General features: G+C 40.8%; 9 protein-coding genes and 1 pseudogene across 16 annotated transcripts; 6 read left to right on the top strand and 4 right to left on the bottom strand.

The window, feature by feature from the left end:
- The first annotated feature begins 3,562 nt into the window (after window positions 1-3,562).
- Window positions 3,563-18,590, top strand: gne (glucosamine (UDP-N-acetyl)-2-epimerase/N-acetylmannosamine kinase). 4 transcript variants are annotated; one of them, XM_084375243.1, is made up of 15 exons: window positions 8,091-8,288; window positions 11,624-11,647; window positions 11,743-11,814; window positions 12,050-12,198; window positions 12,402-12,648; window positions 12,922-13,129; window positions 13,224-13,376; window positions 13,532-13,744; window positions 14,176-14,263; window positions 15,019-15,229; window positions 15,621-15,750; window positions 15,829-16,050; window positions 16,855-17,037; window positions 17,131-17,247; window positions 17,345-18,590. In XM_084375243.1, exons 1-15 carry the CDS (start codon window positions 8,250-8,252, stop codon window positions 17,578-17,580), a joined length of 2,292 nt encoding a protein of 763 aa, XP_084231369.1. In that variant the 5' UTR covers window positions 8,091-8,249; the 3' UTR covers window positions 17,581-18,590. The 4 variants fall into 4 exon arrangements, with proteins under 4 accessions (XP_084231372.1, XP_084231371.1, XP_084231369.1 ...); XM_084375246.1 differs by lacking the exons at window positions 8,091-8,288; window positions 11,624-11,647 and adding an exon at window positions 3,563-3,682; XM_084375245.1 differs by lacking the exons at window positions 8,091-8,288; window positions 11,624-11,647 and adding an exon at window positions 4,141-4,224.
- A 1,991-nt stretch (window positions 18,591-20,581) lies between these two features.
- clta (clathrin, light chain A) lies at window positions 20,582-30,576 on the top strand. Of its 3 annotated transcripts, XM_084369562.1 has the most exons (7): window positions 20,583-20,882; window positions 21,649-21,677; window positions 23,027-23,144; window positions 23,383-23,494; window positions 25,007-25,060; window positions 27,762-27,797; window positions 29,361-30,576. In XM_084369562.1, exons 1-7 carry the CDS (start codon window positions 20,705-20,707, stop codon window positions 29,530-29,532), a joined length of 699 nt encoding a protein of 232 aa, XP_084225688.1. In that variant the 5' UTR covers window positions 20,583-20,704; the 3' UTR covers window positions 29,533-30,576. The 3 variants fall into 3 exon arrangements, with proteins under 3 accessions (XP_084225689.1, XP_084225688.1, XP_084225690.1); XM_084369563.1 differs by lacking the exon at window positions 27,762-27,797 and having other exon boundaries at window positions 20,582-20,882; XM_084369564.1 differs by lacking the exons at window positions 25,007-25,060; window positions 27,762-27,797 and having other exon boundaries at window positions 20,584-20,882.
- Window positions 30,577-32,109: 1,533 nt separating this feature from the next.
- On the top strand, window positions 32,110-34,075 carry LOC311250285 (N-acetylneuraminate-9-phosphate synthase-like; annotated as a pseudogene). The gene is made up of 4 exons (XR_014624945.1): window positions 32,110-32,297; window positions 32,402-32,650; window positions 33,017-33,171; window positions 33,463-34,075. The product of XR_014624945.1 is annotated as an N-acetylneuraminate-9-phosphate synthase-like (transcript).
- Window positions 34,076-35,267: 1,192 nt separating this feature from the next.
- LOC311270235 (N-acetylneuraminate-9-phosphate synthase-like) lies at window positions 35,268-41,360 on the top strand. Of its 2 annotated transcripts, XM_084374982.1 has the most exons (7): window positions 35,268-35,416; window positions 35,490-35,581; window positions 38,818-39,033; window positions 39,113-39,212; window positions 39,350-39,504; window positions 40,140-40,406; window positions 40,487-41,360. In XM_084374982.1, exons 1-7 carry the CDS (start codon window positions 35,314-35,316, stop codon window positions 40,682-40,684), a joined length of 1,131 nt encoding a protein of 376 aa, XP_084231108.1. In that variant the 5' UTR covers window positions 35,268-35,313; the 3' UTR covers window positions 40,685-41,360. The 2 variants fall into 2 exon arrangements, with proteins under 2 accessions (XP_084231108.1, XP_084231109.1); XM_084374983.1 differs by lacking the exons at window positions 35,268-35,416; window positions 35,490-35,581 and adding an exon at window positions 36,251-36,415.
- Window positions 41,361-42,958: 1,598 nt separating this feature from the next.
- On the top strand, window positions 42,959-46,943 carry LOC311268993 (N-acetylneuraminate-9-phosphate synthase-like). Its single transcript, XM_084372979.1, has 6 exons — window positions 42,959-43,235; window positions 44,138-44,353; window positions 44,433-44,532; window positions 44,814-44,968; window positions 45,645-45,911; window positions 46,073-46,943. Exons 1-6 carry the CDS (start codon window positions 43,104-43,106, stop codon window positions 46,280-46,282), a joined length of 1,080 nt encoding a protein of 359 aa, XP_084229105.1. The 5' UTR covers window positions 42,959-43,103; the 3' UTR covers window positions 46,283-46,943.
- Window positions 46,944-49,414: 2,471 nt separating this feature from the next.
- On the bottom strand, window positions 49,415-67,910 carry LOC311270449 (solute carrier family 24 member 2). The gene is made up of 11 exons (XM_084375311.1): window positions 67,777-67,910; window positions 65,012-66,146; window positions 57,305-57,337; window positions 56,167-56,284; window positions 55,894-55,977; window positions 54,744-54,782; window positions 54,515-54,594; window positions 54,240-54,374; window positions 53,446-53,535; window positions 51,737-51,903; window positions 49,415-51,631 (listed from the first exon to the last, which is right to left on the bottom strand). Exons 2-11 carry the CDS (start codon window positions 65,933-65,935, stop codon window positions 51,382-51,384), a joined length of 1,920 nt encoding a protein of 639 aa, XP_084231437.1. The 5' UTR covers window positions 65,936-66,146; window positions 67,777-67,910; the 3' UTR covers window positions 49,415-51,381.
- Window positions 67,911-73,617: 5,707 nt separating this feature from the next.
- xpa (xeroderma pigmentosum, complementation group A) lies at window positions 73,618-76,687 on the top strand. The gene is made up of 5 exons (XM_084343344.1): window positions 73,618-74,030; window positions 74,159-74,264; window positions 74,746-74,911; window positions 75,331-75,448; window positions 75,547-76,687. Exons 1-5 carry the CDS (start codon window positions 73,748-73,750, stop codon window positions 75,699-75,701), a joined length of 828 nt encoding a protein of 275 aa, XP_084199470.1. The 5' UTR covers window positions 73,618-73,747; the 3' UTR covers window positions 75,702-76,687.
- A 1,363-nt stretch (window positions 76,688-78,050) lies between these two features.
- On the bottom strand, window positions 78,051-80,052 carry LOC311270728 (NAD(P)(+)--arginine ADP-ribosyltransferase 2-like). The gene is made up of 2 exons (XM_084375845.1): window positions 79,972-80,052; window positions 78,051-79,049 (listed from the first exon to the last, which is right to left on the bottom strand). The coding sequence occupies exons 1-2, from the start codon at window positions 80,044-80,046 to the stop codon at window positions 78,144-78,146; spliced, it is 981 nt and encodes a 326-aa protein (XP_084231971.1). The 5' UTR covers window positions 80,047-80,052; the 3' UTR covers window positions 78,051-78,143.
- A 1,040-nt stretch (window positions 80,053-81,092) lies between these two features.
- Window positions 81,093-86,102, bottom strand: kpna7 (karyopherin alpha 7 (importin alpha 8)). The gene is made up of 12 exons (XM_084379475.1): window positions 85,991-86,102; window positions 85,776-85,919; window positions 85,618-85,703; window positions 84,968-85,136; window positions 84,732-84,831; window positions 84,402-84,484; window positions 82,682-82,768; window positions 82,408-82,584; window positions 82,077-82,310; window positions 81,757-81,939; window positions 81,529-81,675; window positions 81,093-81,248 (listed from the first exon to the last, which is right to left on the bottom strand). The coding sequence occupies exons 1-12, from the start codon at window positions 86,054-86,056 to the stop codon at window positions 81,162-81,164; spliced, it is 1,563 nt and encodes a 520-aa protein (XP_084235601.1). The 5' UTR covers window positions 86,057-86,102; the 3' UTR covers window positions 81,093-81,161.
- A 25,659-nt stretch (window positions 86,103-111,761) lies between these two features.
- On the bottom strand, window positions 111,762-115,041 carry LOC311266388 (fibroblast growth factor 20-like). Its single transcript, XM_084368738.1, has 3 exons — window positions 114,379-115,041; window positions 113,228-113,331; window positions 111,762-113,079 (listed from the first exon to the last, which is right to left on the bottom strand). The coding sequence occupies exons 1-3, from the start codon at window positions 114,710-114,712 to the stop codon at window positions 112,834-112,836; spliced, it is 684 nt and encodes a 227-aa protein (XP_084224864.1). The 5' UTR covers window positions 114,713-115,041; the 3' UTR covers window positions 111,762-112,833.
- Window positions 115,042-119,410: the final 4,369 nt, after the last annotated feature.

Genomic DNA, 119,410 nt, shown 5'->3' on the forward strand with positions numbered 1-119,410 from the left:
GTTGTGCTCTTGTTCAGGCAGGGAAATTCTGCGCTCCTGGTTCTTATCTCACACAGCCGCTGTGATAAGGTGCTCTCTGCACCCAAACCTGGCTGGTTAAAAAAAACTACAACCGGGGGGATTCTTTATCCTGCTGCAATATTCAGGTGTGTGTTATGCATGTGAGAATGAGGAAGAAAGAGAAATGCCTTGTGGGTATTCTGCATCACATGAGCTTGTGTGTACAGCAGGGAGGGGTGCCGGGTGCTGTTGCGGTATGTTTTACTTTGCATCAGTTAAGCATGGCAGGATGAAGTATTTGATGTACTTTTTTCTATTCAGGGTTGAATTTGATGTTGAATTTTTATCTTTGTGATGCAGAGAAAGTCATTTTGGAGCCTTATCAGAAAATGGAAAAACAATACATGAGGACCAATATTCCTAATCTGATTATTTTGTATTTCTTTTTCTTTTTTTCTTCCTTTTTGTGTTTGTGAAGCAAGGCATAACAAGTAATGTTAACAAGTGGCAATATGTTTCCATTCAAATAGAAGTTAAAAGTGTTTTTACAGTGCCTAAGATCAGCTTGTCATGTAGATTTACTTAACTGTATATATCTACTTATTTATTTTTATTACATTATTTCTTGTATTATTTTCTTTAATTTTTACTTTTTCCCTGCATGTTTTTCAATCACCTTACTGTCTTTATCTCTTTAGCTGTTTAACTTACAGATCTTGTTTACTGTTTCATTGTTGTCATTTTCTTGTTTTGTAAGGGATCAGGGCAGGGGTTGAATCTGTAAATGTATTCTCATTTGACCAGAGTGTTGCATAAAATGTGGTTATTGATAAGTAAGTAAATAAATGCATGAATAAATAAAAAATTTCATTGCATTAAATATTTTCATATTGAATCACATAGCAGTTTTATGTCATATATTCTTTAAGCATTCTATACAAATGTATTTTTAGGAAGATTTCTCAGAATAATCATGTGAGCTAGACATATTTTTTGCCATGTGTTGTTTGTAACTGCAAGTCAGACACTGGGACTGCAGTGGAGTGCAGCCTATTCAGTGCAGCCAAGCCCTCTGGATATGTTTTCTTTTTAAAGCATCATAATGGCTCACTTCCTTCACTGTCCCTCCACAGCCACTATGAAACTGATTCAACTGATGTAATATGAGGGAAAGGTAGGCCCGTGCTTCATTCATTTAATTCAATGCAGGATCATGTAGCATGTGGTAGGCATGAGCTGATAAAGGATAGCTCAGCACAATGCTTTGAAGAACTATAGCTCGAGTTAACACAAAAAAAACACGGGGAAAAACTTGATTATCTATTTGCAGAAATGAGTCTTGCTCTTCATGACAGCAGCAGTAAGAACACAAATCAGAAGAGGACAACAGCAGCAAACTGCAGAGCAAGACATACATCATATAGAGCACTTGCCAAGTGATCTGCCATGACAGGTAAACTGGCCGTGCTTGTGAGGGTTATATCCGATAATAATGCATTTGTAATGCCAGACTATTTGTTGCGTCACCAAATTAGTGAATTACATGAACAACATGTCATGCTCAAATAATGCAGAATTTAAAACCCCTCTGAGAATTAACAAAGACTGAAGTAAGATACTGCGGGTTTACAGGGTTCATAGAGTTCCCTCCTGTCATAACTAGTCATATCTGTCAGTGTACTGCATAAGATAAAACCTGTTTTGGTTGAATAGTATCCGTCACGTTGACTGTAGGGATGTGCAGTTTCCAGGAAGTGAACATTTAAGCAGAGACAGGGGCCAGCCCTACAGTGCAACGTCACTGCTAAAAGCTGTGGCACAGAAACTGCACTGACCAGGAAGAGAGTTTCCCTCCAGAGACACACACGAAACACACACACACACACACACACACACACAAAAACACAAATACACAGTAATACATAGCAATGTTCTTGATATTTTGGGGTTACGTGGAAGGAAGAGGAGAGCAGACGGAGAGATAAAGTAAGTGCATTTCAGTCTCTGCACGTCCTACTGCGTCGCTCTCTCTCACACACATACACACACACACACACACACACACACACACACACACACACTCCTTCACTGACTCATCCCTCAGGCTACCCCGCCAACCCCCTTACCCCATGTCTGCTAAACCTCCACGCACAGCCAACAATCAATCTGTCGGCGCTCTGCTATCTGCCCCTCCCGTTCTTTCTCTCTTTCTGCTCCACTCTCCACCTCAACAATAAGTCCTTCCACAAACTTTCCTCATTCTTTAATGACTTTTCTTCCTTTCTTCAGACAAATCCCACCCAAGCCTCCTCCAGTCATCTCCCTCTGAGGGCTCCTCAAAAACCCACCATGATGCTGTCAGTTCTTATGCAACCGCACCCATGGTTGTGGGGGAAATAGCCCTGCAATGCAGCACAGTTATAAAATCACAGCAGCCGCTATGGGGTCTGCAACTGAGACAAAATGCTGCCACATCCACCGCTGCTGTGTGGTTACTGCTCTGCACAGGTGCTGTTGAGGAACACTCCCCTGTAATTATAGTGTTCCTCTGTGGCAGGATGGGTTCATGACCAAAAAGGATTGCTTTTCTTCAAGGTCAAATCAGTACAACCTGGTGGCAGGACTGTTTGTTAGAGTCACATGGTTCATGTGTTCTGACCATACAGAGTTATTTACTCACACAAGTTAGAAAACCTCTAAAATTGAGAACAGCAGGTAATACAACATTTTAGACTCTGCTTACAAAAAGTGCTCATTTACTCCCAGCTCACACAACACACACACACACACACACACACACACACACACACACACACACACACACACATATGTTTCCAGATGTAGTAGGTGCTGGTCTGCAGCAGTAAAAAGCTTGCCAAAAATTATACCGCTTCTGTCCATTATTCAAGAAAATAAATGTTTGACAAACCCAGCCAGACTTTTGATGCATAATTATCACAAGAAGAAGGCGTAATATTTACTTTTACTGCTATTTATACTGTTGCAACAAACTGATGAACTACTGAGAATTTCTATTTATTTGTATACACCTCGGTTAGCCTGTGGTATTCATATCATATACCTAGTGTAAGTAAAATACAATAAATAAAACCAATGCTACGGTGCAAGAAATGTCATTCAAACTGTTACTTAAGTAAAAGAACAGAAATATGAGCAATCTAAGTCAAAAAGTACTTGATATGCATAATGTGTTGTATTATTACATACGGCATATTATGTTTTTGGCTTATTAGTACTGACACATTAACTCAGCATGTTGATGCTGGCGTGGTGTTTATTTTGACCAGGGTATTGGCTCATGGATCAGCCCACCTCAGGAATGGATTTGGGGAATCTGATTGATTTGCCAAGGTGTATATGCCAAGTTCTGCTCTAAAATCATTCCTGGTAGAAGAGGAAGAAGGCAAGAGAAATCATTTTGGGATCCATTATTTTACTTGTTTTGTATTTTAGAAGGGTTTTATTATGAAGATCCAAATCGCGCACATCCGGTCTTGTTCTCGCGGTCCGCCCTGGTTTGACTGTGAGCCCCCCTCGTGTGAGTGCCCCAGATGCCCGTAGGCTGGCAACCACTGGAAACCCAAAGCAGGAGAGAAATAAGTGACTGTAACCACCGACAGTTTCAGCATGAGATGAAAACGGCGTCTCCGGATAACTAAAGGTAACTGTCATCACATGGAAATCCGCGACACTGTGATAAAATGGTGAGGACTGATAACTTCAGCTAACTGAGGTTGAGTTCACCAGCTAGCGTTAGCTAACTTTAGGAGCTACGCCACTGCGAAACGTTAATGCCATAATTTGGGCAAAGTTTCCCAAACACTAGCAATATAACACTGCGTTGATGTTGATATGGCGGTGTTAGCGAAGGTATATTACTCCTTACCAGACTTGTCAGCGGGCTAGCTCTTCCTAGGATAACTTTGTAGCTACAGCCAGACCGCAGTAACGGTAAATACCAACTGCGGGCGGCAGGACGCGAAGCGAAGTTCGCCCCCATTTATGTTGTATGGGACAAGAGTGAATAGCTTCGCAAGGCATTGTGGGATTCCAGGCGACGCGGAACTGACCAGCGAGAACAAAAAAGTCATTTTGCATGAAGTTGAGTTTTAAACGTGATGCGCACAAATTCGCCTGCAGTCTTTGTGGGGATCTTCCGGATAATCGATAATGAAAATTGACGGAGCGGGGGGACAGAAAGTCGTAAGTGTTTACCGTTACCTGTGGTGGATGAATGTCACCGGAGGAGAAACTCTTCTTTGCACCTTCCGGGACCCCTTTTCTGTGTCCCTGGCCTCGAGGATTGCAGATGTAAACAAAACAGAAGTGCTGTGTGGCACAGCCTCACGGACAGTGTTGGCAGAAGTGATAAGCTTGCTCATCAGCCAGCTTACTCGCTAGCTCGCGACTTGACACGTCCACCGCGAGGAGCGAAGGGCAGTAGAAGCGATGTCGCGCGACTTATTCGCTTCCAGTGGGTCTTCTCCAAGTAAATTTAATGTTAGATAATATTTTTGAACCAAAAACACCCGAGTAAAAATATCAGTGTAGAATGGACTTATGTTGCCATCAGGTGCATGTCATAAGCTGCTGAAGCTGGACCTGGTTTGAGTCAAAATGGCAGCCAACTGAACCTCTTGCTGAACTTTTCTGGCTTCACAAAGGTGCTTTTATGCTGCAGGGATATTAAAATATATTGAATTCATTTTGATAAAGGTGAGCTAACTATCTTACCAATCTGCAAAAATAATACAGTGTGTGTGGATCTTATCTGACTGTTATAACGTGCCATTAAGTGCAGGCCACAGCAACATCATTTTCAGTAAATCCAGAATAATATTATCATTGTACTTTATGTAATTTGATTATTTGGGTATGGACAACAGATCCAGGTGGTTTTTCACATCGAAATATTTGAATGTGCAGCCACACCTGCAGGACAACTGTTTGTTTCCTTATAAAGGACATTAGATGGCAGTATCTCATCAACAGAGATATATGACATAGTACTATCTGCTCATTGTGTCTACTGTTCATAGAGCCTCAATAGTAACACTGTGAAAAGATAATTTTTATGATGCTTGAATGTTATCTTAAAGTCATTCCCTCATAAGTTTGGTACAGCACATACCAGTCAGAAAAAAAAGTTGTATGAAGAAAGGAAGTGAAAGCTATAACATCTCCAAGATAAGCGTAAAGAAGGTTTTAAAGACTATTTATACATAGGCTAGCTGTTTTTTATAATTCAATATGAGGAGGTTAGGATCTCATGTTCGTCAACAAGTAAGTCGACCCAGTATATTTTTTAGTCTCATTTGATGGAACTTCTATATTGGACAGGTTGAAGGCAAAGTTCATGGCTCATTGCTTTGTTTGCTCTTTTGCTTCATCAGAGTGAATCCACATTAAACCAACTCTGTGAGGTCAATGTTTAGTTTGATGTGGTATGGTCTGTGTCCTTTATGAACCAGGATGTCAAAACTGTGTCAACACTTAGGCTAGTTTACCCAGTCTGTGTTCATCTTTCCAGCCAACTCGTTGAATCAGTGCCAGCAATGCCATTCCCTCATTACAAGTACAGGGATGCAGTATGTGTGCTAGTATTCACTTGATGTTATGTGACTGTCATTATGTCTGTGCTACAGTACATTATGTTTGGAAATAATATGCATTTTCACTGAGGCATCTCCACTGCCCCTCATTAGATGGGATTAGGGCTGCAATTAATGTTTATTTTTCATTTTTGAGTAATGAGTAAAAGCAGTAGCACTCTTAGGAAAGTCACATGGAAGTAGTCAAGTAGCTCCTGGCTTCACTTCAAAGCAAATTTAGAATTTGGCCTGAGGGTACCCTTAAAGACTCTCCCTCTTTAACATGATTGTATAGAGAGCTCAGCAGAAGGACTTGCCCTCCAGACATGGAAACAGTCTCCCTGTTCTTAAGGCTTTCATGGCTGCATTACTTTGTTATTTGCATTAATACAATTAAAGTGTGATTTTCTAAATTTTATTTTAACTTATAATTTAATGTTTCTCTTTCGGTAAAATGAGCAAAGCAGAAGCCTGTGTGTCCTCTAACTTCTAAAATAAACAGAGAACCCTGGTAAGAGTCAGTAAACAGTCCTGTGAAACAGAGACGTGGCAGACTGCAGTAGGTGAATCGGTTTTATGGCTTTGTTGTATATGACTTCTGACCACAGCAGGGTCTGATTGAGGTAGATCATTTAGGTTCACTGAAGACAGGTCTCTTCTGACCAATGAGGTGAAGGCATGCAGGTGGTGCAGTCTGTTAGTACAGGGAAGACCAGAGTTCAACTGACTCTCTGTCGGCTTATCTGTGCTGGTGGGTGTGCACAGGTCTGGACAAAGACTGATTGTAGCTGGGATGATTAACAAAACCAAAGGATGAGTGCTCACTAACTCTATAAAATATGTGGACAACAATTTTCTTTATGAACATTGGTCGAGCAACACCTTTCACTAGTGCTTTTTCAGGTTGTAAACGGTTGTCGATAAATAAAAAGATATAACAAGCTAAGGCCTGAAGTAATAGAAACAGTGGATCCCATATGTGTAAAATTTGACTGGGTAATAAGAACAGGATAAATATCAGTCCATCTTCATATGAGAAAAAAATAACTACTGTATATGAGAAAACAATACAGCCCCTTGCATTGTTTTAACACAGGGCTGTTTTAGGGGCAGGAAACTCAAAATGTTGAAGTTGCAGCTTAATTGGTGTTAATCAATAGGTGCTGTCTCTCTATGAGCTCATAAGAATGTCAATGATTGTTTGTAAATGGCTCCCATTTTGTTTTTTTAAGTAAATGTTTTAACCTTTATTTCCAGGTTGGGTGTTTGGAACAGTTTTGTATTGAAAATTGATAAAAATATGGTTTTCATTTCGATCATTGAAATCCTAAGCAGGATCAGCGACCCTTTCTGTATTTCTCTTTTTCTCCTTCCACACCTACTTAAAAAAAGATGATCAACTCACTGGTCCCTGATGTAATTCTGATAGCATTACAGATGTTGGGTTTATTTCTTTTTTGTCCTTTACTGGATTACTCCTTACACTTTCTTTATTTTGCTGTTTATTGTTGAATCCCTGAAGGCTGTTTTTTGTTGAACTCTGGAATCTTAATTTCTGGTGAATATTGTTTGAACTTGCCTCACCCTAACCTGAAGTTATTGTGGAATACTCCTATCTTTCAAAAGAAATTTGAAATTGTAAATCCCAGTTGTCGGGGCATAAACCCAATAATTTGTTGATCTTTATAAATCCAGATCCATTAGTCTAACAAAGGCATTGTTGCCAGTGCTGAAAAAATTGGTTGAATGGAGTGGAATCGTGACCCTGAAATTAAAAGTCAAATCGAACCATGGATTTGGAGAATTGTGACACCCCTAAAATTCATCACATGGGATAAAATGGTGAGAGGGGCTGTTATACTAGAAAGAGAAATTACAGCTTCACAAATGACATTTTTAGAAGTTACAGAAATGGATACAAACACACTGAGCTGTATCCCTCTGTTACTATGTGTTGCCATAGCAACCTAGATGTGGTGTGTTTGTATTTCCTCAGTTTTATAGATAATTGCCCGTACTTTCCTGACATCTAGACTTTCTTGACTAAAGTCATACAAATCAATGGTGATTTTGAGTAGTTATCTGATGTTCTAAATTTACACAGTTCCTTCAGATAGATCTGGCAGAAACTGTTTCCCGTAACTTTAAGGTGCTTGCCCAGTTTTAAAACAGAATTTACGGTGGGTTACTGGCAGGAACCTTTAAGCTGAAGGTCATCAGATTTTCTGAGACTGCAGGTTTATCTGAAGCATATTGTTTCTGACATCTGTCATTTCAGATGGATATGGAAACTCTATCTATTAGTCAGGGACTCCCAAGACATCTAGTGTGCTGTGTGTGTGGCAGGATGCCACATACTCTTTCTTCTCTCCTCGCAGCCAATCACAAGCTTTAATCCATATCAACCCAGCCCCGTTCTCACGCAGCCCCTCCCCCAGCTGTATGTCTGTGTCACCCCACCTCTCTCTCTCTTCCTTCCTCTCTCTTCCTCTGCTGCTCGCTGGCTCGCGCATGTCCTCCCTCCCTCCATTGAATAATGCGGCTGGGCTAAAGAGAGAAATAAAAAAAGATCAGATAAAAGGATTGAAAAAAAAGAGCAAAGAGTGATTTTTAGCTGAGAATCCACAGAGTCGTGGGATGGAAGCGCATCCGGGGTCTTTATGCATAAACCCACATGTGAGTCAGATGGCCTTTTTTTCCTCCTTCCTCCCTCTCTCATGTTTTCCATCTCTATCCTCATTGCCTTCCTTTCCTTCCTCACTGTCTGTCACAACCTCTCTTTAAATTCTGTCTGTACAGTATGTCTGTCTTCCTCTGTTGCCATGTCATCACTGCCTTTGCTTTTTGCATGCATCCCTGCCCCCATACCATAACTCTGGCTGCTGATGCTGTCTTGTGATGCTTGAGTAGAAGTCACGGTGTGCTGAATGAGATTCAGGGTAAATCACAGGATTTAGTTCAAGCGGGTCTTTTGTGTGACCCGACACATGAGAGTTGAGGTAAGGCACAACAGCAAGGTTGTTTTCAGTTGGAATTCACTCAGTGCTGTTTCACCACTAAGGGTGATGCTGTTGATTTTAGGCTGTATTTGAATTTCCTTGTTTTTACAATAGGCTGTTCAAATAGTGTCCTAAACTTCCTGGTTCTCATCTGAGTGATTGTGTCTGACTATAGCAAGATGATTTGTAAAAGTAAGATGATGATAAAGATGGAAAAAAAAGAACATTTAGTAGGACAGTTAACATGAATAATGATTAAACAGAACTTAAACTAAACAGCGTTGCTTCATCAAAGCGATGGTAGTGGAAAACTTCAGCACTCACACTGAAAGAAAGGCAGGCTGACACACCGTGATGCATTAACCATTTTAATTACATTTACAAGTGTCTGAGGGAGAGAGTGGAAGCAGAGGGACGAAGTTAATCCCTGCTGAAGTCGCAAATCACATTGATGTTTACAGTCAATAATTGATAAAAAGGTTATTGAATGGAAAATAAAAAGCCTATTAAGACAGATTTGAGTGAGTCTGGTGGTACTGACTGGTGACAGTTAGCTTGGTAATGTAAACAAACTACTGACAATTGTGCGTCAGCCAAGGACACAGTGTTTGCAAAGTTGAAGAAGCCTATTTGAAGGTGGACCAGTGGCAACTCATTCATAAACCTGCATAATATTAGTTAACGTTATGTATGAAAGCATTTTATTTATTTAAAGCTATTGCGTGACCAGAAATCCTGTTATAAGTTAAACATTTAATGACTGGGCTCTTATAATTTTACTCCATTAAGTTGAGTTTCATTTTATTCTGTGTCCTTTAAATTCTCAAGGTTGCGATCTGAGCGATACTTGCCAACTAGGGACCAGTGAAAAGAAGGGCAGCTGCTGAACCGGTTCAACTGAATTCTTGCTAGCCAAGCTTGGTACAGTCTGCCCATGTTTGTGTAGATTCATCCTGGTGGCTATGAATAAACCAGTTAATAATGACAGGTCAAGTTTGACCAGATTGAGCAGCATTCAGGTGTAGTCAGTCACCTGCTCAAAAATACTTTATGTGTAACAGACCGTGAGCTATTCTTCTCGCAGCCGAGCTCGAGTCAGGAACTTTGACTTGCGTGCTTGATTACTTTGGTGGCTAATACTGATAAGACTGCTCAGCTATGTCATGTCAGCAATGAAATAGTGTCCTGACCTCAGTAGGGGTGAGGAAAAAAATCAGTACAACATAGTATTTAAATATTTCTTGTAACAGTATTGTATCAATACAGGGATGCCAAGTATCGATCTTTTTTATGAGTGAATGATATTGCAAATATATGTTAAACCTTTGGCAATAGAATAATAAAAATCCCCTTCTTTTTCACTAAATGATGCTCAGGCTTTCTGGTGAGGTCAACAGAGGTCACAGTCAGCGGTAGGTGTTCGCAGTGTCTGCCTGGCGGTCCCAATAAAATTGATTGACGTGAGATGAACAGACTGAAAACATTATCATATTAGTTTTCCTTTGGGGACATGATTTGCAGTTGAAAAAGGGTAATAAATCAAAAAATCAAATTGCAATACTTGCAATGATATAGTATCTTGACTTAATTCTAAGTGCCATATTGGAGGCAACTGGAGTTGTTGCAGTTTAAGACTTAAGTATTATGATTGTACTAGAGCCCGAGCAATATAATGGTTGACCTAAAGGCCAATATTTACTGAACACATATATTGGGAAAAGATATAAAATCCTGCCTCTGCTATTTATCTCTGACACAAGCTTTTAATAACCACATTTGAGAGATCATTGCATAAAAATGTGTGAATATCTTCTGATATATATTGATAGCAGAATTTTTTACACCCTAATATCGGTATCTTTGGTGAGTCCCACCCCTTGACCTTAGTATTGTTTTTGGCCCCATTAACTTTTGGTGTGGATTCTGAGGGACGAATCCAGGATTTATTTCTGACTTTATTTAACATTGTGAGATGGGGCATATTTGAAATTTTCGTGACTTTCTCAGGGAATAATACATTGATCTTGATGGGGGGAAAAAAATTAGGCATGAGATTAAATTATGGTTGAGCAGGTTTGGCTGGTCTAAAATTTATAGTGATACAGAGCTATCGAGTTTGATATTGGATTAGACGTGATTGAATGAAAGTGAACTGTTGGGCATTGGCGGAGGTATACGCTCTCCTGAGTGCCATTCTAGTTTGTTTTGTTTTTTAGTTTTCTTTCTAAATAGTACCCAGCACCTTGACTTTTGATTTGGCTCCTCTGCAGGGTTTGGTTAATTTGATACCATTAGGCAAATCCACAGTGGTTTTTAATTCTACATTTACCATTTATCTACATATTTGCACCAGTAAAATTTATTATCAGAATATAAGGCAATAAGGCACTTGCAGTGATTCTCATAACAGCATTAGCTGGACAATATTACAAGCAGCATGGTCTCTGGTAAGCCATGAATCAAAGCATGGAAAACATGGTGGAATTTAACATTTGTGCCACAGTGGGAACCCTTTTTTTTCCCCCCCTTGTTTGTTAGCTCGTTCTGAAGTCAATGACCTTTACGTTCCTATTCCCAGAAGTGCAAAGGAGTTTAACAGTTAGTGGCTGAATCTAATCTAAGTTTGGGAATTCCAAGCACTCAATCCACTCAGGAATTTGCGGTCCCTGTGATTTACCACATTGGCTCGAATATATATATAGTAACTTTGCATGTTATCTGGTAATGAATCCTGAAAACTGGTGCTGTGTTATATTTAAGAACAAGGCTTTGAACGCTTGATTGGGAAAGTGCTTGTCATGATGCATTCACAGCAGCAGATGGCAGCAGCTATTAAAAACATGAAGGAAGCCATGTTCACTGAAAACGTCTGCACTGGTTAAACTTTGACTTTTGCCTCACCATGTAATGTCTCACAGCATGTTTCCCACCTCTGGAGAAATGTGTCATAAGTGTTCTTCATGTAAAATACCAAACATTTTTAGTGTAGTTTTGTTGTGTTTCATGCTACAGCATCTGAATATTTGGAAGGCCCAAGTGAGTATGACCTGTGGGTGGGTTAGGGTATTACAAATTATGGATCATGTTATGCTTTACAAAATCTCACCCTCTCTTTTGTCTTTGTTTTCCAGGAGCTTTACTATATGAGAATGCAACGAAGTAGAGGAAGGATGGACAGGAAAAGGACAGAAGAACAGAATCAGGTATGACTTTGACTCTGATATGAGAGTTCATTTTCATTTTGTAGTTGTTGGAGCAGAAATTGATATATGAAGCCTTAATACACAAAGATGGTAATATTCCTGCAGATCCAGTAGTGGAATAATTAAACATATCAGGCATCTAATGAAGAGAGGGCTGTGTATATATTAGTTGTGCACAATAAATGTAACTATTGTCATTTGTGTGCGTGTGTTGTTCCACCTCCATTCGATGCAGTGTGAGAAGAGATTGAGGGTGTGTGTGGCGACATGCAACAGAGCAGACTACTCCAAGCTGGCCCCTATCATGTTTGGGCTCAAAGCCCACCCAGACGAGTTTGAACTGGAAGTTGTGGTGCTTGGTTCCCATCTCATTGATGACTACGGGTAAGACCAAGTGGCATAAAGGCATGCAGCTCATTGCAAAACAGTGAAGTTGTGTATAAATTATTACAAACATACCATAATCCTTAATCGGCCACAGGAGTTGGGTTGGATTTAGACCTATGTTCAGTATTAACCTCTACTCCTTTATTCAGGGTTTTCCATGAACTTGTCTTGTGTCTTATTTTTCTGTCTCCGCTCTGCAGGAACACTTTTCGTATGATCGAGCAGGATGACTTTGACATTGGCTCCAAGCTCCACACCATTGTGAGAGGGGAGGATGAAGCAGCTATGGTGGAGAGTGTTGGGCTGGCACTTGTGAAACTTCCTGATGTACTACAGAGGCTGCGCCCCGACATCCTGGTCGTCCACGGCGACCGTTTTGACGCGCTGGCTCTTGCAACTGCTGCAGCGCTGATGAACATTAGAATACTTCACCTGGAGGGAGGAGAGGTGAGGAGTCTTGGTTAGAGAGTATATTTTATTTTTTTACTTTTATTGTACTTTTTACAGTGTAAATGTTCCTTTTCTTACTTCCACCTTTAAAGAGGTAGTGAAAGCAAACCTAGTGCCTCCACTACAAATCTAGTGCATAAACGATGGAAATGACAAATCAGCAACAGACAGACATGCCCCAAGACTTATTGGTGTGCAAGAACTTAGTACTGTAGTAATTGTAACCAAATGATATACAGCATGTGTTCTCTACTTTGCTCCTTTTCCCAGGTGAGCGGTACGATCGATGACTCAATCCGCCACGCCATCAGTAAACTGGCCCATTACCACGCCTGCTGCACACGCATGGCAGAGCAGCACCTCATCGCCATGTGTGAGGACCATTCTCGCATTCTGCTGGCTGGCTGCCCTTCTTATGATAAGCTGCTGTCAAGTCACCACAAAGAGGACTACATGGATATTATCAAGAGCTGGCTGGGTACGCCGGGATGCCGTCATGAGACAGAAAAATTGTGCGTGTGATTAGAGTATGTTTGTATGTCATGCGTGGTGTGTTTTTTTTCATTTTGCAGGTGACAAGGTGAGGGAGCATGACTACATAGTGGCTCTGCAGCACCCAGTTACCACAGACATCCAGCAATCCATTAAGATCTATGAGCTGATGCTGGATGCTCTGCTCTCCTTCAACAAAAGGACCCTCATCCTCTTCCCCAACATTGACGCCGGTTAGTTTCACTAACTGATCCTTTTATTTCCTTGCATGTTTTTGTTTATTTACGGGTGTTTGTCAAAGTAAAACTATGATAACAACGATAAAGCTATTTAATCAAATGAATAAATGGATATACAATGCTTGACCCAACCTTTCCTTTGTAAACAGGAAGTAAGGAGATGGTGCGGGTGATGCGAAAGAAGGGCATCGAGCAGCACGCCAACTTCCGGGCAGTGAAGCACATTCCCTTTGATCAGTTCATCCAGCTGGTGTGCCACGCTGGCTGCATGATCGGAAACAGTAGTTGTGGTGTCCGAGAGGCTGGGGCCTTCGGCACCCCTGTCATCAACCTGGGAACAAGGCAAACTGGCAGAGAAACGGGTAGGTAGGACAGAAAACAAGGTTATGGTTACCTGCTGCCTTTGCTATAATTGTTGTGCTGATATCCTCTCTGAGAAAGCAAGGTGAAGGTTAAGAGTAACATTAAATCGCCAATGAAGCATCACACATGTAGTTCAGCTCTGCAAAACTGTTTGGTTATGGAGTTTGTTTAAGATTAAAATAATGTTTTTATAAGACTAGTTCTTTTAAATTAATTAATTTTCATTTCAACACCAGGACACTATGTATACGTGACCGTTGCCACTGTTGATTAATAGCATAAGCTTAGAATTTGTCATGTCGAGCAAAAGTGCTGCTAAGGTGTAAAAAAACAAAACTTCCTCACATTAGCGATCCAAAGCAAACATTATTCTGTGAGATTAATCTGCTTATCTCAGCATCTGTGTTGGTGACATTTCCTTCTCTGCCAGGTGAAAATGTTCTTCATGTCAGAGATGCCGACACTCACAATAAGATCTACCACGCCCTGGAGCTGCAGTTCGGAAAGAGATTCCCCTGGTATGAACAAAGTGCTGCCTGTCTGTTTCATTGGGTCTTTGTCTTCCAGTTTGTGCTGAGAAACAAGATTTCTTATATCTATCAACTGTATCAAGCACAGGTTGGCATTTTCTTCCTGATTTCCCTGTCGAACACTGACATGGACATTTTTTAGCATTATTGTATCAGGACTAGTATTTTTTTAAGTCCAGAACTCTTTTAGGCACATTGTGAATGCCAAAAAAATCAGCATCTTGTTTTATCTCCAGAACTATTTTAATTGCTGTTATTGGTAATATGTTTGTATAATAAGCACCACCTCAGCTGTGCTTGTTGCATACAATTTAAAAAACAGATTTCACAATAAACCTTTCCATAAAACTGGAGAATATAATTTGGAGTACATAAACCTACAATGGACACATGAATTAATGTTGCTTGGCTGCTGGTTTTGCTTATTTGACTGTAATTGGTTGGCTGGCAGTGAATGTAGCATGTGTGTTCTCTTAAAGTTTGAGAAAGAAATGAAATATAAATGATTGTAAGGATATGAAAGGTGTCCAGTCTTCCCTTAAAGGAAGCCAGTTGCATTACTTTGATAAATGGGCCACCTGTCATGCAGATTGTCTTTGTTAGCCTTTGTTCGTGTTTTGCGGTCGTTATTGGATTCTGTATTAGGGTAATGGATCTGTTTTTGAAAATGGATCATCCTTTGTTTTTAAAAACTAGATGATATAGAACGATATGAACAAAGGTGTATTTCTTCTTCCCATCAGCTCTAAGATTTATGGTGATGGCAACGCAGTCCCTCGCATTCTCAAGTTTTTACGTACCATCGACCTGGATGAGCCCCTCCAGAAGACTTTCTGTTTCCCTCCGGTGAAAGACCCCATTTCCCAGGACATCGATCACATCCTGGAGACACAGTGCGCTCTGGCAGTTGACCTGGGAGGGACCAACCTCAGAGTGGCCATCGTCTGCATGAGGGTAGGCTGCGTGTTATCCTTTTAATGTAGCCGAGACTCCATTTTTACGAGTCTAAAGTAGTCATCACGGTCCTGCTCATGAAGATTTGGGTTTTACTTTTCTGCTAAATGGGTTTCATTAAAGCTATGATTTAAATTAAACCAAAATTCAAGAAGTCCAAGAGGGGGATGAAAACTATCTACAGGCACAAATATCCTACTATATCATATAATGTGGCTTCATTGTGATTCAAATCCTGCTTCAATTTTGTACCAATCATTATCACCAATCGTTTATTTTTTGATTAACATTGGCGATACATTGCTTTTATCCTCTTTTAATGTACCTTTTGATTCCCTCCCCACCACTTCTACCTCTCTCCTCTCTCTTCACTGCATCCTCCTCTGTCCAGGGTAAGCTAGTGAAGAAGTATACTCAGTCCAATCCTAAGACCTTTGAGGACAGGATGCAGCTCTTACTGAAGATGTGTGCAGATGCCACACGGGACGCAGTGTGCCTCAACTGTAGAATACTCGGTGTTGGTAAGAAAACACTCACATTTGTTAATGAATAACAACATTATAGAACTACCATCTCACAGCTCTTTGTCTACATCTAAGGAGTGTCCACGGGCGGGCGAGTAAACCCACAGGAAGGCGTGGTCCTGCACTCCACAAAGTTGATCCAGGAATGGTCCTCGGTGGATCTGAGGACACCCATCTCCGACGCCCTGCACTTACCCGTCTGGGTCGACAATGACGGAAACTGTGCAGCGTTAGCTGAGAGGAAGTTCGGCCACGGCAAAGGAGTGGAAAACTTTGCTACTGTCATCACTGGGACAGGTGAGATGTCAGGATTTACATTCAGCCGTTTGGTTATTCATTATCAGTGCAAGAGGGGTTGGTGCAAGTTATTACATGTCGTAGTAATAATAATTCTTCAATTTGGAATAAGTTTTAAGTTTCTGAACATGTTCTGATGTTGGCTGCAAAATTCTTATTGCCACGTGAGCTTGACAGAGTGGTAATGCAGTGGAGTGCCTTATATTAGTGCCAGAGCATCGCTGTTGTCTCTCACCTAGAGCTGCAGCTAGCAATATTTTTTTCTTTTTTTTCTCAATTATATACCCCAGAGCCAAAACAGAATCTTCAAATTGCTTCTTTTATCCAAACAACAGTCAAAACCCCAAAGACTCTTCATTTACAATCATGATTAACAAAGAAAAAGTCAGAACCAGCAAATGTTTTGACAATGTTGCTTGAAAAATTAAATTACTTTAAAATACTGTCAATTAAAGGGCAACATTCACTACATTTACTTTGTAAATTGCATTCTGTGTTAATCTTAGTCCAACATAGTGTAGATCTGGTCTTTCTGGGGACATATCTAGGTTTATCAAAGCATTTTTTAAATTCTTCAGTGTATAGCCCAAGGAGGAATAATAATAATTTCCTACTGTCAAAATATATTTTATGTCCTACTAACTGTGTTGTGAGTGTATCGGCCAGTGAGCCCTGTATAATGACTTGAAGCAAATTGTGATCATCACAATAGCCTTAATTAAATGCTCAAATGGGTGGCTTAATTGCACTGACAATCTGAAGTAACTATCTTCACTGTGTGTGTGTGTGCGCATGTGTGTGTAGGTATTGGAGGAGGGATCATCCATCAAAATGAGCTGGTCCATGGCAGTACCTTCTGCGCTGCAGAACTGGGTCACATCATGGTTTCATTAGACGGCCCTGAGTGTTCGTGTGGCAGCAGAGGATGCATCGAGGCCTACGCGTCCGGCATGGCCCTGCAGAGAGAGGCCAAAAGACTGCATGATGGTGAGCATAATTAGCATATTCATATCCATGAATCCATAATTCATCATTAAATACATATGCACATCTGACCTGTGTGTTTTATGTGTCTCTTAGAGGACCTGCTGAAGGTGGAGGGGATGGACATGAAGCTCTGTGAGCCAATCACCGCTGCCCACCTCATCAACGCAGCCAGACTGGGGAACTCCAAAGCCGACGCTGTTCTGAACAAGGGTTAGAGCACAAAGCAGAGACACACGCACAAATATGTGAGAGAAATTCAAACTACACAATATGGTTAATATAATTTTTATCATTCTTTATCTTCCAGCCTCCACAGCACTTGGCGTCGGCATCATTAACATCCTCCACATAGTGAACCCCGCGCTGGTGATTCTATCTGGAGTTTTGGCCTCTTACTACCAGGCCCCAGTGCAGCGCATCATCTCTGAGAGAGCCCTCATCTCTGCACAGAGCATCAAGGTCGTCACATCGGACTTAGAGGAACCAGCTTTACTCGGAGCAGCTAGCATGGTGTTAGACTATGCAACCAGAAGGATATATTGAAGGATATCATCCTGATTTATTAAGAACTGCTTCCAACAAGATGCCTGCAAAACTGAAAGTAGTAGCTCTTCTGCTTAGATAAGCATGTACATAAGCATATCTAGGGGTTACATTTTGAGGGCTAAAGTGAAAGACAATAAAAAACTGTTTTTTTATTTAGATACACATTCTCAAGCCTGTGAGAATAATGCCTTCACCAGGTCAGATGTTGGATAAGTCCAACCTTGATACTTCATGTCTAAAGTGGGTCCAATGCATGGGCCAGAAATCCCGGCAGTCTGTTTTTATCTGCATAGTCAAGCATCAGCTTTTGAGTAAACGGCAAAGCCATCATTATGCCAAAATTACCCGCACAGGGAAGGACTCCACTCAACTCTACTATTTGTAATGTGATGTGGATGGGTGGGAAAACTGACAGAATAGCAAGCTTGTTTCAAATGTGACCAAAATAATACTGGAACATTCTCCTGTAGCTTCCACTCCGTTGTCCCTAATTGCTTGACATCTCACATTTCATTGAGTTGTCATTCCTAATGTTGACTTAATGACATGAGTAACTGCCACGATATTATGTTACATTTCCATGTTTTGTTATAATTTAAATTATTTAAGAAGAAAATGAAAGTGCTTTAAGATGATGTTCGAGTCGTTGGTGGTCTTGAAAGCTTCAAGGGTAATGAATAGTTAATGAAGTAACCGTTAAAATGTTATACTGACATACTGTATATATTAATGAAATGTTAATAGCTGCTACAGTATGGTGAGGGCCATCAATCTTCTGCCTGAATCTGGTGTGTTTTTTTTTTTATTTCTTTTTTTTTACATGTCATCACAGACCTTATGAAGATTTGAACTGATTTTTAAGTTTTCTTCACGCCTTCTGAAGACATATCAAAATATTTACACGGTTTGTATGTACTATTACATACAGTATTGTACATGACATGCTTCCTGGAATTTTAAGATAGATTTCTTTCCAAATAAATCCATTCTTTTGTTTTAAAATTGCACACGAAATTGACTCTCTTTAAGCCACAATATAGTTGACGATATTGTTTCCATTTAGGAGTGTTTATGCAGCTTCTTAGTTTAATGTCCACCCAGAAAAGTGCAAATAGAGCAATGTATTGCAATTGAAAACACTAAACCTTTTGACTTCAGCATCTACAGGCTCGAAATACATGTAAAAACACATGTTCAGTTGTAAATAACCCCAAATAAATGTCATGCAGTTTGAAAAAAGCTTTATGGAGAAGGAATGAGAAGATCAAAAGAAATCCAATGTTGTGGTGATGAGCTCCGTGGGTCCAGTACAGCAAAGAGGTTGACTGAGCTGCTTTTTCCAAAAAAAGTAGTTTTCCCAAATGAGTTTTCTGGATATTTAAAGGCGCAATGTGTAAGAATTTTTGTTGAAGTGTTCAAAAATTATAAACAGAATACAAAGTTTTGATGTAATGTCAAAGATATATATGTATTGTGTTGCAGAAATGTATATTGAAGTTAGCATGCTACCCACCTAGCCCATAGCTACTTGTACATTAAAATGTGATAGTCCGATAAACAACACCAACACTCCCCCAAAAGCTCTGAGCTCCCAGTCCGGGCAGAGTCGGCTAATAGCTGCATTGTTTACTAAGCTTACTAGCTAACAGCAGCTACAGTTAGCAGCAGTTAGCGGTTACTCTGATATGCTGCCTCCTGTTTGTTTGGAGTATGAGGTGGCCAATTCTTACATATTGCTCCTTTAAATTGAATTAAGTCATATTGCAATGGGAAAGTACTATAAATGGGACCATAACTTTAGAACCCTTGGCTGATATACATCATATCACTTACAGACTGGAGCTCAAACAGTTGCAGTATCTGAATCTATCTTACACTATCGTTCCCGTCTGTTTACTGTAAGTCCACTTCATTCAAAACTCAGTATCGTGCCACTCACTCATCATTTATTAATGTTTGTTTTTAAATGATTTCTGGATGTTTAAGCCTGAATAACAATCATCAGACAATCATTGTGACTTTTTATAATGATTGCCAGAATTGTCATCATCATAGCAAGTTGATTACAAAAAATAATAACATGATTTTTTTTCCTGTCTTCTCTTGAACCATTCAATCCTATAATTTTATTATCTCCAGATGTATATGTAATGTTACAGTTTCTTAACAAATGTCCTGTATCAGCAAGAAGGCACACACCTTTACCTTTCATGACTTTTGGATGTATGCTTTTGTCCCCTGTGGTTGTAAACATTCAGCAACACGTGTTCATCTCAAAGCAAACGACGAGAGCTTCCAGTTTTTGAATTATAAATTATATCTTTGAGATTCTGTAGCACTGAGTCTGTCTGATGTTTTAAAACCAATTTATTTGCTCCCGCCTGCATACCTTAAGTCATGTGAGTGCTAGCCTGTCACCTGAGCCCTTTGAGACTGTCAAAGCTGTTAATAATTAACAGCCATGACATTATACTTGAGCTGGACATTACAAATGTTGCCAGGGTGCTTCACCAGCCTTATTGTAGTGTTGCTGAGGGAACTTTTGGAAGACTGAAGCAAAGTGGAACAATAAAAGAATAATAAATTTTATCATGAAAACAATAGAAAGACAAAAAGTATTACATGTGTACTTTGTATCCTTGGATTTGCACAAGAAGAGACATCCATATACATTAATATATATTACAGTATACATATGTGTATGTTTATGATTTTTTTTTCTTCTGCATGTTCAGTTTAGTAACTGAGACATTAAATAATAATATACTAAGGGTCTGACAGAGGTATCACGTCAAATATGTAGCAGTTGAATCGCCCCTAATCTCAGACTGCGGATTTTTTTTTTCACATCTCTTGACAGCACGTAGCAGATCATGGGACCCGTATGCAGGCGGGTTTATAGACTTGATTGGTCCGATTTTGAGGCAGCTGTCTTGCGATTGGTGCTCCGTTCTGTCACTCACCCATCCCGGTTTGTGATTGGTTATTCATCTGTTTCCGCTTCGCTAGCTTGTAGAATTTCTCTTTTTTTGTCGTCCTTCTTCCCGTTGAGCTAATCAATTTCGACCAACTGCTACACCTGCTCGGCGTTTCTCACATTTATCCTCACACAACACTCAACATGGATGATTTTGACATGCTGAACGCGCCCGCCGCTGGAAACGGTGTCGGCTCGGAGGAGGACCCCGCCGCCGCTTTCTTGGCCCAGCAGGAGAGCGAGATCGCGGGGATTGAAAACGACGAAGGCTTCAGCATCCTGGACAGCGGAGAGGTTCCCTCGTCGCTGACAGACTCCAACGGTGGGTGACTGCCGTGGTCAAGTAGAGACAGTTTGCCTCAGTTCATTGTTAACACTTGTCTGTCTAGTCCGCTTTAATTTTACCGGGTTGTGTGTCCTTTTAACGACAGCTGCTCTGTTATACCTCAGTTTGTTCATAAATGGACCCTGGAGTTGATAATGTTTTAGTTAGCTAGCTGAGCTAGTGTAGCTAACATATTAGCCAAGCGGGCTTAGCTAACGTTAACATTAACCTGTGTCAGTGTCTAAAATTGACAAAATAACACACTCAGGAACAGCTCAGCAAGATAAGTACGTGTGTATGTGACGGCTCAGGCTTTAAATAACGTTTTCAAAATGAATGAAGCTGTCTGATAACATCAGCTCTGCAGTCTGTGGCCGTCTCATTCATTGCTTCCTAGCTAACTTGCTTGCTGGCTGCTCGACATCTTGTTAATCTGTGTTTGCCAGCCAGCCTGACAGCCACAAGAGGAAATTGACGGAGCTTAATGACCTTTGACCAACACTGCCTCATTTCCTCGAAGCTGTGAAATCGTTAAGGTTTAGCAATAGTATGTACACAGAAGTGCTGACATGTCACATTATGAAATATGTTTGAATGAAAATCTTGAATCAGCAAGACTGTAAGACTCCCAGTTTGCTTAGTTCTTGTCATGATTAGAAGGTTTCTGATGCTTTTTTCTCAGACTTAAAGAATCATGTCTTTTCTTTTCTTTTTTTCTTTTATGGCTTCATTTCTGACAGCTGTTTTCCTTGTATCTTTGTAGATGGTGCTGTCAACGGAGAGCTTCATGGGGTAACACTTCTTCACTTTGTTTTTCTTCATAACGTATTTTCCCAATTATTTCCCAATTCTCTCTTCTCTCTGATTTTATGTGTGAATAAGGGACTTTACAACCTCACAATGTACACACACGTGACATTGTCCCAAACCAAACATCTCTGATCTTTTCATCTCTAAATTAGAGCTTTTACATGCTGCCTCTTTTGTCTCTGCAAACTCCTCTCAGGCTTGTTATCAGTACATCTATGTTATTGTTCTTGGTAATGTTGTATTGCATACATGTCGCACATTTGCCTTAACATTGCCCTGTGAAAAGTCACATATTGTTGGTAATGTCAGTGTTTGATGGCTTTGTGTGGCAGGCTAGCACGACGCTTAAAGAATAATTCTGCGTTATTATCTCTGCCAGGCGTAACTCTGAGGGGGATCATGTGCTTCGTCGTGTGCGTGGGTGTATCTGTCCACAGTCAATCTCAGACACTACTAGACCCATCAAACTATTTTTTTGCTCACATTCTCACTCCAATTACCCCCATCGTTGAGTGCTCTAACTCCTCTTAACCAGCTGGCTACTAGTGGTTGCAAGTGATTAACAACTAGTTCAATTTGGATTCTCAGTCATCATTCCTAAACACAAGTAGTCAGGTGATTGGTAGTCGTCAGGTTATAAACAAGCCAACGGTCAAGCTCGACCATCTACGCCTCCTCTATATGGATATAAAACTGAAGGTTAGCCCACCCAAAATGCCGGTAGTAACCCTCCTTGCACAGAAGAAACATTGTGCACGTATAATTACATCAAGTCAACAGCTCAACATTGAACCAGGAAGTCGCTCTGTAACTTGTGATGTTTAGATCAGACAGTATGGGTAACAAACCATTTGTCTGTGATTTTCCATCTAAAAAGTTTGGTTATCTGATGGTATGTTTAAAACCTGTCTAGTTGTGCGACTGCTTGTGCTTCTTGATCTTGGAGTGCAACATTATAATTACAGATAGGAATGATGGCCAAAACCAGAATCTTTCTTATTCTTTTGTAGGAGTGTGATTTCGGTGCGAGTGACCGCAGCGGCCTAAATATCTGTCTTCTAGTTCCGTTCCAGCTTCCTTTTCCTCTGCTGTCGTTGCAACATTGCTGCCTTTTGCGCTGTCAGGACTTCTTTCTGGCAGTGAGAGGACTTAAGCTGATAAAACTCAAAGCAGCCAAATGTGGTTTTCATAAAGCCTCTCAAACAGCACACAGCTTTAAGATGAATAATTCAGGATGAGAGATTGAATGTATCTTCACCATATTTCTGTAAATTCCATTGATCAAAGTCACACAGTTATCTCTGCCTAATGTCACCTCCCTTATTTCTCAGGAAAGCAACGGTCCATCAGATGCCTATGCAGCAATCTCCAATGCAGACAGGCTGCAGGCCGAACCCGAAAGCCTACGCAAGTGGAGGGAGGAGCAAAGGGAGAGGCTGGAGTTGCTAGGTAAGCACAGTTTTTTGTTTTTTTTTTAATAAGGAAACAGAACCGACCACTGCTGTCTGAGATGTGACAAGTAAACGTTGATGTCATGAGATCAATACCAAGTGCTGGAGATTCGAACTCAGCTGGGTTCATTTTACATAGTATTCAGGCCTGTGTCTAAATTCCTAATTTTCCTCTATTGTGTCCTGCCATCTTTACTTCCTTAATCACTCCCCTCCCCACTCCTTTCCCTCCTTAGATGATAACTCTCGCAAGCAGGAGTCGGAGTGGAAGGAGAAGGCCAAGGTGGAGCTGGAGGAGTGGCATGCCAGGCAGAACGAGCAGCTGGAGAAAACCAAAACCAATAACAGGTACTGGCTTCATCAAGGGCTAGAAACGGGACACAAGTAACAGTAGAGATGAAGGAGAGCAATCTGCATCATGTGAGATGTTACAATATTTTAAAAAGGGTATTAACAAATCTGAAATAATGGCAGCAGTCACAGGTGAGCATATCACTGAATGCTAAGGTTAAGCCTCCAGCATGTATGTTCCCATACATCGTTGGTGTGAACCCTCCAGTTAGCATTTGTTCATTCATGGTTTTGGACAATAATGTGAAATCATACCTTTTTCTTAAAGGCGGCTACCCAAGGTGCTGCAGTGGATCTGCTAAGAAAAAGATTATAGTCATAGCAGATGTGTCTTCTCATCTACATACAGTTTCAGTGATTTTGTTTCCCAGCAGGCAGCATTCAGTTTAAATCTCTCTCGACTTCTAAAAGTTCAATCTTATTATACATTGGATTTACTCATGGTTGTTAAGTGTGTTTATATTGTCGAATGGCAGAGATGGAAGAATAACCTGTGTAATCTGTGTGCCAGATTGATCTTTAAGTAGTCGGATCTCCTGACAGTGCAGCCCACTGACTGCAGAGTGTGAGAGACGATACACAGGGCTCCTCCACTCCAATGTGGGTTTGGTTTCCTGCTATTTTTAGTGTCACACAATGGCTCAAGAGAAGCATCTAAGAATATCTTCAGACAAATAAATACGTAGACTGATTTAAACAAGTACATTTTATTGTGGTTCTTAAAATATTTCCATAGTTTTATACTTTTATTTTTTACTTTTATTAACACGTTTATGATAAGACCAGTGTGTTTCTCAAATGCTTGTTAAACATGTACTATTATTTGAGGATCTATAAAATGCCACATGGTTGACATATTCGTGTCCTCCTCGAGGCATCAATTTGAGCTGAATTGGCAAAGTTTCTGTCTCAGTTTCTCCCACACTGTAATGTCACCCTGCTGCCCTATTAATAATAAACTACCTGCAGACACGAGTCATCTGGAAACCCAGTGTTGGGACAAAAGGATGGTACAGTTAAATAAATTACATAGAAATGTAGAAGTACGAGAAGAGTTAGGGCTGCAACTAACAATTACTTTCATTATTAATCTTTTTCTTCTTTTCCAAACTAATCAATTCATCACGTAGTTTATACTGTAAAATGTGTAGAAACGGCAGGTCCTTATCCAGAGATCATATCGGTATATTAGGAGTGCATGTTTTGCATGACCAACAGACAAAACTTTTAAATTTGATAGTATTTTGCTCTTATTCTCTCACCTTTTTCAATTATGAAGAACTGATCAGCAGAGCAGTGTCAGGGGAGGACAGTGAGAGCCTCCCTAAGCCTTTGATACCCTGACACTGCATTCAGAAGTCCTTCTAAAAACTCTTGATTATATGCCTCAGCTCATTACTGTGTGGTAACCTATAATGCTTGTGTTTCCATCCTCTTCTCCCTTTTATCGCTGTCTCTCTTCTCTCCTGCCTTCTTGCTGCTCTGTCGTTGGGGCGGATGTTTGTCCAGGGTGCTGGATGAAGACTTCTACAAGCAGCCCTTCTCTGAGCTCATTGGTTATGTGTATGTTGCTCCAACTAACATCCTCCCTTCTCATCTTCCTTCGCTTTTGTTTTCTCCATTATCATCAACTCCCAGAATCCATACATTGACACCATATTCATCTCATCAGTTAGGGCATTAATTGCCTCCACTTGCGTTGCCATGTTTTGGTTCCGTCTTCAGTTTTTCATTTTTAAATATTTGGATTTCAAACTGATAGACACGTCATCCAGCTTGATTGTTTGTTTTTTTGCATACATAAACATACACACACGCACACAACATAAACTGCAATAATCATTTTCACCTCTTACATCTGCATGTCATTAATGAGTGGATGCCTCAAGATATTTCACTGAAGAGAGTGACTGCATGCCACTACTAGTGTTGTCATGATACTGGAATTTTAAACTTCGATACAATACCTTGGAATATATCGATATTCGATACCATGGGGAAAAATTGACCCAAAAGTGAGGGCATCAAATCTGAGATTTTTATTAAAGGATAAATATAACAAGACTATAACATGTAAAAAACATTTCATGGCTAGTAGCAGAGAGGAGCACAATGACTGTCTGAAACATCACTTATCACACCTTTTTAGAATTGTTTTACTCTTTTAATCAGGCATTTTAAATATAATGCATGTTGGAGAGGAGAGAGAGCGAAAGAGCGCAGCTGGTACCAAAGAAAATCCTGCAGAAAATACGAAACCATTTCAAATATTCAGAAGGAATATCTTGTATCGAAAAATCGATATTTTTGACAACACTAGCCACCACACACACACGCGCACACACACACACACAGCCAAACTTCCACAGTCATATCCATGGGAATCAAATTCACTCGATCATAACTGCCTGTGTTGATTTCTCCTCCATTACTCACTTCTATACTGTTTCCCTTCAAGTCATTTCAGCGAAACATTTTGCAAAATACATCACATACATTTCCAACAATTAACATGTGCTTACATTAATTGTACAGACTCTCACAGAAAAGTGTTTTGTTTCTGCTTAACATGTTTATAAATGTGAATTTCCCCCAAATTTGATTAATCTAGAAAATGTTACTTAGTAGTAGGATGCTTTTAGATTTGTTTGAAGCAATTGTGTGTGTATAATTGGACCTGGGTGTTTGCGTCAGTTTTACCTAAACCTTCTTGTTTAAACTCTTAGGTGTTGTTTATAAAATCAGATTTGACTCCACTGCGCAATGTGCATAGTTGACATTCTTCTTGAGGCTGGTTCCTTCCTCTGAATCTTTGCAAGTCAAACTTCCTAAGTCCTCACCCTGACTTCCCACATTCACAGCTCTAGCCACGCACTGATATACAGTAAAAGACCAGGGAAATGTACATGATCGGATAGAATCAAACTAACCCCACTACATGTGAAACTGAGCTAGACTGACTGAAGTTTAAATGCAGATGTCATTATATACACAGATATCATAAATAGTTTTAGCACAGTATTTAACAGTTTACTATTTTGTTTTCTTAAACCTGCAGATGTCCCAACGCGCAATATTGAGTCCAGCACTCACTGCCCCCGCTCTCTGTCTTCTCTCCTTCCTTTCAAAAATCAAAGATTCACAGATTTCCATCAATAACACTGGTCATATCACAGATACACAACTGCTTCAAACTGAACTGTGTTCATGCTTTGTTAGATTGTTAGCTGCTCTGTAGCTCCTGCTGTCCTTCAGGATGACATGCTAATTTGCCCAGCTAGCTATCCAGTAGCCTGAGCTGTGCAGCCTTTGGTTTTGCTATCAGATTACGTGGGGGGTTAGCTGTTAGCCTGCACTGTGGTGTGCACATGTTTTATTTGTTTTCTCCTTATTCATCGCCTTTGATTTTAAAGGTCACTGATTTTCTTCTTCTTAGTCGTTCTTTGTTTATGTTGTCGTTGAGCTGCTCTTCATTTGAAAATAAAGATTACATTTCTATTTTGATTTGTAATTTAATGTTAAGGTTCTCCAGTTTAAAATGCTTTTCTCTCGCGATTAGGGAATGAGGTATTTTGTTGTGTTTTTTTTTAATGTGCACACCTAAATGCAGCTTATGATATGTGGGATTGACTCAGTATTATAGATATATTGTTGGTGTAGAATGACACTGATTCACACCACTTTCTCCTCCTTTATCTCGTTGGTGTGAGTTTGACGGGACACCAGGGGCCTCATTTATCAGCATTCAATAAGAACAAATGGGCTTGAGTGATGTGAATACCACTTCCCACACAAACGGTGGGAATTAAAAAATGTGACAAGAGAATGAACTCATCGCTGAGCAATGCCTATAAAGATCTGGAGAAAGTGGGAGCTGGCCACATTGTTTGCAAATGTAGTGAGTTGAATTGGAAGTTTTATGTTATAATGTGCTTTGCGTTTCAGCTTAATTTGTTAGAAAATCATCAACAGTTTTATAAATGAGACCCCTGCCCATTATGTATAATGGCACAAGGCAGAATTCAGATAAATATGTCAAACCAAAGGCTGCACAGTAATCATTTTGTAGAACACTTTTGAAAACCGAAAAAAAAAGAAGAAATCTTTTAAAAATGTCGCTTTTTGCATGCTGGCTTTCAACATCTGCATTTGGCTCATTTTGGTTGTCTTTCATTTCGTCCCCTCCCTTCTCTCTCTCTCTCTCTTCTAAATTCTGACTTGTGAAACTGTTTCTCCCTGTTTTCTTTTCCTATGCACCTTAAAGCACACACATTAACCATCCTTGCTACCGCCTAGACCAGTTAAGTAAAAATACAAAACCCCAGAAACTTCCAAACACTTTATATTCTTGACAGGGGATAGATGCAGTTCTTTGTGTGTGTGCGTGCGTGTGGATGTGTGTGTGTGTGTTAGATAATTATACGTTGTACAGATACCCAGTTTACTATCCCAACAGTTTAATCCACTGCCTAGATAGTTTTGTTAAAGTGTCCCTCCTGTGATGTTGTGGTCCTTCTAGTCCCTTTTGTGTATTTGTAGTTGGTTGTGACAGTGAATGTTCATTGGCTTCTCATCCCCATTTTGCTTTGTGTACTGTGTTGTAGTTAGTAGCGGAGTTTGTGCTTGCAGGTTGGGTGGGGAATAGAAAAAAGAACTGGAAAAGTACCATGGCAGTGGAATTGTTACTAAGATCGTGGGTGGGGAGTGAACAGGGCTTACATTTGTTTAGCCATAATCTGTGGCTTGCATCTCAAAATGTCTTGTGATAGTGGCACTGATCCATTTTCAGTTTTAAGTTGTCTTTTCTTTTCTTTTGTGTTTTAACTTCAAGTGTTTTGTAGCTAGCCTTGTAGTGTAAATGTCCATATTACTTTCTTTGTTTTCTTTGATAGATGGTTGAAAAACACCCCAACCTTCACCAAGAAGACATTAATTGATCTGTTCCACAATTACGTCACATGAAATCAAAATAAACTCATTGTTTGCCACACCTCCAAATAGCCTGCTTTTCAGCCGCAGCACAATGCATGGCTAAGGCCCAGCAGTGCTTCCAGCTCTTTTGGGTTTGGTTAAAAAAAACAGAACTTGCCGTTATTGTTCCTTTTTTAAATCGAGGACAAGTATATGGATGAGCTCATCATCCCTATACGTGGTTCTTGCTGTTTAAAGAGAACATTGTAAATATGCAACCGCAGGGCAAGTGGAAGTGCGAGGGTGTGGGCAAACTCCCCTCCCCCAGTTCTGTACAGAACTGCATTTTTAACCAACCAAAAAAAACGCTTGTCAGATCTTACAATTACTTTGTTTAGCTTTGGTTTGTTTTCTTTCTTTGGATTTCTCATCAGTGTTTTGTATGTACCTCCCTTTACCGTTGTGGAGAGTCAAAAACAGGTGACTGTACTGTATTGTGTAAGCCGAGGTGGGGGCATGCCACACGTAATGAAACTGTTGTAGCTTGTTCATCTTTGTGGGCGTAAAGACAGATGGATGTCCATTATCTATGTGGTGATTGGACTGTCCTGCCCTGAGGTAGACTCTGCTGAACCAACACCAAGGCAAAAAAGAAAAGTAGAAAAACAGACCTTTCTGGCATGTAGAGATTTATATTCAATAGATTTAGGGAGTATTTCACCTGAAATGTTTCCGAACTGTAATCTCTTTTATGAATGCATCAGTCATGCCAGAGTCGACACTGTGGAGCTCAAAGAAGCGCGACTACATTTTCCACCAGAACTTGTGTGTGTTGGGGATCAGCAGAGGACTTTCTCAGGGCTGTACGTGTACCGTGGCATATCTTACCTTTCCTCCATTAATTGTTTTCTATTCCATGTCCTTTCTTTCTATTCTTCCCTTTCGCACGTAGGGCGGCTGAGGAGGCCATGATTTCGGACTTGGATGAGAACAACCCCGGCACGGAGTGGGAGCGGGTGGCTCGGCTCTGCGACTTCAACCCCAAATCCAGCAAGCAGGCCAAAGACGTGTCCCGCATGCGCTCCGTCCTCATCTCCCTGAAGCAGTCCCCGCTAGTCCGCTAGGCAACCAAGGCTGCCCAAGGTGTCATTCCATATCAACCTCTGTCACCACATACCAATCCAACCCAACTCCCCATGTCCAAACATCTATATTCTGAAGACAAGGGGACTCAAACCCCTTCTGTCCGTATCTGTTTGCCATGCACAGCCCTGTGGATGGATATAGCCAGCGGTCCTACCTTCATCTATGTCCTCTTGGCAGGGCTGTAGAGATTGACCTTGAAGCACCAGCTCACCATTTTCTGCCCCCTGAAAGGTTTTCCCCTGTGTGCACCTCTTCCACAGACCAATCATGACCTCGTAAATCCTCTTTTGCATTGGTTAACATACTGACATCAACACCAGGTCTGATGTTCTGTGGTGCTGTGTAACACTTGTGTAAGGGTGGTGAGACACTAAAAGGGAAGGGTTGATTGTGTGGGCCAACAGCTACACTACAGCCTGCTTCACATGGCCCCCAGACAATATGATTCTCCTGATGCTGTACTCTCTTAATCTGTCAAACTGGTTGATTGATGTTTGTTTTATTCACCTCACCTCTTGCCCTCCAACATATCGCCTCATGTTTCCCCATCCTTACAAAAAGTCACTTCAGAAGTTTTCTTTATTGTTGTTTTTTTAAGGACCAATCTCGAAGACAAACTCCAAATTCAGTGTGTGTACTTTGAACTGTGTGTGTAGAGCCTGCTTGTGGCATATTGCGTTACATTATTCCAATCTATGCATTTCCTTTTGAAAAGCCTCTCCCCTTTCGAGTCGGGAACTGAACGAAGTCCAGTCATTACAATAAATGTGACCCATTTGTGTGTGCGTTTAAACCTCAACAGCGTGTGTGTACGTACTCTATGCGTGTACCTAATGTACATATACAGAAGGCAATATATATACAGTATATAAAACGTTTATGTCACTGAAATTAGACAGTTGTGGTTCAAAAGAACTAGATATTAGCCAGCTGTTGCTTGACCATGCGTGTTCATTGTCCATTTGATTTCAATATCAGTAAAAAGTGAATAAAAGTTGTGGTCTTGTCATTCTTCAACTGGATATTCAATGTTAATCTGTGGTTCAGGAATGTGGCTGCGATCAGTTAACTGAATTGCTTTTTGCTGCTGCGTAGTGTCGGGAGTGTTGAATATCATAATTATGGAGTTGATTGATTTAAAGCTGCACTCATTTTCTATCAACAGTCATTCAAATGACAGTTATTTGAAAGAGAAGTGACAAACCAACAATAAATCATCAACTGACTCTACAAATTAGTTTAGCTTCTTTCAGCTTCTCGTCTTGGTTTTACAGTTCTTACACTTGTTTTCTTGTGTTTCTGAGAAAACTATTTTGCTGCAGTAAGAGACTGAGGGTGAAAGTTTGGCTTAATATCTGGCTGCGTAGATATTTTGGACTGTCTGGGTGTCCTTTCTTATTTCCCTTAAAAACAGATTATAAGTCTCACTATTTGTGTTCTCTTTCAAATGTGATAAAGTCATGGTTCTAATTCAGAAACTACATTTGATTCATTCATTTACACAAAACATTGTGTAAAAATGAACATAACCCCCAACCTCTGTCCCCCTGATATTCCGATGTTAAAAAATAAAAAAGCAAAAGTGCTCTCTAATATGCACACATGGTAGATGAAACATAACAAACCCTCTCAGATGTTATTCCAGTGGAGAAAATGAGATGCCGTGCCACATTATGGAGGACTGAAACTGGCAAAATCATAAATAATTAAATAAATAAGTGAATGGCTCAATAATGCCATTGAATTCACCTAAAACTGAAATTAAATCCAGGCATTAATTGATTTATAGCCTACATTTATTTTTCTGTTTGGTGCATTGAATGGCATATTAGTCTATTTATTGAGCCATGTATTTATGTCTTTATTAATTTCTTTATTTTGGCAGATTCAGACCTCGATACCACATAACTGCATGACGACTTTCTGCATCTGGTGCCTTTTTTAAAAATGTTCTACACCCCTGCCCCCGAAACATTCTGAGGCTGCCACCGACGATATGTAAAGGACAAATTACTTTAGTTTTAGCAAGACGGCAGTTTCTGTACTTCTATCCTGTATATTCTGTTGTTGCTGTTTTTTATACACATTTCCCAAAAAATGCCATATTCGTGTCTTGGGAAATATTTGGATCTCCAACAAAATAAAACTAAGTTCCATGGTGTTGAGCATTGAGTTTTTAAAAGTTGACTCACCAGCTGAAAGAGCAGCCCTGTGGTATGTATTGACCTCTTATCTGTCTACTTGTCTTGGCATCATTCTCACTCCACTCCTTCTTTTGTCAAGTGCAATTCAGTTCACCTACAAACACCAAGAAGAGACAATGGGATGAGCCATTGAAACGTTTTAGGTGGGGCTGCTCACAGTTTTGGGACACGTATGAGACTGTAGTCATGAGGTTAAGGTTGTTTTTGATTGTTTTTGTTTGTTTGTGTAAATGGTATATTGTCAGAATTGCAATCCTTTCAGTGGACATTCATGTTTACCAAAAGATTGGAGTGGAGGCGGATTCCCTCAAGCTAACTATAAAAGACTTCGCCTGACTCCCCCATTCCTGCTTACTTGCTTACATCTATCTGACATCTCTTGACTCCTTAACGTCCTCCATCACCAGAATGCCTCTGCAGTTTGAACTCTGTCCTGGTAGGATGATCGGGGACTCCCATCCGTGCTTCATCATTGCTGAAATCGGACAAAACCATCAGGGAGACATAAGATTGCCAAGAAAAGGATCAAGATGGCAAAGGTAAATAAAGGAGTTGAAACTGTGCCAATAAAGAAGATGGCAATGGTTGAAAATAGCACTTTGCACTGCTTCTCTTCTTCCCCTCTTATCTTCTGTCTTCTCAGGACGGTGGTGCTGATTGTGCCAAATTCCAGAAAAGTGAATTAGAGTTCAAATTCAGCAAGAAAGCTTTGGAGCGCCCCTACAACTCAAAGCACTCCTGGGGGGAACTTACAGCGACCACAAGCGTCACTTGGAGTTCAGTCATGAGCAGTACTGGGAACTGAATAAGTGTGCAGCAGAAATCAGTATCTTTCTCACTGCCTCTGGAATGGACGAGGTAAAAAAAACAATCATTTCAAACTATGATCCACGTAACTGGCAGGTCCTGGTCCAGGTGACCTCAAATGGCTCTTACCTGAAACCAACCTTACAGGTTGTCAAAGCAAAAGTAACAAAAGAGGTTTGCAAGCCAAACCATTGATGCATGTTTCATCCCTTTGTAAGTCTTAACTGAAAGATAAAGAGATATGTATCCGTCAACACCCTTTAAACAGAGATTGTCTGATATTTGGAAAAACACTTGCTACTAGGTGTGGTCAAAGTCACTGTGACGTGATTTGAGAGTTTAAAAGTGTTCAGGACACAGACTCTACTAACTCTGCTCATCCCAAGCATCAGGTTGTGACTGAGTTGTACGTCCATCTGTCTTTGTCTATGTACCAATCTGTGTATGTCAGGATGTCCCATGGTGGTGTCCAGTGGGATGCAGTCTATGAAGACGATGTGTCGGGTCTACAAAACTGTGAAGGAGCACAACCAGAACTTCACTATCCTGCAGTGCACCAGCGCCTACCCTCTGGACCCAAAAGACGTCCACCTTAGTGTGATTACAGTAGGTGATGGTCGCATCCAAGACTTTCTGAATATAGGAGCTTCAGCTTGTGGCTAAGTTCTGTCATTAGCGAGGCAAAACTAACATATCAGTTCAAGACAAAGCATGATTGATGTCCAGTTTCTGTTCTAAAATGAAACTGTGCCGCAGTCAGTTTGACGATAACTGAGACGATATGATGATGAAATGTGCACATATTAACTTGTTCAACAGTTTTCTTTCTCAGTCTGTCGTTTTTCATTCATCAGTCACTGATTTTGTTTCTTTCTTCTCTTTTTCTGTTTGTTCCAGTTGGGCAAGTCGGTGGTGGCTAAGGGAGCCATCCTAAAAGGCACAGTGATCCGAAGATCATCATCTGTTGGTATGAAATGTTACAACAGCCTGTAATTGCAGGGTGTGGCCCCGGCTCATACATGACATTTGTGTACTGTCGTACGTGGGATGTGAAGCCACATGTGGATTCTCCATGATGTGACGTCAAAGCTTGTTAAATCATCCAACACTGACATTTCAGTGACGTATGGCCCCTCTGAGCTCTATCTTCTATTCACATCACAGCTGTAATGCAGATGCATGGAAATATTAGCAGGTGATGACAACTGTGTTTGCATCCCTGCACTGTTTGCTTACTGTGCGCCACAGGCCCTGTCGAAATTAAGAAATGTCCCGTGGCAGTCTTATGAAAGTAGTCTCTATCTCTATCTACAATGATCTGTCCCTGCCTGATTTTTCCGGCAGTTAATCATAAAAAAGTGCAATGTTTGGTTACATATGTGTTTGAATAGGTTGCACTGTAATTATATGCATTACCTGTATTTGTGGGGAATAATAATGATGTTAGGATTATATTCTTCTGTTCATGGAGCCACATGTGTCACTTAAATAGCAATCAATGCTTCTCAAATGTTAATCATGCGAATTAAAAGAATGTGGAAAAAGCCTTTAATTTTTCTATTTTGTCTTAATTTCTTAGTTCACTAGTAGCAGTGACAAATATGATAGTAATGGATAGTTCACGAGTGTGGCTTAGGGTGACCAGGTCCCAACAAACCAAATTTGGACCGTCTCCCCTCGTGCTCCCATGTTCAAATAAATGCAGCGAAGGTGCCCTCTTGGATGCCCCTATGGTAGGTAAAACATGATAAAGTGCCCTTTAGGGTGCCCTTCCAGCAGACTAAATGTGGTGAAGTGCGCTCTAGGGTGCCTTTCCAGTGCCCTTTCTACGCACTTGTGCCCCACCGCATACAGCTGGTGTCCTTTTAATATTTTTGATATGTGTGATGTAGCAATGGCAGCAAAGACAGTCACAGTCAATAACAATAACATCGTGTGCACTCCTGCCTGAAGTGGGACACCTGGTCACTCCAGTCTAAAAGCAACATTATGTAGAAATTGGCATTTTGTTTTTATTATATCTTTTCTTTTTATTTTCTCTTTTGTTTTCTTTATATTTGTATTTTCTATTTCTTGTCTATCTGTGGTCCCCATGGCATTCTGTTTACATATTTGTTTTAATTTGTGCTGATACTTAACATTTGGAGACAAAATCTTTCTGTTAATGGTTTTCTGTCTTTTTATTTTATTTTATTTTATTTATTTATTTTTAAAAAAAAATGTTTTGTTGCATTTTGAAGTCAAAGGCTGAAGTGTCTTTTCTTCATCCACTCCTTCACCTGCCTGTCAAACATACACGTAAGCTTATGCTTTTATTTTTAAAGTGTTTCCGGCTATTACGTTGAACTACAAAGCGGAAGTCCGTGCACATCCTTGATGTTCAGCACGATAACGGCTCCGGTCGCCGGCTTCTCCAGGAAGAACTCACTGCTGTCCCTCCGTCCACTCTAGGGTTGCCACCCGTCCCGTAAAATACGGAATCGTCCTTTATTTGGCAATTGATTTGTTCTGTATTTCCATAATGTCTGACATGTCTGTCACACATACATCAACACTAAATCTAACAATAATGATCAAAATAAAACACAGGGAATACTAAGGCCAGCAAAATTGTCGTGGTGGGATCTACGCAGGATCCCCTCGCCCCGGCTCCGGTCCTGTGTGTCTGCGCATGCGTGTGGTGCTGTCACGGTTGCCTACGGGACAGACGCCACACACTGGCGCTGCTCACAAAACCCGCGCTACAAAATGTCCACTACACCACCACGTCCTCAAAAGCGAAAACGCAAAAGTACAGGAAAAAGTACAGATGTGAGTGGGAAGAGGCACATCCTTGGCTGGACAGCGTCAGGTGAGATGTTTACAAGACAAATTGTATAATGTGTCGGCGAGGGTTTTCAGTGGCGCACGACAGCATGCAACAGGAGAGCAACACTGCAGACACGAAAGAACACAGAAGACCCGAGCGTCAGTGTCACAGCTCTTCATACCCCAATCATCTCCTGAGACTGATACGGTATGGGACATTATGTTATGACTGATTTCCTATCTGGTTGTGTTTTTGCCAGAAGATGTCAGTGCATGGGCATAGCCTATTTTAGTAAACTATTGTGGTTTGATTGATTGTTTAGGATGTTGAGTTTTTAAAGTCGAATTAACGATCATTTATTTAATATACAGTAGTATTAGCCAATATAAATATTATATAGCCTATGGCCATTTAAAGAACAAATCATACTAATGGATTAACAGTTAATAGTCTAAATAAATAAATAAATACATTAGTTAAGAGAAAACGTTTATTCTTTAATATATATACATTTCCTAGATTAAAAATGTTTGTAGAGCTTTCTGTGTATTCCGTTTCAAAATGTTTATATTTTTGAGGAATACACACTCCACACAAACAGATTCCATTCAAGATTTAATTAACTGCACTTTATAGGAGAATGTGTTCATTGGTAATAAAGCATTTCAAGCTTTAAGTATGACTAATTGCTTTCTTGATCACCCCTTTACTAAAAACACCAACACAAAATAAAACATATCACTGCTGCAGGCGCCCCGCCCCACAGGAGTCGGCCCGTGGTGGTCATGGCCCCAAGGAGCCGCGGTGGGCGTCCCTTATTTTAATTTCTGAAAGGTGGCAACCCTAGTCCACTCCTCTGCAAGATAAATACATCCACCGGTGGCTTTTTGTTTCCTTTCCTTTGCTAAAATGCCTTTAAAGTTTGAGCTGTGTCCCGGTCGCATGATCGGAGGGAACCACCCCTGCTTCATCATTGCCGAAATTGGACAAAACCACCAGGGAGACATTGAGATTGCCAAGAAAATGATCAAAATGGCAAAGGTAATTATAGGTCTGGGCTATTTTTGGCAAATTTAGGCAATTCTGAGCAACAAACAGGAGAATATGAAGACAAGACCGTTGACAACAACGTTTATTTTGGACCATTTGAGGCTTGAACCCACAACTTCTGGAACCAAAGACTGTCGTCTATCGCTATGAGCTAATTGGCAAGTGGCAATATAATAGTGGCTTTACAAATTGACTAAGCCATTCACTGTTGTGCAGGCAGATTTGAAACCACTGTAAAAAATTCAGTTATCAAGACAAAAAACTGAAAATACACATATTGCAGCATGGAGATGTTGGTAATTTTGAAAATGACTGATTTGCTCCATAAGTCAATAACTGATGTTTAGCTATGTCATTATTGCATTGACTCCAATTGTTCACATGAAAGAAACATTTTAAATGCTGTGAAAAATTCAGTTTTTGAGGCTCAATTTTCAGGACAATCAAGACAACTGTCTTGTGTTTCATGTTGAGGACATCTGATATTTTGACCTGTCATCATCGTCATCCTTGCTGGGCCTTGAACCCACAACCCCTGACACCAAGCACCAGCTCCGAATTCACTGAGCTAAGTGGCTGGATGAGGGATCTGCTGTGTAGCTTCCATTGTCGCCTCAGGGAGTGACTGTCCGGGCAGCTGTTGTCAAGGCAGATTTCAAAAGTGTCAAAATGTCAGAAATTCTGTTACCTGAACAAAAATCTGATAATACATAAATTGCACCTTGACAGCATGGAAATGTTGGTGATTTGTTTTTAACTTAAAGTGTTTTGCTTCATAAGAGAAAAATCTGATGTTTAAAAATGCCACTCTTCCATTGACTCCAGTTGTTCCCATGAGAGCAGAATTCAAAATGTTCTCAAAAATTCAGTTTTTGAGATAAAATTCTGATATTTGCCAAACTCCATCAACCATGACTGCAAAATATTCTCAATTTTTTTCAGGAAAATTGAAAGTGTATTTAGCAAGAATTTGATAGTATATGTTTACAGTACTGTTTACAGTCAAACATTTTGATGCACTGTAGGCTTAATTTTTGATAAATCAAAAATCCGAGAAACAAGTTTTGTGGAGGACGGTCTGAAGATGCTCTCTAGCAAGTTTGGTGACAATTGAGCAAAAATTGTGGGAGGAGAGTTTTACAGGTTTTGAAAAAAACTGAGTGATGGACTTCATAATTTGTAATGAGTTTAAGTGGACTAAAGTTTCAGCAGTATTGGGGCTACAGTTTGGTGAAAGTTTCAAAACTGTAGCATGTACTGTTGATTTTGTAGGTATTTTTAAAGTTTTTAAATTTAAACGCTTATTGTGCCCCCCCCAGGAGGAATATTGACATGTCCTTGGAATTAAGTAAATCTGGCATGGGGCCGGACATTTCTGTAAAGTTTGGTGAGTTTTCGCCCATGGGAAGTATGACTTCCTCGGAAGAAGAAGAAAGAAAGAAAGAAAGAAAGAAAGAATTCCTAGGAATACAATAGGTTCCTGGCAGCTTAGCTGCCCGGACCCTAATAAACTTGACACGCGTGGGTTTCTTCTGAACGTGAATAAGCAAGTTTTTTCTCTTTAACAGCAAACAGGAATGACTGTACTCAGAACTCAATTCAAAAATGTGCCAGTTTAATATCCTGGTCGCAGCACCGCCTTCGTCTGAATCATTACTCTGAATGAAATACACCCTGAGCTACTGTGTGTGTATCGGTCATAATGCCTGAACTAATAGTTCGGATATGAGATGCTAGTTTACATGCAAGAGGCTTCAAAGGATTTTTGTAAAAAAGATGTTCAGGCATGTTGTCGAATGTTAAATTGACAGATTTGTGAATGGAGTCTGGCGTGCTTATTCACGCCTGGGACATAGTGGCCGTAATAGGATGCTGTATCACTCCTGAAGACACATTCAGTTCAACTACCCCACAGACATCAAGGAAGACAAATACATATCTGTGTTATCTTTTATACTTAAAGTATTTATATTGTTATTTATTCTATATTATATATTATTTCCACCTCAGCCCCTGTACTGTTGGCAATGTCTTGTGATGTAAAACCATGTTTGATCATACAAAGCTGCAGTATGTTATGACTTTGGGCTACACAAGAGACAGTAATCATTTCATCTGACTTCACTTCAGTATAATGGGATTATTGCATTCCTTAGTCATTATATTATAGGGTATTTGTCAGCTGCAGAGGCTTATGGGTTAGACTGGTGCCTTAGGTAGTGAGTAAAACTAGATTCACATAATAAACATGTAAAGCTATTTATGAACCATTTAAACTATAACTTATAAACTTATTTGAGTCTTTAGGACCTCTGAAATAAATCACAAAATAAATCATTACTACTCAATATGTTTTCCAAGCTTCTCATCTTTGTCTATCTCCTCCTTCACAGGACTGTGGTGCTGATTGTGCCAAATTCCAGAAGAGTGAATTAGAGTACAGATTCAACAAGAAAGCTTTGGAGCGCCCCTACACCTCCAAACAGTCCTGGGGCAAAACTTACGGTGAACACAAGCGCCATCTGGAGTTCAACCATGAGCAGTACAGGGAGCTGCAGGAATATGCCAAGGAGGTGGGGATCTTCTTCACCGCCTCCGGCATGGATGAGGTAAGAGAAAGACTTCTGATGAAGGCTTAATGGTGTTTGTATCAGGTTTAAGTTTAACCTGAACTTCTTCTGTCTGTAGATGGCAGTGGAGTTCCTCCATGAGCTCAATGTGCCTTTTTTCAAAGTGGCCTCTGGAGATACCAACAACTTCCCCTACCTGGAGAAGACTGCCAAGAAAGGTGAGAGTGGACATATATATATCATAGATCATATATCATTATGAACTGCAGGGAATCTTTAAGAGTAAATAGCAGTGTTGCATTTTGCCCTCTGCCCATGATGGACATAATATTTATCAGGCGGTTGTCTGTGTCAGGACGTCCCATGGTGGTGTCCAGCGGGATGCAGTCCATGGAGACGATGCGTCGGGTCTACAAAACGGTGAAGGAGCACAACCAGAACTTTGCCATCCTGCAGTGCACCAGCGCCTACCCTCTGGAAGCTGAAGATGTCAACCTCAGAGTGATAACGGTGAGAGGAATAAATAAAAGAGGATATCAGAAGGTTGGATTAGAATACAATCGATGTTCATACATTTCATAACCAAGTTGCGTTTTCAAGGGATCCATACATACATGTTTTGTTGCAGTTTGTGTTTTTAGAATGTAAAATATATTTCCCTAAATTGCACTTAAGATGATTAAGATTAAACTTCCTGTTCTGTTGAATATCTGGTGGGTTTTGCAGTAATGTAAAAAGTAAAAAGTAGCAGAAATGCTCTACTTTTGCTCAAACAGCAATCTGCAAAGTAAGTTGTACTAAAGTTGTTAAATACATGTAGTGTAGAGTAGGAAGTATGACATTTCCCTCCGAAATTTAGTGGAGTGGAAGTATAAAACAGCAGAAAAGGGAAATACTCAAGCTCAAGTACTTCAAAAAATTGCACTTGAGTATCCCATCACTGGGATTTCCTTACACCGGACGGAGCCAGGCAAGCTATATCCCGTTTCCAGTCTTTATGTGAGGCTAAGCTAACCAGCAGCTGATTCAAATCAAATATGGCGGTCGTCTCTAACACTCAGCAAGAAAGCAAACCAGCATATTTCCCAAAATGTCAAACTGTTCCTTTAAGAGTAACACTTATTTCTCCTGCTTGTCAACTACAGGAATACCAGAAGGAATTTCCAGATATTCCCATTGGGTATTCCGGCCACGAGTCTGGGATCAATATTTCAGTTGCTGCCGTTGCTCTGGGGGCAAAGGTCATCGAGCGTCATGTGACCTTGGACAAGACGTGGAAAGGAAGTGACCACTCGGCCTCCCTGGTGCCCTCTGAGCTGTTTGAGCTGGTTCGTTCCATCCGCCTGGTGGAGAGGGCGCTGGGGAGCGGCCTCAAGCAGATGTTACCCTGTGAGAAGCCGTGCCACGATAAGGTGAGATATCCTCTCTCCACGAGAAAATACACAAAATGTTAAAAAGTTCTGTTTTACTCCCTTCTTTCTTTCTCCTCCAGCTCGGTAAGTCGGTGGTGGCCAAGGTCAAGATCCCCAAAGGGACTGTCCTGACTCTGGACATGTTGACAGTAAAGGTGGCCGAGCCCATGGGCGTCTTTGCCGAGGACATCTTCCAGCTGGTCGGTAAGAAGGTGACGGAGGATGTGGAGGAGGACGAGAGCGTCACGCCAGAGGCGGTGGACAGCTACGGCAAGTAGGCCAAGTGCTGAGGGGGGCAGAGAGTTTTGAAATGAGTCATGGAAAAGGCACTTAATGTCGGAGGAGATTAAATTGATTCCTCTGGGGATAATTCAGACGGAGCGTAATGTGACACAGGCAGGAGGGTCATGGTAATATTCTTTTGGTGCTGGTGAGATTTCTGACATTGAAGTCGTTGAAGATCAGAACTTGTTGCATAATTGGACATGAAATGATCTGAGAGTTTCAGTGTAACGGCTGTTTAAACATAATTCTTTTGCTCAAATAATTCATTTGTTCTCCTTTGCCAAAGTATTTGTAATGTTCCAGAAGCCGCCTTAACATAATACACTAACTTTTGGGGCAAACAGGCTCTTTGATAAACCTACCATTATCTGACAAGAGGCTCAGCAGTAGTTTCAGCTCAGTGGTCAGCACACGTTGCTGGAGCCGGATGCATAAAACTTGAAGAAATGTGCAACTAACTTATAAAGCCATGTGTATGCATTTTTCATTGTTTTGCAGGCACTGCCTTGTGCCCACTCACAAATAATCTGTTATTGTCATAAAACAGACTCCTGTTTGTCAGCAACAGGTTGTAATTGTGCTTTCAGGATGAAAGATGTTCACGTTCTCTGTTGAAATCAAAGATGTTCTGAAAAGATGAAGCCTCCAAATAAAATATTGTCCATATTCCCTCCTTGATGTTTTCTATGTCTATGCAGCAGCACTTTGGTGTTGAGTTAATAATATAATACACACTGTACCCTGTCTGTCTGAGCATGCATTATTTTAGATCTGGAACTATTCAGTTTTGATCGATCAGATGACGATCTGTGTGTTATCTACAGGCACTAATGCTGCCATTCACCATCTATATTGAAAATATTCTCAAATGTGATGTAAGAACCTAAAAGTCTTCACAGGTAGAGACTCATTTTTGCTGAAATGTAACATTTCCTACAGGCAGGGTAAGTCTTTCAGAGTTTATACATCCTAAAATCAGACTTCTTGTTGGTTAAACTTCTCTAACACTATGGAGGACTGAACATGCCAAAATTAGAAATTACAAAAGAAATAAAAGGCTCAATATTTATTTATACACTTCTGTATTTAAATAAGTTTGTGGAAATAAAAAGGGGGAACATGCAAAGGGAAAATAATACTGAGATAAATATGTAAATAGATTAATTCAAAAGTGAAATTTTTTTTGAATTAATACGAAGGTAAATAAATACAGTGACAAATTAAAGCAGAAATATTCATTTATGTCACATTTTATATATGAATTAATGGCTGCCTTTGTTTTTAATATTATTTTTGGGGCATAATTTATTTATCGAGACATTTATTCATTTATTTATTTCTGATTTGTTTATTTATTTTTGATTATGCCCACGTTTTTGTACAGTCGATGTTACTTGTAAGAAGAGGGAGTAGCTACTTTAACATGCCGCCAGGAAGCTGTCCCTTTAGACTGCATTTCTGAGAATCTACGCCTGCATGGTGTTGTTCTCAACGAGTGTTGGCTCGGCCCAGTGGTTGGTCACTTAAGGCCACATCTTGCTTGTTTTTTGGCAGACAGGTACAGTCAGTTAGTGAGTTAATATCCTCGGTTGCCAGTAAACAGAAGAGGGCAGGTATGTGCTTTATTGGTTGTCCTCAGGTGTACCGTGAATCCCTGTTGCATCACGCTGATCATGGCAGCGGGCAGTGCACGCTGCTGTAAGAGGCTTGTGTCAAAGTAAAGCAGGTGGTGTCCTTTTAATATTGTTTTCACCCTAGGTATTTCAGCTGCTGTTCCCAGTCTTGAAAAAGAAAACCTGTGTGATGTAGCAATGGCAGCAAAGACAGTCACAGTCAATAACAATAACATCGTGTGCACTCCTGCCTGAAGTGGGACACCTGGTCACTCCAGTCTAAAAGCAACATTATGTAGAAATTGGCATTTCGGTTTTATTATATCTTTTCTTTGTATTTTCTCTTTTGTTTTCTTTATATTTGTATTTTCTATTTCTTGTCTATCTGTGGTCCCCATGGCATTCTGTTTACATATTTGTTTTACTTTGTGCTGATACTTAACATTTAGAGACAAAATCTTTCTGTTAATGGTTTTCTGTCTTTTTATGTTATTTTATTTTTTTTATCTATTTTTTTATTTTTTTGTTGCATTTTGAAGTCAAAGGCTGAAGTGTCTTTTCTTCATCCACTCCTTTACCTGCCTGTCAAACATACACGTAAGCTTATGCTTTTATTTTTAAAGTGTTTCCGGCTCTTACGTTGAACTACAAAGCGGAAGTCCGTGCACATCCTTGATGTTCAGCACGATAACGGCTCCGGTCGGCTTCTCCAGGAAGAACTCGCTGCTGTCCGTCCGTCCACTCCTCTGCAAGATAACTACATCCACCGGTGGCGTTTTGTTTCCTTTCCTTTGTTAAAATGCCTTTAAAGTTTGAGCTGTGTCCCGGTCGCATGATCGGAGGGAACCACCCCTGCTTCATCATTGCCGAAATTGGACAAAACCACCAGGGAGACATTGAGATTGCCAAGAAAATGATCAAAATGGCAAAGGTAATAAACTTGACACGCGTGGGTTTCTTCTGAACGTGAATAAGTGAGTTTTTTCTCTTTAACAGCAAACAGGAATGACTGTACTCAGAACTCAATTCAAAAATGTGCCAGTTTAATATCCTGGTCGCAGCACCGCCTTCGTCTGAATCATTACTCTGAATGAAATACACCCTGAGCTACTGTGTGTGTATCGGTCATAATGCCTGAACTAATAGTTCGGATATGAGCTGCTAGTTTACATGCAAGAGGCTTCAAAGGATTTTTGTAAAAAGATGTTCAGGCATGTTGTCGAATGTTAAATTGACAGATTTGTGAATGGAGTCTGGCGTGCTTATTCACGCCTGGGACATAGTGGCCGTAATAGGATGCTGTATCACTCCTGAAGACACACTATTCAGTTGAACTACCCCACAGACATCAAGGAAGACAAATACATATCTGTGTTATCTTTTAAACTTAAAGTATTTATATTGTTATTTATTCTATATTATATATTATTTCCACCTCAGCCCCTGTACTGTTGGCAATGTCTTGTGATGTAAAACCATGTTTGATCATACAAAGCTGCAGTATGTTATGACTTTGGGCTACACAAGAGACAGTAATCATTTCATCTGACTTCACCTCAGTATAATGGGATTATTGCATTCCTTAGTCATTATATTATAGGGTATTTGTCAGCTGCAGAGGCTTATGGGTTAGACTGGTGCCGTAGGTAGTGAGTAAAACTAGATGCACATAATAAACATGTAAAGCTATTTATTAACTATTTAAACTGTAACTTATAAACTTATTTGAGTCTTTAGGACCTCTGAAATAAATCATAAAATAAATCATTACTACTCAATATGTTTTCCAAGCTTCCCATCTTTGTCTAACCTCACGTATCTCCTCCTTCACAGGACTGTGGTGCTGATTGTGCCAAATTCCAGAAGAGTGAATTAGAGTACAAATTCAACAAGAAAGCTTTGGAGCGCCCCTACACCTCCAAACAGTCCTGGGGCAAAACTTACGGTGAACACAAGCGCCATCTGGAGTTCAACCATGAGCAGTACAGGGAGCTGCAGGAATATGCCAAGGAGGTGGGGATCTTCTTCACCGCCTCCGGCATGGATGAGGTAAGAGAAAGACTTCTGATGAAGGCTTAATGGTGTTTGTATCAGGTTTAAGTTTAACCTGAACTTCTTCTGTCTGTAGATGGCAGTGGAGTTCCTCCATGAGCTCGATGTGCCTTTTTTCAAAGTTGGCTCAGGAGATACCAACAACTTCCCCTACCTGGAGAAGACTGCCAAGAAAGGTGAGAGTGGACATATATATATCATAGGTATATGGGAAGGAGTTTCAAGTATGAGACTGATGTATGAGATGTATTTTATGTAAGATAAACAAGGGCTAAAGCAGTTTTATAACTTGTAAAAACTGTAACACAGTGACACAATGATATGCAAAGTATACAAAACACATACTAATGCACAGTAAACAAAAGAAGAAGATGGGCACAAAGAGTAAAGAGCAGTGTTGCATTTTGCCCTCTGCGCATGTCGGACATGATGTTTATCAGGCTGTTGTCTGTGTCAGGACGTCCCATGGTGGTGTCCAGCGGGATGCAGTCCATGGAGACGATGCGTCGGGTCTACAAAACGGTGAAGGAGCACAACCAGAACTTTGCCATCCTGCAGTGCACCAGCGCCTACCCTCTGGAAGCTGAAGATGTCAACCTCAGAGTGATAACGGTGAGAGGAATAAATAAAAGAGGATATCAGAAGGTTGGATTAGAATACAATCAATGTTCATACATTTCATAACCAAGTCGAGTTTTCAAGGGATCCATACATACATGTTTTGTTGCAGTTTGTGTTTTTAGAATGTAAAATATATTTCCCTAAATTGAACTTGAATGATTAAGATTAAACTTCCTGTTCTGTTGAATATCTGGTGGGTTTTGCAGTAATGTAAAAAGTAAAAAGTAGCAGAAATGCTCTACTTTTGCTCAAACAGCAATCTGCAAAGTAAGTTGTAGTAAAGTTGTTAAATACATGTAGTGTAGAGTACAAAGTATGACATTTCCCTCCAAAATTTAGTGGAGTGGAAGTATAAAATAGCAGAAAATGGAAATACTCAAGTTCAAGTACCTCAAAATTGTACTTGAGTATACAGTAGTATTTGAGTAAATGTGCTTTACTGTAAATATCATCATCCCATCACTGGGATTTCCTTACATCGGACGGAGCCAGGCAAGCTATATCCCGTTTCCAGTCTTTATGTGAGGCTAAGCTAACCAGCAGCCGATTCAAATCAAATATGGCAGTCGTCTCTAACACTCAGCAAGAAAGCAAACCAGCATATTTCCCAAAATGTCAAACTGTTCCTTTAAGAGTAACACTTATTTCTCCTGCTTGTCAACTACAGGAATACCAGAAGGAATTTCCAGATATTCCCATTGGGTATTCCGGCCACGAGTCTGGGATCAATATTTCAGTTGCTGCCGTTGCTCTGGGGGCAAAGGTCATCGAGCGTCATGTGACCTTGGACAAGACGTGGAAAGGAAGTGACCACTCGGCCTCCCTGGTGCCCTCTGAGCTGACCGAGCTGGTTCGTTCCATCCGACTGGTGGAGAGGGCGCTGGGGAGCGGCCTCAAGCAGATGTTACCCTGTGAGAAGCCGTGCCACGATAAGGTGAGATATCCCCTCTCCACGAGAAAATACACAAAATGTTAAAAAGTTCTGTTTTTATTGTACTGAAGTGACATTTCACTGTTTAGAAAGGCAGACATTTGTTTCAACTTTGAGCTATGAGAACAATAATAACGTCACTCCCTTCGTTCTTTCTCCTCCAGCTCGGTAAGTCGGTGGTGGCCAAGGTCAAGATCCCCAAAGGGACTGTCCTGACTCTGGACATGTTGACAGTAAAGGTGGCCGAGCCCATGGGCGTCTTTGCCGAGGACATCTTCCAGCTGGTCGGTAAGAAGGTGACGGAGGATGTGGAGGAGGACGAGAGCGTCACGCCAGAGGCGGTGGACAGCTACGGCAAGAAGGCCAAGTGCTGAGGGGGGCAGAGAGTTTTGAAATGAGTCATGGAAAAGGCACTTAATGTCGGAGGAGATTAAATTGATTCCTCTGGGGATAATTCAGACGGAGTGTAATGTGACACAGGCAGGAGGGTCATGGTAATATTCTTTTGGTGCTGGTGAGATTTCTGACATTGAAGTCGTGGAAGATCAGAACTTGTTGCATAATTGGACATGAAATGATCTGAGAGTTTCAGTGTAACGGCTGTTTAAACATAATTCTTTTGCTCAAATAATTCATTTGTTCTCCTTTGCCAAAGTATTTGTAATGTTCCAGAAGCCGCCTTAACATAATACACTAACTTTTGGGGCAAACAGGCTCTTTGATAAACCTACCATTATCTGACAAGAGGCTCAGCAGTAGTTTCAGCTCAGTGGTCAGCACACGTTGCTGGAGCCGGATGCATAAAACTTGAAGAAATGTGCAACTAACTTATAAAGCCATGTGTATGCATTTTTCATTGTTTTGCAGGCACTGCCTTGTGCCCACTCACAAATAATCTGTTATTGTCATAAAACAGACTCCTGTTTGTCAGCAACAGGTTGTAATTGTGCTTTCAGGATGAAAGATGTTCACGTTCTCTGTTGAAATCAAAGATGTTCTGAAAAGATGAAGCCTCCAAATAAAGTATTGTCCATATTCCCTCCTTGATGTTTTCTATGTCTATGCAGCAGCACTTTGGTGTTGAGTTAATAATATAATACACACTGTACCCTGTCTGTCTGAGCATGCATTATTTTAGATCTGGAACTATTCAGTTTTGATCGATCAGACGATCTGTGTGTTAGCTACAGGCACTAATGCTGCCATTCACCATCTATATTGAAAATATTCTCAAATGTGATGTAAGAACCTAAAAGTCTTCACAGGAAGAGACTCATTTTTGCTAAACTGTAACATTTCCTACAGGCAGGGTAAGTCTTTCAGAGTTTATACATCCCAAAATCAGACTTCACCCCCAATTGTTGGTTAAACTTCTCTAACACTATGGAGGACTGAACATGCCAAAATCAGAAATTACAAAAGAAATAAAAGGCTCGATAAACATGTATATTTATTTATACATTTCTGTATTTAAATAAGTTTGTGGAAATAAAAAGGGAACATGCAAAGGGAAAATAATACAGAGATAAATATGTAAATAGATTCATTCAAAAATGAAAAAATAATATGAAACAGGAAAATAAATTGTTGAATTAATACGAAGGTAAATAAATACAGTGACAAATTAAAGCAGAAATATTAATTTATGTCACATTTTGTATATGAATTAATGGCTGCCTTTGTTTTTAATATTATTTTGGGGCATTTAATGGCATAATTATTTATCAAGACATTTATTCATTTATTTATTTCTGATTTATTCATTTATTTTTGATTTTGTCCATGTTTTTGTACAGTCGATGTTACTTGTAAGAAGAGGGAGTAGCTACTTTAACATGCCGCCAGGAAGCTGTCCCTTTAGCCTGCATTTCTGAGAGTCTACGCCTGCATGGTGTTGTTCTCAACGAGTGTTGGCTCGGCCCAGTGGTTGGTCACTTAAGGCCACATCTTGCTTGTTGTTTGGCAGACAGGTACAGTCAGTTTAGTGAGTTAATATCCTCGGTTGCCAGTAAACAGAAGCGGGCAGGTATGTCCTTTATTGGTTGTCCTCAGGTGTACAGTGAATCCCTGTTGCATCACGCTGATCATGGCAGCGGGCAGTGCACGCTGCTGTAAGAGGCTTGTGTCGAAGTAAAGCAGATCACATCCTGATGGATGACACTGCAAATCTGATTGGTGCAGTGAGGTTACGTGAGCTGATGTTTTAAAGTGGTTTGCTAGATTTAAAATGTCTTAATGTCGGTACAATTACACAATAATAATATAAGATTAGTAGTAAGTTTGATTTTTACTTTCAAGATGGTGGATGGTGGTCCAAATGGATCCAACATTATCTTTGATTAAAAATATAATAAACTAATATGAAGAAACCAAATAATAGGTCCTGAACGCAACAATTAGAAACTGCTTTAACCATTGTTGGGATCACAGGTCAAAGAGCAGCTACAGGAGTCAGGATCATCCGTCTGTCAGCTGCAGCAGATCTACCTCTCTGACCATCAACTGCAAACACCAACATTGAAAATTTAAGTTGTAATTTATTTCATCATATAACACTTTATACAGAGTTGAACGATATATGTTTTTACAGTATAATACACGATTCAAGTAGTACATGAATATGATTCCATACTTGTAAAGCGTACAAGGGAAATACAAAAGCATTTGATGGATTCTTACAGTTGTTTCTAAACACATTCATTCATACACGCACATTTCTCACACTCACATGAAAGAAAGAAAGAATTTAGAAATGACACTGCAGAGGACAGGCTACGTCTGGAGTCTGGGAAAAAAAGCTGTACCGAGGAGGACTATGATTACACACAGGTGTTTATATTCAAATCTTTTATACACAGAAACACACAATAAAACATTTTAACACTGCGATATGATGAATCGTTGGGATCAATTTTATAGAAATTCTTTTCATATTCATTTGGACACATTTTTTTTTACAATTTATGAAAAGATTTTTAAAAAATGAGAGGGTTTACATGGTGACACAAAAGTTGTTTTTTAACCCTTTTGGAGCGCTGTACTGATATTCCCATGGCTATCTAAAGAGGAAAATCAGATCCATTTGTCTCAAAAAGAAAAATATCTATGTTAAACAGACACCCAAATTCAGATTTAAATCTGAGTATAACTGAATGTTTTTGGGAAACAAATATGTAAAAAAAAAGAAAAGAAAAAAAAGCATGTTTGTCTTGTTATAAGGATGTACTGTAACGACCCTGTAAGAAATACAAAGCAGGGGCGGATGTTATGTCTAGAATACTTTTATTGAGCATTTATCCAACACTGACGGAGCATGTTGAACATTGCTGGGAGAATAAAATATGAGAAATCACCCACATTCAGTTCTACTTCACATATCTGACATAGAAAGCAGGCAACATAATGAATATCAGTGACTGATAAATAATGATGTGCGCCGGAGCCAGCATGACGGCGGTTCAACAGGTAGATTCAACTGATGCAGACGACACTGATGGCATATTTGGTGGCACAGTGAGGCCCCAAATGATCTGCCTCTAATCAAAGTATGTTTCCTCTGCCTGTTTAAGGGGCAGTTTGACTTTGCTCATAAAAACTTTAAAAACCCCTTTAAAAAAAAAAAAGAACAAGCACCTACCTTTTGCAGAATCAATGAGAGCAAATGCAATAACGGTAACATAAACAGGTTTTTAGAGTTACAGACGTCTTTATTGTGATATACTTTAATTGTTGAATCTTATTGCAATCTCTTAAGAATATTTGCATTAATTTAGTTCATGGAAACAGACACTTTTTTCACTTCTCGTTTGAATGGAAGCATGTTCACATTCTACAACAGCAGGACTAGTGATATGACTTCGGGATTAGAGGAAAACAAAATTGCCGAAATACACAACTATCAGAAACTGAAACTTTTCAACAGTCCCTGTTTTGTTAAAGATTGAACATATGGGCCTACTTGATGTTTCTTTTCACAGTTTCATCCTGAGATTCAACCCTTTATGTCACACACTGAACACAGGGGAGTAGTATGTGAACATGACAACAACGGCCTGATGTCAGACCTGTTTCGTCTGAAACAATACGAAAGGCCTGCGGCAGTGGAGAGTGAGGAAATAATGTCCATGACAAAAAGTTGCTACCACTTGCATTCATAAATATACATATATATGTTTTACAGTACATGAGTTGTTTCACATGAAAACATTACAGAAGAAACCCGGTGATTACTGATCCTTTCTTATAAATACATAATTGGGGGAAGAAAAAAAACCACAACTGAGAACGCTAACCTTTAGTCCACCACTTGTTGTCCATACTGCATCATCTACTGGGCAATCTGACATTGAACTGTTTATTACATTTCCATTCAAAAATCGTCCAGGATAAATAAATCTCTCTAAAGTGGTGCATGTCAAGGCAGATGGAACAGAAGAAGTCACTCTGAAGCTTATCATATGAAAAATCAAAATGAGATAGATATAAGCAGAAGTATTGAGCATGACAACACTTTAGCCAATTTAATCAGTGTCCATCCTATCTGTTCACACTCTAATGTAACTATTTAGCACTTAATGTATCCTATTACAGATATCCAGGACTAGGATTTAAAGGTCCTATATGTAAGAAAAGTTGACCTGCCATCCCAAAGCGTCAGTATTTGACGAGTTGGGAATGAGACTCCAAAATCAACTTTTCTTAGACATAGGACTTTTAAAGTATGAATTTCTTCCTAATATGTCCTCAAATGCAGTGTACATTTTCTGAGGATACAATAAAGTTCTTAACAGTGGATATTTCCCTCGTCGATGACTTTGCGTAACCATATAGGTGGTGGGATGGACACAGTTCAAATCTAAGGGTATATTTAGCAGCTATCACGCTTCTTTTCTTGTTTTTATTCCATGACATACAGAATCTCTCCAGAGCTTCGCTGCCCTTAAAAAACAACACAAAAGTCTCTTTGAGCATCCATATTCAGTTCATACGCTTCACTTGGCTGCTTGCGTGAGGAGCGGAAGTGCTTCTTTATACTGCCGCACAGTCCTTTAGCTGAAAAACAAAAACAAAAAGCAAAACAAGAATCTCTCTGGTGATCTTCAATTGAAGTTTCCATCCTGGGTGGCGTTTCAGCAGGTTTCAACCAGTAGCGGCTACAGATTGTAGTCATATGGTACAGGAGTCCCTCCGATCGGGTAGCAATATGACGCACTGGGTTGTGTGACACTGCTGGAGGGGCTGGAGAGCTTTTCGCAGCGTTGATTTACGACAGTGCCTCTGCCTAAGTGGCATTCACAACCTGTGTTTGTGTGTGTGGTTTGTTCACATGATAGTGAGTGTGTGCAGTCGTCTACTGTGTGTGTACGTGTGACAGATAAGAGACAGTTTGAGTCCGTGCGAGCATGTTTTTCCACTCCTAAAGTAAATCGTCGCTCACGTGAGTTCGGTTCTGCTTTCCGGGAGCAACTCTTTCTCAGACGGTGACCGGGCAGATGATGATTTTGTCCTCCAGCATGACACTGACGATGAGGAAGACGAAGTAGAGCAGGAACATGAGCAAGCCCAGGAACTTGCTCATTCTCCACTTGCAAGCCGCAATGGATATGATGACGAAGAGGAGCATGAGGAAGAGCAGGACGATGGCGCAGAACAGGCCGTTGCTGCTCACCTGTACCGGACTGAAGTCGTTGAGGATATTGTAGACGAGCCAGGGGAAGGGCAGACTGGAGGAAGCACCACAGAAAAGAGTTGTTTAGGTTATTTCTGAGCCTGAGCTCTCATTCAGAAGTTGTTTGTACACTTGTTTTTTTGTTGTTTGCAGAACTCACCCCACAGTGATATCAAAGATGTTGGAGCCCACAGAGCTGGACACGGCCATGTCACCGAGACCTTTTCGTGCCACAATCACACTGGTGATGAGGTCAGGGATTGAAGTGCCAGCTGCTAATATGGTCAGACCCATTATCTCTTCTGTGATCCAGAAGGTTTCTCCAACCTGAAAGGAGGAATAAGGTGCTTCATGTTGCAGCTGCACACTTTAGAAACGCAAGAAACTTAAATTATTCTTTTTATTGGTCCAAACATTCTTTCTGGCTTTGCTTTAGGAATTGTTTTGACGTCATGATTTTTTAAACAAGGTTTTCAGTTATTTAAGTCCAAATATACAAACACATGAGATCAAACCTGAGAGGTAGATCTGACGTCATAATGAGTAGAATGGCTGACAGACAAAGTTTTAGTGAAGTACAGGACAGGAAGCGGTAACTGACATCAAAACATCAATAATAGACGGAAAGTTTAAAGTAAACTTCAGTTAATAGTTATTTCCTTGTCAGCAAACACTGAAATATTTTATAAACCACTTATTAAGGAATTGTAACAGTTTATGAACATCAGTTACAACTTTATAATCGCCATCCGTATAATGTTCATAGATGAACTACACAGTGTGTATCTATCATTAACACGTTAGTATTAGTATCATAAACATCAGTTGCAACTTAACAAAAAGAAAAGTGCTTAATAAATGGTTTATTAAGCATTTCATTGATAGAAGTGAAATAACTATTAACTAAGTTTCAGTTTAATTAACTATAAATTAACCATTCATGAATGATGGTTATAATAAAGTGTAACCATGCAACCTTATAATAACTTTTGACAAAATGTGTCTTTTTTTAATCTTCAACTAAATATAAGTTTATTCCAGCCTTCAGCAGAGACAGGAAGTGAACAACAGTCCCGTCTAGGGCTGCAAGAATCAGTCGATTAGTCCATTAATCATATACGATCCACCATAACGATGAATCAACTTAAGGATAAATCTATCAATAGAAAATTAGTTGCCAAGTATTTTGATAATTAGGTGTTTTTCTTTGTCATTGATGACAGTAGATGAAGGGTCTTTGGGTTTTGGACTGTTGGTTGGACAAAGGAAGCAAATTGAAGACGTCACTTAGGGCTCTCGCAAATTGTGCTGAGCATTTTTTTCGTAATCTTTTGACATTTTATAAACCAAATGTTTAATCAGTCAATGATAAAAATAATCAGCAGATGAATCTATAATGAAAATGATCGTTAGTTGCAGCCCCAATGATATGGCTCATAATAGCTCAGAGCTTTTTCTTTTACGCTCCACTTTGTTTGATACAGCGCTTTAAAAGGGAGGTGTACAGTAATGGTGATTAGTCATCATCACACACACTTTTTATCTTATTTGATTTATGATCCACCACTTCAAGTAAAACTTTTGCACCTACGGGTGCTTCTCCTGAGTGACCTTGCACACATGCACTCCTGCTTCATGTCTGTCTTTGCATTTGCACTGTTAAAATAGAGCGTTACAGGTTGATCTGGCTGTGGATCAAGGCAGATTAGTTGGGATTAGCTGCTTAGGTCACATATTCAACACCCTGACTGCTGCACTCTCAGAAGAAAGGCCTCAGAAATAGAACAGAGAAGACAACAGAATCGGACTGTGACAAATAGAGAAAACTAGTGTGTGTGTGTGTGTGTGTGTGTGTGTGTGTGTGAGTACCTGGTGAGCCCACCACACCATCAGGTAGGAGAAGAAAGCAATCCAGGAAATGGCGCCGAGGAAAGTGACGGGGAAGAACCTTGCTGAAGACTAAAAAAAACACGCAATAAAAACATAATTTAGTTTTCGTCCACTCAGTCAAACAATCACTCAATCAAACTCTGGTCTAGGTTCAGCCAAGAACCTGATACATCTATCTGATATCTGATACATCACTTAAGGTCGTCAATATACAATACAGTTTTTAATTTAGAAAAACAAAAACAAAACAAGACTGGAACCTGCTCTTACGGCCAAAATTATTAGGCAGGCCAAAAACCAGAGACATACTTAAAGGGTAACTCCACCAATTTTACACAAGATGCATGTAATCTGATAAATTGCCTCTAGTGATGTCACTCAGGGGCTAAGTTGCATTGTGGGTAATGTAGGCTCTCCACTGGTGGAGCATTGGAGTCCTTGTTGGACTCATTATGGACAGTTTAAAAACAAATGATACAGCAGAACTAAAGCCTACATTACCCATGATGCAACTGAACCACTACGTGACATCACTGGAAGCAATTGATCAAATCACATGCAGCTTCCTCTGGCGCCACAAAATGCTCTGTACTGCTAATGTGTAAAGTGTTGAAGTAACCCTTTAATCTAAGTTATTTCAAGTTTTCTCATGCTTCAAAAAGTGGTTAAAAAAATAGTAGTACAACAAGCCTGTTTTTTCAATTATCATCAGTTGAGAAAGTGATGTGTGTGTGTGTGTGTGTGTGTGTGTGTGTGTGTGTGTGTATTGTCACCTCTCTCCTGACGTCAGGCAGCGTGAGCCACAGTGGGAAGACGATGGGCAGGATGACGAGGTAGGTGATCTGTTTCCGGATGGTGTCGGGCCAGGCAAGGCTCAGAGGCTGGTCTTCATCCTCCTCTTCCTCTCCCTGAGGAGGCGTTGCATTACTTTACATCAACTCTATATTCTCATATCAATATTTAGACATTTCCCATCATAGTAATGCTGTGTATCACTGAGTTAAACCTAACGCTGTCACAGAACTTTGTGGAAAGATGAAAGCCGTACCTCGTCTCCTCCCGCAACACCGTTCATGGGTGGCGTGACTTCCACGGCAACATTTGAACTGTTGGGGATGTTTTTATCAGCTTGAGGAAAGAAAAAAAAAGAAGAGATGGAGTTAAAATAGAGTTTAAAAGACCTGTTCACAAAGTCAATATGAATTTGAAATGAAAAGTGCTGGTCTAATGACACTAAGTGGTCTAATGATACTAAGAAAAGAGCTGAAACTTAGTACAATTTTCTTTTCTTGGAGGTAGTATCGAGGAGAGGGCTCCTATGTTGAGAAACAAAATATGCTTGTTAATTTTCCGAAGTCATCCTCACAGCTGCAACAGAGCATCACATGGAGGCCTTCTTTAGCCTACTCAAATGACGGATTCACTGACAAATCAACCAGTTAGCTGATACATAAACTGACATTTGTAGTTCCTGATTTAAGTAAGAAATTGCCAGAACACATTTAAATATGATATATCTGATAACATATAAATTAATCGACAACTTGCAGATAATACTTTTATAAATAAATGACAAATATTATAAAAAGTAAAGGAAGGTAAGGGATAACTTTAGCTTTGACAGCTTTTGTAACATCCAGGTAATAACTGTGTATGCTTTAAAATACAAAACACAGTCTTCTCATTATAGCAAGTTTTATTTCAGTTTGTTCTTAATTCTATTATTTGATTCACTTCTCCAACCTGTCAACCCAATCGCCAGAATAAATGTTTTTATTTAATTTTTTTTAATTGATTGTACTATTTTTAATCCCACAAGGGGAAATTTTACATTCCTGCAAACCATGGATATGTTGAAACCTCACATTTTTACATTTACATTTACATTTTCAACTTTATGCCCATGTAGGCACAAAAACTACTTGGTTAAAGTTAGGAAAAGATCGTGTTTTGGCTTAAAAAACATGCTTTGGTCGCCACAAACGGCTGGAAAATGTATGGAATAGGTTTGTTGAAACGGGAAGTGAATGGTAGTCTCGTGCCTAGCTGTCATGCCACCATCACAATCCCCTCCTCCTCCTGACATGAAGGTCAGCTCATAAACATGTAATAAGTACGTGACGATATATATTGTAGAAATGTTGATATGATACGTATGAAATGTACAAATGTGAACATATCCTCGGTCTGCACAGAAATACAATACCAACATTTCTGCTGGTGACTGGGCAGAACCTATCCATCACCTATGTAGTCATTTTTGGTGAACATATTTATCACTTCATGTATTTTTTTGACCCGTTTGTATTAAAATAGCGACAGGTCTTAATTGATTAATGATTTGATAATTGATGTCACTTGATTTATCAGTTGATTTGTTGATGGCACAAATGAACCCCCACAGTTTCACACATCACCGCTACTCACCTACGCCGTTGGCATTCGCAGCCTCCTCTTTACACTTGTGCTTGGCCATTTTGTGAAGGATCGACGCCTTCTCTTTGAAACGTCCTAAAACAGAGAAAGCTCAGTCAGCCCAACATGTTTGACCAAAAACGTGTCAATAATTATCATGTAAATGTTAACCATAACAAGAAACACACGATCTAACTCAATTCAGAAGAATGAAATGTATGTAACTGTTTGTGCTTATTTCACTAGATCTTGTTTAGTTTGAGTGTGTGTCTGTGTGTGTTTTACTCATGCCTTCATCACTGAGGGGGTCCAGGGTGTGGATCATGAGCTGGAAGATGCTGTTTCTCATCAGTGAGTTGTGTAGAGAGGCACAGCTGCCTTCCCTCTGCAGCCTGGGTTTGGCCTACGAATGTACAAACACAGATACAGAACATTTTACAATAATGAATATAGAAAAAATGCATTTGGCGTTCGTCACAATCTGCTGCTCAGTCCCCTTTTTAAACAATATCTCATCCGCAGCCTTGGTCCCTGTCTTCCAACCTGTAGACATCAAGTTGTCCACCAGATCCTCGCACTTTCCCTCCTTTACTCATCACCTGACTGCCCTAACCATCCACACATCTGCTCCCACTTCTCATCGCCCCTGCAGTAACCTCCCTCCTCCCCTCTATCTGCATCATTCTCCTCTACATATCCAAGATCACGTCCTTCAATTAATTTATTCTTCATATTCTTCATATTGTGGTTCTCCAGCCTGTATCTGTATCCTGTTTGCCTGAAGCTTGTATCTTGAACCTGTTTCTGCCTGCCTCGCCTGCATGTCAGACATTTTGCCCGGACTTCCTGAATTCCTGCTTCTTTATTGGATTTCTCAGCCTGTGTTGGATGGCTCCTCTGGTTTTGACTGTTGGCTTCCTCACCATCATCCAATACAGAAGCCTTTATATCTCATTTTGTTTTTTAAAAGACTAAACTCCACCAGATCTGCCTCCTGTCTCTTCATTTAGGTCCTCTGTACTCCTGTTAGCCTTCTAAAACCAGCCGTGACATTATTCATCACTTGTCAAATGTCAAGCATATATTGACATATACTGAAAAAAATAATGCAATATTATATATATATATTTCAAATGTATTTAAATATATTGAAGTCCACATATATTTAGCAATACATGCCAGTATCTGCATCTGCATCTTCTCTCCATGTACGTGGAGGATATATAACTATAAACCCATTTTTTGTAAATATGGCTGACTTTGGTGCATACAGCATACTATATATGTTTATATATTTTTTATTCATATATATATATATATATATATATATATATATATATACTGTAAATATATGCATGCACATAAACAGCTTTCTTATAACATGACCAGACTCTGCAAGTTTACAAATGCACAACAAACTCACCATCAGCTTGTTCTCATCATCTGGTGCATTTACCTTTAAGGAAAAACAGAGAGAAAACATAATATATATACACAATATATTACATATACAGACACATGCAGGGTGTGGACACAATAACACAAACACATGTACTACATGCAATCCACTACATTAGACCTGTAGTATGTATTACATAATTTCGCAATATTCAAGATCTGTCGGACTGCGCGGTGTTGTTAGATTTTATAACTACAATGGTGAGGAACACAATGTTCAAACTGAAAATGTCTTCAACCCCTTGCAGCCTGTTTACTCAGAAAACCAATGAGCTATGAAAACACACATGAACTCCGAAAGCAGTGATACAGGTTTTATTTGATCTGAGTGTTAGGAACAGTAGGAAAGATGGCATGAGCCCCATTTAACCCATGAAGAAGAACGAGAGGAAAATAGAACACACACACACACACACACACACACACACACACACACACACACACACACACACACACACTGTTCAAGATTCTTCAAAACTTGGTGCTTCTAAAGTTGTTTCCACTTGTTTTGAGCAGAACCATTGTAATAATTGATGATGGATGGCACTGCATAAGGCACAACAACCTGCAGAAGATGACACCCCCACTTCAGTTCATACTTCAGATCAAGGAAAACCTGCTTTTTTTTCCTTTTTTCAGCTGGGAGCCAACAACTTGTGTTCCAATCCAATTTATTATCGGTGAAAACGCTCTGAAAGGTTTCTACGTAGGGAGACGAACAGGAACATAAAAAGGGCAACAGTGGGAGTGAACCAGTGCGGAGGTTTGGGGTCTTGTTCCAACATGAAGACTACAAGGGAGGACGAACACTGATCTCAACCCCAGCCATTTCTTCAGAGGACATATACAGCACAGCTGTGTCACCACATACTGTACAGAAATACACACACAGTCCAGCGGCTGGGGCAGATAAGGGACTGTGGTGGTGGTGGTGTGTGAAAATACGGAGCAGTGGGGAGGGTTTAGTGTGGGAATCAGGGGTTTGGAGATGCTCAAGACAACAGATAGAAGCATAAAGGTTGATTATATATATTATATAATATATATAATATATAATATTATATATATTACATACATGTGTAGATATATTTATACATATAAATATATATGTGTAAATATGTATATTATTATACCTTGTGAAACATATTACCCTCGACTCGTACTCGTACTATATGAACTAGTAACTGGTGTCTGTAGCTCTGCAGTACAGGAGGCATAAATCATACTATGATGTTCTGCCCTGGGAAAAGTTCTCATAATGCTCCAAGAAGCACAGCAAGAAGCTGTTCCTGAATGTTTAGATGGCATAAATCAGAGGCTCCATGAAAACTGGACTGGAAAAAATATAAGAGCTTCATTAGAAGTTTTATTTTTTACTTCATTTCTAACCAAATTAAGTATCATATTTGTTAGGTCAGTTGAGAACTCTGAGGAGTCAGGACACAATAAAATCAAGGAGCAAAAAAACACTGACTTTTGATATAACCAATGAGGTTTTATGCATATTAAAGGGTTCAAGAAGATCCTATCAAGCTTTTGTAATTCAGAAAGGAAATGAATTAAACTCCAAAGCAATCAATAACACAACATTTTCTTTGTCGACCTGCTCAAGAGCTGCTCAAGACCGCAGATGCATTGTTCATCACAGGTTTGTATGAACATTTACAACTATTCAAATTAAGAAAAACTCACTCAGTCACTGACTTACTCACTCACCAGCCCTGTGTACACTATGCTGCGTATTTAATCAGTAGAAATGATGGATGCAGATGAATACGGTAAGTAAAGGAATTGCAATGGCACCACTTCGTCTGAGGTAAATTCTCCTTGTATGCTTCATCTTTATGTGAGTACAACTGTCCCACAACGACTGCAGACGATCCCCAGCACCACGCAGAGGGGTGGAGGGTTTTGTTGTTGACACGTTTTCATGATGGAGGCCTCAGAGTTTGAGCACATAATCCCTTTAGCTTGCATCTGACAACACCTGCTGCTGTTAGTGCTTTTCTTCATGTTTATAAGGGGTATCACTCCTTTAGACTTGTTTACATGTTTGTTCAATCCATTTTTATTTTAGTAGGTATTAAAAGCTTAAGTTGCAGGATGATCCCCTGAATGAAGTTGAGGTGATGGTGCTAGTTTGCATACTGTAAGATTCACCTCAACTCATTACAATCAGCTCAAACACAGGATAGCATTTCCCATTTATCATATATCATCATTTTTTCACATCTTACATAAAGCTGAAGCTAAAGCTTTTTTTCACTTTAGATAAAGCAATTTCATGTTGCTGCTTTTTGATATATTCATTTTTTATAGAAATGACTTGAATATAAATTCATAGAGATATATCAAATGTAAGGTTGACAAACAACATAAAAAGAAGAAGAAGCTGCGGACACCTGTCTGTATCCATGTGATTGCTGCACTTGCCCTCTGCTCTGGTGGCAGAGGCCAGCTTGGAATTAGTTCATGTTGTTTAGTGCTCACATGGCTCCTCGTGAGAGCTGCCTGATGACAAAAGACACTTATAACCTGCTGCAGGATCTGCTGCGACTGGACTCTAATGATGCCCTTAATGTGGAAATCCATTTAAGGTCGTTTTCATGTTTAAAGTTATACATCCCTCAGTCTCCTGAATCTATTTAAAGCTTTACTTAAAATACTTTTTTCAATTCTTGGAAAGGTAACTGGACATGTAATCTTACTAGAGTCAGTAGCCTTATTCTTCCACAGTATATTGAGATAAATGTTGTATTTTGACTTTGTAACTTGCCCTTATTTAACTCAGCTCTCACCTCCACTCTGATGAATGAATCACAAATCCATTCCAGGCAGTTTTAGTCATTTAAACCTGAACATCCTTCAGTACCTAATTTTAATTTTGTTTGTCATTCTGGCAGGTTGCAAGAAAAAAAAAAAAAAATCAAATATAGTATCCAGACAGTATAACTCATCTATAACTGCTACATTAGACAGGTCTGAGGAGAACTGACACATAATAAGATGTCATTTTTACTCTTAAAGAACAACAGATAACATTTTTCAAGATGCCTTGTTAAGAACATTATGTCATTTACAACAATTTATGATTTGATAGACATCATAACTCATATACAGATTGGATTATCGATATGAAGAAAAAAGTGTTTTGCCACTGCACTGCTCATATCCGCTCTATATACAATTTGCCTCCATTATGAAGCATTAAGATGTCATTTCCATCTCATTATTGCCTGAGCTCAATATTTGATGCAGTTTTAGAGAATTAGTGAGCTCAGCTTCATCTCATTGGCTGACAGTGTACATCTCTTTTCACTGACTGATAATTTGATCTACATCAAACTTTCTCTTTTTGGTAAACTTGCAAATAATCATCAAAATCTGTCCAGGCTTGTGCAATGCTATAACATAGAGTTTTTTAACATGCAAAGGTGATCTGTTTATGATAGTAGTAGTAGAAGAAGAAGAAGAAGAAGAAGAAGAGAGATTGACTGAGCTGCTGTTCCACTTCAGTGGTCTCATCCCCGGTCCAGACACTGGAAGACTCAAAATCCTAAAGATTGCAGGAAACTTTGCCTTCATCCCAATTATCATCATCACTGTCATCAGTGAGGCACTATTAGATCACCATCTCTCTCTCTCTCTCTCTCTCTCTCTGTCCAGGATCCACCTGACTGTCCGAGCTGTGGGACTTAGCCAGGATTAATCGGCAGAGATCACCCCTTTTAGACTGGTGATTTTCAAGCCTGCATGTGAGGTCCTGCAGCAACCTTCACAGGTCACCACGCTGTCAAAACAGTTCTCTCTCATCTGTCAGCAAAACCCAGCTATCTTTTTTTACACAAAATGTATCAGATCATTTACAGCTGCACAAACTTTAGATTACACTGCAGTGCCTTTCTCACGAAGCACCTCAACAGTTATTTCACTGAACAGCTGCTGCGTTTTGATCATGATCACAGTGATCTGAAATGATAAAGTCAGGCCTGCTGTGTAACTGAAGCAAACAGCTGCATGTGTAAAATCGATCAGTAAAGCATTGTGCTGACCCCAGAGCGGACTGTGTGAGGAAAAGAGTCACTATTGTTAAATAAAAGAAGGTTCAATCATTTCAGCTGTGATAAGCTCGATAAATATCCACACTCTGGGACATGAATATTAGAAACCTTCACCCCGTGTGCGACCATAGAACTATAATTATAACATTTGACAAGTAATAACTGCAAATAACTCTTCAGTTTAATAGTTTGTGAGGTTACAGATGCACAGCACTGCTGCATTATGATCCAGGTCTGATATCAACGATTGCAAGGAGAATTTTAACATTTCATGAAGGCTCTGCAGAGACAGAGTGACACTGTGCAGGGCTGTATGTTTGCTGTCGTCACTACAGGTAAGCAGTTGATAAGGGGATCAGAGAGGATTGTCGTCTTTAGTGCCATCACTTAGCAAACCTGCAGATCTTCTCTTGCTCAACATGGACACTGTAGGCACTGTATCTGCAGTGCAAAACCACCTAAAACAGGCACTCAACTATGCACAATATAAAAGCAACACCACGCTGTGAGGACGACTGCAGGCTGTGGAAGTAACAAAGTTTTTTTCTCGCAGTGATCTGATGATTCCTGCTCCCACAAGGAGCATCTGACTATTATTAGCGGCTCTAATGGGATTGGAGGGCATTAACCCGAGGGATTATTAAGCAGCTACCGACACATGAGGGCAAGGCAGTTGGACATAAAGTGCCCGAGAGACAGAAAGAGAAAAGCTGTTCTTGGGTTGAGGTGAGACAGCCGGGGGAACAGCTGATTCCCAGAAGGGCACAAATGTCAAACAGAGCTTCTGCAACAACACTGACAGGAACATTGGATGATGAGTGGCCAAATACACTGCATGTGCTCACAGGTTTAAAATAAAAACATAAAATATACAATAATGGATCACATGAAAGATAAAATAGATAGTTCAGGTGATAGACGTGTCTAAGATGGGAAGAAAACAAGCGTTTGTATAAGTGATTGCTTTATAAAACTACAAAACTACCAAATAAAAGCAAGTCATGCTTCCTGGGAAGCAGTTATTATTATTGTTTACAATTAGCATTTAAGGGGAGGAGCTTTAAAGCAGATACGACTGGTGATCATGAGCTCATCTGTTGCCTCAAACGTGAGAACTTCTCCTGGCCTGGATCACTACCATAAAAATAGCTGCCTCCTTCTATCAAGTGTTTTCAGCCACTATTGCGTCTCAACAGTTTCTTATGAATACATATTTTATTTGCCTAGAATGAACTTTAAATGTACATAATCTCATGTTTCATAATGTCTCCAAAAACGTGCAGCAGTGCGCTGTATACGCCCCTGAAGAACTGGTGATGGGTGCTGTCGGTCTAGGCTACGGGCAAGCTGCTCTAAGTACAGTAGTTTTAGTATTTGTCACCTGAGCGCCGTATGTGATTACAACATCAGAGAGCAACAGATCTGACTCCAACTGCACACACAGACAGAACAAAAGACGGAGAGACAAATGTGAAAAACAAAATAACTTCTTTGTGTATGTGTGTGTGTTGAATCATCATGTCCACTCTGTCTTGAATCTAGTATTCATGCAGCATCATACTCTACATAAGCTTCATAAACAAAGAAGCAACAAGCACAATGAGCACTCCAAGCTAATCTTCATGTCCCAGCTGACATGAAGTGATTGGTTTAATCGCTGTGAAGTGATTGCTATTGTGAGTGTTTTTTCATGGGGTCAACACTGAGTATGAGTCACACTGTGCAAGAGCCTTTCCGAGGAAAAGAGAAATACTTTTTAATGTTCTATAATTTCTTATTATTATGGGATCTTTGTGTAATCCATATTACGGACGCTGAGAAATGGAGAACAAATGGCACTACTCCGGTGTCGAGAGACCTCTTTATACCATTGTCAGGACAAAGAAGTGGGGAGCTAAAGGAGGGCGCGTGCTGATGAAGTTGAAGAGATGCTACAAAGATTTCTGGACTAATTTTGCTGTTTCTTCTGCTTTCAATGTGATCATACAGGCTGCAGTCATCTCAAACGCCGTCCATTTGATGTCTGTTAACTGTCTACAATCTTGGGTATATTTTAAATATTTGTACATTACAACTCATTATGGAGCGACAACAAGCAAAATGTCTCAACTAAAAAAAACAAACATCTCAGTATAATCTGTCTAACTGGACTTCGAAAATGACCCACAAAAGACTCTGGAGTGACTTAATCCCAGCTGGAATTCAGAAATAAAGTTATGCGTATGATATTTTGCCATTTTGCATTGTTACTAACAATGTTCTGACTGGTTGGGGAGCAGTTTTCCATTGTACAAACTATAAGGAGTTTCCATTGTCAGTAGCAGAAATTGCATGAATAAAAGGTAAACAGCATTTTGTTGGAAGTTTTTTTTAAATGTATAATTTCAGGCTTGTTTAGTTTAGAGCGCTCAAAGGGCCTAGGTATGCTAAAAGAGTAGTATCAGTATAGATACAGCCTCTCAGAAGTGAATTGACTTGAATGGTAGATGGGAATAACGGTTCAAACTTGAGCAATACCCTATTTTGAAATACAGAAATCCTAAATTAAATCCATGGCAAATAAGCTATTATTTAACTTTCTAATGTGTTCTATTGTGAAATGTCTTTGTATTTTATTCTAGTTGAACATTTTGTGGACCAGCTTTGTTACATCAGTCCTATTCTGAGAGCATCACTGGACCCTGGTCTGGACTTGGTTACTAAAAGTAGTGACTGAAGTAGAGGCCTAGACTTAGTCAGCACCAAGAGGCTGTCTCTGCGTCTGTCAGTGTCCGAGCTGCACAGGTGGCAGGTTAAGACAAATCTCTATATCCTTCCAGAGGGGTATTGAGGACGGTTTGGCTGCCTGACAGAGTGCTGTCTGTTCAGCACTCTGTTGTAACACCCTATCTCCTTCCTGTATCACACCGACTCAGATTCCCAGAACAGGACTGCTATACTCAAGCTGTGATCTCATTCAATGTGAAATACAAACAATTCTCAGAAAAGTCATCAGCAGATGCTCAGATTTTAACCAAGGGACACAAACAATCACAAAGACATCCACATCAGAGACTCATGTCAAGAATCACAGATGTTCACTCTTTGTTCTTTGACAGTCTGAATCTTTGTTGGATATTTTTTTTTTAACTTTTCTGAGATTTTCCCTTTATTTTCCTGCTCTCTGGCAACCTAAAACAAACACATAGAGAACTGGAAACCTCTTGATGGTTGTTTATGATGGTCCTTCAGCGGACGGAGGGTCAATCAGTGAATGAGAACACAAGGGTAAATGTACAGGTGGTACACTTACCCTAGTGTTCTCATTAGGACCCAAGATGGGGTGAAATATGGGTGCTTTTGAGTGTGAAGTGGAAAGAGTGGGGTGGATAACAAAAGAAATGGAATAGGGGAGGATGGATGGATGGATGAATGGATGGATTGATGGATTGATGAATGGATGGATGGATGGATGGATTGATGGATTGATGAATGGATGGATGGATGGATGAATGGATGGATGGATGGATGGATTGATGAATGGATGGATGGATGGATGGATGGATGGATGGATGAATGGATGGATGGATGGATGGATGGATGGATGGATGGATGGACAGGGTCAGGCTCACCTTTGGTGCAGTCTCCAGCTCGTCCACCTGGTTGCTGCCAAGGATGCCCTTTATGAAAAGTTCTACTTTGGCATTGAACTTCATGAATGTGACATAGCAGGTGTAGCACATCAGCAGGCTGATACTTTCCCCCAACGTGATTTGGTTATCCAGAAAGAAATAGATGAGCATGAGCAAGCCAATGATATAGAACGAGACGTCTCTGAACAGAGGCCACCAGGTGAGGTTCAGCACCTCTTTGGAGAACAGGGCGCACATCCCGATCACAAACAGGATGTTGAATACGGCAGAGCCCACGATGGTACCGATACCGACGTTACTGTGGGAGACGAACACTCCTATGACTGAGGTGAAGAGCTCTGGGGCTGAGCCACCTGCCGCCATGAAGGTGGCTCCTGCTACATCATCAGAGATCTCCAGCTTCTCTGTGATGACAGTGAGCGCAGGAACAAAGAACTCATCGCAGACAATGGCTAAGGCTATGAACATGTACAACATGCCAAACATATGAAACACCACATAGCCCTGGCGTCTGTCCTCCACGCTGAAGTAGTCTGTTGGGTAGTCACCGTGATTCATCTCTATATCAGATGATTTCATGGCCACCGGTGTGTCCTCCGCCGCTGCTGAGAGGTTGTGGTACTGTAGAAGAGTTCTTTGGGGCACTGCTGCCTCTGCTGAGCCCTCGTCGGTTGATTCCAGCTCCTTGGCCACCGTTGTGACCACTGACAAGGCACTCCATGAGCAGAATATGCTGACCGCCACCATACTGATGATGAATCCCAGAATCCGTCCAGGCCGCAGCTTTCTTCTGGCTCCCTGGTAGCGGTGCCTGGAGCAGCTGCTGTCAGGGCCTAGAAGAGGCGCAGAGCTGGAGGAAGCCATCGTGTCTCGACTCCTACGTATGGGTAGCATGAAATCCATGGTGTTTGGCGCAGGTTGTCAGGCAGAGTGGAAGTTTCAGGAATCCCCCCCAAAGCTGGGTTGGTGGTGCTGATGGCTGCAAGGGCGGGGTTTGACAGGCCGCGATGGTTTACCGTTTTGTGTGCATGCTGCTCCCGGGTCTAAACACAATGGACGCCCTGCAGTCTAATTCCTGGATCCAGCCCATTTAAAGGCTTCCTCATATTACTCACTGCAAGACAAAAAAGTGATAGTTTTACTGCAACAGTGCATATATGTTGATGAATATGTTGCCATCTTTCTAACTTTTTTCCACTCCTGGCCGCTCATGTATCAACATTGTGTAGAAAAGGTTCTAAATTCTGTTCGGGTCCATTTATAATCAGAAACGTCCCCAATTAACCATCCCCATCCTGATCCAAAGTCATGCAATACATATAGCAATATCTGTTTTGGGAAGCAGAAGCCACTCTGCACTCTAAACCAAGCAGATCAACCTGCTCTCTGAAAATAAGCTTGCATGTTTTGCTAAATCTTCCAGTCATGCAGGATTTTCAAATTCCTGTCACTGATGCCTTTTATATCTGTTTCTAACTAGACAAAATTACTAAGTGAGTAATTATTATTTAAAGAAAATATAGAAGATATGTGGATGTTGAGATTGTTTAATGCATGCTGTGACACTCACAGTTGTGTTTGCAGTTTCTCCCACTGGATTCTGTGCATAAGCACATCTGTGCGTATGCATTGTTGATAAATGTGGGCCCTGATATCCATCCACTTACAGGCCTTGCTGGCAGTAGTGCAAAGCAACTATAAGTACATTTACTGAAGTACTGTAGCTAGGTACAATTTTTAGACATATATATTTACCTGAGTAATTCTATTTCCTGCTGCTTTCTACTAGTCCTCCACTACATTATACCACAAAATGTAAATAACAACTGTCAGCCAAAGCCTGTGGGCCAAAGTTGGTCAGCTATATGGTTTGATTTGGCTGTCAGGTGTTTATAGTGAACAAATGTTCCTTGAATATTTAGGATTCCCAAATATTTTCCCAATCTAAGCACAACAGGCAGAGCACAGTTTGCGCACAAAGTCAGTGAATTTATGGAATTTGGGACCCGAGCACCATTTTGAATCTTGACAACACAAAAGCTGTATTGAACAACCAAGTCTCAGTTGTAGCGCACAAAGGGGAACTGTTAATGTGAACATAAAACAAATATATGTCAGAAATATATAACATATTTGAAAGTCTGAATTCTTTGGATCTGAACTTCTTTCCTTTTCCTGCAGGTGGGATTACAGTATGTGCTAAATTGCTGATGGCAGTTGATAGCTGTATTAATAGCAGCAATTCTGTTAACGCGCTGTGGCCCTCTTGACATTGTACTGAGAACCTGCAGTGAGATCTCTCCTTTAAGTGAAGACATTAGTGAAAGCTCATTAGGAAGCTATTTAATCCCTGAGAAGATATACTTAGATTAGCCTCAGGTGCTGCACTCCGATGCCACTGCACAAAGTCAAAAAGTAAGACACCAACAAAATGATTTGTGAATCTGAGTGACAAATAAAAACTGCTGAACATTAAACATTGTTGAGCACTGAAACAACTGCACTGGGACAAACTGCAATGTTGCACCTTCATCTCATTAGTCCTAAACAATGTCCAGTCTTCTACAACCTGCCATGCTACATCTACAAGTTATTATTGTAAAACATTCATTTAACAGCTTCAAGACCAACTGTGAACTCTGCAAGTAGCATTTAGGAACCAGGCTTGACTACATCAGGACATTGGAGCAGAGACACACCACAGCAACACACACAAAGCACAACATTTTATAATTTTCTCATACCACTCTTGGAAATCTCCCCTGCAGCAGGAAGCACTCCAGCACGTCCCGAGTTTCTGAGTGAATATTCCACTAAATTGAATCCCAAAGGGGGAGTTCCAGTGGGCTGAAGGTCCTGGCAGTAAATCCTCAGTGAGATTTTCTTCCCTCAGCCGAAGTGCAGCTCCAAGACAGCAGGTCAGAAGCCGAGGACCAAGGGCTCCTCCCTCCCTCTCAATGTTCCTCCCCTCTTTGACACTGCCTCCCTCCTTCCCTGCTTCACTACATCTTAACTTCTACCTTTACCCTCCTTGCCCTCTCTCTCTCCATGTTGCCATGTATCATTTTTTCCCATCCCCACGCCCAGGCAAATGTCTTACACAAGGAGCTTACATCTCGATGGGACTGAAGCCTATTGTACCATCAGATCGTAGTGCGGTTCTCAAAGCCCTTGAAAACGATCCCATAGCTCCGTGATGTAACACGCTGCAGCAGCTTTATAACTTTTAGATCAATGTGTCAAACTTGGATTGAAAAAAGACATTTCTACATTTTTTGTGAAAATCAACTTTAGTCATTCTGGCATGCTTTTGTTTACATTTATGGATACTTTTGCACAGATTTTCTCATTATATACATTTTCTTTCTGACTATGAATGTGTACTTTTTACGTTTTTTTGGAAAAAAAGAAAGTTTTTGCAAAATTGCAGTAGAGAACGTGAAGTTTGCACTGCACGTTTCAGTCACTCACAATATGTGTATATAACAATATAAATTAAAACATGTAATTGGCTTTGTGTGCAACATCTACTCTTAAGAGAGAATCCTGCATGTCTGATTTGTAACACAACATCAACTTATTGCAGGTATTATATGATATCAAATAGAGCCTGACTGATACTGGATTATTGAGGCTGATGCTTATACTGATATTGGAGAGTTAAAACAAATTACTGATATTGATATTAAGGCGGCTATTTTTCTATACACAGAATATATGCATAAACACATATGTGGGTACCAGAAACAAAAACTAAAATTTGCACGTAACAGAGGCAGGATACTTAACAATATACCATATTTAACATGAACTTTATTGTCTCGAATTACATCAGGGCACTGAAACAGTGAACTGTTCTGTAAAAATAAAAAAAGGTTTATACATATACGCTGATACCAATATATCTGTGATAGGCCAATATCGGCTCTAACATAAACTCTTTCTATCTCTCTCCCATTATTTTACATGTAACTGACATAAGGTATCAAATAAGTCATGTGTACAAATGTTTACAAAATAATTTCTTAGAGTACAAACAAAAACATGATTGAGTGTGTGTGCGTGTGTGTGCGTGAGTGTGTGTGGATGTGGTGCATGTGTACACTTCAAGTCAGGTCAGGCTTTGCACAAGAGAACTGTAAGCTTAAGTTGCCACCTGAAGGTGAGTTCAAATGTGACCTATTCTGTTACGTAGCATTTCAGTTACATAGCACCACTTCTACAGCAATGTGTGCTTATGTGTGTGTGTGTGTGTGTGTGTGAGAGAGAGAGAGAGAGAAAGAGAGAGCTACAACTGTAGCGTTATAAATTCAAAACAGGTAAAAAAGACAAAAATCATAAATGATCTCATCCCACAGGAAAATTAGACAAAGAAGACTTTTGAATTCAACAAAGACTCTACACCAGCAAATTAATTTGAAAGATGCATATCTATGAGTGACAAAAAAAAAGACCATTCACTAAACAACCCTGCTGGGATTAAGTCCAACCAGACCTACCTATCGTTTCTCACCTCCTACCGTTCAGATCCAATTAAACAGGAGCATACTTAATGGAGTGGGCCGTTAACTTTCCCTTGCAAGCAAAATGCTGCTCTTGATGGCTTCCAGTCAGCCTCAGCCTGTCAAGACCACTTATAATCTCCATTAGCTTCAAGTAGCAGTGGCGTCTTTTACAAAAGATCCTGCACAGAGGATTAGGTTTTAGGGTTTTTTTCTGGCTTTATGTGCAGGTGCTCTCAGGACTCTCTGGGACCATACAGGAAACTAGAGGAAATGCAAACGTGCAAATGATATGAAGGTGTCCTCTCTATATATCCAGTACACAGTGTAAAACAACGAGGTAATGCCACGGCCTGAGGTGACAGGTGCAGAGGTCTTTGACCTTAGTCAGGATTCTGGCATTCGGGCCATAGCTGCTATATAAGGACTATGTACAGTCCTGAAGAGGCTAAACGTGTTGCATAACCATTCAAGCTAACCCTACACTCCTTCTCTAGGTAGGCTGAGGTAAATCACCTGTTGAACCTGAAATGAAAATAAGTCCCTGGCATGCAGAGAAAAATTCACCAGGTCTTTGGCTGTTTCAGGTTAAGTTTACGATGCTCTTAGAAAAGTAAATAAGATCTGGTAGCAGTTGACTTTGGGATAGCTGGAGTTAGCGTAAAAAAGATTAAGCCTAATTACAGCCTTGGTCGAGTGATTATAAATAAACCTTGATTTTACATCAGACAGTTATTTGCACAATCCCTTAAATTATTAGACTTCAAGGTGAGACCTGGCTGGCTCGTTAAGTCGTTTACATTGGTCGGCCAGGTAGCGAGAAGTGAGAGAGACAGATTCATGTTCTTCTGTGAAGCTGGGATCAGCAGCAGCTTACTGGATAAAGCTCCGACCTGAAATAGCCGCTAGGTTAAATATAAGGTGGAGAGAGACCCTCTATCTGTCAGCACGGGCGATCTATACAAGGAGTCTATGAATAGATTGGTAGAATTTACCTGTTTGCTAAGCCCTGCCCCCTTAGTTACTGTTGCTACACCTGTCGAGGTTGAATGCAATTTACACTAATCGTGGCATTTGAAATCCTAAACAAGTTTTTGAAGCAATATATATATTTCAGACAGATGTAGACAAAGGCAGGCTTCTCATTTCCATTCTGTGATTGATGATTTTGCCAGCTCTTACTGACAGATTTATCAGCTGTAGCTAGCTAACTAATTAAGCTAATATTTGCTACATTAGTTGTTTGAAAGCACCGTCTCTGCCTCACACGTACCAACATGATCATGCACAAAGACTGTGGTCTTTCTCCAGCTGATGAAGAGCATCACTCTTGTATTTCAGTGTAGAGCAAATTAGCTTGGCTAGTTTGGTTGCGTAGCTTACTTGGGTGCTTGGATAAGCAACAAATGACAGTGTTTTTAACTGATGTATACTTTATTTTTCTGTTTGCAAATAGTTTGCAAAGAGTTTTAAATCACAAAAGAAAAGGCTTTGAGAAACTAACTGATAGCTCTTGAAAACATAACCCTCAACTCGTATCTTAGATAAATAGATGAATGCACAATCTGAAGGCAAGGGACAAGACTTTGGTATCAGAAGCGTTGTGGTTTCTGGTGGTGGTCCAGACCGTATGTAGTGCAAGCTGTACTGAGCGGGATTTAGTTGAATGCATGTGGGAGCAAAAGGGGTAGAAAGCAGTCTGTGAACCTACAGGATATCGTCCGACGAAGAATTAGCATTCTTTTCAAAATGATTCAGCATTTATATGAACATAGAGATTAGTCTCTCAACTTCATCTCCAGTCTCACGTCTGAAGTTGCTACTTGGACTGCAAACAATGTATGGCATACTGTTTGGTAGAGGATGGCTAGGCTCAGCTTTCTGTTATCAAGATATCCCTTAGTTACACCGGAAGCCCCAAAACATTGGCCATTACCCCCCCACGGCTAAATCTTTATCAGACGGCAGCCAGTGGGCTCCAAGGTTTGTTTACTGGATAACAAGTTGTGGGGTGCCCTTAACTGGTTATAAAGCTCACTTCATTCAAAGTCTACAGAAACAAAATAAAACTTACCAAACAGGTCTTTGTTTGTCCAACCAATGTTCCACCAGTCACCTCTGGTTTGGTCAAAAAACACCTCACATTGTTTTATACACTGTTCCCGGTTCATGTCTCTCCTGTCCTGTCCCTGCCTGCCATGTCTTCTTGGCCTTGGTGTCGTGGTCTTAGTCACCTCGACACTGTATTTCAGGTTGGGTTCAGTCCCGATCCTGCTGTGTTCATTGGGAGGGTACTGAGCCAGTCAGCTAATAGGGCCACTAGCTGCAGGGCTAACTGAGCTAATCAGCTCGTAGGGACGTGTGTGATTAGTGGAATAGTTGATTAGATATTGCAGCAGAAATGCTAGTCCCTTAAACTTATTACGACTAGCACAGTGGATGTGGTAAAAGGTTTTTTTTTTAATCCTGTAACCTCAAAGAATAAAATAGTTGTTACTGATCGGAAACGCTGCAGTCGTTTCGTGAGTTTTGTGTTCTGTGTCTCATGTGGGATTTTATTATTATTTCATTATATATCATTATTTTCATGCATACAGAAATGGGAATGAGTAAATGAAATGAAAAAAAAAAAACACCACAGCTGACATATACAGTAGACATAGCTGTTTTTGAGGCAGAGCACCCAGCTGGCACCTGTTTCCTCTCATGAACCACAACTGACACATTTTATATTTTAAGAAGCAGGAGCAGCTGGATGTAAATGTTTGTTTTGCTCTCAGCTCTCAGTGGTTCACTGAACTGCTGCTGATCATGTTCTGTTAATCTGTGACGAGCATCATAGTATCAGTAGCGGCGATGGCTGGCAGAAGGACAACCCATGCGGCTCATTAGCTTCACTTACCTCCACCTTTTACTGCCAGCCCACAGTACCATGAAACTAGAGTCCTTGTTTCAGACGGACAACATTTCATAATCTTGTGAAAATCCTCTGATCCTCACATACAGAGAGCAGGATTACTCCCGGCCCAGTGGCCCCTGCAGCAGACAAGAGCTGTGAGTTAATTCAGATCATTAATGTGGACAGTTCATGTCTGCACTGGCTGGATGGATCTTTCCTGACTGGTTTTGACGTTTGCCTGCTTTATACTGACACGGTCACAGATGGGCTGAGATTTTTTTGCTGGGGTTAATCCAGCGTGTGATGTGAAGGACAAGAGAGAAACATCTCCATCTAGAGGGTTGAATACAACATGACTTCTGTTTGTGGTCCCAAAAAATGACCAGAAATCTTCAGTTTTTCATTCAATAACATATTAAAATATAAATGCAATCGCAGGAATCTGAAATACAAGGAGGGTCATTACAATCCTCATTCACCAAACGTGTAATGACATTTCCCCTTCTCATTCCTCACAACTAGATTTCAATTTGGTCAAGCTTTGCATAAACAAATCTTAAATACATTTCCATTTACTTTAATGTTGATCTACTGCTTGTTAAAAGTCTAAAAACCTGCTGTATTTAATGGACTGAGTGCTCTGTGTGCGAGACAGTCCAAACACGATCCATGTAACATGAACACCTGCAATAACAAACATGCTCCTTCATCTGCAGATGGTGTTTACACCGAATCAGCTGGACGCTCACTGGACTCAGAACATCAGATCATAGAACAGCTTCATTATTATTCTTTTACTGGAGCTCCTGCTGAGCAGCTTTCACAGGACTGAACGCTGGATCCACATTTCCCCTCTGCTGATATAAAAAACAAAGTCACAATGATACTTAGTTTCTACATTTTATGAATATTATATGCCATTTCTGTGAATTGATAACCCTAAATCCTGCAGACTGAACCTTTAAATACACATACAAGGATGTGAAGAAGAAGAAAAATGAAACAATATTCTAATGAGGAGTTCAAATTATTTTTATAAGAAGAACTTGTTAAGTTTCACATGCAACAAACTTTATTTATTTTTATTTAAAGAGGAGTCTTCTGGTCCTTTACATCCCGATACAGGAGGTGGCGGTAATGCACCTCAAAGTTTAAAGTAAAGAAGAAGAAGAAGAAGCAGAAGGAGCCGGAAGTGTGCAGCTGTCAGTTTCGTAACAACAGTGTAACGCTGCACTGTGAATGAAACAAACACAACCTGGTGCTCAGAGTCATTTTATTCACTTCTATGTGCTGATCGTGGTGTGAGAGACCAGCATGGACCCGTCGGAGTCAGGGGGGCTGGATGCAGCCGGTCCCGGTCCAGAACAGACTCCCAAACCCGAGCTTTCAGCAGCGATGCGGGCTAAGATCGAGCGGAACCGGCAGCGGGCGTTGATGCTCCGGCAAGCCAGACTGGCGAGCCGCTCTTTGTCCGCCGTGGAGGGGGCGACCTCGGCCAAAGTGTCCAGGACCATCGACTCCGGGGCCGGCTTCTTCATCGAGGAGGAGGAGGACGGAGAGGAGGAGCAGAGGACCAGGAAGGTTGTGCATCAGCCAGGTGTGTGTGTGTGTGTGTGTGGTGTGTGTATTTAGAAACTCGAGTCTGTGCATGCATGCTCATTTACATATGTGTGTGTGTGTGTGTGTGTGTGTGTGTGTGTGTGTGTGTGTGTGTGTTGTTTCCAGCTCCTGTGATTGAGGCAGACTACCTGGTGTGTGATGACTGTCAAAAGCCCTTTATGGACTCCTACCTCAGCAACAGCTTTGACCTGTCCGTGTGTGACAAGTGCAGGTACACACACACACACACACACACACACACACGTAGTATAAATATTCACCAAAATAATTTCAAAGAACACAGAACAAAGTTTATTATGTCTTATTATTCTGCATATACTCATATTTAGGATCAAACATGTAATTTTCTTTACTCATCTCAAACCTTCCAATAGTTTGAAAATTTGTGTTTAAAGCAACATTATATAGAAATATAAATACAAATCCCAGGTCTGTAACAATTCGTCAGACGTAATGTAGGTGCTGACTACGGACAAAACTAATTATGTCATAACAATGTTATGTGTTGAAAACTGTTATGTTGAAGTAAATGTGTGTAACGCTGTGATCCTCCCCTCTCACTGAAGTCACATAGTGCAGAAACAAGTGGTAGGGGGGCAGAGTGGCTGAGACAGAGACACTATTCACCCTGTTATATACGTGGCTGGAAATCATTCAGATGCTTTAACAGTAGGAGCTTCTTTCCCCCTCAGAGACAATGAGGAGAAGCATAAGCTGATCTCCAGAACTGAGGCCAAGCAGCATTACCTGCTGAAGGACTGTGACCTGGACAAGAGAGAACCTCCGCTCAGGTTCATACTGAAGAAAAACCCTCATAACCCACGCTGGGGAGACATGAAGCTCTACCTCAAACCTCAGGTAGGAAGACAGGAGCAGTAAACAATGGTTTGTGTGTGTGTGTGGATGGATGGTGAGGTAGTTCTGGTTAATATTCATAATATATTTTCCCATATTGACCCGTATTGATGTTTAGCAGGATTTGCCAATGCTACTTTAGTATTTAAGTTAGATCCAATGACTAAGTAAATAAGTGCAGGTTAACTTTCACACTACACTAAAACTTCAACAGCATAAGTATGATAAATATTTTGTTAATTAACATTTAACAACCTTTAAAACTACTGGCTGATGCAGAAGTAAAATATTTATTATATTATGTTAATTATTGATTGATGAATCAATTATTAGATGAATCCTGAGTTACCAAAAACCTGCTTGTGCTGTAAGGTATGGTGTGATTTGTTGCGTCTATCTGAACTATCTATCTGGGCGTCCAGGTGGTGAAGCGATGTATGGAGGTGTGGGGTTCAGAGGAGGCTCTGGAGGAGGCCAAAGAGACGAGGGAAGATAACAAAGAGGTGCAGAAACAAAAGCGCTTCAACAAGAAGGTCAAAGGTCGGTTTCAAAATATTCAAACATCAGCTTTCAGGCTGCAGGGTGAGCGTCGACCTGATCAACTCTGAATGTGTCGTGTGTATGCGTTTGTGTGTCAGAGCTGCGCAGGGCGGTGAGGAGCAGCATGTGGACCAAAGACACCAGCGTTCACCAACACCAGTACGGACCAGAGGAGGTGGTCGATCCAGAGGAGGATCTCTACAAGAAAACCTGCACCACATGTGGACATGAACTCACCTACGAGAAGATGTAGACACACACACACACACACACCCCAACACTGACTGATACAGGTTCAGACTACAAGGAGAAGACTAAACCTTCTCCACCTCATGCTGTGTTCTTTTTTTTTTGTTTTTTTTTTCTTCTGGTATTTATTTATTTACTGTCATTAATAAAACACTCCGTCTTGATTGCATCTTATGGGCCAAATCACTCACATATTCCTACTGTAAGTCAGTAGTAATTTATCTTCTAAACAGCAGTTGACCTCAGCTAACTGTATATTTTTAGCAATAACGGCAGATTGCCCTTTCTGTCCACTGCCTATTTCTACACTTCCTGTTTCTTTTTGAAGCATTCAGCTTCTCACGGTGGGCAAACGAGGGAAGTCACACTATTGAAACTTGAAATTCTCTCTTGCATAAGATAGTGAATTGTGTGACCGGCTTTATGACTGGGCATTAAGGACAAACCTCTGCTACCTTTAAAAAAAATGTGAATTTTGGAAAGGGGCGTCCATTTTTAGGATTTCATGTTTTTGGACACTCGTCTCCTCACAGATTTCAGTCATATGTAATATCAAGTCTACATATTAAAATGCAGTGCCACCTCTCTTGCCTTACTGGACAGCGTTATATTATAAGTCATGTCTCATCGTGGCTTAATGAACAAGGGGTTCGTGCAGTAGATTCCAGGATTGTTATCCGGGACCTCCATTGAACAAGCGACCAATGCAAGGACCTCAGTCTGCTCTCAAGTTACTGGGAAACAGTTCAGCATGAGATCTCATGATTCCAGACTGTTTCTGTGAACTAGTTTTTGATAATTATTGCTATCAGCTGTAAAGAGACAGATATTCACATGCTGATGATAAAGGATGGTGCTAAGAGTTAGCTTAGGAGTCATTTTGATCATTTCTTAAGAATGAGATAAAATAAATGTGTAAATTTTTTTTTACATCTTTGTAAAATGAATTTAATTGTCATGGAAAGTCTGTTTATTAAAGTTTTGATTTAGTTTCTTGTCACTTCCATTCATCTTAGTTATAAATATAAATATTTATGAAAAGACAAATGTTCTCTGGCTGACAGTATTGTTGAGTCTTTTCAGAAATAGCAGTGGAATTGTTTTTTTCAACCTGTGGGCAGCAACACCTGTACAGCTTCTCTTTCATAGTTAATTGTACATATAATCACGTGCAGATTTACTTTCTTAAAGTCGTCCTGACCAGGTTTGCATTTCAATTTTTATACATGCTGCAAATTTCTTGATAAAATGGCCTCTTATTACAACATGAAGCCTTGCCCTATTGGGTCTTATTTACAATGTTATTTGTGGAGTGGGCTGTTGTGCATTAAAGGGGGTCAGAATTTGGTCCTTGAGATACCCAAAAGATTACAGGTTATAGGGCTGTTGGGATATGCCAATACTGATAATAATGATATATACAAATGAAATATTGATATTATGTTAATAATACACCTACAATAACATTTCTAACTTGGGCTGGCCAAAGTTGGCTCGCCACAGGGTATATTTTGGTGGACCGGAAGTAAGTTCAAGTAAGGGACCTTGTGATCCTACTGCTTAGGAAGCCCTGAGAGGCATTTTCTATAGTTTCATAGTACCATTTTCCAGATTAACAGTACAGTACAGTACAATTGGGCTTTGTTTTTAGCCCATGGTCCAACATTAAGGTTTAGTTTTGGCCCTCCAAGGGAAAAAGTTTGGGCAACCCTGGTCTACATAATCAGCACCTCTTCAATCATTTCCAATTCTTTCTGTTCTTGCATTATCATAGTAGATGGCACTACTGCGCATTAACGGTGGGTGACTCCTGTCATAAAACAAAGAAAAAAAGGAGACAGCGACAATGCAATTATGAGCCGGCTAGCCATTACCACAATATGTGGCTCCTTCTGCTGCCCAAAAACCACGTTGGAAGAGATGACCGACGAGAGCGAGACACTAACCACAGTGTGGTTAGATACCGTGAAAATATCATTGTGATTTCTGGAATCATTGTATTGACAATCTGAACCAAACTCAGTTTTTGAACGATGTAATAGTTGATTGTTTTGTTTCCAATATCTCTTTGACTGTTAAAGAAACACAAGCTATTTTGTCAAAAAGAAACCTTAAATGCCTCCTGTCAAACAGAACGAGTCACAACTTGTCGCCTCCACCCCAGTTTTAAAGAATACTAAGAGGCATAAGAGCAAATAAAAGTAAACAAACTGCATGTTAATTAGTATTAATTATTATTGATAACAGTGACTGGCAAAACAATCCACCTGCAGAGCAGCTACTAAATGGATCTCATGGTTTTGTCTACTGTTGTCTCCAAGGTCAAGAATTAACTTTCAATGTCAATAAAGTCATGTTTTAATAATTTCAAAACAGAAAATGGTAATAAAAATGGTGACTGTATTTACATTGATGCATTAGAATGATATATTGTTAAAACCAGCTTCTAAAGAAGGTCCATAGCCTGACAGTTGAGACTGCTGTGAACTCCGGCGGTCTCAAGCTTGTAGACAACCTCACACTGTAAATCATTCTGTCCTGACGTGTCCACAGAGACAATATTAAACATCTCATATGGAGGAATCAGCACTTCATCCTCGTCTGAGTCAAACTCTGAATAGGACTTGAGGTAAGCACCGAAACATGTGTGGATCTCAAAGCAGGTCCTCCGTCCAAAGTGACGCAGATCCTTGTTGAAGGAGCTGGAGGCAAATGAGCCGAAGCGCATGGTTTGTCCTTGTTCCCCGCTGAAGAGCAGTCTGCTTCTCCGGTAGGTGGTGTAGCAGCCTCTCTGGTTGAGTTTCAGGAGCCGGATGGCGTCTGACAGCAGGAAGTGAAGGGCATGGAACTCAAACGAGGTCTTGTAGGAGGCCCTCCCCTTGCGAACTGCTCGGTTTAACTCATCATACGACCCGGCTGTGTAGGCACACAGGGCCCTGAAGTGGATCCAGGACAGCGGGTCATACATGTCCTGACTCCTCATGGCTTTGTGGGCACAGAGTTTTGTGTAGGTGGAGTGCAAACCTTCCCTGGTGCTCCTTGGGAAGTAGTGACGTTTCACATTGATCAGCATCTTCTGGGAGCAGCCGTAGTACATGTCATCAACAGAGTCCGGAGACGGGCTCAGAGGGATTCTGATGATGCTGGATGGACCTGACGGGTCCTGCACTGAAGTACCAGATATCTTCACCGAGCCATGGGTGTTTTTCTGAATGGCAGCCTGAAAGGACATATTCTTTACTTTTACAGGATCTTCAGATGCTGGAGAAGGGTCCACTGCAGCCTCCTGTGTAGGTGTCGTCTCAACATCAGAACTTTTCCAAAGGGCCTTCATGGTGACCTGTTCAGGCAACTGTAGAAAAAAGAGAACATGGAGTTTATTGAGATGCAGGGCTGCAACATAAACAGTTCAACTGAGACCAGGTCTGAAGCTACACTGAGGACACATGTCTTTTTTAATCTGTCTGGGAATTCTGGGTTTTCAACACCATCTTTAATTCTAAAAAGTCTAAATTAAATCGTTAAATTCTTCTTCTTAGTGGGTCATTTTAGGGTTTTAATAATCCTACACTTAGATTTGACTTCTTCCAGTACAACAAAAGGGATTCTGCATTTCCAGCCACTTTTTTTCTGGACAGTGGAATCACTATAGAAAAAAAAAATACACCACCCGCTTTTAAATTGCAGCAGGATTTTTCCTTGAAAATTGAAAGTTTGATTTGCAGCACAAAGTAAGTGTGTCTGCCATTGCACAACCAAAACACGAAGAGGATTTGGTATTATTTGTCGTTTCTTGCTTTGGACAGCAGCCAGGCTGCTGCCGATGGGTGATGCTAGCAACAAGAAATGGAAGGAGCTGCGAGGAAGCCAGGAACTAAAACATCCCAAACACCTGTTTGTTTCCGACTGCTACAGTGAGTGATATGGTATCTTGCTGAGTGATACTAAGGCCCCAGACATACAATATGACCTCAATATTTCTACAATTGTGGTTCTGACCCAGATGAGACCGCATACTGTAGTTTTTCCATATTTACAGCCCTGCACTCAACTTAAGATTTTTAGCCTCTCATGCCCTTTGTATAAAACATGACTCACATTACAGGATAAGATCTGGTACTTCAAGACTTACTGGTTTTGAATTCGCTGCAGTTTGATTTGATGATTCGTTGCAGTCATTTCAAATAATGTACACCTTTTGGTTTTCAAGAACCAAAACAGTTTCCCTTTTAGAATATTTTTACATTAGTGGATATTGTTGCACATGTTCTTACCGTCATTGCATTCAGAAGTCTGATCCTTACACAGAGGCAGCAGAGGACACCAAACAACATACTCCTTTTCAACATGATTGAAGATGCCTAAAAAGATACAAAGGCAGTTTTTTTCCAGACCACAGTATATAACTCGCAGTATGATCAAGTTAATCTCATCAGGTAACAGCAGCAGGTTCTAGTGAGGTCTTATTGTGCCTGTTGTCTTATATTGGAGCTGCTGTGGGTGAGTAGCCTACAGGGCAGGGGTGGAGTTACAATGTGAAAACACCACGCTGTCAATCTTGTGAGTTACCAAGGGTTTTCCCCAATAAGTATATTTTTGGTGGCAAGCAAGATTTTTGTCAATTTCATCAACTCCAAAAGATGGAAGTTGCAAGGTGAAAGGGTCAGTTCACCCAAATTACCCAATTTTCCCCTTACTTCCAATTGGCATTTACCCACATGGATGGTTTCGGTTTCATATTGTGTCAGAAAAAACATTACACCACAGAAATGGGGGGGGGGGAAAAAGAAAAGCCAACTGCTCCTCCTATTGAAGAGGATCTGCATGATGCTACATGTTAGAAACAGGTGTTTGGGGAAAACCCTAGTCAGACAAAAAAAGAAAGCCTTTGTATTCTGCAAGTCATTCAAATGGATATGATACATTTTTAGCCTTTCAAAATCCTGATATTTTCAAAGTGAAACAAGTTTGTGAAGTGGCCATGAGTAATCAAGGTTTGATCCGATCTTGACTTGAGAAATTACCACTCTGATGAAATATGTGTCAAACCAAGAGAACTTTCCTTTCTCTGGGAAGTCCCTTTAACTGCACTGTCAACCATCCTATTTTTAAAATCTTAAAGTCAGCAAATTTAAAAAAAAAAAAAAAAGTGATGAATTGGTGGTAGTAGTCCAGTCTATACACAATTTGTTGGCAATTTATAAGCCATAGATCAGTCTAGCAGTCTTTTATACTGAGCAAATTTAATCAGTAACATTTATGATGCAACTAGAGTATGTGAAGCCTCTGCTGCAATAATCAGTCCTTGAATTTGTACCGTTTGCCAGATACCTTTTTACAGCTAAAAATGTACACTTCAGATTAACATGCATCAAATACTTTGTAGGGAACCAACTGTATGAAATTTATTTATTTTCTTTAAACAAATTTATCAAGAACATACACACAATAGTAAAGTCTGAGGTTAAAATTCAAAGGTTCTTTGAACATCTGGACTCTTAAACACAAAAGCATCCTCTGTAGTGTCGACCTTCACTCCCTCGATGTCATCCTAGAAGGACGAGAGGGAAAAGGTTTTGTCAAACACCAACTGAAACTTCAGTATAAAGACACATTACATTGGAGCCCTTTTACCAAGAGTGATACATGGACTCCCTCACAATCAGATACAGACAAGCTTATTGCAAAGTTTAGTTGTTGTAAAAATTTAACTAGATGTTGTAAAGCTGCATAAAGAAAAACCCTTTAAAACAATCTGATCATGCACCAGGTTGTCAAACCTTAGAGCCACTCTTAAATGTAGGTAGTTTGTTGAGCGTTCAGATACTTACATCACCAAAGTACCGCTCAATGAGGCTATGAGCAGCCTGGTACACAGTATCGTTGTCATGGTTCTGCAGCGTCTCGATGCGGTCCAGTCCTCCCAGCTCTTCAACCAGCAGGCTGAGTTTCTCCGTCTCACCGAGTTTCTCTGCAGCCTGAAAAGTCACGTACAGTAACTGAAACCATCTGATCTTTTTGAACAATTTTATGTAAATAATTGATAGTTGTCCCCTTACCATGAAGATGTTGTTGATGGCATCCAGTATGACCAGAATGACTTTAGCATCTTTGACCTGCAGCAGGTTGATGATTGCCTCCAGAGCGCCACTCTGCACCAGAGTGACCACCTGCTCCACAGTGCCCCCACTGGTGAAGTTTGTCACTGCCCACACTGCCTCCCTTTGAGTCTTGAAGTCACCCTGAGGAAAGATTGACCATAGCATCATTCAGTTTCTTCCTGTGACGTGTCAAAATGCTCTGAATTAGGCCGATGCAGATGAGTAAAATTTTGGTTTCACCATCCAAATGCCAAGCACGCCTGTGGTTCATAACTCACATTTCTGAGCTGCTCCACCAATGGAGGGAGCAGGCCACAGGTGATGAGCTGTTGGATTTGCTTACAGGGCCCTGCAGCGATGTTGGACAATGCCCACGCTGCCTCTTTTTGCACGCTGGCCTTCGGGTGTCTCATCAGTTGAGGAAGGAAGTTCAGAACGCCGGCATCAACGGCCGCCTGGGTCTGCAGGTCTGAGCCGCTCACTATGTTCCCGATGGAGCGGAGAGCCGGGGTCTGCAGGTCAGAGGGGTAAACTTTGAATACCTCCTGACAGAATGTTTAATGTTAGAAAGCATTTTTCAGAGGGCTGAATGAGCCAAGACCACGCTACCATAACACTGAGCTCCTCGTGGCTCATGAGCTCCACCAGTCGGGTTACGATACCAGTTTTCACCACAACATCAATACGGTCATTGTCACCATCTGAGAGGTAGGAGATCGCCCAGCATGCATCAGACAAGATGTCCTTGTCACCGAGATGGAGCAGCTGGATCAGAGAGGGAAGTACCTGAACGAACAACAGTTAGAGCATCACCTTTCTGGACTCAGAATGAAGCACTGGGTGTCAAAGATATTCAGACTACTGAGCTGTGATGGCCACCTACCTGCAGGACCGCAGACAGCGGCGGACACGGGTTCTTATTGCGACACAAGTTGGACAATGTCCATGTTAGATTGCGCAGGTAGCCAACCTGGAATGATGGAGCATATGACTGACATTATACAGCAGCAAAATTTAGACTTCTCGCCCACAGCTGAGGAAAGGTTAGGGGGAACTCCTTTACACAGTTTTTTTTTTAAAAAAAAAAGGTGCTGGAAAGTTTGAAAATGCAAAAATCTCAACGTGTGGCATCAAAAGGCGTGAGCTTATGCAACACTTCATATGCGAGAGTTTGTAGAGATGGGAAAGATTCCCATGTGAACATCTTGAGCATTCATGTCATCAAGACAGGTTTGACGTTTCAGTTTGTCATGCAAGGATCAAAATACTGTGGATTTATCACTGTATCAATCACATCTGGGTATAATATTGAACTGCATTTGGCTGCAAGACATCTAAATTTGGACATTTTAGCTGCTCTGGTATTTGCAAATATCAAGTTGGACATCAGTTTTTAGAAAAATCTAATCAAAGTATGACTTGCATGCTTGCACTGATATTCTAAGTATACCTATGTACCCCACTCATGTCTGCTTGGGGCTACATTAGCCACTACTAGCATAACAGGCCTGTCCTGGACGAGCTCTTAGTTATGCTGCTATAGGCCTAGTCCGGGGGACAATGACACACTGAGCTTCTCTCTCCTCCCCTCTCCTCTCCATCTGTATACATTATGCCTGTATACATGCCCCATCTCTGCATGTCACTGACTTGCTTCTTCCCCGGAGTCCTTGTGCTTTCTAGTCCTACAGGCTCCCTTGGATCCTGGCCGCGCCCGGGTCGTGGATCGTGGATCGTGGATGCGCCCACTGCTATGGCCCTGCCTGATCGTGGATGCGCCTACTGCTATGGCCCTGCCTGATCGTGGATGCGCCTACTGCTATGGCCCTGCCTGATCGTGGATGCGCCTACTGCCATGACCCTGCCTGACACCCACCACTACTGTCGCTAATATTAGTCACATCTCTGTTACATACGTTCCACTACTATTATCGTACTGCATTGCTACATACCATCCTTGCCATTGATCATTACTACTGTTATCACTAGTAATCACATTTCCATGTGCATTTCATCATTATCGCTGTAATACATCTTTGTGTACTTTCACTCCTGTCAACCATCGCTTATAATTGAATACATTGTGATCTCGTTGATCTGCTCTGTACATGCGACATCTATTGCACGTCTGTCCGTCCTGGGAGAGGGATCCCTCCTCTGTGGCTCTCCCTGAGGTTTCTTCCGCATTTTTTCCCCGTTAAAAGGGCCTTTTTTTGGGGCAAGTTTTTCCTCACTCGAATCGAGGGTCGAAGGACAGAGGGTGTCGTCTCTGTACAGATTGTAAAGCCCTCTGAGGCAAACTGTGATTTGTGAATTTGGGCTATACAAATAAAATTTGATTTGATTTGATTTGATTTGAACAAACCTGCATTGCCAGATTTTGAAAAGTGAGAAAATGTGAAAAAAAAAATATCCAATCACTTGCTCTCCTGCATCTTTTGTTACTTTAAAAAACAAAACAAAAAAAAAAACAGCCATCACAAGTCGATAGTGCTACATGAGTGTAATTGGTGGAGTACTCTTCTGAGAAGTCAGGAGTAAATGTGGTCTGTAGATAAACCCGGACACATAGTCGGCACCAGCCTTGTAAAGTTTTGACTTACTGGTGTGTCTGGAGAGATGCGGGACAGTAGGGCCGGGATAACATTGCACCCAATCAGGACGTCTCGATAAGCTGGACCATCACCTGTCAAGTGGTCACATTTTGTGGCATTAGTACAGCAACAATGAGATCAATGTGTATTCAAGGCAATATTTTTATATGCCGAGACCTTCATAGTGGAAATGAGACCAGTTAATTGTCTATAAGGTCAAGAACCACTTTCCAGTTGTCCTTTTAGTAGCTCAACATCCAGATTTAACAGTTGTATGTATCCAAAGTCAAATTCAGACATGACGGCAATATAGCACATTAAGTCTACTTATCATTTTACCGGCAATGTTTCCGAGAGCCCAGACAGCCTGTTCACTGATGTGCAACATTGGCGAGGTCAGCAAGGAGATGAAAGCAGGAACGGCCCCATGTTCAACCACCTGAGACAAATCTACATGTTTAACTGAGCCAGTCAGAAAAACAGCCTCCATCAATTAAGTCTATTAGGTTAACAGCTATTTTAAAGTGTTTCATTATGTCTTAGGCACAATACAAAGATCAGTTCTGTGTTCCCACCTGTTGAGTATGCCAAGACGTTCCGGAGGCGATGTTCGTGAGAGCCCAAGCTGCTTCAAACTGCAGAGTCGGCTCATCATCCATACTCAGGAAGGACACAAAGCGAGAGAGTATACCTGCATCTATGATCTCCTTCAGGGGAGGGTTACGCTCCTGAGAAAGCAGCTTCCTGAGGAGAGGGTGAAAGAAATTTACTACAATGATGGACACACTTTACCCTAGTTCCTCCACAATTGAGTGTAATTGAGGCTATTCGCAATAAAATCTCATTGTCCCATCTTTGTCAGTAGTGTGAGAAAATGGTGAAAATGACCCCTACAATCCCTTAGAAGGCCCAAGTAGCATTTCTGCAAACTGTCACAAGCGAAAAAAGCTAAATCCTAACATTGTATGAAGATGGAAACAAAATTCTGTCTTACATTTATGGGTTTGGGGCAATTTTCTGTTAAACAGGTAATAGCAGTCATTAACTGGCACTAAAGTCACGCAAGACTATTTTAATCCTAACCACGCTTTGGAGCAGTTTTGCTAATGCATTAGGACTTTCTGCTTGGTGGTGCCCACTCATGCAGCTGGTGCCTTTAATTCCCCTCACCCCTGACCCTCAAAAGCTCCAGTCCGCCACTGTTAAATCCTTCCTGATGGCTCACCTGGCTGCCTGGCAGCCTCGGGTTTGGGACTCCTTGCAGTCGCTGTTCACGGCATTAATGATATCCTCAATGGATAAAGTGGTCACCTAAATGACAGACAGGCTGTTAGAGATTCAAATTGATTGAATTAAATCTTTTAAAGGTTTCTGTGAACGGACCATCTCGTTGGAGGTGTAATCAGGAGACAGGGCCTCCTCGTCCGGCAGAGACGACAGCGTTATATTTCTTCTCTTCAGGAAACTCTCATTCTTGTGCGCTTTGCGCAGCTCCACGCACTCCGTGATCCTTTTCTCCCGAAGTTTCTGCAAGAAGCCAAGATGCAGTGTGCATAAAAAGCATTCATAAACACGACCTTGAAAAATAAACAACTTACAGCTGGATCTTTCCCCTTGTTTTTGAATTTGGTGAGGCGCTCCTCGGTCATGTTCTTGGTGGGCATGGTGGACACGTCCTCTCTGCTTGAGACACACAGGTGAAAACTCACTGAAACCTTCAGCGGGGAGGTTATAATGAGGAGAGCCGCCTCAGGTGAATCTGATTATCAGTGATTGCTGTAACACCCCTATCAATGTATTCACGTGCAGCTGTGCGCATTTCAAGCAGCCCAGTCATCTTTATGTTTGACGCACATCTGGGAATCCATTAATTTGCAGCATGTGCAGAAGAATGGTATGAAACTAATGTGTCCCGTGTCTGTGACAGGATGTAGGATGTATTCAGTAAATTGCGCAAAAATCCATGCGCAAACTAATGAAGTCATAACTTAATGACAGCTCGTTATTTTATAAAAGGCATGCACAAACAAATACACTCTTAAACCCATACAGTGTGAAGAGGTTTTAGGTATCTAGAGTCAGCTGATCCTCTTATTTCCTGATCATGACTCATGTGATATGAGTTTTGTGGGTTAAGAATCACTAATGAGCTGAACAACAACATGAAGAGAAAAGGAGTGATGTCCATGTACAGTCACATAATCAATTGCAGCTACCAGGTTTATAATTCAACAATGTGAATACTTTGTGGTGATAAACTGCGATCACTTACATTAACCAATAGCGTGTCTTCGACGATAGGTGGCAGCATAGCACAACTTTCATCTGTTTTAGTGTGTTGAGGTAAAAGTGATGATATGTGATGTGAAGCTAAATGAAAGGAAACTAAAAAGGGATCCTGTGAGTTTAGATTGTATCTTAAGTCAGAGTACAGTTACATCATAGCAGAAAAGAGGGGAGGCCGCAAAACATATGAAAATGAATAGATCAAATGTGGAAGAGAAGAAAGAGACTGAGAGAGAGAGAAAATGAGGCAGACAGTGATGGAGTCACGTCTTCCTCTGTAACAACCAGGAAGGGCCGAACAATGGCAGCTGGAGTGGAGGTTTCCCCCTGACCAAGTTATAATCACTTCCTCTCGATAACATAAGTACACACACACACACAAACGCACACGATCATGTGACTGAGTACTTAAACTCGTGTGAAAACACTCTGAAGCCTCACCACAACCCTTTTTTCCCCTTTAAAGCAACACCTTAAACCCGCTCACTCACACTCACACACACACATAGGCCATGTCAATATTAAAAATGCTACTGTATATGTAAGATTTGGCCACCTGTCAAATCCCTCCTCAAAATAAATAGGGGCCAGCATACCAGAGTAACATCTTACTGCTGCAAACAGAAGCCGCCTTAGCTAGTTAGCTCAGTTAGCCATGCAGCTAGTAGCTCGAACTGGAAGCTCATGGACTTGGGGATTGTGTTTACAGTGCTAGAACAGGAGCTTTGGGCCGGGGCTAGCTAACCATGTAGCTATCTTCAGTAGATATTTCTGTAACAGCAGACATCGTAATGTCAAAACTGCTATTTTGTCACATTCTGTGGATAACTTTACAAATAATCTTTGATTGTCTTCAACTACAATTCTTACACATTGTACTGTTAATGTGAATTATTACGAAAACAGTTGCTGTCCTGTGTTTGGGCCTTCTAAACAGTTTGAGTCTCAGTTTCTGCCATCAAAAGTGAGCTCTGCAGAGGAAATACAAGTTTAAATCTCACTTATAGAGTAGTGTGAATTGGAGAAAACTGAGCTTTTTGTATAAACACTGATGTATTGCTGTCAACCATACATGGTTGAGTATATCAGAAATTATATCAATATCAAATGATATTATTTCATGTTAAACAGTCTGTTGTGGCAAACCCCCAAAAGAACCTGTGTCAGTTCATTCTTTTGTTTTAAGGTCTGAACATTTTTGTATGATTATTCGTTCTCATCAATCCCCACAGGCAGCAGGTACTGTTCATTACCTGCCTGACATGACCAGAGAGAAAGCAGAGAGAGAAAATTTCTTAGCATTCATAAAACATAGACAAACATTTTTTGCGAGCCACAAAAACCCCAGATATTTTAATTGAACCCAGATTTGATGAAGACCAAAACCAGAGTATGAAGAAACAGATAGGTTCAAATGTCCAAAAAGCAAGAAACAGAACTAACAAAAACAGGCAGGGACAAATCAGCTAAAAAAAAAAAAAAAAGACAAAAGAAGAACAAACCTGAAGCTCAGAGGCAGGAACACCATGAACACGATGAACACAAGGAACACGGGACTGACGTGGGAAAACAGAGCAGACGGACCAACAAAGAGTGAGGGAACAACACAGGCTTAAATACATACAAACTAAACTAAGGAGTGGATGAGGTGCAGGTGGAGAGACACTGTGAACAGGGCAGTGCTAACTAGGCTACTGTGAGACAGGTGTTGGGGGACAATCAGACTTGGGAGGAACACAGGAGGGAAACAGAACACTGGGAACACAGGTGAGCAGGAAGTAGAAAGTGACAACAAGACAAAAGAGGATAAAATAAAACGTGGAGTAGGTTGTCAGACTGATTTGAGTTATAACTGTTTAATGAAATAAGACAATTTTTGTTCCTAGCCACAGACATTAATAACAAAATGTTCAAAGCACCAGAATGAGGTTGATGAGGTTGCATATGGCCTGCAGGCTGCCAGATGTATAGATCTGATGCGGGCTGTGTATCTGTTGGCTTATTTTGAAGTTGAGCTTTAAGAAGAAACACTTTTCCCACCTTCACTCGTCTGTGATTGGTCATCTTTGGGTTTTCATTGCTGGAGAACTTGTTGGATTGGTTCAGAAGCAGACTAGTAGAGGCGACAGAGGGATGGACCTATCCTAGACTTATTGGTTGAAGAGTTTCGTTGAATCACCTGCTCTTCTTTTGGTGAGTTTATGTGCATTAGTTCAGTGGACCAAGCTTGTGTATAAGTCAGATTTTGCAGCCGGTCCAGGATCATTTAAAAGTGAGGAGCATCAGCCACTTCACAGGATGAAAATGAAATCAAAAATAATTGAAGGAAAAGGATGTTTCCCCTAATCTCGACACTCCCCCTGACACCTTCTCCTCTGCTTTGTTTTCTTATGCCCGCTTCACTATAAGTGATTTCCCTCAGTCAGGCCTGGGAAAACAGAGAGGATAAAACAGAGATGGATGATTTCATTTGTTCTCATGCTCTGAGGCTACTTTTGTATTGTCATTACCATAGAGGTCAGAATGTCCTTCAGAGGACGACTGGACGGTGTGAGCCTTCACCAGAGGTATGAAAACATGACACTGCTGCTTCAATAGATGGTGAGAGACTGAAGAAGAATACAGGCACACTCTTTCTCTACACTGATTCACTTATTTAAGAAAAACTACGTCAACGACCTGTTGATGTGGCATTTTCTGGTGTGTGTGTGTGTCTGTGTCTGCATGTGTGAGCTGGTCTGGTTGCCCGTGAGATCATCCTGCTGGACTTTTGACCTGGAAGTGCTTATGAGTCCTCAGAGACACATTGAAGGGTGTGGAGTGTTTCTAACTCCTTGTTAGTCTGAACAATGTGAGGTGAGTGGAGGAAATTCCACTGTGCAGGTTCAAGGTTTCACAACACACACACACACACACACACACACGCACACACACACACACACACACACACACACACACACACACACACACACATTGTACTGTACATACATACAAAGTCAGAACACAGAAATAGTCACTCTTTATAAAAAATATAGTTATTTATTTAAAATTCACGAATAGGGTATTTGCTGATGTATTTTATGTTGAAGATCAAAGCGTAAAAATCTCATGTCAGATGCCTGAAATCTCTCATTTCAGGCATGTGAAAACAATGGAAACTCATTCACAAAACCAACTGACTTTATTCATTAAGAAAAAGTACATCTTGAGCCCAAATTGGCTCTTCATCAGCTACTGAGGAACCAAAGGAGCCAACATTTTTTAAAGCCACAGCCAGCAACCACAGCTTCAAGACAAGCACAACCAGGTGGCTGCTCAGTACAGCGTCCTATTGTATACACATTGTTGCTAATGGCTTTATTAATGATTAATAAATAATTTCTCTTGCTTTATCTTTTTAGTTGCAGGGCATCAGGGCAACAATCCATGTATTAACTATTCATTAGCTTCAGACTTATGACTTATTAACATTTATAATTAATAGATGACTCACTAACTATTGCTGATGGCTTATTAGGAGGTTAGCATTTGTTATTGAGGTGATTATTAATGACTCAGCAGAAAGAGGGATTTTTCACAACCTGGCAACCCAAAGCCACCTCCTATTAATGGCGTATAACTCATCAATAAAATATTAGTGAATGATTTATAATCCATTAGTATAAAGTCATTAGTTACAACTTATATACCTTTTATTAAAAAGACACGATCAGAAATGTACACTTTTAATCAACACTTTAATGACATTGTTTCAGCTTTCACTGTCACTGGTATTTATCCTTCCATACTCTCCCTCCGCTCCTCCATCACCGCCTCCCTTTTCCTTCCTTCAGTCTTTCTTTCTTCAATCTCTTCATTCATCTGTTTTGACTTCTCTCGCTCCCATCCTCCCCGGTTCCCAGATCAACTTGAGGTGTCTATGGGAAATCATTAGTATAGATTGTTCTGCAGTGCTGCGTCAATACACACACACACACACACACACACACACACACACACACACACACAAATACACACACACACACGCACACACACACACACACACACACACACACACACAAACTTGTGCATAATATGCCCTCTGCACCTAATAGTGGAAGGATGTTTAAAACGTCTTTGCTGTTTTTAAAGAGTAACACTGAGGACAAATCCTCGGCAAGCAGTGCCGTGTGTGTTTATGTGTGTGGCCTTCATTATGGTAGGAAGAACTTGGACACATGCAAAGATGGATTGCAAAAAATGATGACAAACATGTAGCGCGGTGTGGCAAAGACAAAGGTGAGCTTTGTCTGTCCACATAAGTCAGCGGTTCTCAGATATCAAAGCTGAGGGGAGAAAAAAAGAACCACAACAGGATGTGGGTTAGAGTGACAGAAAGAGAGAGACAGATTTGTGTGTGTGTGTGTGTGTGTGTGTGTGTGTGTGTGTGTGTGTGTGTGTGTGTGTGTGTGTGTGTGTACACACACATGAAATACATCAAAGATGGAGGGAATTTCCATTAAGAAAAGAAACAATTTGATACTGATATCAAACATATTTCAAATTCTCAGACAGATGTACGTGAATGCTTGTTTTTCTATTTATGTGCATCAGTCCTTCATGCTGTCATGCCTCAGGAATGGCTACTGTCATTGCATTTCTTCTTCTCTTTGCCCTTCTCTTTCTCCTTCCCTCTCTTTGTCTGATTGGCGTTTAGCTCCGCTCTATTAATATTTCATGCTGCCACTCCACTACCTGCCTATCAATAACCTAGACAAGACACACCTCAGGTCCAATCCATCATACTCACAACTGACCAGGCTGCAAAATTCTGTGTGTGTGTTTGTGTGAGTGTATGTGTGTGTGTTAATAGATCATTTGTTTCTGCTGACAAAGCCCCAGTCGTTGGTTTGTATAAACGGGCTGAGGACTCCACAGCTGAGAGATCGAAATAAGCCATTTATCATTTCCCATAGATGCATTCACACAGGCACACACAAACACACACACACACACACACACACACACACACACACACACACACACACACACACACACACACACACACAAGCGCGCACACAATGTACGCAGTATGTTTACTGCCACAGAGGGCTGAAAAATCATTCTAGACTTTATTCCGGTGATCGGTCAAAAGATAAAAAGTTCACAGGATGTAGACGCAGGAAACAACGTTGAATAGAATTACTACTGATTAATCTGGCAAACAGGCAATAAAAGGAGTTAATTTAAAGGATAAGTTCACTCCAAAATGAAAATTCACTGCGTCGAGTGCGGTCGAGCTTGCGCACCTACTTCAGATGGGGTGCACGCTAACGCTATAAGCTTAGCAGGTACGGTGAAGATTTCTGCTTTTAAAAGGTTGTAAAATAAAGTCTTTTCAAATCAATTTCGGATCTTGAGGCTTGTGGAGACATAGATTATGCCAGACGAAGTGTATGCAGCCATTTTACTTTACTTTTTTTTGTTCGCTTGTGTTAATAAGTTTTAAAACCAGTCCCCATCTACTTCAGGTGTTTACAAAAATGCTGCAATGCTATTTTGTTGTGAAGCTCCAGAAATGTTTTGTGGATATGAAACTTCACCCAACTTACCATCAGCATGAGGGTTAGTAGATGATGACTGTTTTGTTTCTGGGTGAACTTTTCCTTTAACCTCTCGAAGCTGAGACTCTACAGGTTCAAGGCCAAAAACAGTATTTGGGTGGAATGAATACGATATAGTGAAATGGAAGAAAAATGTTTACTGGCTGTAACATGACAAATCTAAAATGGCACAGATGAGGGATTCCACTATGTCTCCACTAAAATCTCTCTAACTTTGCTCTGCTACACTTTATTAGCATTAATCCTGACAGAAGGGATGTTCTGATGTCAAGCTGTGGTTTTCTACAGGTTTTGGGCTGCAACTACATCATTCCAAGGGGATTTTCACTCTAAAAATGCAAAATTTAGTCAGCAGAAATGGAATTTTTAATTCAACTTCATTTTACTCTGACCCAGCAAGATTTATACTGTACTCTATACTATTTTGGAGGACCAGTTTTTAACAGGTTGTGGTCTACTGACTGAAAACTTGGCAGAAATCTAACTCCAGATCCCCTACAGAATGGATTTTGTGGTGAGTTTTGTTTTGCCAACTTCTGTTTCAAAAGTCAAGAATGAACTTTTAATTGCAACTTATTAAACCAAGATAGGTGGGAGGCCGTTGAAGTGACCAGAATCTTTAAAACAATACCGTTTTACCCAGAAAAGAAAGAGACTCATGTACGGTGGGGAACTCCTGTGATGGTTACGACTGTTTGTGAATGCAGTAAAAAGCAATGAAACGGCTTCACTGTATTGTCCTCAAGCCAGCCCAGTCAAACTATCATCAGCATGCAAAAGTGAGGCTTGTTGTAATGCACCTGTGTGCCTTCAAAGCATTTCCACACATTGGTGACACACAGTAAAAAGTGGAAGCAGTGGACAGTTTGTGGAGAAAGTAAACCCACGGTCCAGTGCAAACAAAGTTACTGGGACAATTTTCAAACCGCCAATCCGTTTGTTTGTAACCACTTATCTTGTGCAGGGTTGCAGGAGTTTTCAAACACCCAAATGTTTAAATACTCACATGTGTAATTGCAAAAATAAACAAGTGGAATAAGGAACAGATCACACAAGATCAAAATAAAGTTCTCCATTTTCTCTGCTCCTGAACCATGTACGCTGATTTTTTTACAGCCCAGAAGAGAGCGAGTGGCATTATCTGTGGATCAGCCAACTCCCCGTAACAAGAAAGGGAATCAAAGCAGTGGAGGAGAGACGGGGAGGGGCGCAGGGGCCGCAGAGATGCATGGTCGAGAACTTCAAAGGTGAACGCACAGTTCACACAGATATGAGGCTCAGACAACAGGGCAGAGCCCACATCGACTTTACAAAAAGGGAGAGAGGGCAGAACTGAGAACATACACATAACATACACTCAGTGGGGGGGCAGAGCTGCCAATACTGTCAACAATAACATCCTTCATTCTTGCCAGCTGGCAGGCTCACAAGAGGAGGAGGAGCTGGGGGGCTTCAGGGGTCCAGTGGGGACTTTGGTGGGTGTTGTCCTGGGGGTGTGAGCCAGGTATCAGGTGTATCTGGGCTGAGAGGCCCCTCGCATGGGCATCCTATTCACCTGCTGCCCGGGCCTGGACAAAGGCTTGGGCTCTGGGGCTCCGCTGGGCCACAGACAGGCCTGGTAACACTAGAAGGTCTTAATGGCTCCAAGGTGAAGGGAAGATGGTAAGAAGAAGATTACAACATGGGAAAATGTTGGGTTAAAAAACAGGCTTTTTGATGATCCGAGGCTCCAGTCAGCTTTTTCCCATGCAGCCAAACAGGGCAGTGCCTTAAGATAGGAGTATAAGAGTATTTCTTGTTGTTCATTTATGTGGTCCAGAAATGTCTGTATATATTTGATCAACATACAAACATACAAGTTAAAATCAGACTGAGTACATTAATATTACTCACACACAGTTCATCCTGTGACGCAAACACCTAGATGAAAATCTGACTTAATCTGATACAAACAACATTTTCAGTGCAAATATTGCAGGTTCATCATGAATGAGAGTGTTTCTATCTCATTCCAGCATAATCAGACGATGTTTGGCATCGCTTCAGAAATTTCTACTTGATTTTCATTAACAGTGGCATATTGATATCACGTCACAAGTGATCTTGGTATTAAAGCCCTGGAAAACTTGCCTCTTGCTGTTGTTTGTAGTTGTTTCGTGAAAAGTGCTCCTTCATGCACCTCAGCAGCGACCTTACTTCACATATTTTAAATAGTGGCAAATACCTCAAATGCTCAGTATTTATCTTTATCAACTCATCCTCCACTCAACCATGAATTTGTGTGTGTGTGTATGTGTGTGTGTGTGTGTGTGTGTGTGTGTGTGTGTGTGTGTGTGTGTGTGTGTGAGAGAGAGAGAGAGAGAGAGAGAGAGACTGTGTATGAATGAGTATGAAACTGATCCGAGTTTAAGCGCCAGTGTGTCCCCGTGCAACAACAGCAGTGACATTTATGAAAGAAAAGAATTTCTGCATTGTTCTGTACATTTTACTACAGACATACACATACTGCAGAGGGCTGAACCTAAACAATAATTACCATACCTGGCTTACAGACAGACAGATAAAGTATTATCTTTCACCCAAAAAAACCTGCTTGTGGGTTGAGCTGTGTCATGTTTCAGCATCCTCTAAGTCCAAAACACTTTGGTGGTGTACAACACATGTATTACACGGCAGCAAACCACTTAATGCTTTTCACACTGCACTTAGCCCAGAGTTAAAAACATTCGGCACACAAGGACCCTCTTAGCTGCAGGCTAAAATAGCTGTTAGGCCAGGCTAAGGAAACCTTTACATTGGCACAATTCTTGCACACTCCAAATGGGGATAACTCTGACTCAAGCCAAGGGCTTACTGGCCCTGCTCCATAGCTTACCCAGTTTAGGGTTGAAACAAGCCTAGCCCAGAGACTTGCTGGCAGTGAAGAGTGGCTCTGGAGGAGAGCCACCAAGAAGAGCAGCAGTAGGCTTGTGGCACTGATACAACAGCTGAAGAGGTTGGTGTGTTTACCGGGACAACTGCACCTCACAATCTGCTGTATCAGCACCACCGCTGGCTGTTTGTTGTATAAACCAACCGCAAGAAAAACACAAACACGATCAGAGCTACACATATTAAAGCCTCTATGCTGAACTCAAACCTTTAATGCATAGACTCTAACTAATGCAACCAACAAAGGCAACCAATCAGAGGCAGAGTATGGGCGTGTTTTGCAAGACATGCAGTGATATCCATAATAATGCAGTAATAATGCACCATTCCTTAAACATTAGTCCTGTGTACCAACGGACATATATCTAGATTCGGGCTAGAAAGGCAATCTGAATCTGTAGCCCTGGGCTTAAGTTAACCTTTGGTTAACAATTTGTGTGTGAAAAGTGGCAAAGTTATCCCAGGGTCAACTCTTTGCCAAGGGATGAGTGCCAAAAGCCCTCTTGTTTTCTGTCTAAGATGTGCATCACTGACGCTTCAAGATAATAAAACTCCATTTCAAAACATTCCTAATTTAAGATCATTATGTTTGGAATTAGGTGATAAACTCTAAGGTCAATAATTCAATAACAGGCTTAATGAAATGTTTGCAGTGTTGCTTTTTGCAGAATAGTTCAGATTGATGTTACTTGGATATATCCTGTTTAAATCTGAGAAGGATTATATAGTTTTAAAAAAACTTTCTAAAAAGTTTTTAACAAGTTTTTAAAAGTTATAAACGGTTGTAATAACATAAGAGATGAGATGATAGCATTTATAGAGCAACAGGGATAGATTCACAGTGTGTGTGTGTGTGTGTGTGTGTGTGTGTGTGTGTGTGTGTGTGTGTGTGTGTGTAGGTGAATGTGAATGTGAGAGAGAGAGAGAGCAAGAGATGCAAGTATGGTGGGTAGGATGGAAAAAGTAGAGACATCAAAGAGCAGTGGAGGAGAGAAACAGCTGGTCAGTGTGTGTGTGTGTGTGTGTGTACATGAACACACCTTCAAAGCAGACCCTAGATGTGCCAGCCCACCTGACTTCAAGCATTGGTATAGGGACACATACTCACTCATGCACGCACTCTTCCAAAAACACAAACACACAAATACTGAAATAAACACATGGTACACACAGTGACTGAACCCTCTGACATACACACATACTGTACATGCAAACTCCACCTGTCACTGTGTCTGTGCATGTCTTGCATGTGTGTGTGTGTGTGTGTGTGTGTGTGTGTGTGTTCCAGCGATTAAAGCGCACAAAAGTCACACACAGATAAATCACCAGGTCTGTGTGGATGTTTGGGGGGTTTACGTGTCCTGGCATGTCCAGACTCAATGAACCACAGCTGGGCAGGATCGGCCTGGATTCAGCCTCTCTGGAGAGGGTAGAAAGAGGAGCAGCGGAGCGAGCCAGTGTCCATTTTCTGCTGTGCATAGTTCCTGCACGTTGGAATTTCATGGGAAACGTTTTTGACATTTACATTCAGAGTCAGATGAGAGGATCTACTGTATATCATTTAATTGCTCCATGCATGTTAGTAAAGATACTTGTCCAGGATGTGTTCAGGCTGCAAGCACAGAAACTGCCATCAAGAACTAAACAGAGTGCCTTTTAACAACTTAAAACCTGTTTTGTTTCTAATTTGTATCTTGGTTTTTTAACCAATGTAGAAATAGAAGGCTTGACCTTGTGATTTCATGAGCAGGTAGCTTATATAATTTCATGAACAACATGACGTGTTATGATGTGGGGAACAGTTGGTTTGAGAGAGTTTACTCCCCTACAGATGATGTTTGCCCTCATCAATCTTGTTATCTTGTTATCTTGTGAAATTACTGAATGAGGCTTTCTTTCACTTACAAAGGTTGGTCAATGAATGTGTGTGTGTGTGTGTCTGAGAGAGAGAGAGAGAGAGAGAGAGAGAGAGAGAGAGAGAAAGAGAGAGCATGTGTGTGTGAGTGCGTGCGCTTACCCTCACTCATAAATGTGTAATTGAGGTACATCTAAGAACAACCTGAGGTGAAGATGTTGTTTATCTCCTGGCAGGTCAAAGCTCCTTAGAAATGGTGAGGAGCACACACACACACACACACACACACACACACACATACACACACACACACATACACGCACGCACTAATTTAATGGAGCTGCAGCCAGGAAAGGAAACTCCCTGGCTTGGAAAGGCAGTGATCACTCATATCCTGATCTTCTGATAACAACATGTGTCTGATTTTCTCTCGTATGTACGTGTGTGTGTGTGTGTGTGTGTGTGCGTGGTCCTCGTACAGTGTTTCTTATGTTTCGATTGCCATAGTTACTGAGTTCTGCATCCATTCATAAGTGCATCTGCTATGCTACGTAGAATGAGCATTCCTGAGCACTGCTGCCATTTCTTCTGTGCACACACAGACACACGCAGAGATGCTTTTCCAAACATTGTCTGTCACCTCCATGTTGTAAAGCCTCAGGTATGAATACTGTCATCACAGGCACACAGCTCTCTCTCTCTCTCTCCACTTAAAGAGAAATCATCGGTGAGGCAGAGGTGACACGACCACAATAAGACGTGATCAGATACCTTCTGTCTCTGTGCTTGTTTGTATCTGTGTACAAGCCTAATTAATAAAGACATAGTCATTATAGTTCACATGTGCATTCAGTGATGAACTTAAAGTGAAACTCTCGCCAAAAAGCAACCGAGGCTTTATTTATGATTGGGTATGAGTCAAACCTTCACGTACAAGCACACTCATGACCAAAGAGGCACTTTTAAGATTTACCGTAGTTTCGTTTTGGGGCAAGCTCATTTTGAACGGGAGTACATAGGGCATACCACGACGGCATCAAAATGTCTATTTTTAGACCACTAAGAAGGCTCCACACATCATGAAACTTTACTGGTAGCATCACCAGGGTCTCTACTCATGACACGAGCAGTAAGAACATTGTTTGTGTACACAAAGTGTGTGAAAAAGACGGTTTTGAACTACTTACGCTTAGCTACTGGGACTCCGGCGCGCCGCCGCCATTCCAGGCAAAAAGTGTCGATCTCCGAGTGCGGCCATCATGACGGAGAGTAACGGTGGGACGCTCCTCGGGCTTATTTCCAGATGAATTCGCGGATAATTCGTTGTTCTGTCGTTAGTCAAAAGCAACAACATGGACGTCAGTGTTGCTTTTGACTAACGACAGAACAACGAATTATCCGCGAATTCATCTGGAAATAAGCCCGAGGAGCGTCCCACCTCAGGACTGCAGATACACAAAGCGTTGTTATAAAGAAATGCATTTTTGCACATACCTCACTAATATAGCCACTTCTGACAGAGAATATGTCTGAAAAAAAGATTCAACATGCTCCGTCCGTCAACAAATTTTACCCTCAGGAGCTGGTGGAGACCAAAAGCAGAGCTAAAAAGAATTCACCACGTGGTCAGACACAGAACTCGTAATTGTTACTCCAAAGCTCCTGAATGTGTAAAATTGTGTGTTTACAAATTCATCAAATCAACATAAAAGATGTAAACACAACATTCATTTTGGATACATATGCACAAATAGTTGCACAAAAATGTCGGCTATGTTGAACAGTTAAACCACCTTTTCTGGATTTTAATTCTGGGATTTCCCCAAGAAATAGTTCAGCAGATGTGCCAACAAGATCTTGATTGTGATCAATTATTTTTGTAGGTGAGGTCCGAAAACAATCCGTACTCATTAAGTATATGAAGTTTGAAACAATGAAACAGCCCTGCTCTTTCCCCCGAAACATTAATATTTAATCTGATTCAAGTATTTAATTGTCATTGATGTTACTAGATTTGCTCTTCACTACTTCGCTACTTCACCTCCACTTTAATTGAACTTACATTAATAGACTGGCAGATGAAGCTTACAAAAATGCCTTTAGATTATTACTGAGGTAGTTCCACACTGCTGCAATTACCGCAATCAATACCAAATTGTTGACTATATGTTTGGCAATGCAATGTTCCATCAACATAAAATATACCATACAGCATTCATACAGCATTCAGACCAGCTGAACCCTGTCTGTGTCTGCCGGCGTGTGTGTGTGTGGGGGGGATTAATCCTTCGTGTTTGCACTGACACCGACACGTTTCATAAAGGAGCAACGGATAAAAGCATTGAGGAAGGCTGTGTTGTTTATGAAGTCATGTTTTGTTCTGAAAATCTGGCAACTCGTCAACCTGACCGCTGTCTACACCTCTTCCAGCTGAGAACACACACACACACACACACACACACACACACACACACACACACACACACATACACACACTTGCACACTTGCTTTTAAAAAAGGTGCAATAAAACTTCCCTGTCAGTCTTTCATGTGTGAGGCTTAGGAGCTGTCACACTAACAGGAGGAAACCACCAGGCTTTGATTGGCCCTCCACACTGAACAGAACCCTGCAGACAGCATGCATGGACGTGTGTGTGTGTGTGTGTGTGTGTGTGTGTGCGTGTGTATGTGTGTGTGTGTGTGTGTGTGTGTGTGTGTGTGTGTGTGTCTACCTTGCAAAATATTCTCCAGTTTCATTGCTCAGTCCACTTGATATCTAAATATATATTAAATTATTATTTGAAATTATCATTTGCATTTTTAAAAAAAGCGTATCTGGAAATTGACACCATGTTAATAAAAACTAATGGAACTCAGTGAGCACCAACCAGGACTGAACGTTGATTTCCAGGTTAAAATGCTGAACTATAGTCTACAGGTAGCGAGCTGCCAACATGAAGCTCCAGGACATCGTGATGAGAGCAGTTCTATATGTGAAATAAGACATTGCGCTTACTGCTGTAATGGGCCTGGCAAAGTATTGCGCTTTGACTACTCAGAACCAGGACTTTTGGAGCAGAGTGCACAAGCTCAAGAAGTACATACAGTACATACATTGTGTGATCATTACGGCTCAACAGGTAGAGCAGCTGACCATCAATTTGGGGGTTGTCTGTTTCATCTTTGACCCCTGTAATTAGTTTTTACTGGTGACCATAGCCATTTTTTTAAACGCTAAATCTTTTTATGTAATCATTTATTTTGTATATTTAGTTGAGCTTTCGTAGCGATGCTAAATTGAGCGGGTCTCTGTTTCATTTATGTTGCATGTTGTGCTCGACATGTACAAAAACATCATAGATTTTAGTCCTCTGGTTCTGTCTTGCTCCCCTTTTTGTTTTGTTTTTGCCAGTGGTCTCTGGAAAATGTAACTTAAGCTGTTAATGGTATTCAATCAATTACAAAAAGGAAAAAAACAAATTTTAAAAAGTGCATGTTTTTCCATTTTTAGCAACCACTGTAGGTTCTCCTTCACACTTGGAAGGGAAGGGTAAGGGGAGGGGTATTCAGTTGGTTGCCATCGGCACCCTGACTGCTAGATGCCACTAAATCCTACACACTGGAGCTTTAAATAAAAAACAGCTGTCACCAAAATGTTGTTATTACTCAGCTTTTAAAATGTATCCATCATAACAAACAAAAACAACACCATGAGAGAATGAGAGAGGGAGAAAGGGGAATGGAGATGTGCTCAAACAGAATAAATAGAGGAGAAAAATCTTTAGAGAGGCAGAAGCTGTGGAAGGTGGAAGGACTGAACCAGTAGATGCAAACCTACTTAGGATTGATCACAAATAGGAGATAATCAATTCAACTACAATTGAATTCACATCAAGCAGAGGGGAGAGGCATTTCAACAGAGCAGCAGAGGCGTTCTTCTCCTCCACCATTGATGGCGTGTTTGACACACATTTGTCATGTCGAGACCTTGTGGAGAATTCCTACCGATTATTCAGTAAAAATCCATAGCTTCCTACTCCCCTGCCGTTTCTGGAAAATCTCTGCTGTCATTTTTTTTCTTGTCGTTTCTCATCTGCAGGGCTTTGTCCTCGGCGCAGTGCCGAGTCACCTGGGGTATTGGGTATTTATGATGACTATACAGTCTGTGTGGACTGAACACACACACACACACACACACACACACACACACACACACACACACACACACACACACTCACACACACACACACAGGCATCTCCCCCATGATGAACACACAAACGCTGTTCCATTGATCTGCTAATCTAGTGGGGCGGGGAAGTGCAAGACTCTCATTTAGTTAAAATCATTAGCCCTCCTACAAGATAGATAGAGATAAAGGGGATTCAGAGAGAAAGGAGAAAACGGGGAGGTGGAAGGAGAGAGGAGGACGGATGAGCTGACAGGAAAATATGAGAAAAGAGGGAGAGAGGGGGGAATGAGGCATGAAGAGAGAGAATAGCATGAAGGACAATCCTAAAATTAGTTTTTGCAAATTCTGCTGCACAGAGCGTCACTTTCTGTCTCTCTCTAAACTCTCCTGTCCTCTCTGCTTCTGTCCCTTTCTCTCACTCACTAACTCACATCACACACACACACACACACACACACACACACTGCAGAGAAGAGTGTTTTGCAGAGGGAAGTCTTTGCAGCGGTCGATAGCACTTGGCGAGTGATCTATCGACAGAGCGGGAGCGTGTGAGAGATGAGTTCAATATACTTCAATTTAGCTCCACTTGCTTTAATTACTTCCACCCTGTATGTGTGTGTGTTGTGTGTGTGTGTGTGTGTAGGTGGGTGTGTTTGTGTGTGTGTGCACCCCCAGAGGCTGAATGGTGTTAGACTACCCGTGAAGGCTGATAATAAAAACTACAGCTTTGGCCATTATTGAATTCAGGGTCTGCTGAGTATTTAGGAGGGTCCTGAGGGTTGTGACCCCTCAAGGTGAGAATTCATTTAAAGAATGCGGTATGTTCATTTCATATTGTTTGGTTTTTCTTTTCTTTTTTTCTTTTTTTTTGTAAAAATACATGTCTGCAGCTGCTGATTTGAACATGTGACTCTATAGGTTCAAGCCTTCCTGCCTGAATATATGGCAGCTTTTATGCTGTTTATGAGTCCAGGAAGACAAATAACAATGGAAAACAATTTAATCTTTATGCTTTATTGGGTTCCAGTCCCATGTTGAGGTATACATGTAAATGATTAAGCTTGCTTTGCCTCCAGGAGAGACCAGCATACAGCTACAGACCTTTTCCAAGAGAGACTGTCCTGAGATAGACAACAACATCAGCTGTTTTTTTCATTTGGCTAAAGTAATGCAAAGTTATTTATAGTGTCCCAAAACCTCTTACTGAAGATGGCTGAGTGGATGGAAGTGTTGCTGTAGGATGGGTCCACCATTTAAGAAAATGTTTGAAATATTTTGGGAAATACTTTTATTCGCTTTCTAGCAGAGAGTTAGATGAGAAGATCAATACCACTCTCAAGTCTGTGCTTTGAATAAGGAGTTGCTAGAAAGGAAGTGATTTTCTGAGCAAAGCTCAAAGATTGGAAGATGTACATCTGAAGCTTTCTGCCAGTCAACCAGCAGAGACTCCCTGTAAGTCAATAAATACATTTTGTATTGTACTATTTTGTAATCCAGCCTTGAACTGCGATCTTTTTGGAGACTTCAAAAAAGTTAAATTCAGATTGTTTTCTGTGATTATTTATCCAACTCTACATACTGTACCACACATCATAAATGCAATATAATGTATACAGTATGCAGTACATGTGCAGTATATGCATTAAGTCTCTACTGCACCTCTCACAGTATCTTTCAAACTTTCCATTACAACTCCCTCTCTGCTTCTGTCACCCTCTCCCTCCCTGTACCCCCCTTGTCTGACATGTTAATGGATGTTTCCGCTCCTATTAAGAATTTAAGAGTGAATTTGTCTGTGAATCCATACCATTGAGCGAACATGTCTGTCGTAAGCCACATAAATGATTTTACACCACAAGGGTGGAGAACCACAGGGGAATAAGTGTCTGCTGTCTCATCTCTAATCCCTTCTTTTTCCTGCTATCAGTTCACTTCTCAATACCTCATTCTCTGCACCTCCACCCAGTGAGATTTTATAAATGAGAAGAAGTTTTAAAAGTAAAATCAAAAGCAGCTTGATGCAGAAATTTTAACATCAGACGGCAATCTATTTCGTTTAGACGCTAACACTATACCAATCATCGCAGTGACACTGATGGCTGAATTAGGCCAAAACTAATGACTTTTTATACAGTTGATGTTTTTGTGTTTATGTAGAAACGTGGTTAAAGCTATGCTGTGGAGCTTTTGACCACTAGAGGTGCTGTAGAGGAGCGCTGAAGAGCATTTACAAATGTTTTCACTCACGTTTATGTCTCCATCGGGATGATTTGTAAAGAACTTTGGTGATCCCATGATCTTTGATCTAGCACCGCCAGGAGGTGGACATGTCAGCCTCGTACTTAGTGGAATATTTTAACAACTGTTGTGAATTTCCATAAAATGATGCACCGATATCCATTTTGCACAGAGAATTAATCATAATCACTTTGCTGTTAACCAGACTTTTTATCACAATCATCAGGACAATATGTCAATTTGTATAATTTAGTTTATGTCTTGCTTGCTAACACACTAAACTATGATAATGTGTGGTAACCAATGTCATATTCTAACATTTATATTTAGATAAATCACTTTTTGAAAGTAATCAGCTACAGAGCTTGTAGAAACGTGCAGAATATTATATTCTATGAATCTATTTTGATTTTTTTCAATGTTTGTTTTGTTTATCTCTGTGTAAGAATTCTGACAGTTCATTCCAGCTTCTACCAAGGGTTGTTGGCCAATAGACTAACACCAGTGCTATCATGTGGTACAGTATCTGTGGTAGTTGCCAGTTTGTGGGAAAAAAACGTAAAAACGGCTGAGTTTTCATTATGCACCCAGTGTACTGTACTGCCCTAATGTTAGCCAGCTAGCATTGGTGACATTAATATAAGCTAGCTAGCATTAGCAACTTTAGGTATTACAACAGACTGGCAAACACTTGATGATTCAAGGAACAGCGGTGTTGCGACGTGAGTGCAATGGTAGAGGGGAGATGTCACATTTAGTGGCTGAATGCTCAATCAATAACACCTTTAACATCAGCACTGGGAGCATGCTATATTAGCATTTAGGGCAAACCACTGCATTAACAAAACTGTAAGATGTCGTGTTTTGATACGTATAAACATGTCTAATGTTTGTGTCTAATGACTTTAAAATCGTGAGAACTCCCACATGTTGAATAACTAACAAAAAACTTCAAGAATGTGTGGCTGCAATGATTCTTTCTTACTGTCTTCATTTTCTGTTTAGGTAGTCCAGAGATTTCACACAGTACAACCAAAAGGAGGAAATGAACTTAAACTAACATACTGTGCAATAAAGGCTGTCCACCTTCGCCAGCTTAGGTCATTATTCTGCTTCAGTTGATCATCACAATGAGCATTTCCTGAGCAGGGTTTTAAAAAAGGGAGCTTCTGCTGAGGTCACACCTGCAGGTTCAACTGAGTTTGTTGTTCTATTTTACCTCTGTTGTACTGACAAACGTGCATTATTGGGCACCAAGGAGCAGCAAGATTAATTAAAGTGGTAAAGTCGAAACTGTTTGCAGTTATACACGAACCACTGATTTTATATAGATTCCTTTCACCACCAATAATGGCATGTTGATATGTTTTCATGACTTTAAAGGTTATTATTTTTTATGTGCTGGCACTGTTTTGTGACCTTAGGGCTAATGGCAACTTCCACTGTAAACTATTAAAATGGATTATGATTGTCATAATCCATTTTAATAGTAGGAACAAAGTGAGCTGTCTGTAACAGGAAAAAAAAACCTCTTCGTTCCCTGACCGATATTATTCCATGTTTTGTGTAATTTGTGGTTTGTGGATATGAGCTGAAGACAGCGGTATTTGACATGGCATCTGCCTTCTGCTCAACAACATGTTCTCCGCCTGCTTCAGGACTGTCGATGATAACAGGGTTGAAAATATGTGCACCGGTGTGAATCTTTCATCTGCAATATGTCAGGTAACACTCTTTCATTGAAACAGACGGAGAGAACACAGCAGGAAGGTGTGGACGAGCACATCAGTTACACTTGGTTTACTTTAGCTTGTGATGTGGTTTGACTGTGTATTATTGTGTCTTCTCAGATAACACACATTTTGGCCGACTTCTTCACACTGTTTGGACGGTACTTTCTATCATTGTTACTAAAATACATTTTTGTCAAGGTAATTGTCTGCAACGTTTTATTTCAGTCCTGTATATTAAATACAGGAAATGTACCCAGCTTTCCGTAAATGCTTAAACCTGCATTGGCATTTTTTTTAAATTATAAAGTAACTATGGATGAAAATGTAAGCAAATAATTGCTTATTTACACATGCAGCAGACACGGAGCATTATTTGTATTTTATATTTGAGCGTTGTTAGTGTATGCCTAGTTCTGTTTTCTGGGTGGAGACCTTTGATTCCATCCACTCCACCAATATGAATGATTTTTCTAGCGTTGTTACATAAAACAACTGTTTCTCGTCTGAAAAAGCAGACATCTGGGGGGGGGGGGCATCCTCATGACAAAAACGACCATATAGGTCAACTATAATAGCAACTTATTACAACCAATATTAATGTTTTTTGTTAGGCGGCAACCTCTAGTGGCGGTGGTAATTATTACAGCTGCAAAGGAGGAAGTGAGGCAAAACCAGATGTATATCTGGCTCTTTAGCTGCTGAATTCCAAATGTTCACGAGGTTTTGACTAACTTTGTTGTTCTGTCATCTAGTGCTACCATTCAGCTGTCTGTTGTGGCCGAAAACAAGGTTGTCGGCTCAAAGACACTAAAAAAACTCCATGGAGCTGACCACAGCTGCGGCATTGTTGATAATTTTATATATATATATAGTATATCTTATAATACTGCACACAACGCTTGAAGGCCCTGGATAATCAACAGAATTTAAGTTTTGTATTTTTGAACAGTGTGTTGCTGCAAAACATGCGTTTGCGAAGATGGAGTGAGAAGTGGGTACGTCACGAGAGGTTAAGTCATTTGTTAGTCAAAAGTTAGATGAGTTCATAGCTGTCTACTGTGTCTAAGAATTTGGGAAGTGTTTTTTTGTCTGAATTCACCACAGCTGAGTCACTGTAGGACCATTAATCTCACACACAGAGAGGTGATGACAGACAGTGTGCGCTAGTGTGAAGTGTATGTGTGTGTGTGTGTGTGTGTGTGTGTGTGTGTGTTGACGACTGCAGGAAGAACACCTGTGTGGACTCTAGTCGTAGATATGTACCGGCAGAGATCACTGACTTCTACACCTGTGATGTTGAGAAAAACAAAACACACACACACACATACACACTTTATGGCACATAAAAGGGACAGGCCGAAAAATGTTTGAATTGTTTTCACTCTGACAATTCTTTATAATATCAGATTTAAAGGGGCCTAAAACTGCTCATTGTCTTTTAGTGTCATCCATGCCTTATGACATTTTGGTTGTAAAGGATTTGTTAACCCTAACAAGGCATTGTTTTTGCTGCAAAAAGCATAATTAATTGCTAATAAGTGGCTCATATAAGTGCATAGTTAAAGTATGTATTAATCTTGACAAAGCAACAAAAATGCTTCATAAAGGTTGAACAATGACATAATAGGTAAGTCAGTTAAACTCAGTCAAGGTATTTGTAATGCTATTATAAACAAACAACATTCTTAAAGGTGCAAAATGTAAGAATTTTAGATCAAAACATTCAAAAAGAGTTATCAACTTAGTGTGAATACAAGTGTTGACATTATTTCAAAGACGTCTATGTACTGTGTTATAGAGATGTCTCCGGAAGTTAGCATGCTAACCAGCTAGCCGGAGCCAAGTCTTTTCTTGTAATAGCACTCTGAGCTTCCAGGCCAGACCACTAGCTGCACAGCTAACTGAGCTAATTAGCTACCTGCAGCTAAAGTAAGCACCAGTTAGCGGTTACTCTGGTGATTTGCTGCCCCCTATCTCTTTGGAGTATGAATGGTGGCCAATCCTTAAATATTGAACCTTTAAGTGTCTATAAACTGTGAACAAAATTTCTCATAAGTGCGTTATACATCATCTAACAATAAATATATTTAGGATGCCATTATTAACAACTGTGTTGTCTTTAACACATACACATACTTTAACACATTAACACATGAAATGATAGTAAGAATCTTTTAAGGACTTGTAAGGGCCTTCTTGCTTATTAACTAAAGCTTATGACAACAATGTCAATATAAAGTGATACAGAGTCTGACATTTTTAGCCTCAAGCTGCTTTCAATGTTGCTTTAGTAAATACAGTACATGGGCTTCATTTAGGCTTTAAATATGTGAGAATTATTTTGCTCCTTGGGTAAATCATGAAGACAAACATGACATTTATGATTTTTATAGAACTTTATCAGACAACACACTGAGAAGATGGACAGGAACGACAAGAGAAAGAGAATATTTTCCCTGTTCTACTTCTTTTGCTCTGGTTATCTCTGCATGGACCATTACCTGCTGGATCCAACAGTTTAGATCTAACCAGTCGATGGAAAACCCCACAGAGGACAGACAGAGAGTGAAGAGAGGGGGTGGAGGCATGGCACTACACACACACACACACACAGACACGAGTCTTCACACATCAGTCAGACAGCCCTCTAGTCAGGAGAACCCCTGGCTCACCTTCACACAGATTCACAGATCACACACGCACACACACGCACACACACACAGAAGTTGTGCTGACATGAATCTACGCAGTCACTTTGACTCACATAAACATGCCTCCCCCTCCCTGCAAACACACACACACTTCAAAGGAAGATTGTAACCTGACAGGCCGGCAACACTAAGAACCCACATACAGCTTTTTTTCTCTAATTCTTCTTCTCTGAAACCCACCTGTTTCTTACAAACTTTCATGTCATACCTCTCTCTCCCCTGCCTGATTTTAAGATCTCTCTCTCTCTCTCTCTCTCTCTCTCTCTCTCTCTGTCTGTCTGACACACACTCTCAGTCAGTGAACGTATGCTGGTACTCAGGCGTTGTCTGTCTGATGTTCCCTCCGTCTCATCCTACACTGTACGCCCTTATCGGAGGATTATACACACACTGAACCATGCCCTAACTAGACACAATGTAGCCATGTTCCTGCCTGTACAACTGGGCAGATGTGAACAGCAGCGCCCTGTAATCTTATCTGAAACATGTTGCCGAGCTGATGAGCCTGTATGCTGGCACCGGCCTACACATGGCACTATCTCCTTGATGTGAAGTGCAGCTGGAGACATAAAACCATTTGAGGCAAATCTGACAGAACTGGTGTTTGCCCGGTAGGAGGCCAGATGTTGAAGGGTACAGGCTGCTTCAGTACTCTAGAGGGTCAGTCAGGCTTTGTTGGGCCTTTTTGCTCCCATCTTCAGTACGTACGCAGGGGTCCTGTGGGTGTCACAGTAGGGCATTCAAGCATTATACTTCACTCACATAGGCCTATAGAGCTTGTCGAAGCACTTAGCCTGTGCTAAGTAGAACAAAGGTCACCAAACATTACAAGGGGGGTAAATTCCTACATCACACAGGGTCCCCAGGTAATTCTAGGCCAAAGAAGGCTTAAGGTGTGTCAAGGTAATTCAAAAGATTAGTTGCTGAGCTCTGGCAACCAAATTATTCTTACTCCAGTTTCACTCCACTTTCAGACTATTAGTCTACCTTATAGACTGAATCACACTGTTTGTTGACAATAACTTCTGGGTAGAACACCCCCACATCACACGTTAGTTTACATACAATTTAATTGTCTTTATTCATATTGTTTTTTCAAAGTGTATTCATCTAATTCATCTAAAATGCATGATTGATGCTTTCATGTTTCATTAATAACAGCACACAGACTAACATGAGGTTGGAGACAACTTGCAATCACCTCAACTAGCAGCTAGCATAAGACGTCGCTGCTGTGTAGATATCAAAGACAGTACATGAAATGAGCCCAACAGAAATGTCAGATAGGTCGGACTAGCTAAATATCTTTAAATCTTACAGTTACGGCTGAAAATTACAACAGAAAAAAGTTTGCATATGTCTCATATCTCCACAATGTAGGCCCACATAGACAGCCAGTTTTCTAGCTGGAAGTGACTGTTGCTGTTGGTGCGACGTCATGATTCGGTCTATTCTGATTTTATGTCATTTACTAGAATACTTTGATGATTTGAACTGATGAACAGATCTCACTGGGACATGTATTTAGTAGCTGTTCTGCAGCTTGTCATCATATCACAATACATCCTCAGCAGATAAAGTTTGGTCAGTTGTCACCGAATTGGCTGTTCCCCTTAGAAACTGATGCTACATTCGTTGAGGTCTGCACCGCACAAATGTAGTTTACAGTAATACTGGGGGAAGATAATATATCCCTAACAATGGATCCTTAATCCTTAATTTCACCCAGAAGGACACAAATGCAGGCTTCTCAAATGTAGCTGGCAATCAGTTAAAATTACAACTCTGCTCGCATGTTTGTATCACATCTAGATAGAACTTGAAACTCAACACACAGAGCAGCCTTTGATCTGTATTGTTTGATTGCAATAGGCTGCAAAACAAATATCCCACACCTCATTCTGTCTTTTCTTTCTCTGCGTTGCTACATCATATTTGAACTCCAGCACTCTGTAGCTCTTTCTCGCACCCATGCCAGAGTGACATCTGGCATATTCAGTCTTAGGTGTCGCAAGAACAAGGGCTGACTCACCCAAGACAGGCGGATGAAGAGAGAGATAAAGGGATGATGAAGGACAGGATGAAAGAGTGAAGCAGTGCGCTCGGCCTGCCAGTCACTTGTCTAATTGCAGTGTCTGTCAGAGCAAGCGCGTGCTGTCTCTTCACACGGATGACTTCATGTTCTTTTTCTCCTCCTCACCCATTAGTCCCATCACTCTGTCTATCTTTTTTCGGTGAACCATGCACTATTTGTCACCTCTCTCTCATTATTGCTTTTTCAGTGTCGCTCTGTCTCCTTTCTGGCTTTGTTAATATTGAAACAGCAGTTGTTGTAAATGTTCATAGTGTACCTTTTGCTTTATGTGAATTTGCTACTGCATATTTTGGGATATGCACCAGCTACTGATACTGCTCAACATATGCTTGACTTTGATCAAAGATGTGAAAAGCTTTGTCTCACTGTCTCTGTTTTTAGCAGACTTTATTTGCTTTGTCAACCAGGACAATAATCCAATTGTCAATTTCTCAATAACATTACACAGAGAGTCTGCAGGTTTGCACTGTGTATGCTTTGTCATATGGATAGATACTGTATATTAAAGGGGCACTAAATGGATATTACACGTCAAAGTTAATCTACTATTCTGCAGAGTGCTACTCAGCTGGTACAAAACAGAACACTGTGTCTTCTGTGGCTCTGGAGGAGCCTTGTTAAGTCTGAGAAAGAGCAAAGCAGTTTGAGCACTGATTTGTTAATGAAATTATCTTGAATAAATATATATATTTTATGTGTGTTCCTGCATTTGTAAGTATAAGTATAAGTGAGATTTTGTTCTGCATCGTGCTCCACAATGTGTCCATTCCACCACTTTGTTTTGGCTCTAGGCCTTTTGACACCCAGTGTTTCAGTTGAGTTTCTTACTTTGTCCTCACAATATCTCAAACTATATTTTGTTGTATCTATATTTACAGTATGTATGTTTTGTCTTCATTATGATTAATTATAATAAACAACAGAGTGATTTTTACCATAACCTGCATATCTAAAACCATAATTTAATCAACACTCTTTCATTATAAATCAAGTGTAAACACACTGTGACGCCCCCCTTAGGTTTGTGAACTGCTGTTTTCAAGCGTTATGGCTGTTGCCATCTTGTTTTTCTTTTATTTATTTACTTTTTGAGTCAGAAGTGACCATATTTAGATGAGAGAGTGGAGCTGAGGAGGATATTGAAATGATCTGACTGTGACCCTGAGGAGATGCCAAGGTAGCGTCTTGTCAGACACAAGGTAGCCATGCCCTAAAGCATACCCGACTTTATCATCAATTTTACTGTAAACTGGAACTATAATTCATAAAATGAACATCATGCTGTATTGAAGAAGACTTGAAACTATACATGGAGACCATAAACTCATTAGGAAACTGTTTGCTTAGGTAATGAATCAAGTGAGAAGTAGGGTCATTTTCTCATAAGCTTACATACAATCAGACTTCTTTTTGTAACCAGTGTAGTCGCCCCTGCTGGCCATTAGAAAGAATAAAGGTTTAAGGGACTTCAATAGACCTGGAGGCTCCATCCTTAATTATACAGTCAGTGTTATAAGTCTAAATCTAATCTTTGCACTTGAAAATAAGTTTGTGTAGGGTTCACTTTGGTCACACACATACAAAAATGGAGCTGATAAACAGACACATGCCAGCATTTCATTACTTTCAGTTCAACTGATATGAATATAACTCTTCAATCACACTGTGAGAATGGAAAACAGCACTTTATACCATGACAACACAATAAATAAGAAAAACCTCTCATGTCTTGTTCTTGATATTTTTTATTTTATCTCATACCTGTAAAAATAGATTCTCAAAATAAATAAATATATGAAATAAATATACTGTATGTCCTAGGAAACAAAAACTCATAAATAAGAATAAAATCTGTCAACGGGTTTGTGAAGGTTTCTCTGACGGTCCCGTGCTCGTCAGCGGGAGAACAACAGAATTCCTTCACTGGGTTCTCGAACGAGTCTCTAGAGTTCCAGCAGAACACGCAGTATTCCGCCACAGGACACCACAGAAGAAGTCCTCATAAAACTCCATTGGATCAGTACTTCTTCTCTCGTTCCTCATGCACATGGTAGAAAAGTCATATTTTCTGAGCAGCCTCTGTCTTTGGAGCACTTTCAAAGGGAATCCATCCATCCCATCACAGCAGTCAGTCCCATTTGGATGACCCCCCCCCCCCAGCTCTCAGACCCGTTTCTCAGAACAGACACGGCTGCTCTCCAGTGCATAAAACTACCTTTTTGTGTAAACCAGCCACACTCTATAGCGGATTATGCATTTTTCAATAAATCGTTTACTTAGCAGCCACAGTAGTGTTTTGAATAAAGTTAAAAGGCCTACTGAAAACAGTGGAATTGACAAGACTGTCAAAAGCTACTAGCAGCCAGTTGTTAATCTCATTTATTAGTTCCCACACTTTTGTCCTCTTGAACATGCAGTTTGGACGAGCAGGTAATTGGATTTAATTAAACTCAAAGGAAATCCTTGTATCTTCTGTTTGGCCACCAGGGCTTCTGCATAGGACAACAAAGGGTGAAATTAGGGACCCAGGTGGCCCTTGTGTCTGTCATGGGGCCTTCATGGCATCCACAGAAGTTCCTCTGTGCTGTTTATTCAAACTCCTTGCCTAGTCGGCTTTAGAGAGGGTGTCTTTCCTTCCTCCATGCCAGCGGTGCGGAGTGTTGATTTGGTGCACTTCTTATAATCCTGTTTTGTCCAGACCAACAAGATCTCCCTCAGAAGTGGTCAGGATTAGGTGCACTTGGGTAGCCTTTCAGCTCATACCAGCTCTGACGAGGTCATGTTAACGCCACCTCAGTCTCAGCTCTGGCCCAGTATGTCCCTGTACAGTTCCGGTACTCTATCTGGGTCTACGGGCCTCGGTAGGAAGTGAGTGAATCTCTGATGTCGCCTTGACCTCGTTCCATCCCGAGACGTCCCGTCTTTGTTCAGAGCAACAAAGTAAAATGCGCCTTTTTCTCCGTGTCGATAGATGTTGGATGAGTAGGTGTTGTACCAGTTCTCCTCAAATTGCTCCCTAAAAACACATTCGGCCGACAGCTTCTCCTGCAGGAAGAAAGACAAGCAGAGACAAATGTGAGTTAAGTGATGCAAAATGTGCCATCTGGTGGCCATGGCTTACACATCAGATATGATGTGAGTTGAAATATAAATCTGTGGTGTTTAGTGTCTACTCAGTATGGTGTGTACTCACCGATCCGTACAGTTCTCCCTTGCTGTTCATGGCGAGGTAAAGGCCACTGTCCACACCTCTGATGCTAACCAGTCCCACAGCCAGACTGATGAACTCCAAAATACCTGCACATACAAACACATTTCATTACATTACATTCAATTGACAGACACTTTTGTGCAAAAATTATTTAAAGTACATTTAACACTTATAAATATGATTTTAGATTACATAGGATACAATATGGCAGAGCTTCTATGGTTTGTTCCACTACGGGAAATAATTTATAAGCAAAATGAAACCTATCTGAAGGTGGTCAGCAGTCAGACTAAAAGTACAGTTAATAACTCTTTGTCTATCCACACCAGCTGACTCTGACAAGCAAGGCTGGGAGTCTGGAATGGCCTCTGGCACAAAGTTGCATCCAAGTCTCAAATGGAATGAATCAAGTGCCAGAAGCTCCACAGCCTCGCAGCACTCAGAGAAATCTCCCAGAGATCTACTTTTGATCTGCCGTAAGCTGCGGCTGTTTATCTTTATAACTGGAGATAAGCTGGTAAAAGTAAAGAAAAGCTTCCAATCTAATCTCACAAAGGAAATGTGTTGGAAATGTGCAAACAGAAAATACTCTGTGTCACACCTGGAAAGCTTATTTATCTTGAAATAAGGGATGTTTCTTTTTCATGCATTGGAACATCTACTGGCAGCGCCACAGACTGCAGTTCAGTGTTACTAAGGCAGCAGCAGCTGCCATCACAGTGGGCTACTACATGAGCCTATGATTAGTATTTGATCACAGTAACCTGTATGACTGGAGTGATGTTAACAGTTTTCATGATTACACCCACCAGCACTTAGCTCTCATTTATTTCCCATCTGAATCTAATTCTATCTACTGTTCATTAGACCGGTGAGAATTAAGGACATTAAAATTCAGACATTATATTTGACTTTGTCCTGTTTTTAATCCCTCTCACTCAGTGTGTGTCTATGTGTGTGTGTGTCCCAGTACCTCCAGCACAAGGATACCTGTCAGTCCTTCTGCTATCTTTTATTATTTTATTTCTGCTTAGTGTAGCACATCATTAAAAATACATAGATAGATATTACTACCTCTAATAATAATAATAATAATAATAATAATAATAATAATAATAAAATGAATATAGTACCGAATCTGCTGTGGTCCTTCCTGGTGCCCTGCACGGTGCCGTCGGGACGGATCTCCAGGTGGAAGCCGGTCCTGCAGTAGAGCTGCCGCCGCCTCAGAATCCCCTTCAGATGGCTGAGGCTCGCCAGGCTCCGGGACAGCCTCTCCGCGGACACCAGGTGCTCCTGCTGCTGTCCCTGTCCCCCCATCATCAGTCCGGTTACCGAGTTGTAGTCCACCGCCCCGGCTGGGGTGAGCACGAAATGAGAGCCGACGGGAGCCGGAGCTGCACCCGCGGGGCCAAAGCTGTCCAGAAACCCGTTGACGAAGCTCCCAACCTCCGTCGCTGCCCCCATCACAGAAAAGACACCCGATCCGGTTTACAGCACGGGAGATCCGAGTCGAGGTCCGAGTGATGAGCAGAGGGAGCCTCGGTGGCGAGGGTCAGCCCGTGGAGCGGAGAAAGGGAAAAGTTGGACGTGCGGGGCGCAGAAAATCCCCAATGAGTGCGCGTTTTGGCGCAGTCACCAGCACCGTTAATTAGACTGTCAGCTAATTGAGATTGAACTCCCGCGTTATCTTGATGCATGCAGGTATCCCCGGTTGCAGTAGCCCGTGTCCCTTCTCCTCTCCTCTCTTCTGCTATTTATCCCCCTCTCCTGTCCTCTGCCCGCTCCCTCTCTCTCCTCTTCACCTCGGGATACTCCCCTTTGCTCCGGAGCACTTCAGGGTTTTCCTCTCTCTCTCTCTCTCTCTCTCTCTCTCTCTCTCTCTCTCTCTCTCCTCAATTCACTTCAGCCTTTTTTATTTCTGCGGTACCCTCCGCTCCTCCAGCAGCAGCAGCAGCAGCAGCAGCTTGTAACGCAGTGAGACTAGTACGCTGCGCTCCACATCTATATAGCGCAATACTCCCAATGGAAATTAACCCCGGGTTGCCTTTTTATGCAAATGCGGCCCGATCTCCTCCCTGCACGGCTCATTTCAGTTCCCGTTTGAAACGGTGGCCCTTCATCCCTACGCTCATCGCTCTCCTCTGCCTCATCTTTGATGTTCGGTTTCAGTGCGGGGAGCGCAGGGATTTGTGAAGGAAATTAAAAATAAGAAAAAAACTATTAATAAAAACGTGCCTGACAGGCTTATGTTCCCCTGTTTCCCCTCGCAGCAGCGGTTTAACTGGAGCTCTCGCACAGACGCAGTGTCACAGTTGCTTGTGGGCACTTCAGGAGTGGCTGGCTCCGGATTGAACTGTGCGCGTTAAAGAGTCGCAGGGGGAGTGGAGCGCACTCGGTGGCAACTTGTGTGTGAAATGGACACAGAGAGGGAAAGAGACAGGGAGAGAGAGTGAGTGTTTATGTGTCAAACAGCATGAAAGTGATATTGCCATTACCCTAAACGCTTTACAACCCCACGCCCCCCGTTTCCAAATGACTCAGGTGCGGCGGAGAGAGAGAGAGAGAGAGAGAGAGAGAGAGAGAGAGAGAGAGAGAGAGAGGAAAGCCCCCATTTGCGTAATTTTCGCACTCGGCTGCTGATTTATTGCCCCTGTTTTATGTAAGCCAGCCGCACGTTTACAGCGCCCGCGCAGACACAAACACAGACACACACGAGCGCACACACACACACACACACACACACACACACACACACACACACACGCACCCACACACACCTGTGCAAACGGCATCACTTGACTGTCAATCCCTTCATTGATCTTCCCACGAGGCTTTGAACAGCGCAGGAGCCCATATACTCCTTAATTGTGGTCTTAAAAGACGAATCAAAGACGCAGATGCTTCAAAGTGCGGGGATCTTGTAAGGGGATCAGGCAATAACAGCCAGAAGAAGGGAATATACCTGTTTGAACTGCAAGCTCAGATAATACCCCGACACTTGACACTTGAAGGGCTTCATGAAAAAAAATGAGCAGCTGTTAATTCTTTATGTAAATGCACCGAGTTTGTTATGCATATACATCTTTTTGATATTCTATTGACTTTTATATGCAGATAAGAAAAACCCTCCTGAATAGAAACAAATCGATTGCCTCATTTTTAATCTTTATGGGCTAATCCCTATAAAGAATAATGACAAATTTGAATATAATAAAAAGATGATTGTTGGCTCACACATTGACACAGTTTAATATCCTGCTTCTCTTTATTAACATCAATATAATAAGTCGAGATCTGCGTGTGTTGACCATGGGGTCAAACCGCAGAGCACACGCGTGATTCAGGCTGGGGTTTCATCTAAACAGTGGCACGCACAGGGGTCCATGTTCAGCCTATATGGCATTGATTTTGGCAGCTATAGCTGCAGACACGCGCTCGCACACATGACACGCACGCGCGCACACAGCTGGCCCCTCCCCTGGGAGCTGCGTTGATAAATGAGTTGAAGGTGCAGAGGTGTTTGTGTGTGGTCGCTGCACGTCAGGTCGTTTTGTAGTCGTGTCCAGCATGAAGGGAAGACAGAGGCATTGTGGGACATCATGTGTGTATTTTCTATTTTATTTCTATTTATATACTGTATAAATATTATGTGTGTGTGTGTGTGTGTGTGTGTGTGTGTGTGTGTGTGTGTGTGGCAGATAAGCGTGTATCCACGTGCGTCCTTCTGCCTCTTTCCCTCGCTTCATTAGTATTTATGACCAGCGACTAGAAAAAGGAACTTTTTTTTTTTTTTTTAAAGGAAACGAGATCGATCTGAACTGCCTCCAGGCTGATCAGATCCTGATACACTCGATATCGACCGGGTCACAGGGAAGATGTCAACCACACTGCCACATTTCCAGGCAGGCATACGAGGTACAAGTAGTAACCAGTTCCCAGGATCACATGGTTTGCTTTAAAGTATATTTTCTATAGGTTTACTGCCCTGTTTGTGTGACAGTGTGAAGCCAACCATAGCAGTCATGGAGGAGGAGGAGGAGGAGGAGGAGGCCCCCAGGGTTATACCCCCCACCCCTCACCCACCCACACACACAGACACACACACACACACACACACACACACACACACACACACACACAAACACACACACACACAAAGAAATTACAACCTAATCGAATGCCCGGGTAATGGAATAACTGAATAAGTAGCCTAGAGGTTATTAATGCAAGTGCTTTCCAAACCAGGGAACTCCAGGGGTCCTTGAAAGCAGCATTCAGAAGGCCCAATATCACATTTTTGACTTGATCATAATTTAATCGGCTAAATGCCAGTTAGAAAATGCATCTGAGATATTACGCTCACCTCTTTGGTGTTCCTGAGTTCAAAAACCAACCACAAAGAAAGCTTTTGTTCGTTATCGGACAAATGAGGCAATGCAGGACCTTTGTGATTCTGCTTGGAGCTCTGTTAGCCTTTATGTAAATAATTAAAATGGCCAGATTTGAAGCTACAGTCAATGCAGAATGGCCAAGTGTTTTAAATTAGATGTAAAAATTGTTGGAGGGTTTGTTTTACATGTCAGATTTGCATGTATTATTAAACATTTCTTTCTACATCAGTCAACCAATTGGGGACTGCATTGCTGTGATTAGTCACCATAATGGGCTAATCTTGTTAGTGTTGCAAATGAAATAAAAATCAAAGCAACAAATTAAGGGCTCAATAGCTTTAATTAACCTCTTAAAGGTTTTAATTTTATCAAGAGGTTTTTTTTAAAGTCATTGTTTGATCTGAGCTTACAGGTCAGGGTGATCCACCATGCTTCATGTGTGAACAGGTGACAGGCCCATCTATTAGACGTCTCTCCTTTATTCTCTCAGCATCAAAGTCACAAGAAAAGCCCCATCAGGTTAATATTAGTCCTACATGTAAAGACTTAAATGAAGAGTTCATCTTTGATATTCGTTTGATATCTGCTCTCCATCGGCTCCTTTGATCCTGCACTTCCCACCAGAAACGTGATACCACACTGACCCTCAATGAAAAGAAGACGACTGACAAATGTTGATGTCATCGGTCACTTAAAATTTCCCCCATGTAAATGGAGAAGTCTTTCAAGTTCAGTCCAGGATGAAGCCTCACCTGTCGTGAGATGCTTGAGCGAAGAGACTTTCCACAAATTTGGCTTCTCTGGTTTTGAATGTGATTTGCAAGATTTTGCATGTGTGTCAAAGCGTGCAGTCAGTTGGCCAGGTTGGGAGCAGGTCTATGCAGCTGTGGAAAATACAATTACATTACAAACATGCTGCAGTGGGTCTTTGCTTGCGTATAAATCCATTTCTTGTTTTTCATTTGATGTTTTTACCACATTTGAGAGAGAAATGTGAAACATCTAATTTTGCATTTATGAAATATAATGCATTGTTATAGATTAAACTACCCAACAGCAGCCTATACAACTATGCTTCACTTTGATGAGTGACAACATGGAACTGTACCTTACACAGGAAGCACCAATGGTATTTCAATTATGTACTTGTAGGCTAATAACGTAATGACTTTGATAGGGACATTTTACTGCTGAATGAGAGTATTTACCTTTTTATATTTTAATTATACTTTGCTGATAATATTTAGATACTTTTACTTAAGTAAGACTTGAAACACAGGACTTTTATATAACCAGGGATGGGATGTAACTAAGTACTGCACTTTGGGACAATTCTGAGGTATTTGTACCATACTTGACTATGTCCACTTTATACTTCCACTCCACTACATTTTAGAGGAAAATATTGTTCTTTTTAGTCACAATATTTATTTGATAAATTTAGTTACTAGTAACTTTGCAGATTGCATACTGCATCAGCCAAAGTAGCACATTTTTAAATTATTTTATTTTATCATCAACCTGATAAAAATTTAATCGGAAAAATGGGGAATATTTAGTTTGATAGTTGGCAAGGCCGATGATCGGTGGACCACTAGTGTATAGTATCTACACACACGTGTATGTGTGTGTGTGTGTATAGATAGATATATAGATAGATAGATAATTTGCATTTACTCATATTTTTAATACTTAAGTGCATTTACTGCCAAAAAACTACTTTGATACTTAGGTACATTTAATAGCAGATACTTCAAGACTTTTACACAGT

Source organism: Pagrus pagrus, assembly GCF_965226575.1.
Source record: "Pagrus pagrus genome assembly, chromosome: 2".
Taxonomy (NCBI): Eukaryota; Metazoa; Chordata; class Actinopteri; order Spariformes; family Sparidae; genus Pagrus; species Pagrus pagrus.

Coding starts and splice junctions, on each gene's coding strand:
- LOC311270449 (XM_084375311.1), bottom strand. CDS start 65,935: ATGGATTTCATGCTACCCATACGTAGGAGTCGAGACACGATGGCTTCC. Junction 54,375..54,514: donor GTGTTGCGGGAGGAGACGAG/GTACGGCTTTCA, acceptor ACGCCTCCTCAG/GGAGAGGAAGAGGAGGATGA. Junction 51,904..53,445: donor TGGTGTGGTGGGCTCACCAG/GTACTCACACAC, acceptor TCCTCCTTTCAG/GTTGGAGAAACCTTCTGGAT.
- kpna7 (XM_084379475.1), bottom strand. CDS start 86,056: ATGCCCACCAAGAACATGACCGAGGAGCGCCTCACCAAATTCAAAAAC. Junction 82,311..82,407: donor ACGAGGAGCTCAGTGTTATG/GTAGCGTGGTCT, acceptor TCTGACCTGCAG/ACCCCGGCTCTCCGCTCCAT. Junction 81,249..81,528: donor TTGAGCGGTACTTTGGTGAT/GTAAGTATCTGA, acceptor TCGTCCTTCTAG/GATGACATCGAGGGAGTGAA.
- clta (XM_084369562.1), top strand. CDS start 20,705: ATGGATGATTTTGACATGCTGAACGCGCCCGCCGCTGGAAACGGTGTC. Junction 23,145..23,382: donor GGAGAGGCTGGAGTTGCTAG/GTAAGCACAGTT, acceptor TTCCCTCCTTAG/ATGATAACTCTCGCAAGCAG. Junction 25,061..27,761: donor TCTGAGCTCATTGGTTATGT/GTATGTTGCTCC, acceptor TGCACCTTAAAG/CACACACATTAACCATCCTT.
- LOC311266388 (XM_084368738.1), bottom strand. CDS start 114,712: ATGGGGGCAGCGACGGAGGTTGGGAGCTTCGTCAACGGGTTTCTGGAC. Junction 113,332..114,378: donor GAAGGACCACAGCAGATTCG/GTACTATATTCA, acceptor TTGTATGTGCAG/GTATTTTGGAGTTCATCAGT. Junction 113,080..113,227: donor AGGGAGAACTGTACGGATCG/GTGAGTACACAC, acceptor TTCTTCCTGCAG/GAGAAGCTGTCGGCCGAATG.
- LOC311268993 (XM_084372979.1), top strand. CDS start 43,104: ATGCCTTTAAAGTTTGAGCTGTGTCCCGGTCGCATGATCGGAGGGAAC. Junction 44,969..45,644: donor TCAACCTCAGAGTGATAACG/GTGAGAGGAATA, acceptor TGTCAACTACAG/GAATACCAGAAGGAATTTCC. Junction 45,912..46,072: donor AGAAGCCGTGCCACGATAAG/GTGAGATATCCC, acceptor TTTCTCCTCCAG/CTCGGTAAGTCGGTGGTGGC.
- LOC311270728 (XM_084375845.1), bottom strand. CDS start 80,046: ATGTTGAAAAGGAGTATGTTGTTTGGTGTCCTCTGCTGCCTCTGTGTA. Junction 79,050..79,971: donor GACTTCTGAATGCAATGACG/GTAAGAACATGT, acceptor TTTTTTCTACAG/TTGCCTGAACAGGTCACCAT.
- xpa (XM_084343344.1), top strand. CDS start 73,748: ATGGACCCGTCGGAGTCAGGGGGGCTGGATGCAGCCGGTCCCGGTCCA. Junction 74,912..75,330: donor AGCTCTACCTCAAACCTCAG/GTAGGAAGACAG, acceptor CTGGGCGTCCAG/GTGGTGAAGCGATGTATGGA. Junction 75,449..75,546: donor CTTCAACAAGAAGGTCAAAG/GTCGGTTTCAAA, acceptor TTTGTGTGTCAG/AGCTGCGCAGGGCGGTGAGG.
- LOC311270235 (XM_084374982.1), top strand. CDS start 35,314: ATGTCCACTACACCACCACGTCCTCAAAAGCGAAAACGCAAAAGTACA. Junction 35,417..35,489: donor CCTTGGCTGGACAGCGTCAG/GTGAGATGTTTA, acceptor AGCATGCAACAG/GAGAGCAACACTGCAGACAC. Junction 39,213..39,349: donor GGAGAAGACTGCCAAGAAAG/GTGAGAGTGGAC, acceptor TGTCTGTGTCAG/GACGTCCCATGGTGGTGTCC.
- gne (XM_084375243.1), top strand. CDS start 8,250: ATGGAAGCGCATCCGGGGTCTTTATGCATAAACCCACAT. Junction 13,377..13,531: donor CTTCCCCAACATTGACGCCG/GTTAGTTTCACT, acceptor CTTTGTAAACAG/GAAGTAAGGAGATGGTGCGG. Junction 15,751..15,828: donor CTGTAGAATACTCGGTGTTG/GTAAGAAAACAC, acceptor TCTACATCTAAG/GAGTGTCCACGGGCGGGCGA.